This window comes from Cervus elaphus, chromosome X (assembly GCF_910594005.1).
Source record: "Cervus elaphus chromosome X, mCerEla1.1, whole genome shotgun sequence".
Classification (NCBI taxonomy): Eukaryota; Metazoa; Chordata; class Mammalia; order Artiodactyla; family Cervidae; genus Cervus; species Cervus elaphus.
Window position 1 is genome coordinate 42,451,371 of NC_057848.1, and position 144,179 is coordinate 42,595,549.

Below are 144,179 nucleotides of genomic sequence, written 5' to 3' on the forward strand. Positions count from 1 at the left end.
CCAAAGCATTGGAGTTTCAGCTTCAGCATCAGTCCTTCCAATCAATATTCAGGACTGATTTCCTTTAGAATGGACTGGTTGGATCTCCTTGCTGGCCAAGGGACTCTCAAGAGTCTTCTCCAACACCACAGTTCAAAAGCATCAATTCTTTGGCACTCAGCTTTCTTTATAGTCCAACTCTCACATCCATACATGACTACTGGAAAAACCATAGCCTTGACTAGACGGACCTTTGTTGGCAAAGTAATATCTCTGCTTTTTAATATGCTAATGTCTCTGCTTTTTAATATGCTGTCTAGGTTAGTCATAGCTTTTCTTCCAAGGAGCAAGCGTTTTTTTGTTTGTTTGTTTGTTTTTTGTTTTTTTTGCATTTTTTAATTTCATGACTGCAGTCACCATCTGCAGTGATTTTGGAGCCCCCCAAAATAAAGTCTCTCACTGTTTCCATTGTTTCCCCATCTATTTGCCATGAACTGATAAGACTGGACGTCATGATCTTAGTTTTCTGAATGTTGAGTTTTAAGCCAACTTTTTCACTCTCCTCTCTCATAGTCTCTTGTATTTTCTATATAGACTATCACATCACCTGTTAATAATCTTTGTTTCACCTTTGACATTTTTTATTTATTTTCTTTTTATTATGATACTGACTGGGACCCACAGTACAAGGTTGAATAGAAGTGCTAGTCTTGCCCCTTTATTCTACAATAGTGGTGATTTAGTAGATTTTTCTGAACTTAAAACATTCATACTCCTGAGATAAGTGCAACTTGGCCATAATGCATTTTTAATACATCATTGCTTCTGATTTCTAGTAGTTTGTTTTGGATTTTTGCATGTATATTCATAAGTAAAGTTAGCCTGTAATTTTCCTTTCTCAATAGCCTTGTCTGGTTTGGTATCGAGATTATGCTAGCCTTATAAAATGAGTTGGAGAGTATTTACTGCCACAGTCTATACAATATTGAGATGATTTGCTCCTTGTATGTGCGTTGGAACTCACCTATACATCCAGCTATTTCCTGGGACTGTGGTGATTTGTGTATGTGCTTCTTTGTTGGTTGCTTGATAGATTTTAATGACTGTTTCAGTCTCATTAATAATTATAAGTCTGCTCAGTTTTCCCATTTCTTCCTGAGTCAATTATGGCAAATTATATTGATAGTTTTATACAAAGTTGTCCATTTCATTTAAGTTTTCAAATTCACTGGCATAAAGCTGTTCATAAAGATCTCTTATTGTTGTTTCAATATCCTATCTACTGTGTCAGTTACTTTACACCCCGTTCATTTTCATTACTTGTACCTTCTCTCCGTTTTTCCAGATAATTATCTGTTTTATTCACCTAGCTAGAGAATTGTGTGTTTTATTCATATTTTTCAAACAACCAGGTGTTCATTTATTTCTCATTTGTAAATGCATTTACAAGATAGACTTATGAAGGCTGAGTCATTTAATTCTCTATTTAACCAATAACATTTTTAATAAAATTACATGAGAAAAAATACAAACTTTAACAAGAATAATTATCTGTTAATGTAACAGTTAAGCATGTGAGATCAAGCCCTATCCTGGCACATCCAGCATGTATATTTGTCATCTTTATATTCATATAAAAATACTGGAGTTTTATTTTGCTGTTCCTCTTGATTTGGCTTGGTGTTCTATTTCATTAATTGCTGCTCTTACTATTTTGAAATTCTTTCCTTCTACTTTCTTGTTTTCTCTCTAACTTCTTGGGTTACTTTTTAGCCTTTCACCTTTTCTAATATAAGAATTTGAAGCTATATGTTTTCCTCTCAGGACCACCTTAGTTGCACCCTCACAAGCTCTGATATTTTGCATTTTTATTATCATTCAGTTCTAAATATTTTCTAGTTTCCAGTACAATTTCTTCTCTGACCCATATGATATGTGATTATAAATATCCAAGTATCTGTGGCTTTAAAATTATCCTCTTGTTTATCATTTTTATATAATTTCACTGTGATCAAAGACTGATTTCCATGATAAATATTCTTTGGTGTTTGTTATTTAGTTTGCAAGTTAATCATCAATTTTTTTTTAATGATCGATTTTTAAACTATTATATTTCTTGAAAAGAATATATGTTACCTAATTGACAAATGTAAGGTTCTATATATGTCCAGGAGAGAAAGCTTTTTAATTTAATTGCATTTTTAAATCTTTATATACTACTAATTTCTTGTCTGCATAATCTCTCAAATACAAACAGAAGTATGTTAAAGTTTCTCCTATTTGTGTGTACTTTTCCTTTTCTCTTTGTAATTTTGTCCATTTTTGCTTTTTTACAACAATAAAATTAGATTATATACAGGCTTAGACTTTCTTTAACTTTTTCTTTTGTAACGGGTCATAGCCAACTGAGCTTCCCAGGTGCACTAGTGGTAAAGAACCTGCTTGTCAATGCAGGAGACATAAGAGATGCAAGTTCACTTCCTAGGTTGGGAAGATCCCCTGGCAAAAGAGTATGCCAACCCACTCCAGTATTCTTGCCTGGAGAATCCCATGGGTAGAGGAGCCTGGTGAGATATAGTCTGTAGGGTCACAGAGCATCGGACACAACTGAAGTGACTTAGCATAGCCAGTTAAGAATGTTGTGCTAGTTTCTGGTGAACATCAAAGGGACTCAGCCATACATATATGTGTATCCATTCTCCCCAAACTCCCCTCCCATCCAGGCTGCCACATAATATTGAGCAGGGTTCCCTGTGGGACCAGTAGGTCCTTGTTGGTTATCCATTTTAAATATAGCAGTGTGTACATGTCCACCCCAAACTCCCTGACTATCCCTTCCCTGCATCCTTCCCCCTGGCAACCATAAGTTCATTCTCTAAATCTGTGAGTCTCTTTCTGTTTTGCAAGTTCATTTGTACCATTTCTTTATAGATTCCACATATAACAGATGTCATATGATACTTCTCCTTCCCTGGCTTGCTTCACTCAGTATGATAATCTCTAAGTCCATCCATGTTGCTGCAAGTGGCATTATTTTATTTTTCAATGGTTGCATAAAATTTTATTATATATATGTATCACATCTTCTTTATCAATACCTCTGTTGATGGACATTTAGTTTAGTTTGTTTCCATGTCTTGGCTATTGTAAACAGTGCTGCAATGAACATTGCAGTGCTTGTATCCTTTCAGATCATGGTTTTCTCCAGATATATGCCCAAGAGTGGGATTGCAGGGTCATATGGCAGCTCTATTTTTAGTTTTTTAAGGAACCTCCATACTGTTCTCCACAGTGGCTGTACCAATTTACATTCCCACCAACAGTGTAGCAAGGTTCCCTTCTCTCCACACCCTCTCCAGCATTTGTTGTTTCTGGATATTTTTTCATGATGGGCATTCTGACCTGTGTGAGGTGATATCTCATACTTTTGATTTGCATTTCTCTAATAGCTAGCGATGTTAAACATCTTTTCACGTACCTATTGGCCATCTGTATATCTTCTTTGAAGAAATGTCTATTCAGGTCTCCCACCCATTTTTTGAGTGGTTGTTTGTTTTGATGATATTAAGCATCATAAGCCATTTGCAAATTTCGGAGACTAATCCCTTATCAGTCACATCATTTGCAAATATTTTCTCCCCACCTGTGGGTTGTCTTTTCATTTTGTTTATTGTTTCCTTTGCTGTGCAAAAAGCTTTTGGGTTTAAGTAGCTTCCATTTGTTTATTTTTGTTTCTATTTCCATTATTCTGGGAAACAGATCGAAAATGATATTGCTATGATTTATGTCAGGGAGTGTTCTGCCTATATTTTCCTCTAGGAGTTCTATAGTGTCTGGTCTCACATTTAGGTCCTTAATCCATTTCAGGTTTAGAATTTTTATATCTTCCTGATGGATTGTTCTTTTCATCATAATATAGTGACCATATTTATGCCTAATGTTTTCTACCTTGAAGTTTATTTTTGTCTGATATTAACATGGTACCAGTTTTCTTTTGATTATAATTTTCTGGGCATATTTTCTTCTGCCTTTTTATTTCAAACTTTCTGTGTCTTTATATTGTAGGTATATCTCTTATAAACAGTATAGTTAGATCTTTAAAAATACAATTTGTCAGGAATTTCCTGGTGGCCCAGTGGCTAAGACTCCATGCTCCTAAGGCAGGGGGCCTGTGTTTGATCCCTGGTCAGGGAACTAGAATCTGCAACTAAAGATCCTGCATGCCACAACTAAGACCCATCACAGCCAAATAAAAATAAATACAAAAAAATACAATTTTTTAGTATATGTTGTTTAACTTGTACATTTCATCTGTTTACACTTGTCATTGCTAGTTTATTGGATTTCCTTTTACCACTTTAATTTGTGCTTTCCGCATATTCTATTTTTTTCTTTTTTTGCTATTTATTTGTGCTTTAAGTATTAGTGTTATTTTTAATCTATAGCTGCGTTTGTGGGGAGGTTGAGCAGAGGGGTATTTATTTTGCTTGTACAGGAATCATTTAAATCTATTTTTACATTTTGCAAGGGTTAAATTAAAACAAGATCATGCTATTCATGAATTCACTTAATTTGACATAGTGAATGGCAAAACCTTGCAATACACTAGAAGGAAAAGAATGAGTATGACACCACTGCCAAACCCTCTGTGTTGTGGAACTCCCATTCTTATTTCAAGATATGTACTTTGTATCCTATGTCTGACACCCATTGTCAGGCATAAGACTATGTCAGCATGCTCATGATGTTAATCCACAGGTTAGAAATCAATATCTTACTTCCTGGTTTAAAAAGAAAAGTAGCTATTCTCATACTTTCATCCCCCTCCTCAAAAGGGTTGGAGTTAAGGGTTGAATTATAGCCCCTCGAAAGGTTTGTTGAAATCTTAACCCCCAGTACCTCCGAATGTGACCTTATTTGGAAGTAGGGCCTTTACAGAGGTAATCAAGTTTAAAATGAGGTCATTAGGATGGGTCCTAGTCTAATATAACTGGTATCCTTTAAAAGGGGTGGGGGTGGAATTTGGACACACAGAATGAGACTGAGGAAAAACATCATGTAAGGATTAAGGCAGAGACTGGAGCAATGTACCTCCAAGCCAAGGAACACCAAAGATTGCCAACAAACTGCCAGAAGCTGAGATAGAGGCAATCCTGTCTCACGGCCCTCAGAAGAAACCAAACCTGCTGACACCTGATCTCAGCCTTCTAGCCTCTAGGACTATAAGACAGTAAATGTCTGCACTCGGGTGCTTTGTTACTGCTGTTGTTAATGATATTAATACCATCAATGCAGTTGAGAAGCTTTGACCATGTCCACCATATTACTGGAGCTGGATGTCCTTAAGGACACTTCTCTATTTCCCCAATCCACAGTTTTTTTAAATGATTTTATTCAGTGACAGAAGACAACAAATTGTTGGAAATATTTTTAATCCATTTCTTCATCTGATAAATATTGCACACTTGCTATATGGCACTTACTGGGGATACAGTAGGGAACATAACAGGTTGGCTCCTCTCATGATGGTGCTTACATGCTAGTGAGGGAGAAAGACATAAAACAAATAAATATATAAGGACAAAAAATGATACAAAGGAAATATAGGGCACTATGAGAGAGTATACTCCAATACTTTGGCCACTTGATGTGAAGAGCTGACACATTGGAAAAGACCCTGATGCTGGGAAAGATTGAGGGCAGGATGAGAAGCGAGTGACAGAGGATAAGCTGGCTGGATGGCATTCATTGACTCAATGGACATGAGTCTGAGCAAACTCCAGGAGATAGTGAAGGATAGGGAAGCCTGGTGTGCTGCAGTTCATGGAGTCGCAAAGAATCGAACATGACTGAGTGACTGAACAATAAGGAGTATAAGAGAGTATTTGCAATAGTCCTCTCTGGAGAGAGAACCTTTAAGCTGAGAGTGAAGTAGAAGGATCTCCCTGACAGAGAAAGATCACTTCTGATAGAGGGAACTGCATATGGAAACACCTTGGCATATCTGAATAACAGAAGGGATAGCAGAACTTATTAAGAAATAGATACTTAATATTGTGCTTTAAGTATTAGTGTTATTTACTGGGTGAACAGTGAGAGCTATTTACTGAGGTGAGGAAGACCCTAGGAAAAATAGATTGGATTAGGGTCAGAATCAAGTGTTCCATTTTGGACCTGTTGAATTTGAAATACACCAAGTTTTCAAGTGGAGACATCAATTGAATATTCAAGTTGGGAGCTCAGGGGAAGGTCTGGGCTTGATTTTTTCTTGTTTTTTGAGTCATCAGTAGAGGTGGTATTTAAAGCCATGGGAATGGAAGAGATTATCAAGGGAGTAAGCGAAGCAAGAGAAAAGACTTGGACCAAGGACTGAATCCTGGAGCATTCTAACATTTTGAGATTCGATTTTGTCAGATCTGCCTTATAATCTGAGACTCACCCTTCTCAATTCTCCTATTTAGCTTCTCTCTGTTCACAAGTGTCAGGTCTGCATTATGGTCTGCGGCATTTCCTGCCCAATCCTGTTTCTTCCCCTCTAGTATTTCACAGCTAGTATCCCCCAATAAACCTCTTGCACTCCAAACTCTCACATCTGCTTCCCAGAGACCTGAACTGGCAACAACTGGTACTAGGATTGATCTGAGAAAGCAGAGGTAAGGTGGGGCTTTGGGACTGGATCACTTACTACGTGAAATGAAATGAGGACCTCATCCCAGCTGGCATGTGGGCCTAGGATAGTCCCTGGCACAAGATGGTGGCCCAACTGCTAAAATTTTCACTAGTAGTGAGTTGACAGAATGCTCTGGTGAGAGAAAATGCTCTGGCAGATGCAATGAAAAGATGTGGATAATGTTGTTTACAAGGACAGTGGAATTGGCTGGTTGTTATTATTAATAAATTGCTTTGAAACCCTATGGAGGAATAATAAAATTGCTGAGGGCAATTAACAACTGAAAACTAAGTGAATAGCTCAAGGGTAAACAGACTGACGGGGCTTCCCAGGTGGTGCTAGCAGTAAAGAACCCACCTGCCAATGCAGAAGACGTAAGAGATGCAGGTTCGATTCCTGGGTTGGGAAGATTCCCTGAAGGAGGGCATGGCAACTCCCTCTAATAATCTTGCCTGGAGAATCTCATGAACAGAGGAGCCCCAACAGGGTGGGGGAGGTGCTACAGTCCATAGGGTCACAAAGAGTCGGACACAACTGAAGTGACTTAGCATGCACGGATACAAACAGACAGACAGAAAATAAGTATGTTGTTTAATAATACGATTTTTAAAAAACAGCAATAGAAAAGAGGCCAGGAGTTAACACCCCAATAAAACACCATGATGCTCTACCCAGTTTCTGGACCTGAGTCAGTTTTCAGACCCAGAACCCCCTGGCTGAAGAAGTGGCTAGGCCCCCAGGAGGAAAAACAATGCATCACCATAGCAATTACATGCCATAATAATAGTCCCAGTCCTTCCCTGAAGGGATGTGTGGCCATTGACTTGGGTGACTCTATGCTAGAGAAAGGGGAGACATTTAGAGGATCACTGGACATCAATACCCAGAGACCTAAAGTGTCTCTCTAGTAAGGGGTTCCAGGTAATAAATAGGGAGGCAGAACACAAATTTGGATAAAAGATAGTTTATAAATACAGGAGTTTTCTTCTGGAATACAGGGTTTAACACCCTGGCAAGGACCCTGAAAGATGATATAAACACATATAGAAGGTTGGATCCTAGAAACATGGAAAACATGTTCATTGATTTTAACTTTGCCTGAAATTAATAAATTAAAAATGCTTCAGTTGCCACAACAGTGATGAGAAGGCTCAGGGAGGTGGGCAGGCTGGAATGGATGTGTTATCCGAGGTCAGAATATCCACTGAAGGATTATACTGTGCAGAACAGCTCAGGGAACACACTGTTCATCAAGTCCATGTGGAATGTGCTGGTGAGAGCACCAGCATCACTGAGAAGTGAACAGGTAAGAGGCAGGAAGGCTAGGGGTCCCCAAACAGAGGAAACAGGCTGCAAGTGTCAGACTTTTTTTATCTATATCTTAAGCGGCAGGAGGAAAAAACTACAAATGTCAGATTTTTTTCCCCTTCTCTATACAAAATTAAAAAGAGGTTTCTTTTAAAATTCTGTATTGCCATGACAACACCTGGTTCCACCTGAACTTAACTTTCCTCAAACCTTGATCTAACCAATGCACTTTTCTTATGGAAATGTTCTCTTAAGCTATGTTAATGAGACTATGTATTTGCTTGGAAACCTGCCTTTCTTCAAGATTCATGTCAATCGTTTTACAGCCCGGGATGACTCACTTTGTGCCAATGTTATCTCAAAATGCATGTTGTGGGTGAGGGGCCTGGTGTCACTCTCTGAGTTTTGAAACTTTTCCTTTCTCTAATTAGCAGCCTGCTAGTAGGTATATAACTTCCTGCTAAAGACTAGCAGGGGGGCACTCTTTCTGCCCTCTTCTGATGTCTATGTCACAAGCTTTCTCTATCTCTTTTCAATTCAGTTGCTCTGTCGTGTCCGACTCTTTGCGACCCCGTGAATCACAGCATGCCAGGCCTCCCTGTCCATCACAAACTCCCGGAGTTTACCCAAACTCATGTCCATCAAGTCAGTGATGCCATCCAGCCATCTCATCCTCTGTCGTCCCCTTCTCCTCATGCCCCCAATCCCTTCCAGCTTCAGGGTCTTTTCCAATGAGTCAACTCTTCTCATCAGGTGGCCAAAGTATTGGAGTTTCAGCTTCAGCATCAGTCCTTCCAATGAACACCCAGGGCTGATCTCCTTCAGGATGGACTGGTTGGATCTCCTTGCAGTCCAAGGGACTCTCAAGAGTCTTCTCCAACACCACAGTTCAAAAGCATCAATTCTTCGGCGCTCAGCTTTCTTCACAGTCCAACTCTCACATCCATACATGACCACTGGAAAAACCATAGCCTTGACTAGATGGACCTTTGTTGGCAAAGTAATGTCTCTGCTTTTTAATATGCTGTCTAGGTTGGTCATAACTTTCCTTCCAAGGAGTAAGCATCTTTTAATTTCATGGCTTCAATCACCATCTGCAGTGATTTTGGAGCCCCCCCAAAATAAAGTCTGACACTGTTTCCCCGTCTATTTCCCATGAAGTGATGGGACCAGATGCCATGATTTCAGTTTTCTGAATGTTGAACTTTAAGCCAACTTTTTCACTCTCCTCTTTCACTTTCATCAAGAGGTTCTTTAGTTCCTCTTCACTTTCTGCCATAAGGGTGGTGTCATCTGCATATCTGAGGTTATTGACATTTCTCCCAGCAATGTTGATTCCAGCTTATACTTTAATAAAACTTTATTATACAAGAGCACTGAGCAATCAAGCCTTGTCATTGGCCCCAGATTGATTTCTTCTCCTCTGGAGGCCAAGAATCCTGGCATCTTTCATAGCTCAGCAACAACCTTTCAGAAGTTCATGTGGCTCTCCTCTGCAGGCCAGGGCCAACAGTAGGGAGGGCAAGCCCAGAACTGGGCTTATAATTAGCAAAAGGGGTAACAGGGCCTCTTCTATTTAGGAAAGACCAGAAATTCACTGAGAGAAATGGAAATTTACTCTAGGTGTGGTTTTGCCTTACCTGCCCATAAATCCTCAGCCAGCACCACTTTATCCAGGGACTTAAGGAGTACCTGACCATTCACACCATGGAATAGTAACTAACCAAGGACTTGCTTCAAGGAAAGTGTGGGAGTGTGTCCATGACCACAGGACCCCCTGGCATGTTACCTTCCACACCATTCAGAAGATGCTGACCTCATAGAGCAATGGAATGGCCTGCTAAAAGTGCAGCTGAAGCACCAGCTCAGAAGCAATACTCTACAAGGATGTGGTACCATCCTCCAGTATACAATGTAAATGCTAAATCCAATACCTTTATAAGGCTCCATACCCCCAGAGGAAAAATACATGGGTGAAGGAACCAAGGAAAGGAAGTAGAAGTGACCACATACACGGTCATTCCCAATAAACTACTAGTAGGGAGACATTAGGCTTCCCAGGTAGCTCAGTGGGTGAAGAATCCACCTGCAATGCAAGAGATGCAGGCAGATGCAGAATCGATCCCTGGGGAAGACCCCCTGGAGAAGGGTACAGCAACCTACTCTAGTGTTCTTGCCTGTAGAATCCCATGGACAGAGGAGCCTTGAAGGGTACAGTCCATGGGGTTACAAAGAGTTGGACATGACTGAAGTGGCTGAGCACACATGCACACAGGGAGACATTGTGTTTTCAGTCCCCCATAATTTTGAGCTCTGCAGTGTAAGAGGTACTGGTACCCAGAGGGCACACTCTTACCAGGGGCATAGCAAGAGTCCCGTTGAACTATAAGCTGCCAGCAATGCCTTTGGACACCAGAGGGATGGGAGATATGAATCAAAAATACTCTGTTATTCATATAACCACCTGTATTACACATAAGGCAGTATGGTATTATTTGAAGATGGACTTATATTAGTTTAAAATGTATATTATAACTCTAGGGCAACAATTATAATCATGAAACTAATAGAGGGGTAAAAAGGTGAAGAAATGCACATTAGAACTGGTATACTAAGAAAGAATTGGTATACTAAGAAAGAAAATAAAATGGAATCATATAAAAAGCTCAATTAAAATCATAGAAGACAGAAAAAGAGGTTGGGGAGGAAACAACAAATGCAACAAATAGATAACAGTTAGAAAGGTGATAGATATTAATCTAACTATATCAATAATCACTTTAAACATAAATGGTCTAAATGCACCAATTAGAAGACAGAAATTGTCAGAGTGGATTTTAAAAAGACCCAATTATAAAGACAGGTAGGTTAAAAAAAAAAAAAGATAGAAATATACCAAAAAAACACTAATCAAAAGAAAGCTAGGGTAGCTACATTTTTATCAGACAAAGGAGGCTTCAGAACAATGAATACTATCAAGAATAAAGAGGAGCATTACATAATGATAAAGTGGTCAATTCTCAGGAAGACATAACAATCCTTAATGTATATGTACCTGACCGCACAGAATCAAAATAAGTGAGACAAAAACGGACAAAACCAGGGACTTCCCTGGTGGTCAAATGGTTAGGATTCCATGTTTCCACTGTGGGGGCCATGGGTTCAATCCTTGGTCAGGAAACTAAGATTTCAGCCAAAAAGAAAGAAATAAAAACTGACAAACTGAAAGGAAAAATAGATATACCCAACTATCAGAATTCAAAACTTCAACATCCTTTTGTTAGTAATTGATAGATCCAGAAGACAGAAAATCAATATGAATGGATAATGGAGAAGGGAGAAGATGAGAACCAGTGGAAGCCCTGAGACAGTTGCGGCAAGGTCAGTCTAGACTCTTCTTCTGTTTCCTCTCAGATATAGAGGCTCACAGGAACATTGTGCAGGTTTGGAGAAATGAATCAATACAATGCAAAGGGAAGGCTGGGCAGGCATGGAAGTGCATGGTTTAGATCACCTTTCAAGAAAGAATTTGCCATATATCTGTAGGGAGTGAAGTTAGCTGACAGGCTTAAACTGCAGCATCTTCCAAGATCAGCTGCAGTATTCTTGACAGAGCCATATTTTCCCTTGGAAGGTTCCAGCCAACAACCTGGAATAGCGGTGATACTAGGGCCTGGCCATTTCTGTCCAACTTCGGACTCTTCTAACAGGCAATCTTTCCTCCAGAACTCTCCATTGGGTTGACCAAGACTTTGTCACATCTGTCCTGTAGCCTAAGGCATCTCTGTCCAATTCCCCTCCCTCCCTCGACCCTTTCAAATGTGTTAGATCCACATTATGGTCTGTTAGCTTAGTCTTGTTCCCTGCCCTTTTATCTTTCACAGGCTTTATCTCCAATTAACATCTTGCCTTCCTAACTCCATATTAGCAGCTGCTTCCCAGAGGACCCAAATTAACACAATTAACCATTCACCACCGCCATCCACTTTGAGAAATTCTGCAGGAGACACTTAATCAAGCATTTCAAGAGTCTCTCCGTTATGATCAATATATTTTCAGCAAGTTCCTCAGTTTACTTCACAGCTAGATAATTCAGACCATGAAAATCATTTACTATACCAAACTCACAATCTCCATCAAAAGCCTATGTGCTACAGCTACAGTTTTTTCCCATCACTGCATTCGGTTTCTCTTGCATGGTACCACAATGATGAAGCTCATCATAAAAGCATAAATTTGGGTTGTTCAAAGTCAATCTGAGCCATGCTTATAATCATTCAAATTGAGGGGTTTTTTTCCCCAGAAAGACACAGATTTTTCTTTAAACTCAAATAATCAAATGATAACTTTTCCTTATGAAAGTCAGTGACTTTCTTAAGCAAAAGTCATAAAGCTGAGGAAAAAAATCCTTAACTGACAAGCATTAAGTGCTTCTCTTGAATCTCCATGTGTAGCTCCAGTGGAGAGAGTCTTCCTGTGGATAATGGTGTGTAGACAGACATGTTAGTCCGGGTAGATTAGACTCTGCTGTAATAATAAACAAACCCTGATATTTCACTGGCTTAATACAGAGATTTTTTTCTCACTCACACAAAGTCCTATGAGATGGTTCCTTTCTGAATAACTATTCTAGATAGGTTTCCTCTAAGTGGTGAAAGGAGATCAGTCCTGGGTGTTCATTGGAAGGACTGATGTTGAAGCTGAAACTCCAAAACTTTGGCCACCTGATGCAAAGAGCTGACTCATTTGAAAAGAGCCTGATGCTGGGAGGGATTGAGGGCAGGAGGAGAAGGGGACGACAGAGGATGAGATGGTTGGATGGCATCACTGACTCAATGGACATGAGTTTGGGTGAACTCCAGGAGTTGGTGATGGACAGGGAGGCCTGGTGTGTTGCGGTTCATGGGGTCACAAAGAGTTGGACACAACTGAGCGACTGAACTGAACTGAAGTGGTGAACTCAGGGATCCAGGTTTTTTGCATCATGCTATGCCATCTCAATTCCTTTGCTTCCAGCTGCATCAACATCAGAGAGTTTCAACATGAAAAATTATGAGGGCTATTGTATGGGCCAGGCCTGAAGTGGTAGTTATCAATCCCATCATCCACTTCCATTGGTCATATCAAACCACATGACCCCACTTGGCTAAATGGAAAACCACAGGAAAATATAGAGGAGCACATGAATACTGGTGTACAGTCTCTGCCATAGTACACTTTGCTTTTGGTGTAACAGTTTGAATACTCAAACAAGCCCTCCAGTTGGATTTACTACAGTTTTAACATTCTTCATCTGGTAGCTCAGAGGATAAATAATCTGCCTGCAATTCAGGAGGCCCAGGTTCAATCCCTGGGTCAGGAATCCCCTGGAGAAGGGAATGGCTACCCACTCCAGTATTCTTGCCTGGAGAATTCCATGAACAGAGGAGCCTGGTGGGCTACAGTTCATGGGGTTGCAAAGAGTCGGACACAACTGAGCGACTAATACTTTCCCTTCTCACTTTAACATCCTTCATACTATATCCTTATACATTAATTCTAGTCTAAATTATTCTCATGATATCCTTCCCTATCTCTGTTAATTGCCTCACTATCTACCCATTTCCTCCTTCCTTGCAAATGTGCTCAGTCGTGTCCAACTCTTTGTGACCCCATGGACTATATGCAGCCCACCAGACTCCTCTGTCCATGGAATTTTCCAGGCAAAAATACTGGAGTGGGTTGCCATTTCCTACTCCAGAGGATCTTCCCAACCCAGGGATCGAACCCAGGTCTCCTGCATCTCCTGCTTTGGTATGCAGATTCTTTACCACTGGACCACCAGGGAAGCCCCTCTATCCATTTATAAGTCCAAAATTTAGAAGTTACCTTTGTTTCCTCTACATGGAAACCAGAAAAAATAGAGCCAAAGAGCCCAATGCATGGGTGATTCCAAAGCACCTTCCATGAATATTATGGTGTTATAGGAAGGCCAAAGAGTTGATGCCTTCGAACTGTGTGCTGGAGAAGACTTCTGAAAGTCCCTTGGATAACAAGATCAAACCAGTCAATCTTAAGGAAGATCAACCCTGAATATTCACTGGAAGGACTGATGATGATGCTGAAGCTCCAGTATTTTGGTAATCTGATGCAAACAGCCAACTCATTGGAAAAGTCCCTGATGCTGGGAAAGATTGAGGGCAGAAGAAGAAGAGGGTGTCAGGGGATGAGATGGCTGGATGACATCACTGATGCCATGAACACGGACATGAACTTGGGCAAACTCCAGGAGATGGTGAGCGACAGGGAGGCCTGGTGTGCTGTAGTCCATGTGGTAGCAAAGAGTCAGAGATGACTGGGTAACTGAACAACAACAATGACAGTGAGATATGGAAATCTTACTCCTATACAGTTCCATCTCCTCTTCCACTTTTTTTATTGTTTGCTCAGCGGCAAAACCTGCACTTCTTTACAGCATCCTTAAACTTGAACTTCCTCAGTCTCTATTCCAAATAAAGTTAGTCTCTTCAGGAGAGCTCCGCACCTCTGTTCATATGGCCTGACTCTCACCCTCTGCAGAATCTCTGTGCTACTACTCCAGAGATGGGACAGGAACTTTTATTCTATCAATGCCGTTCCCATCAAAGCAAGACTCTAGGCTGGGGGGCAGGAGGGGATGGGGCATTGCTGGTCTTCTTGGTTTGTCTCTCCCAGTATGGAATCTCAGCTCTACAGGAAACCTGGTTTGAAGATTATTGAGGCTAGTATTCTCAGCTTACAATGTCTGGAGTAGAGTTTCTGTCCTATGGATGTGAGCTGGGTGGAGGAAATGTCCTTTAATAGCTGAATGGATAAACAAACTATGGTACATCAATATAACAGAATATTATTCAAGAATAAAAAGAAATGAGCTATCAGATCACAAAAAGAAATGGATGAAACCTGAATGAATGTTATTAAGTAAATAAGCTAGTCTGGAAAAGGTTACACACTGCATGATGCCAATTATATGACATTCTGGAAAAGGTAAAACTTAGAGCAAATAAAAAATATCAGAGACTATTTTCTTTCGCTTCAGAATAGTTTTATTAGTTTGGATACAGTATGTCAATGCTCAACAATTCCTCTCCTACTTTGACACACAAATCCACTCAATCAGAGTCTTCATTGCTCCATAGCTCATATACTGTAATGTTACTGTGTGCATCTGCAGGAACCTCAACATTGGGAGGGTTGAGGTTATCTCCGGTTGCCATGGTGAGTTACAGATTATGCACCCTGGACACAAATTTCACAAGGTCCATCTTGAGCAGGGTTAAGGTATCGAACATATAGTCTTTGTCGGGGGAAGCCTTTTTCTTTTTCTTTCTCGGAGAGCCAAATGAATCGCCCTGATGGGAAGGAGGAGTCTGCACATTACTCTCGCCACTCTCTCCTGCCAACTTCACTGTCACGTACATCAGCACAATGAAGAAAAGCCAGAGCAACGTGATCTCAAGCCAGTCTCGGGCATACTCTGGTGAAGTGAAGTTGCTCAGTCGTGTCCGACTCTTTGCGACCCTGTGGACTGGTAGCCTACCAGGCTCCTCCATCCATGGGACTCTCCAAGCAAGAATACTGGAGTGGGTTGCCATTTCTTTCTCCAGGGGATCTTCCCGACCCAGGGATCGAACCCAGGTCTCCCACATTGCAGGCAGACGCTTTAACCTCTGAGCCACCAGGGAAGCTCTGCCAAATTATAAAGTGTCCTCCACAGAGCACCACCTTCCCCTGGAGTTCTTTGGCTTTCTTTGAGAAGTAAACAACACAGGTAACACCCATGGATAAGCACAGGAGCCATTTGAGGGACCACATGATGAGCCAAGAGGAAATGGCCCCTGGTGTGCTGGTCTGCCCTAGTACCTGGGAGACTGAGGATCAAGCAGGGTTGGGCCCTTGGTAACATCATAGAGGGCCCCGCCCCAGCCAGAACCCGTGTGGCCATTGTGATGACTTGAGGGCAGAGGAGAAGGAGGCTTGCTGGGGTCAACTGGGAGTAGGGCCTAAAGGGAAATGGTGACATTTCCAGCGGGCAATTGAAAAAGAGGTGGGGAGTGACAGAATGACATCTCCTAGCCAATGTATTCTTTCTGAACCTGATGCTCTACTGGGAGGGTGGTTCAGTCTTCTATTTTTATTTTTCCATTTGTTAAATCCAGACACTGTGCTAAGCAGAGCAGACCCATGGGCATGTGCCCCTATGGAGCAGACAGCCAAGTGGGAAAGAAAGATATTAAACCAGAGGCCACAATCTAGGAGCCACTGATGTATTTTGTGTGGCCTACACTGTTCCTAAAAACGACTGTGCTCAGTCGCTAAGTCATGTTTGACTCTTTAAGACCCCATGGACTGTAGCCCTCCAGGCTCCTCTGTCCTTGGGATTTCCCAGGCAGGAAGACTTCTCCAGGCATAGAGGATGTTTTAGGGCAGTGAAACTATTCTGTATGATGTTATGGTAAATACATGACACTACATGTTTGTCAAAACCCATAGAACCTTACAGCACAAAAAGTGAATCAATGTATGCATATTAAAAAAAACATTTTGACATCAAGAATGGAATGCAGAATTTGACTAAACAATCTAATTACATTACAACTGTATGAAACCACCTCACTAAGATTCCCTGACTTAAATAACTTTAGAAATCTAGTTTGCAAGACTAAAAGCAAAAGATAAAAGCACTCTAATCTAGTTGATAATGTTCTTTTTAGTATGGGTATAGGTTAACAATCCTGATACGTTTATACACGTATACTTGAATTGAACAGTCAAATAAATGGCACATGAGTATACATACATATATTTCTTTGTCTTGTTAGCTGAAAGGGTCTAAGAGAAATGATACTCCCAAAATCTGAAAGAAACAAACGTAGAAATAAGCACAGATCTTGGTTCCTTATACTATTTTCCAATAAAGGAACCAGGCTTCTTGGAGAAATTACTGATTGTAGGGCTCAGAGAGGAAATATTGGAGCCTGGAGGATCTTATTGTGTCAAAAAGGAAGTGCTAAAAAATAAAAAAGCCCCTTGGTAATGGGGTTACATCAAAGAAGACAGGAATGAGCTCCCAATGGCCAAAGCTGTAACAAGATGAGCAAAGTAATAAATTAAGTAAGTAACTTTGGTACTATACCCCAAAGTAAAAAATAAATATCTATGGGTCAAAACTGATATAAATAAACAATTGGATACATGTGAGAGAATAGACCAACTTTCCATGCAGAAGAATTTCAGATAGGTGACACAGGTAATTTTGCTCTCAGGGAGATGGAGTATAACTCCCTATTCCTTAAGAGTGAGTTACACATAGTGACTTCCTTCCAAAAAAATACAACAATATGGAAAGAGAGAAAAAGAGTAACTTGACAGTGGAATAACTTGACAAACTTCAGCCAGGTGGTCAACATCAGCATTAACACGTATAAGGCATGTTGACAGTATCACACGATGAAAGGGACACTCCACCTCTGCAGTCTTCCTCCCCCCAGATCCATAGTCCCAGGCTAATAGGAAAAACATCAGACAAATCCAAGTTGAGGAACATTTTATAAAATACTTGACTAGTACTCCTCAAAACTATCAAGGTCATAAAAAATAAGGGAAGTCTGAGAAATCATCACATCCAAGAAGAGCCTCAGGAGACTACTAAATGCAATGTGGGATCTGGGATGGGTTCCTGGAACAGAAAAAGGACATTGGGTACAAAGAAAATCTTAGCAGAAAAAAATCTTAGAAATATAGTAAGCACTCTAGTTAATAACAATATGTGTGATATTTAGGAACTTTCTGATATATGGAAACTACCTTTGCTTTTTTGTAAATCTAAAATTGTTCTAAGATTTTTTAAAGTTTATCTTTAAAACATAGAGCAATAGAGGCAACATTAACATTATTTGCTGATGACATAATTATATATCTGGAGACTCCAAGAGAAAAGTACTATATACAGCCAGCCTTTCCTATCCATGGGTTTCACACCCAAGGATTCAACGAACTCTGGATTTAAACTATTTATTTAAAAATCTCCAGAAAGTTCCAAAAAGCAAAATTCAAATTTACCATGTGCTGACAACTACTTACATAGCGTTTACATTGTATTTACAACTATTTATAAATCATTTACATTGTATTAGGTATTATAAGTAATCTAGAGATGATTTAAAGTATATGGGAAGATGTGTGTAGTTTATATGTAAACACTAAAATGCAAGAGACTTGAGCATCTGTGGATTTGGGTATCTGATGGTTGGCAGTGGTGTCCTAGAACCAATCTCCCACAGATATCAAGGGACAGCTGTACCTTAAGGGAATTGAGCTAGATGGCTGGATAAAAAATATATAAAACAGTGTTCCTATACACTAACAACCAATTACATTTATAATGGAAGACACCATTTATAATAGCTACAAACAGATAATTACTTAAGAATATATTTTAAAAGAAATATGCAATAGCTATTTTAAGAAAATTCTGAAATGCTACTGAAAAACACGATGTAATGCCCCACAAAATGGAAAGATATCTATTTTGGGGAGTATGAAAAATTTTATACAGATATCAATTTTCCTCAAATTATTCTATAATTGTGATAAGATCTCAACAAAAATACTAATATGATTGGTGTGGGAAATAAGCTAATTCTAAAATATATGTGGAAAAATAAACATGTAACAAGAGGTGGGACATTTCTGAAAAAGAAGACTAAGGAGCATGGAAGGCAGTCCTTACTAGCTTTTAAAGCATATGGTTAAGACTACATAGTTACATAGCGAAGTACTGGTATATGACTAGTACTGGTACATGGTTAGACTTACTAGGTAAGAAGAGAGTACAGAAATCAACTCAACTACACACACACACACATACACACAGAGCTTTTGTCTGAATGTGTTTCCCCCAAAATTCATGCTGAAAACCTAATGTCCAGTGTGATGATATTAGAAGGTGGGCCTTTGGGAGATAATTAGATCATGAGGGTGGAGCCCTCAAGAATGAGGATTAATGGTCTTACAGTGAGAACTCACAGAGCCCCCTAGCTCCGTTTGCCATGTCAGAATACAGTAAGTCCCTTACATAGGAATCTTCAATTGCAAACTTTCAAAGCTTAGAACTTGCATTCCCCTGTCCAATCACGCAGTTTAGTTCACGTGCCTGGTGGACATTGTCACATGCATGCATCCTCTACAAGTGGTTGCACACAGTACTGCACAGAGTACATTAGCACAGTCTCTATTTCTAGCCCAGGATGTCCCAGCAAGTGTAAAAACCGTAGTATATAGCCAATTCTGTTAGTTGAGTACTAAGGCTAACTTTTTTGGACTTACGTACAAATTGGGCTTACAAGCACACTTTCAAAATGGAACTCATTCATATGCAGGAGACTTCCTATAGGAGAGAAGTCTGCAACTCAGAAAAGGGCCTTCATCTGGCCATACTGGTACCTGATCTTGCACCTCTAGCCTTCAGAACTGTGAGAAGTAAATTTCTGTTGTTCACGTGCCCTTCTGTGCCTGGTACTTTGTTATAGCAGCCCAAATGGACACACATACACATTAAGAATATGATAAAGGTGGAAGGTGTCATTTGACACTGGGAGAAGAAAGTTTGTTCAACAAATTGTGATTCAATTACATAGCAACCTTCTGGAAAAAGTATAAACTTGAAGAATTCTTTTTATATACCCCATAATTCACATATAAGTTCCCTACCTGAAATGTGCTTTATCTATCTTTGATTGGCAATGCCCACTTGTCCTTCAAAATTCAATTCAAGACACCCCCCCTTCTCCTACTGTCTCTTGTTGAGTAAGTCATCATAAAGCAATTAGATGAGATCAATCCAGACAGGCATCCATGACAGGGGGGCATGGAGCCATAGTGGGCCAGGGTGAGATGTTAGAGGTGAAGGAGGGGTGAAGAGGATATCCATGCAATCAGAGTAGCCTAGTATGGGAAGTCAGAACTCATAAAGGGTGAAGTGGTAAGATCCACAAGAGCAGGGAGGGGAGGTGTGTAGTATGAGATGTCATAGCTGAGCAGGGAAAATAGGATATTCATGCTAGAAGTGTCGCGGGCAGTCAGTGCCAAAGTGGGATTAAGAGGTAGCCACAGAGAAGAGCAGCTTGCCATGAGAGTCAGTTTAGTCCGGAGGATATTAAATAGGAGGCTGGCCAGGCATGCAGAGTAAAGGCCTAAGTCCGGAGAAGAGGAAATCCACAAGGAGGAGGCAGATTTGTGCAGAAAGTCAGAGGCCAAGCAAGGTGAGGAGGGCATCCATGCATGGACGTGGGCCGGTCCACGTGGGCAGTTAGAGGCCGAGTGGAACAAGGAGAGTATCTGCATATGAGGGTGTCCCAGTGCAGAGTATCAAAGCCCAGGCAGGGTAAAGGGGGTATGTTCATAAAAGCGTTGCCTGGAGTGCGTGTCAGAGTCTGAATATGTTGAAAAAGGCATTGACATGGGGACAATCCAGCATTTTGTGAGATCAGAGCCTGAGCTTTCTTTGTAGGGAGGATAAACACACAGGTATGTACACTTCCAAGACTCTGTCCAATGAGAGGAACTGGAAAATAATGAATACATATAGAGTTCATATATTGGACTCCAAATTCCATTTTCCACTAAAAATATTTGGGACTTCTTGTAGAAATTGTTAATTCCATGGCTAGGGCAGGGAAAGTACAAGATGAGCCTGGAATATCTTGTACCAAAACCATCAAATTGTTCAAAAAATGATGGGGAGATGTCAAAAGGACAGAGAGGCCAGCTTAAAGAGGTTCCCATGGTCCAAGACTGGAACAATGTGAACAACAAAATAAATAATGATAGTGACACATCATGATTCATTTAGCAAAATAAGAAACTATTAATAAAATACATATAAATTAATAAATCTAAAGTGTGATGAGGAATAAAATATTTACATACTTTAAAAAACAAAAAATGTTTCAATTACAAGATAGGGAAGAGTAACTTGACAGTGGAGAAGCTTGACAGCAACCACTTTAATCAAGTGATCCAAGTGAACATCATCAATATTGGGACACATTGAAATCATGAACCACCTGATAGAATGAGATGATATGAGCACAGTATCATTTCCATCATTTTCCTGTCAAAGTTACAAAACATGAAATTCATCATGAGCAAATACAGGATGAACCAAAATTGAGGCAAATTCTACAAAATAACTGATCTCTAGTCTTGGCATCCGAGTAATACTGCCTCACAGAATGAGCTGGGAAATGTTCCTTTCCACTTCTATGGATACATTTATAATGCATGTGTGGAGAATTGGCATGCCTTTTTGTTTAAATATTTGGTAGAATTCACCAACAAGGCTATCTGGGTCTAGGTAGGATAGGGGGTGCTTTTGTGAGGTGGGTTGGGCAAGAAGTTTAAAAATTACTAATTCTATCTCTCTGCTATTCAGATGTTTAACTTCTTCTTGAGTCAATTTCAGTCATTTGTATATTTCTATAAATTTGTCCATTTCATCTAAATTTTCTGATTTGTGCCATGATTCTTATAATTATGTTTATTTCTCAAAAGTTGGTAGAAAATTTTCCTTTTTCATTCCTAATTTTAGTAATTTGAGCTTTCTTCCTTTCTTGATCATTATCAATAAAGTTGTATCAATTTATTTACCTTTCTAAATAACCAAATTTTCATTTGTTGATTATCTCTGTGGCTTTTCTACTCTCTATTTCATCTATTTTGCTCTAATATATATTGTTTACTATGTCTGCTTAATTTGAATTTAGTTTGCTACATCCACTAACTTAGTTGTGGTGTGTTTTTATTTTCATTCTTCTCAAAGTACAGTTGACCCTTGAACAACAGGAGTGTGAACTGTGCTGGTCTACTTATATAAAGATTTTTTTCAATAGTAAATACTACAGCACTATACAATCTGCAGCTGATTGAATCTGCAGAGGTGAAATCACGGATGTGGAAGAACCACATAGACGGAGGGCCAACTATAACTTATATATGAATTTTCAATGGCAGAAAAGGTTGGTGCCTAAGCCTTGCATTGTCCAAGGGTCAACTGTATTTTCTACCTTCTCTTGTGGTTCTTTCTCTGACCCTTTGATTATTTCAGAGTATGTTGCTTAATTTTCACATACTTGTTTCTCAAATTTTTTTGTTTTCTAACTTCATTATATTTAGAGGATGTACTTGATATGATTTGAACCGTTTAATATTTGTTTAGGTTTGTCTTATGTACTAGCATATAGGTTGTCCTGGAGAATCTTTCATGCACTCTTAAGAAGAATGCATATCCTCCATTGGATAAATTGCACTATAGATGTCTGTCAGGTCCAGCTGGTTTATATAAGCATTCAAGTTTTCTATTCATAGTTGATCACCTGCCTAGTCTTTCTATCCTTTATTGAAAGTGAATTATTAAAGTCTAACAATTATTGTTGAATTGTCTATTTCTCTCTTCAATTCTATCATCTTTTTTTCCTCCATGCATTTTTGGATTGTCTTGTTAGGTGCATATATAATTGTTATGTCTTCCTAATAGGGTCCCCTTTTAATCACTAAAAAACGTCCTTCTTTATCCCTAGCAACAGTTTTTAATAAAAATCCTTTTTGGTTGACATTAGTACAGTATAGCCAATTCTCTCTTTGGTTGATGTTTGCATGATGTATATTTTTCAGTTAGTTCACTTAGAATCTATATCTTTGACTCTAAATGATGTTTCCCATAGATATCATATAGTTGGATTTTTATTTTTTTAAATCTTATAGTCTCAAAATGTCTGCTTTTTTATGATTGTTTAATTCATTCATATTTTATATCATTATTAACATGATCAAATTTATCACTGCAGTTTTACTTTTTGTTTTTCCTAAAATTCATGTTTTTTTGTTCCTTCTTTTCATCTTTATTGCCTTCGTTTGTAAATGAATGTTTTCAGTGTAGCATTTGGTTTGGTTTAATGATATATTTTAAATTTTGTTTTCTTAGTGACTACACTAGTACTTTCCATATACATATTACCTTATTAGCTCTACTTCAAATTTATACTAACTTAATGACATTGAGAATAAACATCAACATCTTAGGAATCAGTGAACTAAAATGGATGGGAATGGGCAAATTCAGAAGACCATTATATCTACTACTGTGGGCAAGAATCCCATACAAGAAATGGAGTAGACCTCATAATAAGCAAAAGAATCCCAATATGAACTACTTGGGTGCAACCTCCACAATGACAGAATGATCTCAGTTTGTTTCCAAGGCAAGCTGTTCAACATCACAGTAATTCAAGTCTATGTCCTTACCACAGATGCTGAAGAAACTGAAATTGATCAGTTCTGTGAAGACCTAGAAGACGTCCTAGAACTAACACTATAAACATGTTCTATTCATCACGGGGGATTGGTTTGCAAAAGTAGGAAGTCAAGAGATACCTGGAGTAACAGGCAAGTTTGCCCTAGGAGAACAAAATGAAGCAGGGCAAAGGCTAACTGAATTCTGCCAAAAGAATTCACTCATCATAGCAAACACACTTTTCCAACAACACAAGAGACGAGTTTACACATGGACATCACCAAATCATCAATACTGAAATCAAATTGATTGCATTCCCTGTAGCCGAAGATGGAGAAGCTGTATACAGTCAGGAAAAATAAGACCTGGAGTTGACTGTGGCTCAGATCATCACCTTCTCATAGCAAAATTCAGGCTTAAACTAAAAAAAGTGGGGAAAACCACTAGGCCAACCAGGTATAACCAAAATCAAATCCCCTATGAATATGCAGTGGAGGTAATGAATAGATTCAAGGGATTTGAGCTAGTTAACAGTGTGCCTGAAGAACTATGGACAGAGGTCTGTAATATTGTACAGGAGGTAGTGAACAAAACCATCCCAAAGAAAAAGAAAAGCAAGAAGGCAAAGGGGTTATCTGAGGAACCTTCACAAATAGCTGAAGAAAGAAGAGAAGCAAAAAGCAAGGGAGAAAGGGGAAGGTATATCCAACTAAACACAGAGTTCCAAAGAGTAGAACAGAGGGACAAGAAGGCCTTCATCAATGAACAATGCATAAAACCAGAAAGGAAAAAAAAAAACAGAAGGGGAAAGACTAGAGGTCTCTTCAGGAAAATTGGAAATATCAAGGGAACATTTTGGCCAAAGATGGGCACAATAAGGGACAACATGGTAGAGACCTAGTAGACACTGAGGAGAGCAAGAAGAGATGGAAAGAATACATGGAAGAATTATATGAAAACGATCCTAATAAACCAGATTATTATGATGTTGTGGTCAGTCACCCAGAGCCAGACATTCTGGAGTGCGAAGACAAGTGGGCCCTAGGATGCACTGCTGCTAATAAAGCTAGTGGGTGTGATAGAATTCCAGTAGAACTATTCAAAATCCTAAAGGATGATGCCATCAAGGTGTTGCATTCAATATGTCAGCAAATCTGGAAGACCCAACAGTGGCCACAGGACTAGAAAAAGTCAATGCTCATCCCAATTCCCAAGAAGGGTAGTACTAAAGAATGTGCCAACCATGGGACAATTACACTCACCTCCCATGCTAGTAAAAGTCAGGCTTAAAAACTTGCATGCTAGGTTTCAGCGTTATGCGAACCAAGAACTTCCAGATGTCCATCCAATCTGGGTTTAGAAAAGGAAGAGGAACCAGAGGTCAAATCGTCAACATTCACTGGATTATAGAGGAAGCAAGGGAATTCCAGAAAAAGCATCTACCTCCGTTTCATTGACTATGCTAAAGCCTTTGACTGTGTGGATCATAAGGAACTGTGGAAAGCTGTTAAAGACATGGGAATACCACACCAACTTACATGTCTTCTGAGAAGCCTGTATGCGGGTCAAGAAGCAACAGTTAGAACCCTTTATGGAACAACTGATTCATTAAAGATTGAGAAAGGAATACAATAGAGCTGTCTGCTGTCACCCTGTTTGTTTAACCTATACACTGAGCACATCATGAGAAATGCCAGGCTGGATGAGTTACAAGCTGAAATCAAGATAGGCAGGTGAAACATTCAACAACCTCAGATACGCAGATGATACCCCTCTAACGGCAGAAAGCGAAGAGGAACTAAAGAGCCTCTTGATTAGGATGAAGGAATAGAGTGAAAGAGGCAGCTTAAAACTAAATATTAAAAAAAACACTAAGATTATAGCATCTGGCCTAATTACTTCATGTCAAATAGAGGGGAAAAGGTGGAAGTAGTGACAGATTTCCTCTCCTTGGGCTCTAAGATCACTGCAAATGTTGACTGCAGCCATGAAATCAGAAGACGATTGCTTCTTGGTAAGAAAGCTATGACAAACCTAGACAGTGTATTGAAAAGCAGAGACATTACTCAGTTGACAGAGTTCCATACAGTCAAGGCTATGGTCTTCCCAGTGGTCATGTACAGTTGTGAGAGCTGGACTGTAAAGAAGGCAGAACATCAAAGAATTGATGCCTTCAAACTGTGGTGCTGGAGAAGACTTCTGAAAGTCCCTTGAACAGTAAGGAGATCAAACCAGTAAATCTTAAGGGAAATCAACCCTGAATACTTGTTGGAAGGACTGATGCTGAAGCTGAAGCTCCAATATTTAGGTCATCTGATGCAAACAGCTAACTCACAGGAAAAGTCCCTGATGCTGGGAAAGATTGAGGGCAGAAGGAGAAGAGGGCATCAAAGAATCATATGGCTGGATGGCGTCACCAATACAATGGATATGAACTTGGGCAAACTCCGGGAGATGGTGAAGGACAGGAAGGCCTGGCGAGCTGCAGTCTATGGGGTTGCAAAGAGTAGGACACAACTGGATGACTGAACAACAACAGGAATGCATATTCCTACAATGAAGATGGGTTGATCACATCTAAAATATGATGCTATGCAAGTGCTACACTCAATATGCCAGCAAATTTGGGAAACGCAGCAGTGGCCACAGGACTGGAAAAGGTCAGTTTTCATTCCAATTCCAAAGAAAGGCAATGCCAAAGAATGCTCAAACTACAGCACAATTGCACTCACCTCACACACTAGTAAAGTAATGCTCAAAATTCTCCAAGCCAGGCTTTAGCAATATGTGAACCATGAAATTCCAGATGTTCAAGCTGGTTTTAGAAAAGGTAGAGGAACCAGAGATCAAATTGCCAACATTCACTGCATCATCAAAAAAAACAAGAGAGTTCCAGAAAAACATCTATTTCTGCTTTATTGACTATGCCAAAGCCTTTGACTGTGTGGATCACAATAAACTGTGGGAAATTCTGAAAAAGATGGGAATACCAGACCACTTGACCTGCCTCTTGAGAAACCTGTTTGCAGGTCAGGAAGCAACAGTTAGAACTGGACATGGAACAACAGACTGGTTCCAAATTGGGAAAGGAGTACGTCAAGGCTGTATATTGTCACCCTGCTTATTTAACTTATATGCAGAGTACATAATGAGAAACACTGGGCTGGATGAAGCACAAGCTGGAATCAAGTTTGCTGGGAGAAATATCAATAACCTCAGATAGGCAGATGACACCACCTTTATGGCAGAAAGTGAAGAAGAACTAAAGAGCCTCTTGATGAAAGTGAAAGAGGAGAGTGAAAAAGTTGGCTTAAAGCTCAACATTCAGAAAACTAAGATCATGGCATCCGGTCCCAACACTTCATGGCAAATAGATGGGGAAACAGTGGAAACAGTGGCTGACTTTATTTTTCTGGGCTCCAAAATCACTGCAGATGGTGATTGCAACCATGAAATTAAAAGATGCTTACTCCTTGGAAGGAAAGTTATGACCAACCTAGATGGGAAGACCCAGAGGGATCGGGTGGAGAGGGAGGTGGGAGGGGGGATCGGGATGGGGAATACATGTAAATCCATGGCTGATTCATGTCAATGTATGGCAAAAACCACTACAATATTGTAAAGTAATTAGCCTCCAAGTAATAAAAATAAATGGAAAAAAATAAAATAAAAAAATAAAAAACACTATACAAAAAAAAAAAAGAAAGAAAGCAGGGAAGGGGACAGTGGTGGGCCTGTTAGGAGGAAATTCCAATAATGGAAGGGAGAGAGAATAAATTTTAAAGAGAAAAGTGAGTGTCAGATATAAGATTTTTAGCCTGAGTTACAAAATAAAACAACAACAAAAAGTTTCCATTTAATGACATGGGGACAATAAGGGGAGGAACGGATTTGGTGGGGAAGACCAGGGGTTTCGTTTATAGGCTTGAGATGCCCATTAGATGTCCAAGTAGAGCTATTAAAGAGGCATTGGGCTATGAGAATATAGAGTTCAAGGGGGGATTCCAAGCTGGAGATACCTATTTGAGAGTCATCAGGACAGAAATGGTATTTAAAGCCACAAGACTAGATGAGATCACCATGGAAATTAGTTTAAACAGAGAAGAGACTCAAGGACTGAGCCTAGACCACTCCAATATTTAGAGATTGTGGAGATGAGGAAGAACCAGCAAAGGAGACTGAGAAGGAGTGACCAGTAGTTATCAAGAGTCAGTCCCCGGGGACTTCCCTGGTGGTCCAGTGGTTAAGAAGCCACCTGCCAATGCAGGAAATGAGGGTTCAATCCCTGGTCCAGGAAAATTCCACTTGCCTCAGGGCAACTAAGCCTGTTACAACTATTGAGCCTGAGCTTTAGAGCCCACGAGCTGCAACTGCTGAACACACACTCCACGACTACTGAGACTGCCTGCCCTAGAGTCCCTGCTCTGAAACAAGAGAAGCCACCACAATGAGAAGCCCTCGCACCGCAATTAGAGAGTAACCCTTGCTCGCTGCAACTAGAGAAAAGCCTGCACACAGCAACAAAGACCCAGCACAACCAAAAATAAATAATTTTTAAAAAAGAGTCAGCCCCCTGGAATGAGCTTACCACAGGGTACACTGATAACACCTAATTTCTGGATCCACAAAGCTAAGGAATAGATAGCATGGACCCCTACCAAGGTACTACTGTCCTGTGAAATCTGGCTGACTAGTCAGTAAGTTTTTCCCTTTGACATCTTTGAAATGCAACAAACCTCATGCAAATTACATGAAAAATAGCAGTAGCATGGCAATACTGTGGGAGATGTGGCTAGACTCTGGTTGAAGACACTAAACACCAGAACTGTTTATGCCAAATTTGCAGGAGCTGAGCCCTGTGACCCTCCAACCAGGCCTTCAGGCTCAATCTTGAAGAACATCCAGAGAGACACTGAAAACCACCACTAGTGCCCTAAGGGCAAAGGGCTACAATGCTCATTGTAGCCAGTTGCTGCTATTTTCATTGCTGTTGCCAGCACCAGCTGATTTACACTTGATCTTAGCCAAAAGGCCAAGAAGCAATCCAGCAGTTCTAGAAGTAAAGGAACACACTCCATGACAACAGCTGAATCTCACCAGCAGGTTAGGGTGAAGATGACGGTTAAGTGGATGTTAGGATTGGATTAAGGTTAAAACTTCCAGTCTGTGATGGGCCAAGTCCAAGGAGGGGCTTCTCTGGTAGCTCAATGGTAAAGAACCTGCCTGCCAATGCAGGAGATGCAGGTTTGATTCGTGGGTGGGGAAGATCCCCTGGAGGAGGAAATGGCAACCCACTCCAGTATTCTTACCTGGAGAATCCCATGGACAGAGGAGCCTGGCAGACCACAGCCCATGGGGTCGCACAGATTCAGACACGACTTAGTGACTAAACAACAACAGATCCCAGTAACCTAGAACTGCTCCTCAGGACGTTCCCTCCACATCCTAATATAATTGAATCTTTCACTGTCTGATAACGCCTCTAAAGCACAGGCTGTTTATTCTCTCATCTCCCCATAGCTAAATGCCTAAGAGAGTGCCAAGTGATAGAGCTGGAACTCTCCTTGCACCCCAAGGCCACTTTCTGATTTTTGTTCCTCCTACTCTTGAGAAGTCTCTGGCTCCTCCTCCTTTCACACCTTCTTGTTATTTCACCCTCTCCCCACCCTGGTGGTAGTCTTCTGTCACCTTCCTGGTGATTGCCCTCATTCATATAGGCTTTCAGTTCAGTTCAGTTCAGCCACTCAGTCGTGTCTGACTCTTTGTGACCCCATGGACTGCAGCACGCCAGGCTTCCCTGTCCATCACCAACTGTCAGAGCTTGCTCAAACTCATGTCCATCGAGTCGGTGATGCCATCCAACCATCTCATCCTCTGTTGTCTCCTTCTCCTGCTGCCTTCAATCTTTCCCAGCATCAGGGTCTTTATTTTAACTCTTAAATGTTACCTACAATAAAGTCTTCTTCAACACCACAGTTCAAAAGCATAAATTCTTCGGTGCTCAGCTTTCTTTATAGTCCAACTCTCACATCCATCCATGACTACTGAAAAAACCGTAGCTTTGACTAGCTGGACATTTGTTGGCATAGTAATGTCTCTGCTTTTTAATATGCTGTCTAGGTTGGTCATAACTTTTCTTTCAAGGATCAAGTATCTTTTAATTTCATGGCTGCAGTCACCATCTGCAGTGATTTTGGAGCCCAAAAAAGTAAAGTTTCTAACTGTCACCATTCTTTCTCCATCTATTTGCCATGAAGTCCAGATGCCATGATCTTAGTTTTCTGAATGTTGAGTTTTAAGCCAACTTTTTCACTCTCCTCTTTCATTTTCATCAAGAGGCTCTTTAGTTCTTCTTCACTTTCTGCCATAAGGGTGGTGTCATCTGCATATCTGAGGTTATTGATATTTCTCCCAGCAATCTTGATTCCAGCTTGTGCTTCATCCAGCCCAGTGTTTCTCATGATGTACTCTGCATATAAGTTAAATAAGCAGGGTGACAATATACAGCCTTGACGTACTCCTTTTCCAGTTTGGAACCAGTCTGTTGTTCCATGTCCAGTTCTAACTGTTGCTTCCTGACCTGCATACAGATTTCTCAAGAGGCAGGTCAGATGGTCTGGTATTCCCATCTCTTGAAGAATTTTCCAGTTTGTTGTGATCCACACAGTCAAAGGCTTTGGTGTAATCAATAAAGCATAAGTAGATGCTTTTCTGGTGGTCTCTTGCTTTTTTGATGATCCAACGGATGTTGGCAATTTGATCTCTCGTTTCTCTGCCTTTTCTAACTCCAGCTTGAACATCTGGAAGTTCATGGTTCATGTACTGTTGAAGCCTGGCTTGGAAAATTTTGAGCATTACTTTGCTATGATCACATGGACCACAGCCTTGTCTAATTCAATGAAACTATGAGCCATGCCATGTAGGGCCACCCAAGATGGATAGGTCATGGTGGAGAGTTCTGACAAAAAGTGGTCCACTGGAGAAGGAAATGTAAACCACTTCTGTATTCTTGCCTTGAGAACCCCATATAGGCTTTTGTTCTGAACTATCTGTCCTCTTTGTCCCAACTTCTCCCATCATTCTCAGTCACTTCAACATTCACATGGTCAACCACTCAGCACCCTGGTTTCTTTTCTTGATCTGCCCATTGCCAGGGACCACTGCCACTTCACAATCCAGACCAGCGGTATGGGGCCCTGTATCTTGAAGGTCCATGCATTCTTTTCACTTACACATCAACATATGATTTCCAGAAGCTGACAAATCTTTAGTACAGGATGTATGTAAAGGTATATACAGTTTTTTTTTTAACTAGGAATTAGGCCTGTGCTTCATTCTTTTTAGTTTTGCTTTCCATATCACTCACCATGGATCAGTTATTACAAATGGGATTTTAAAGTTTAACAGTAGATAAAAATAAACCCCCAACAATACAAAAATACACATGCACAAGGTTATTCATTCCAATATTTTTTATAGTTGCAAACTACTGGAAACCACCTAAACACTCATTCCTAGGAGTGTGGCTAAATAAACTGTGGTACATCCATGCAACTGTAAATAAATATTTTTATCTAAATAAAAAATAAATATTTTGCAGCTGTAAATAAGAGTGAGAATGACATCTATGAACTGAGTTGGAGTAACACCTAAGACATAGTATACGATGAAAAAAGCAAGTACCAATGTTATATCTATAGAAAGTCACCTTTTATGTAACAAAAGGAGATATTTTCATACAAGCACCTGTACACGAATGTTTTGTAGCAGCTCTATTCATAATAGCCAAAAACTGGAATCACCATAAATGTCTATGAATGGATGACAAAATTATGTTACATCCACACAATGGAATATGACTCAGCAATAAAAAGGAAGAAACTACTGATTAACATAACAACATGATTGTGTCAGGCGAGTGTATGCTCCTCGGTTCTTTGTCTCGTCACAACAAAAATTTGGAGTGACAGACATTAAAGCCCCTTGGCAGGTCACAGCTCTCGGAGGACAGACCATGTTATAACTCTTAAATAAATCAGTGTTACAGCTCAGTGTTACAGCTCTATTTATTTAAATAGCAGGAAAATCCATATTTGAGGCGTGAGAGCACATTGACCCAAAGACGTGAAGAGGAGAGCTCCCCATCAAGCGGGAGAGAGAGAGAGAGAAGAGGGCTTTGGCTCCTCTTTTTATATGTTTCTCTGTCCCTGGGCGTGTCTTATGTAAATTGGGCCAGCCAGGAGTGTTGTTTGTTTTACCTGAGGTTCTGACTCCGGTCCTCCTCGGACCTTCCTTTGTTCTATTTTCGCGGGCTTTTCCCTTCCAGGTCTTTTAGCCACCGCCATTCTGGACTCCTTTTCCCTATTCTAACTACCTAACAGTTGAATTTCAAAGGCATCATGCTAAGTAAAAGAAGATGGTCTCAAAACGTTATACAACCATGTGCATGCTTGCTAAGTCACTTTGCCATGCCCTCCTCCAGGGGATCTTTGTGACCCAGGGTTCGAACCCATGTCTCTTATGTCTCCTGCATTGGCAGCCGGGTTCTTCACCACTAGTGCCACTTGGAAGCCCCTATATAACCATATGTTTTCCTTTATATGACATTCTCGAAGGGCAAAACTATAGGAACAGATCAGTGGTTGCCGGAGTTGAGAGTCAGGGAGGCTTTGACTGCAGACAGACAGCACAGGAGAATTCTGGGGGCTGATGGAGCAGTTCTGTATTCTGATTGGGGCTAGTTACACAGATCTATACATGTATTAGTACTCATATAACAAATTCTATACCAAAACAAGGTAATTTTACTGTACATAAATGACAAAAAGTGTAGAGGTGGAGTTAGTGATTAAAATGGGATGCGTTTAGGGACTTCCCCAGTGGTACAGTGCTGAGGGCTCTATGTTTCCACTGCAGGAGGCATGGGTTTGAACCCTGGTCAGGGAACTAAAATCCCACATGCCATACAACAAAGCCAGAAAAAATGTAATGAGTTTAGTCCTAGGTCTTCAGACAGATATTAAAGATGTATCATTTCATCACCTGGACCATCTCTTAGTGTTATAAAAATAACAAAGAAACAAAGAAACTAAACAAACCAGCAACAAAGAAACTAAAAGTATTATGTGACTACCATAAAAAAAAAAAAGCACACACACTCTGAAATTTGGATTACCATGGCTTGGTAATGGGAGCAGATTAAATTCCACTATGGAAAATATGTATCCCCAACCTAGTTCCTGATATAGAGTAACAATTCAGCAAACATTTGTGGAATGAATAAATGAACGAGAAAATGAAAGAAGGAAAAGGCTTGCACATTTTGATATGAAACCCTACGTCTTCAACATCATCAAAAATTTTGAAGCAGAATGGAAGGATATTCAAACATCACTTAAAGCTAAAATACAGTGTGCCAAGGGAAAAAAATGAAAAAGCTGTGGAAGCCACACTTTATAGTGTTCTATTTAACCACAAAGTTCAGGGCTACTGAAGTCATTGTTGACACACTTGCCAAAACTGCTGCTCAAGACATGGTGAAAATGAAGATTGGGTACAAAGAGTCTCTGTTAGATATCACAGTTCACTTTAGAATTACAGGTGTGGCTGGAAATTTAAAATATCAAACATCCAATTTCTGACAAAACTGACAGTACTTACTGGGAATGGATAAATCTACCAAGCTTGTGAATCTAGCTCATCTTTGAGTTTTTACCATGGGTTAGATCTAAATAAGTAATTTCATAAAGACATCATGTTCTGCTAATCTTTTCCAACATGGAAAACTGAAGAAAGAATTCTCTTCCTTTCTTCCTTCCTTTCTTCCTTCTGAGACAGTAACAGGCAGGAAGGCCAGGGGTCTCCAAACAGAGGAAATAGGCTGCAAGTGTCAGACATTTTTATCTCTCTTAAGTGGCAGGAGGAAACAAACTAGCGACATTTTTCCTTCTCTATACAAATTTAAAAGGAGGTTTCTTTTAAAATACTGTGTTGCCATGACACCTGGTTTCACCTGAAGCTAACTAATCTCAAACCTTGAGCTAACCAATACATTTTTCTTATAGAAATATTTGTCTTAAGCTATGTTAATGTGCTATGCATTTACCCCAAACTCTGTCTTCAAGTCAGGCTCCGCCAAATGGCTCAGAATCTACTTGACAAACCAGTATGTTATACTCAGATATTGTTCCCCTAATCTGTTTAAGCGAAACTATTTGTATGGTAATCTGCCCTTCTACAAGATTCAAGTCAATCATTTTATGGCCTGGGATGAATCAACAGGCGCCATTCTGAGTTTTAAAACATTCCTTTCTTTTCATTAACAGACTGCTAGTGACTATATATAACATCTAGCTGAAGACTAGCAGGGGGGTACTCTTTCCGCCCCCTTCTGATGCCTATGTCAGAAGCTTTCTCTATCTCCTTTATACTTTAATAAAACTTTATTACACAAAAGCTCTGAGTGATCCAGCCTCGTCTCTGGCCCCGGATCGAATTCGTCTCCTCCAGAGGCCAAGAATCCTGGCGTCTTATCGTTCAGCAACAACCTTTCACTTCCTTCCATCTTTCATTGATCTAATGTTTACTGAGCACTAACTATGCACCAGCCAGTGTTCCAGGTACAGGGAACACAGTTGTGAACAACAGACAAGATCCCTTCCCTTATGGAACTTACATTCTGGTAACTGGAAACAGACGATAAACCAAGAAAGAAAAATAGCAAATAAGGGAAAATGCCACACAGAGGATTGAAATGGGGCGATGTGGCAGAGTGAATGAGAGTGTGGAGACTGGGTGGGCTGGTCAGCCTTCTGACAGGAGATAACATTTAAGCTGAGCTCAGAATGACAAGGAATAAGCTCTGCAAATATCCGAGGAAAGAACTTTCCAAGCAGAGGGAGCAGCTAGAGTAGTGGTTCTCAAAAGGAATGGTGCTGCTTCCTAGACTGCATTTTGGAAGTTTGCGGGGAGGGGGCCCACAGGGACTGGAGGACTCCATTGGCATTTAATGGGCAGGGCAGGGATGCTGCATAGCTGCAATGCACCAGACTGTCCTGCATCCTTTATGACTTTCAAAGATCCCACCAGGCACCATGTAAGTGGAAAAGCTGTTTCTCATTATCAGAGTTGAAAACTTAACTCTGCTTAACTCATAAAGACAAAACATTTTTTGCACAGTGTTTATGCACATGGAACTTCCTAGGAATGCAATTACCATGTAAATAGAAAGCAGATTGTATTCTATTTCATTCAGAACTTCACCAAGAGTTGTTCAACATTTCAAAGCCAACACCTCCAGGAAGGCAAGGCAAATGTCACCTAATGGGAAACACTGCACCTAATGGGGAAAATGGGAAACACTGCACCTAATGGGAAAGGCTTTGGGGAAAATTGATGATGGTGAAGAGGTTTTTTTTTTTTTAATGGATAAGACATACCCAAGGTAAAATGAAAAGGGGGGGCGGAAAGCAGTACAAAAGGGCACATAGTCAAAAGTTGATCTCCATTCCACCTCTGTTCACACCACTCCCAGTTTTCTTCCCTAGACATAATCTGATTGAAGGAGGAGACAGACAGAACAGGCTCCATCTCAAAAGCAGAACTCCATCTTGGGCTGGACTGTGGACTTTGAGCTATATGCCCAGTATTTATGGAAACGACATACCAACTGGAAAACCAGGCCCCCTGGATGGAAGAGCCCCAGGGCTCGTACCTAGACTCTCTGGTGCCTAAAAGAATACCCTAATTATCTGTGCAGCCGAATAGAATCATAAATTCTATTATGCTTATTGGGGTATGACCACAGGCCTATCAATAATTGTCCACTGGTAACTACCTAGGCTTAAGGCATATGAATCACAGGTTAACTTTGATTGTATCTTTCTTTTCCTTTGTTCAGACTAGTTTCAGGGAATTTGGAGAGGTGGGTTTGGGCACGTACACTTAGGGTATACAGGGTTTTCAGAAAAACTGGTCAGGGTCCTTGGCTAAGAGGAGACACTGCCTTGGGCCCACAGGTATAATAAACTGCACTCCACTATCTGCATTGTCCTTCTGAGTGAGTTTGTTTCCCAGAACGTGTGGCTACAACATGATTATCAGGGTTTTTTACATACTTCCAGTGGTTTTATCCCATTTTTTTGTTTAGAAGGAAGGGAGGGAGAGAGAGAAGGGAAATACTCATACAAATGAATATTTGTTTGAACATTTTAAAAAAAGATGAGGAAAGATACACACAGCAGAGAGGGTATAGCTCAGTGGTAGAGCATTTGACTGCAGAAAAGGTGTGTGTGTGTGTGTGTGTGTGTGTGTGCGCACGCGCGTGCACATACACACATCAAGCTCTTAATGTTGGCTTCTCTAATGTTACCTCAGAGGATGTTCAGGGAGACAGTTTTTTAATACACTTCTGTACTGTCTTCCTTAGTATGACAGGTATATTCTACATTTGGAATTTACAAAATCCCATAAGGTTAAAGAATAAAATGCAAATTAAGAGAGCAGGAATCCACCAACATTGGCATAAATACAGCAAGATCAATTATAATGTTAGAAACATCAGCAAGCTAAACTAAGGTAATGTATTGAGAGATTTCACTCTGTGAGAAGAGAAACAAAAAGTGAGAGCTGAAGAATCCAAAACCGTGAGCATCTCCCAAGGTCTGCTGAGAAGGACAGGAGGCTGCCTACTGGCCTGAATCAGCTAGCCACCCTTTTTCCTCAAGTTACAATACTACTTCTAAGATTATTTCACTTACTGCCTCTTTTCTCCTTTTTTTTAAGTTATCATACGTTTATTTTTAACACAGCACCTCAGTTTCATATTATGTGCCTTTTCCAAGGGAACCCTCTTACACTGTTGGTGGGAATGCAAATTAGTACAGCCACTATGGAGAACAATGTGGAGATTCCTTAAAAAGCTGGAAATAGAACTGCCATATGACCCAGCAATCCCACTCCTGGGCATACACACTGAGGAAACCAGAACTGAAAGAGACATGTGTACCCCAATGTTCATTGCAGCACTGTTTATAATAGCCAGGACATGGAAGCAACCTAGATGCCCATAGATGCAGACGAATGGATAAGAAAGCTGTGGTACATATACACCATGGAATATTACTCAGCCATTAAAAATAATACATTTGAATCAGTTCTAATGAGATGGATGAAACTGGAGCCCATTATACAGAGTGAAGTAAGCCAGAAAGATAAAGACCAATACAGTATACTAACGCATATATATGGAATTTAGAAAGATGGTAACGATAACCCTATATGCAAGACAGAAAAAGAGACACAGATGTATAGAACAGACTTTTGGACTCTATGGGAGAAGGCGAGGGTGGGATGATCTGACAGAACAGCATCAAAACATGTATATTATCAAGTGTGAAACAGATCGCCAGTCCAGGTTGGATGCATGAGACAAGTGCTCCGGGCTGGTGCACTGGGATGACCCAGAGGGATGGGATGGGGAGGGAGGTGGGAGGGGGGTTGTTCAGGATGGGGAACACATGTAAATCCATGGCTGATTCATGTCAATGTATGGCAAAAACCACTACAATACTGTAAAGTAATTAGCCTCCAACTAATAAAAATAAATGAAAAAATAATAATAAACGAAAAAATATATATATTATGTGCCTTTTCCAAAGTTGGGAGATCCTTAACTTACTATATTCTTCACAGACTTTTCAACAAATATGAAGAGGCACTGAGGTTAACAAGTCTACAAGTGGCAATCCAAATATATGATACCCTCAAGGACTGATTTATGTTTAAGATTTATCTACATAATGTTCCCATGACTTAGCAAATGAATGGGACTCTAGCTGAGTAAAATAAGAACAAACCTTGTTCTGTTTGCACATGGCCATGAAAAGACAGAAGGCAGCAAAGAAAATACTCTGCAGTTACTCAGTTTACTGTGCAAGGTACCTACTGTGAAAAATTACTTTCGAGGTTAAAATAGACCATCAACTCATGATCTCTCCTGGCCCACAGCTGTGAAGACTAAAATGATTCTTCTTGCCTCTGGCTCACTAGAACATCTTATTCTTGCTGAAAACAAAAAGAACAGCAGTGCTCAAGAAAAAAGGGTACCTGGTTCCCGAGGTGGGTGCAGTTGAAATGCTCATATAAGTTGCCTTAAATCCAAACAAAACCAGTACAACCCAGTCAAGTCAAACTCCACACAATGTGGTGATTCCATCAACTGTTCCATTCCCAGGGCAGAGCTCCCTGAAGGACCTTTAGAATCTAGTCCTGTTGTCCAACAAAGTGCTTTAGGACAGGACTAGTAACTCAAGGTTTCCTTACTGTAATCCCCAAATTCCAATTCAAACCCTGTGAAATTCATGTCCTCTGGTCTTCAGAGTCATAAACCTACTTTCCTCAACCTCCCACAGCCATGAAATTAGCTTACAGCAAGACAGGAGAATTCTCAAAACAAGAAAAATAAGCATCCCAAATGGCTGAGAGCAGAGCAAGGCTTCTATAACTAGAACAAGTCCTCTTTTTCCATTTCCTTTTTCTAAATTGAAGTATAGTTGATTCACAATGTTGTGTTTATTTTTGTTGTACAGCAAAGGGATTCAGTTACATACATATGCATTCTTTTTCATATTCTGTTCCATGATTGTTTATCTGGGATATTGAATATAGTTCGTTGTACTCTACTGTAGGACCTTATTGATCCATTTTCTTTCTTTTTTTTAATATTTATTTTTAGTTGTGTTGGGTCTTAATTGCTGGATGTGGGCTTTCTCCAGTTGGGATGAGCAGCAGCTTCTCTCTAGTTGCAGCGTGCGGGCTTCTCACTGCAGTGTCGTCTCTTGTTATGGAGCCTGTGGCTCCATAGCAGCCGTGGCTCCCGGGTTCAGTTGCCCCGCGACTGGCGGGATCCTCCAGAACCAGGGATCGAACCGCTGTCCTCTGCATTGCAAGGAGCTTGCTAACCACGGGACCACCAGGGAAGCCCGATCCATTTTCTATATGCTAGTTTGCATAAGCCCATCCCAAACTCCCAAGCCATCCCTCCCCCACTCCCCAACCCCCTGGGCAACCACAGTCTATTCTGTCTGTGAGTCTGTTGCTGTTTAATAAATAGGTAGAACAAGTTTCCCTGATCAAAACCCAGCAACACCTTTAAGAAAAGGATCTTTATATCATCATGTGTGTTAGTAAATGTAGAAAATAACAATACAAGCCTAAAAGCAACTGGGATATCTTGTACTAACAGACTGCTGGACTACCTTTCCATTATTATTACTGAAACGGCTTTGTAAGAAGAGAAACCAGGGAGAAATTTTGAATTTTTAAAAACTTATCAAAATCCTTCTTACACTCTGGCCAAGTAACTGACTGCTAAGTCTTCTTTGCCCCTGTGGTCCCCTTAGCTCACAAAACCACCGAAGATGTCTCTACTCGAGAGACACTCTGCTGTCCCAGTGGACGTTTAGTGTAGCTGTTAGGGAATGTTGTCACAAAAGAGACCTGAATCCAGATGGCGTTTAGCCACTGTGTGCCTAGAACAAGTGAATCTCTCTGTCTTGGTTTCCTCTTCTGTAAAAACAACATCTAAACATAGTTAACACATCTGTAGTGCTTACCTGTATCATTTTTCATTTACTACTTACAACAACCCCTAGAGGAAAAAAACTATACATGAAGCAAGTGAGGCACAGAGAGGTTGAGTGACTTCCACAAGGTCACACAGCTGGTAAACTGCAGGGCTCAGATGCTAACGCAGGTTGGAGTCGAAGCTCTAAGTACCGTACCTACGGCCTCTCGAATTGACAGTACTAAATGGGGACACACCTACTAAGGACTGTTTTGAGGATTAAATAAGACAATGTACGAAAAGCCTGATACTTGTCAAGTGTTGGATATCGTGTGTATGTTATAGAAGGTTTTTCCCTTCTGCCCTGAGAAATCTGTAAAGCTTTTCCTAGGGGCAGTAAAAAAGGTCGCAGGAATGAGAACAGAGGCGAGAGAAGGAAGGGGGCAAGGTGGAACTTGGGAAAGGGAGAAAGGGTGTAAATGTGGCGGGGCGGGGCGGGGGGGGGGGGCGGCTCTGAATATTCAGAACACAAATAGAGCGGCCTAGGCCTTGAAAGAACGCGGTGAGTGTTTCTCAACTGCAAACAGAAACGTCTTGGCCGAAAATCAGACACTAAACCGGCGCGGCCAAGGCCTCAACCCCGGACCAGCCTCCTCAACCCCGCCCCGGCCCGAGGCCCGCTCGGGCCCGGCCCCGGCCGCGGACCGGCTTCCCGTCCGGTCCGCGGGTCCGCCCTACGCCGGGCGGAGCCTGGCCCGCCCCCTGCGCCGGAGCCCGGGAGCCCCAGGCCCGAGCCACGCGATCGGCCGGGCGCCCGGGGCTCGGGCCGCGGACGCGCGATGGCGACTTGGCGGCGGGACGGCCGGCTGACGGGCAGCCAGCGGCTGCTCTGCGCCGGGCTGGCGGGGGCGCTCAGCCTCAGCCTCACCGCGCCGCTGGAGCTCGCCACCGTACTGGCCCAGGTCGGCGTCGTGCGCGGCCGCGCCCGGGGGCCGTGGGCCGCGGGGCTCCGCGTGTGGCGGGTCGAGGGGCCCCGCGCCCTGTGGAAGGGGAACGCGGTGGCCTGCCTGCGCCTCTTCCCCTGCAGCGCCGTCCAGCTAGCCGCCTACCGCAAGTAAGAGCCGGGCGTGGGCGGGGCCGGGGCCCGGGGGCCGCCGCCGGGTACCCCGCGGCCCGACGCCGCCGGGTGCTGGGGATCCGGCCGGCGGTGCGCCCCCGCCCCCTTCCGGATCTCGCGGGAGCCCCTTGGGCCAGAAGGCGACTGCCAAAGTGCAGTCCCCACCTTTTCTTCTTCACCTTTTCCGGGGATTTCTGCAGTTTGAGGTGGACGCAGCTCTGGCCCAGAGAGGCTGACAGGGCTGGACGGGCGAGGAGGCGGAAGAGGGCGAAAGGAGATGTGAGGGGAAAGAGTGAAGAAATCTCCGGATAGATGGCTCCTAACCCCCTTCCCACTGTCCACCAAATTGGAAATTTTGCCTTGGCTGGCTTGGGAGAGAGACCCCTGAAGACACGTGTATGGAAGAGTGTCTGTGTGACCAGAACCTCCAGAAGACAGTACTTGGTAGGGACAGAGGGCCCAATCCACTGCCACCAAAAGGCCGTGGAGTTCGGCTCCCCACCCTCTCCCCCAAGAAACTGGCCTTTGGGGTCCTACAGAGGCTGCCCCACCCTCACTGCTCACTGGCCTCCTTTTAACACCTCCCACAAAAACAGCTGCTTTTTAGAAAAACTTCTAAAGATATAAATTAGCCTGATGACTCTTAAAGCTTCCTCAAGAACCCAGAGATATTTGCATATTAACTGGAAACACAGCCTAAAAGAATGAAGTGGTAGGGATGGGGTTTCAGGTAGAGAAGATGTTTCTGTAGTTGGGGGGATGGTCCCGGGTTCCCCATTCACTGGGAACAGCAGCCAACTCTGAAGCCTGGCCTTGGCTCAGAATTAGAGAAACACAGTCCATAGTCTTGACCACTGTAGGTCTGCCTTGCAGACTGACAGTCGAAGGATTTTGCCTTTGGCTCAGGGAAGCTGGAGCTGGAAGTCTGATCCGACAACTGACAAGCCCAATGGAATCTTCCTTATCACTGATTCCTCGAGGCCAGCGCTCATTTCACTTATGCCTGGGAATAGCGTTGCCTCTCTTACTCTGGGACAGGAGAGTAGTGAGATGGGGCATTTCTGTCAAGGCTCTCTTTCCTCCCCAGCCCCCTTGCCCTCAGCAACATCTGGCCGGCAGTCTGTAAACATTTCTCCTCTGAGTTTTAATGATTCAATTTCTCCCCACTTTACTGTATTGTCCACAAAGTATGGAGCTCCTCCTCTGGAATGTGTACCAAGGGGAGGGAAGCAGAACTTCAAAGGCTGGTTTAAGTACTGTGGCTTTGCTGCTAACCCTCTCCAATATATACAGACATCCCTCCATATCCGGGAGGGGATTGGTTTCAGGATAACCTCCACCCCCCAACTCCCCCCACCCCCACCCCCCACCTCACCCCGCCCCAGATGCTCGAGTCTCTTCTATGAAATGGAGTAGTATTTGCATGTAACCTGCACAGTCCTCCTGGATACTTTAAATCATCTCTAGGTTGCTTATACTACTTGATACAATGTAAATACTATGGAAATAGTTGTAAATTTAATGTAAATGCTATGTAAATTGTTGCTACTGTGCAGCAACTTCAAGGTTTGCTTTTTTGGAACTTCCTGGAATTTTTTTCTGAATATTTTCAATCTGCAGTTAGTTCTGAAACCCATGGATACAGAGGGATGACTGCATATCATTGGATTTTTAAGACCTTTTTTGAGATATCATTGACATAAAAAATTATCTATGTTTAAGGTGTACAAGTTGATGCTTTGATATATGTATATATTGTGAAATGATTGCCACAATCAAGCTAATTAACATCCATTACCTCTACCTAGTTACCATTTCGTGTGTGTGTGTGTGTGTGTGTAAATCATTGGATATTTGTGTGTGTGTGTGTGTGTGTGTGTGTGTAAATCATTGAAAATTTGTGTGTGTGTAAATCGTTGGATATTTACAACACCTGTCTCCTCCTCTGTACTGTCCACAGGGCAGGAAGTATACCCACTTTACAGATGCACTGTTGGGCTCAGAATGGCCACACCACCCATCAGTGACAGAGCTGAATTCCACCACCTGGCTTTCCGACTCTAATACCCATGCCCTATTACTTCATACTGCCTTTCTGTCAGCATTCATTAGGTGCCCACTGTATGCATGATGCTGGGGACAATGCAAGGATGAAAGGGGCATGGTCCCTGTGTCCCAGAGCTTCCAGAGCAATAGAATAAAACTAGTGTGTCCATAGCATGTGACTGCCGAGGATAAAGTGCTATAGAAATTCACAGAGCTCTGATGAGGGAGGAGATGTGAAGATGTCTCAGTGGAGAAAAACCATCCGAGTTTGATCTTTGGAGAATGAGTAGGAGTTTTCTGGCAAAGATGGGGAGAAAAATATTGCAGGTAATGCCATAAGCAAAGGCACAGCGGTGGGAAGGCATGCGGCATGACTGGAGCATAAGGTGTGTCTCTGGCTGTAATGGAAAATCCAACCAGAAAAGCAGGTTGGAATGAGATCTTGGAGGGGCAGATTAGGGAGTTTGGACTTTACTTGGAATACAAGGGTAACTGGGGGGGATTTTTGATGGAGTGCTGTGATTAAAGCAATTCAACAGGAATTGTCACCTGGTAGCTGCAGAGGACAGCTAAAGAGGAAGAAGGCTGGGGGGTAGCAGGACCATTTAGGAACAGGTTGTACTAGTCCATGTGGTGGCTAAGGGGCATCTGAAATGAACTGATGACAGTGGGAATAGAGAAAAGGAGATATGTGGGAGAGGAAGAACAGATAGCTAATCAGGCTAGGTTTGCTAATAATGTTTTCCTGAAAGGTTAGTTTCTTTCTGAAAATCAAAAGGAAATATTTCAGTGATAGGCAGCAAAGTGGTTGATCAATCATGATGCCAGACTTCCTACATTAAGAAAATACCTTGGGTCCATCATTATACTGATTAATCTCTACCTCCTGACCATGAATTTGCAAAACAGTTAGTTGCTTGTGGGTTTGAATAAAAAGCATAAACATACAGAATGTTCAGAAAATGCAGTGGTTTGGGGCTTCCCTGGTGGCTCAGTTGTAAGGATTCCACCTGCCAATGCAGGAGACACAGGTTTGATCCCTAGTCCAGGAAGGTCCCACATGCCACAACTATTGAACCTGTGCTCTAGAGCCTGGGAGTTCTAGCGCCTGTGCTCTGCAGTGAGAAGCTACCGAAATGAGAAGGCCATGTACCACAGCTGGAGAGTAGCCCCCACTCGCTGCAACTCAGGAAAAGCCCACACAGCAACGAAGACCCAGCACAGTCAAAATTAAATAAATGAAAAATTTAAAAAAAGAAAATGCAGTAGTTCAGTGACTTGTCCACAAACACAATTAATGGCAGAGCTGGAGCTTGAAACCAGGTCTTCTGCTTAGTCCAGTGCTCTGCTTAACATTGTAATGATGACATATCTCCTTACTTGGATTTACAATGAAAAGAATCCACTCAGTAGAGTCTGGGAGGAGCTAGGTCCTTGTACTAAACAAATAAAACCTAACACAATGGATGGCTCTCACCCAACTTTATGCTACAGCTGTTTGTCTAGCTGTATAAGCATCGTTTTGGGTCCCTGAAACTCTGAAATTGTTCATCACCAACACCATTTCCTTATTGTGTAACCAATTCACGAGCTTGTGTTTAGCTGCCAACTTGTGTTAGGTTGAAGTGTTAGCAGTTCTAACTACATACATCAAGGGTGTGTGTAATCTCCGTGTGCCTGAAATGAAGGGGTTACTGCCGTTCATCAGCCTATCCAGTCTCACTGGAAAAGCTTCTGTGCAGTGTGTGGGAGTGCAAGGAAGAGCAGAAAGGGGAACACTGCTGCCCCAGCCAATCAGACAAGCACTTAAGATGTGGGGATTCAGATGACGTCACTGATGGCCTATCAGGGTTGCCCTGCTTTGACTCTGTAAGAGGAACGATCTGTAGTCTTCGCCTCTGTATAGTAAGAGTCTGAGAAAAAGGGCTTTCCTTGGTTCTTCTTTTTGATTTTGTGTATTTGTTAGCGAGACCCTCTTTATAAAGCAAACTGACAGAAGGCAGGGTGGTTCTTCCTAGTTCATCAAATCATTCAGAGACCCTCATTTCTCTCGGGCCGCCCCATCAGACATCTCTCTGGTAGATCCCTTGAACTCTCATGATCTTATGCTGAAAGCTTGCACAGTGTGCGATGTTATTAAGTGACTGGGGAATGAATGCATGCACGAGTGCCCTGGGATGGAGAAGAAGGGGAAGGCAATGAGAATGAATGGTGTTTCTTTTGGCCTTCAAACTCCTCCTTCTTCTAGATTGTTCCAGCTTGCTGCAGACCACCCCTCTAGCCAAGCATTTCCACTTCCTCTGTCTCCCATCCCTCTGCTAAGGTTCCCCTCTAACTCGACTGGCCGGGGAGAGAGGAGGGAGGAAGGACTCAAAAGGGTGCAGGCAGTGAAACCAAGGCAGACGGCCTACTAGGGAGAACCAACTTGGTTTACCCGTATCTTTAAAAGGTCGTGCTGGTTCACTCAAATGGCTATTGAGGCTGACAAAATGAAGTCCAGACTTTCCTACAGCTTGAAGGAGATGTTTTTAATAGATAAGTGTTTGCTTGGGAGCAAAGGAGCTAATCTAGAACTCTCTCAGTGGTTTCACCTGAACACTTATTCGTCAGTCAGGAGGCCCTGGCCTGCTGCCAAACTGAAAAAGCAGGAAATACACATCTTTACTGGAGCTTTGGAAGCCAAAGTATTCAGGATGCTCACATTTTTAAAGAGATACAATACTATTAGCTAGCTCTGTTCACCTTCCTTTTATTCAGATTCTTGTTATACCTCTCCCGCTCCCCCTACCCACTCTCTGACAGAAAATCTTACTTTTCCTGGTTTCCAAGCCCTCGTTTATTTTCTCCACAGTTCCCAAGAATGAATAAAATTCCTTTGCTTCCTGGCCCGGGAACATGCACCATGTAAAAGTCCTCTTAGAACAATTTCTGCCAACGTAGGCCCTCATGACTGGGTATGTACTGCTTCCAGAAAGAGGGATTGTAACAGAGTGGCTTTCTAGTTTGCCTATAGAAAAGTCCACCCAAAACCATTTGGGACTAAATTGTGAAACTGCAGCGAAACACAAAGAATGGTCTAGCAAACACTCATATACCCACAGTGCAGAATTGACAGCATAAAAGAGAATTAGCTTAAAAGATACAAGAAATAAAAAAAATACTTGAAGTATCTTTTAAGCTAATTGTGACCCCATGAACTGTAGCCCACCAGGCTCTTCTGTCCATGGGATTCTCCAGGCAAGAATACTGGAGTTGGTTGCCATTTTCTTCTCCAGGGTATCTTCCTGACCCAGGGATTGAACCTGGGTCTCCTGCATTACAGGCAGACTCTTTACCAATTGAGACACCAGGGAAGACCTAGTACAAGAAATAAAATATTACAGATAATGGTGAAGTCCCCTTCATTCTCTTTTCCAGTCCCATCTGCTCTCCACCTTCTTGGGGGTCTATTTCATACTTTTTTTACATGTCTATATCTATTCATAATTACTTTAAAATATGGTTTTGTAGATGTGTTTCTTGATTTAAATGTAGTCAGCCCTCTGTATCTTCAGGTTCTGCATCCACGGATTCAACCAACCACAGGTTGGAAATACTGTATTTGGGGGGAAAAATTCCAGAAAGTTCCAAAAAGCAAAACTTGAATTTGCCATGCCCCAGCAACTTTTTACATAGCATTTACACTGTATTCAGTATTATAAGTAATCTAGAGATGATTTAAAGTATGCCTGTGTACCTGATAAGTTGCTTCAGTTGTGTCCAACTCTTTGTGACTCCGTGGACTGTAGCCTGCCAGGCTCCTCTGCCCATGGGATTCTCCAGTTAAGGATACTGGAGTGGGTTGCCATTCCCTTCTCCAGGGTATCTTCCTATCCCAGGGATCAAACCTGAGTCTCCTGCTTTGCAGGCAGACTCTTTACCGTTTGAGCCACTAGGGAAGCCCCTGACTTAAAGTATTCAGTTCAGTTCAGTTCAGGCAAATAATACACCATTTTATGTGAGGGACTTGAGCATCCACAGATGTTGGTACCTGTTGGGGTTTCTGAAACCTGTGGATACAGAGAAATGACCATAGATAGTTACCATACACTATAGGTCATTCTGCAACTTGCTTTTTTCACTTAACTTTATGCTTTTATGATTTATCCATGTAAATACACAGTTCCAAGTGCATTAATTTATGGTATCATTATATGACTTCCACAATTTATCCATTCCTATACCAATGGACTTTAGATTATTCAATTTCACTTACAAACAATGTGTTAATAATAAGTGTCCCCAGCCAGGGGTTGAACCTGTGTCCCCTGCATTGGAAGCTCAGAATCTTAACCACTGCACCACCAGGGAAATCCCTTGAGTTTTTAAAATATATTGTTTTAATAATTGTAAGAGAAGATGCATGACCCCGTTGTCAGAGAAATAGCAAATAAAAACAGTAACAAAATACCATTTCTCACCCAGCTGACAGGAAGACAGTCCCACACACTCCCCATCTTACTGCAGGAAGGAGTCTCTAAGTACATCTTATGTCTTCATATGTACAAGAGTTTCTCTAGGATATGCACTGAGAAATGGAATTGCTGGGATGAAAGTAGGCTTTCTTCCAATTGTACTAGATACTGCAAAGTGACCTGCCAATGTACACCTCTCCCAGCAGTGGGTGAGCATTCCTGTTTCCATACTTTCTCACCATCACTTGATGCTATCAGACTTTTTCATCTTTGCCAGTCTGCTGGATGAGAAATGGTATCTTGTTACTGTTTTTATTAATTTCTCTGATAGTTGGTGGGGTCATGCATCTTCTCTACATTTACACCATGGGATATTACTCAGCCGTTATTAAACCAATATATTTTTAAAACTCAAGGGACTTCCCTGGTGGTCCAGTGGTTAAGATTCTGAGCTTCTAGTGCAGGGGGCGCGGGTTCAACCCTTGGTTGAGGAACTAATATCCCACATGCTGCCTGAGGCAGCCAAAAACAAAAAAACCTCAATTACTGGGAATGCTTAAAGTCATTGTTTCAAGCAATTTCATTGAAGTTGCAACCGAATCAAAGGAGCACATTCCAGTTCAGTATTTATCGAGTACTTCTGTTCTTTTACACCCCACAGGCAAGCCAGGGTTGACAGTTATGCAAATAAAAGGGGAAAATGCTTAGGATGAAGTGGATGGACTTAGGGTAGATAGAAATAAGAAGGTTAGGTATCTCTTCCTTAGCGCTAAGTAGAATTATATAAATATAGTAGAATTGAATGTGTTACTCATTTATCTTAATACATTAGTATAGTAATTTTTGCTTCGTAAAGCATTTCCAAACGTGGGGAAATGTTGCAATCAGTAGCATTGAACACTCCAACACAATCCATAGCTGATTCCCTTGGGCCTTTCTCCCTGTTTTCTCCCAGGTTTGTCGTGCTGTTCACGGATGACCTGGGCCATATTTCCCAGTGGAGCTCCATCATGGCTGGGAGTCTCGCAGGGATGGTTTCCACCATTGTGACATATCCTACAGACCTCATCAAAACCCGGTTAATTGTGCAGAACATGCTGGAACCATCCTACAGAGGGATCCTCCATGCATTTTCTACTATTTATCAACAGGAAGGATTCCTGGCCCTTTATCGAGGGGTTTCCCTTACTGTTTTAGGTAAGATGGAACTTGTCACCTTGTCCAAGAAAAGGCTGTGTTCTTGGATCTATACAAATGATTTGTATATCTTTGTTGATAACCAGTGAAATCCACTTTACTGAGTTCAAGGGATATATATGAATGTATTGTATATCTTTGTAACCCGTTAAATCCATTTAACTGAGTTCAAGGTCCATTCAGTTCAGTTCAGTCACTCAGTCGTGTCCAGCTCTTTGTGACCCCATGGACTGCAGCATGCCAGGCCTCCCTGTCCATCACCAACTCCCGGAGTCTATTCAAACTCATGTCCATTGAGTCGGTGATGCCATCCAACCATCTCATCCTCTGTCATCCCCTTCTCCTCCCTCCTTCAATCTTTCCCAGCATCAGGGTCTTTTCCAATGAGTCAGTTCTTCCCATCAGATGACCAAAGTATTGGCATTTCAGCTTCAACATCAGTCCTTCCAATGAATATTCAGGACTGATTTCCTTTAGGATGGACTAGTTGGATCTCCTTGCAGTTCGAGGGACTCTCAAGAGTCTTCCCCAACACCACAATACAAAAGCATCAATTCTTCAGTGCTTAGCTTTCTTTATAGTCCAACTCTCACATCCATCCATAACGACTAGAAAAACCATAGCTTTGACTAGATGGACCTTTGTCAGCAAAGTAATGTCTCTGCTTTTTAATATGCTTTTTAAGTTGGTTGTAATTTTCTTCCAAGGATCAAGCGTCTTTTAATTTCATGGCTGCAGTCACCATCTGTAGTGATTTTGAGTCCAAAAAAATAAAGTCAGTCACTGTTTCCACTGTTTCCCCATCTATTTGCCATGAAGTGATGGGACCAGATGCCGTGATCTTAGTTTTCTGCATGTTGAGCTTTAAGCCAATTTTTTCACTCTCCTCTTTCACTTTCATCAAGAGGCTCTTTAGTTCTTCTTCACTTTCTGCCTTAAGGATGGTATCATCTGCATATCTGAGGTTATTGATATTTCTCCTGGAAATCTTGATTCCAGCTTGTGCTTCATCCAGCCCAATGTTTCTCATGATGTACTCTGCATATAAGTTAAATAGGCAGGGTGACAATATACAGCCTTGACATACTCCTTTCCCTATTTGGACCCAGTCTGTTGTTCCATGTCCAGTTCTAACTGTTGCTTCCTGACCTGCATACAGATTTCTCAAGAGGCAGGTCAGGTGGTCTGGTATTCCCATCTCTTTCAGAATTTTCCACAGTTTGTTGTGATCCACACAGTCAAAGGCTTTGGCATAGTCAATAAAGCAGAAATATATGCTTTTCTGGAACTCACTTGCTTTTTACATAATTCAACAGATGTTGACAATTTGATCTCTGGTTCCTCTACCTTTTATAAAACCAGCTTGAAAAAAATTAAAAAAATAAAACCAGCTTGAACATCTGGAAGTTCATGGTTCATGTACTATTGAAGCCTGGCTTGGAGAATTTTGAGCATACTTTACTAGCGTGTGAGATGAGTGCAATTGTGTGGTAGTTTGAGCATTCTTTAGCATTGCCTTTCTTTGGGATTGGAATGAAAACTGATGTTTACCAGTCTTGTGGCCACTGCTGCATTTCCCAAATTTGCTGATATATTGAGTGTAGCACTTTCATAGCATCCTCTTTTAGGATTTGAAATAGCTCAACTGGAATTCCATCACCTCCACTAGCTTTGTTCGTAGTGATGCTTTCTAAGGCCCACTTGACTTCACATTCCAGGATGTCTGGCTCTAGGTGCGTGATCACACCATTGTGATTATCTGGGTCATAAAGATCTTTTTTGTATAATTCTGTGTATTCTTGCCACCTCTTCTTAATATCTTCTGCTTCAAAAACGACAGAATGATCTCTTGAGTTCAAGGTCATATGGATTCAATATAGAGTTGATTAGCTTTGTTCTGTTCCATAGCCATACACCCGCTTCCTAACTTTGGCCTGGGAGGGAGTAGGACAGCCTGCAGGTGGCTCAGCACCAGTTGATAGGAAAAGAGTCCCACACACTCCCCATATGACTGCAGGAAGGAGTCTCCGAGTACATCCATACATTTTTGAGCACAACCAGGGTAGCAACTGTAGCTTCTATGATCTTCGGAACCTTTGCCAGGGCTACACCTGCACAAGTTACCAGGACCCCCAGTTGCCAATCCAGTAGACTTTTGCCTTTTATCTGACCTTTGTTGCAGTATTTGATGAGATCCATCACCCTTTATTCTAGAAACCTGTCTTCTGGGACCCCACTGTCTCTAGATGTCTTTTCCTACCTCTCTTTGGCTCTTTCTTGTCTGGCTCATCTGATGCTGCCAGCCCTCTACCTGTCGCTATTCCCCGGTTCCTTTCTGAGTTTTCTTCTCACTCTTCATTCCCTCCCTGGGTGGCCTCCTCTAAGTTAGTGGCTTAAACAAACATCGTTATACTCTAATGACTCCCAATCTCATCTCTATAATGACAGTGACTAACATCTATTGCTCTTGTGTGCCAGGCACTGTCCTAAACGTTTTGCATACAGCTCCTCATTTAAGCCACATTTTACAGGTGATATAGATGCTTAGGGAAGCTAAGCAACTTGCCCAAGACCACATAGATAGAAAGCAGAAAATCTAGCAATACAACCCCAGAGCCCTCTCTCTTAGCCACTGACTACCACCAGCTCTCAGTGGTAGTATGAATGCCTGCAATTGGACACCCCCACCTGATATTCCCTTGATACATCAGTCAGGACTAAACCTGATGTCCTCATTAGTTGCATACCTGCTCCCTTCCTGTGTCCCTGTGAATGAGACCACCTTTCTTTCACCCAGTGGCCTAAGCCAGAAGAAACGTATAATCTCAACTTTGACTCCTCTCACCCCATGCCCACTTTAGCCGCAAGTGCTGTCAATTTCACCTTTTAAAACTCTCAAGTCTGCCCCTTCTCCATCCTCATCTTCTCTGCCCCAGGTCACACTCTCATCATTTTTCCTGACATGAGAGGCTCCTACCTGGTCCCAGTCCTGGGTCTCTCCTGCCCCAGTCCACCCTGTACCTTGCTGCCAGGGGTGTGGTGAGCTTTCTAAGTGCAAGTTAATCATTTCATCAACCTCTTCCCACTGCCCTCCTTAAAAGCCTTCATTGACTCCTGTGAGCTACAGGGGAAAACCCAGATTCCTTCTGGCATACTAGCACCTTCAGACCTGGCCCTGCTGGCCAATCCCTACCTCATCTCCTGCCACATTCTACCTTCACTCCTGTTTTGGCCATCCAGAAATACTGGCATTTCTTGGAAATACCACTCTCTGTATATGCTGTTCCCTCTGCTTGCTCTGTCAGTGTCTGATGAACTCCTGTTCATTCCTGAAGACCCAGTTGAAAAGTTCTTTCTTCTGTGAAGTCCTTCTTGATTCCCTCAGGCAAAATGGATCCCTCTGATCCTTGTGTACCTAAAGCACTTTGTATAGCCCTCCTAGCCCCCCTACTATGATTCATTATCTGTCTGTCTCTCCCACTAGATGGTGAGCATCTCCAGGAATTAGCCTGCTCACTCCTCTTTGTATTCCTGGCACCTGGCAAAGGGCCCATCACATAGCATTAGCTGCATAAATGTTTTCTGAATGAAAATATAGTGTTGGTATGTCATTTTTGTTTTTATTAAACAAATACTACATTTTTCTACTAATAAAAATAAATGGAAAAAAATTTAAAAAGAAAAAAAAAAGAAAAAAAATTTTAACAAATACTACATTTTTCTAAAGATGAGCAACCCGACTAGTGTTAGCTCCTCTTTTAAATCTCATCTTAAGGGAGAAATTTAGTCCCTGTGTAAACTTCAGATTGGTCCAAAATTTTCTGGAAGCTTCAAAGTGCCAACTACTGCACTACTTGCTCACCATCTTTTCCTAGAAAGGTGAGGCTGCTGGGTGGGAGGGGAGTTTGGTGGAGAATGGATACATATATATGTATGGTCAAGTCCCTTCATTGATCACCTGAAATTACCACATCGTTAATCAGCTATACCCCAATACAAAATAAAAAGTTAAAAAAAAAGATAACTAATAAGGACCTACTGGATAGCACAGGGAACTCTACTTAGTACTCTGTAATGTCCTATATGGAAAAAGAGTCTAAGGAAGAGTAGATATATGTATATGTATAACTGATTTACTTTGCTGTACGGCAGAAGCTAACACAACATTATAAATCAACTATACATAAATAAAATAAATTTTTTTAAAAAGAATTGGAAACACCCATATACCCAGCATATACCAGGTCCTTCAATGAATGTTTCGGTTTATCATTTATCTATCCATCCCTCTAGCCATTCATCAGTCATGTATTTTTTGATGATTTTCATGTAAATTGCAAACATCAATACACTTCACCCCTCAACCTTTCAGCATGCATATTATTAACTAGAGTTCGATATTTGTTTATGATTCTTTTAAAAGTGAAATGGACATAGAATACACAAACCTTCAGGGAATCATTCGATGCATTGTGATCAATGACACAAACCCGATCAAAATATACCACGTGACCATTACCCAAGAAAGTGCCTGCTGCTTCCATTGGAGTGATTTTTCACAAGCCCAGGGCTGGTCCTGTTGCTTTCCCCAGGGTTCCCTACTGGCACTTATGTTCTCAAACCAGTGTCTCCTGAGCCATCACAGCCTCCCTGGCCTTGTTTTTCAGGTGCTCTCCCTTTCTCTGCCGGCTCCCTTCTAGTTTACATGAACCTGGAGAAAATCTGGAATGGACCCCGAGATCGGTTCTCTCTCCTCCAGAACTTTGCCAATGTCTGCCTGGCTGCCGCAGTGACCCAGACCCTCTCCTTCCCCTTTGACACGGTGAAGAGGAAGATGCAGGTGAGGAGTTGTGTTTGGGGGGACCTTGCCTTGTTTGTGGGTGGGTAACAACAGCAAAGAACACAGACTGAGCAAGACCAGGATCCAAAATGCTCATGACTGCTCATACAAACCCTCTGCAGAGCCCCACTCCGTGGCATTTCTGCTGTAACTTCAGGGCAATGGGCATGAACCCATGCCGCCTCCCCATTCCCACCCTCTGCTCTCTTAGGTCTACAGAGAAGTAGACTATAGGTGAGGCCCACTTTTCTTCCCTCACTTCATAGCTGCCACTGCCCGTTACATCTAGGTGGCTTCCACAGTGAGGACAGATCACTCTGGCCTTAACAGCCTGTCCTTACTTCAGCGAAACAGCCTAGAAAGAACCAAACTAAGCCAGGAACTGTCACTAACGAGGGGCCAGTAGTCCCTGATTCCCCTGCTGAGGAAGTAACTGCATATGAAATGAGTCGGTGTCTTAGCGGGCTTGACCCTGCATTTTCCTAATTGTGACCTAGGAAAACTCAGTTTCTCTACAAACCACAGAGGCAAAAGCCTGATAGTCAAGGTCTCATAGTGAGGAACTGAGCCTAGAATCAGCCAATTCTGATCGAAGAAAAATCAGAGTGGTCCAAGTAAGGATGAGGATTAAAGGCAGGTTCACACAGTTGGGGGGTGAACTCAAAACCAAATGGGGCTTCACATCTGCCCTGAACCATGCTTCTTCTCTGCTAACCTCCCCTCAGACTACATCAAAAGTCTTACCTGCATTCCTGGACTTTTCTGGGCAAATCTGGATTTATACAGTTGATGTATCCTGAAGAGCTGCTCAGATATTCATTTGGGGCCAGTTGAATCCAATTTTAAATGATCAGCCCCGGCTGAATTTGTTTTTCCTCATGTCTATAACTTCTTCTATTGTCTCAGTGGCCCCCAGCTTCTCCATGTGCCTTTTTTGGCTGAGCCAGGCCTCACTTTCCTCAGCACCAAAAAGCCTGAAAGTATTTATCTCAACCTATAAAGAAAAGCTGCCTTCAGGACAACACACATCACAGTTACACCCAATTCTGCTGCTCCAGTCCATCAAACTTTTCATCTCTCTGGATTGTGTTCCTTTCCTGTCCTTTGTCCAAACAAATTTTTGAAATTGTCACATTATTGTAATTGTCATGTCGATGCAAGCTGAGAACCTGCCTAGTGTATGCTTATTGATAAAAACTGTTATCCCTCATTTTAAGAATAATGTAATACATACACTTCAAAATGGTTAAAATGGTCAAATTTTCTGTTTTGTGTGTTTTACCACAATAAAAAAAAAAAAAGGAATGCACATACATTATAGAAAACTTGGGAAATACAGAAAAGCATGACAAAGAAAAGAATTACCTATAAGCCCAATAGCCATGTGTTATAGTGATTAATAGTTTTACTTCTGTGCGTTCATATGTATATGCAGATGTGTATGCATAAATATAAATATATATGTATATGGAAAGTTATTTTTTCATAAAATTGCATTCCTACTGTATGTAAAAATTATATAATAAATGAAAAATTATCTGCTTTTATCACTTATTATATAATGGATATTGCCTCAGGCCATCAAGTATTAAGAACATCTTTTCTAGTTATCACATAATATTCTACCATTTGGATATGCCATAATTATTTTCCGTTTTAATATTTTTTAACTAGAGGATAATTGCTTTACAATGTTGTGTTGGTTTCTGCTGTACAACATCGTGAGTGAATCATAAATATATATATATATATCCCCTCCGTCTTGAGCCTCCCCCCACATCCTGCACCTTTTAAGTCATCACAGAGCGCCAGGCTGGGCTCCCTGTATTACACAGCAGCTTCCCACTAGCTGGCTATCTTACACATGATCGTGTACATGTGTCAGTGCTACTTTCTCAATTCGTCCCACCCTCTCCTTCCCCTGCTGCATCCATAAGTCTGCTCTTTACATCTGTATCTTCATTCCTTCCCTGCAGTTGGGTTCATCAGTACCATTTTCCTAGATTCCATGTATATGCTTTAATATACAATATTTGTTTTTCCCTTTTTGACTTACTTCACTCTGTAGGACAGGCTCTAGGTTCATCCATCTCAGTACCACTGACTCAAATTCATTCCTTTTTATGGCTGAGTAATATTCCATTATATATATGTATATGTATATATATGTAGCACAGCTTCTTTTGGGTGTGCCATAATTTTTTAAAAAACAGATTTATTCTCTTAAAGTTTTGGAGCCTAGAAGTTTACTACCAAGATGTTGGCAGGGCCATGGCCCTTTTGAAGGCTCTAGGAGAGGAATCTTCCTTGTCTCTCTCAGCTTCTGGTAGCCCTAAGTGTGCCTTGGTTTGTGGCAGTATAATTTCAATCTCTGCTTCCATCGTACCATAAATAACAATTTCTCCATGTTTAATTGTTTAGGCTGTTTCTAATTCTTCAGTACAATAATACTGCAGTGAAAGCCCTTGTATTTTTTTCACATCTATAATGACACTGTTCAGCTGTATTCCTAGAAATACAGGCCACAAAATAAAAATAAGTCTAAGGTCTTAATGAAGTTTGCACCCCAGAAAGGCTGTTAGTTGATGCCTGCAACAGCAGTGAGTAGGGTGATTTCACTTTCTGAATCCTTGTGAACCTGATAGCTGAAAAATGTTGTCATGTTGCTTTAATTTGAATTTCACTGATTACAAGCAAATTGCATGTTTTTCATATATCAATTTGTCATTAGTATTTCTTTTTCAATTTTCCGTTTGTACCCATTGCCTATTTTTCTAGGCTATTTAGCTTTTTTGTTTCACTAATTGGTAAGAAGTCTTTATGTTGAAGATATTAACCCTTTGTCGTTTACTGCATGCATTTGACATTTGGCTTCTAATGCCATTTATGCTGTTATTGTACATATTTTATAATTTTTATGCAATTATATATACATGTTACTATTCTGGGGTTTTTAACTTTGCTCTTCTGTGTAAAAGACCTACCCCATCCCACAATCATATGACTATTCACTGATATATTTCTTTAAATATTTTTATTGTAATTGTTACACTTATCACTTTAATGTATTTAGAATTTATTTGTGATGTGATGTGAGGTAATCACCTGACTTTAAAAACAAAAATAATGTACCAATTGTTTAAGCACCATTTTTGAAATCATCTCTTTTCCCCACTACTTTGTTCTGTGACTTTTAGCCCATCCTAGATATATATATGTTATAGGGTCTGTCTCAGGGCTGTGTATCCTGAACTGTAGATTTGTCAGCCTGTCCTCATGCCAGTGCCACACTATTTCAATTCCTAAAGCTTTATAATAGTTTTTAATGTCTGGCAAGGCATCTACCCACTCAACACTCTTCAACCTTCCCTTGATTATTCTCAGTCATTTGTTGTTTCTGATGAACTTTAGAACTACCTTGTGATTATGACTGGGTTTATGTTAAACTTACATACTTGGAATAATTTACATAAAATATTCTGTCTTTATTGAGGAATACAGTATGTCTCCCCTTTAGTTTCAGTCTTCTGTTTTTACACTGAACCATATGACACTGCCAACAGCCTTTTTTGACATACCCAAAGGGCAACTTCATATGGTCAATTCTTAGAAAAATTGATTTCTTCATATGATAATTATTCAGCTCAGTTCAGTCACTCAGTCATGTCTGACTCTTTGCAGCCCCATGAACAGCAGCACACCAGGCTTCCCTGTCCATCACCAACTCCTGGAGCTTGCTCAGACTCATGTCCATTGAGTCAGTGATGCCATCCAACCATCTCATCCTCTGTCGTCCCCTTCTCCTCCTGCCTTCAATCTTTCCCAGCATCGGGGTCTTTTCCAATGAGTCCGTTCTTCACATCAGGTGGCCAAAGTATGGTCTTTCTAAAAAAGATAGCTTCTTTAAAAAATCCAGGGTGAAGCTGAGTGGGAAAGAAGTATGGTATACTACAAGCTTTTTACTCATTTTTTAATATCCTGGCCCTCAGAATTTCTTTTCCTGTCAGGAGTGAAAATGGGCTCTCACTGGTTGGCCATCAAAAGATGGATGAGACTAAGGCTGCTTATATCACTGGCTTCCATGCTTTGAGGATCACTTTTTGAAATAGTAAAGCCAGAGGCATCTACCCAGCACTTTCTGGAACCTCTTACAATTTAGTGTTCCTTATGCAGAGTTCAAGGTTTCGTGACCTCACTTCGTCCCTAGAGCAAGCCTTCCCAAACCCAGGACCTAGAGGTTAGGATGTGTGTGCTCAGTCACTCAGTCGTGTCTGATTCTTTGAGACCCCATGGACTGTAGCCCTCTAGGCTCCTCTGTCCATGGAATTATCCAGGCAAGAATACTAGAGTGGGGTGCCATTCCCTTCTCCAGGAAATCTTCCTGACCCAGGGATTGAACCCATGTCTCTCGTGTCTCCTGCATCAGTGTGCAGATTCTTTACCACTAGTACCACCTGGGAAACCCAGGGTTTGGGGTAGTCAGTGAAAAGGGGTTAGATTCTAGGACCAACTCCAGTGTGTGGGTCTTTTTCCCGCATACCAAGCAAGTCTCCAGTGGCACATGGGAGTCCTACAATTCTACTCAATTCAGACACTCTCAGAGACAGCATCAGATTCCTTGGGTTAAGGGCTCAGTCCCACAAGACTGCCCCCCACTTCAGATGCCGATCTTGAAAGGTTGTTGCTGAACGATAAGACGCCAGAATTCTTGGCCTCCAGAGGAGACAAATTCAATCCGGGGCCAGAGACGAGGCTGGATTGCTCAGAGCTTTTGTGTAATAAAGTTTTATTAAAGTATAAAGGAGATAGAGAAAGCTTCTGACATAGGCATCAGAAGGGGGCAGAAACAGTACCCCCCCTGCTAGTATTCAGCTGGATGTTATGTAGTCACTAGCAGTCTGTTAATGAAAAGAAAGGAATGTGTTAAAACTCAGAATGGCACCAGGCCCCTCATCCATAAATTGCATTTTGGGATAATCTTGGCACCAGATGATTCATCCCAGGCCATAAAATGATTGACTTGAATCTTGTAGAAGGGCAGATTACCATACAAATAGTTTCGTTTACATAGATTAGGGGAACAATATCTGAGTTTAACATACTGGTTTGTCAAGTACGTTCTGAGCCATTTGGCAGAAGATAAGAGTCTGGGGTAAATGCATAGCACATTAACATAGCTTAAGACAAACATTTCCATAAGAAAACTATTGGTTAACTCAAGGTTTGAGAATAGTTAGCTTCAGGTGAAACCAGGTGTCATTATGGCAACACAGTATTTTAAGAGAAACCTCCTTTTAAATTTGTATAGAGAAGGAAAAAACTATCGCTAGTTGCTAGTTCGCTTCCTCCTGCCGCTTAAGAGAGAGAAAAATGTCTGACATTTGCAGCCTTTTAGCTCCATTTGGAGACCCCTGGCCTTCCTGCCTGTTACCCTCTCAATCTCAAATATAGGTTGTTACCTGAGCTTCTGAAGTATAAATTAGAGGTTCACAGAGCCCCGTCCTTGAATCTGATTAACTTGCTAGAGTGGCTCACAGAACTCAGGAAACTAGTTTATTCACTGGATTACTGGCAAGCGGACTCCATCCATTTCGATGCTTTCCAAAAGTCACTGTATTAACATAAACTCAGGTGTGACTGAAAGGGGTTTGTTATGAATACCAAGGCAACTTTATTGCTCTCATCACTTAGGAAATGTCAAGTTAATATTATAGGAGCTCTGTGCCAGAAATGGGGACGAAGATCAAGTATTTATTTCTTATTATAAGTCACAGTATCACAAAGGGTTTCAGATGAAATTCAATGACATCTAAATATGGGAATAGAGGTTTCAATCTTCTTTGTAAACTTTTAGCATTCCTTTCTTCACCCAAGAGCTAGAACAGTGTGACCTGTTATGGGGAAATCTAGCCACCACCACCTTCTACTCTAGAATATATATTTACCACAACAATTTACTATATAGTGGAGGTGGGTTGTTGTCATTTAGTTGCTAAGTCGTGTCTGACTCTTTGTGACCCCATGGACTGTAGCCCGCCAGGCTCCTCTGTCCATGGGATTTTCCAGGCAAGAAGCGGTTTGCCATTTCCTTCTCCAGGGGATCTTCCCAACTCAGGGATTGAACCCTCATGTGCTGTATTGGCAGGTGGATTCTTTACCATGAGCCACCAGGGAAGCCCAGAAGTGGGTATTTGGAGGAAAATTTGATCATCTTTTCCCTTCGATAGAAACCTTCTTCATAATGCATACACGGAGCTCCAACAAGAAGCTTTAAGATAGTGCAAAGTCATGATGGTTGTAAAAAAAAAAAAATTCAAAGAGGCAATTGCTTGGTTTTCATAAAATATGATTAACATCCAGTTATGAATGACAACATAAAAATGTCATCTAAAGATTCAGGAAGTGAATTCTTAGGGTTGCAGTCAAAATGTTATTTTACAGGAGTTAATAAGCAATAATGGGGCTTCCCTGACCACCTGCAGTGCAGGAGACACGGATTCAATTCCTGGATCTGGAAGATACCCTGGAAAAGGAAATGATAACCTGCTCTAGTATTCTTGCCTGGGAAATCTCATGGACAGGGCAGGGGAGCCTGGTGGGCTACAGTCCATGGGATTGTAAAAGAGTTTGACACGACTTAGCGACTAACCAGCAACAACAATAAACAATAATACCCTGTCCAACCTACATTATTTTTTAAATTAATTTATTTTGATTGGAGGCTAATTACTTTACAATATTGTAGTGGTTTCTGCCGTACATTGACATGAATCAGCCATGGGTGTACATGTGTCCCCCATCCTGAACCCCCCTCCCACCTCCCTCCCCAACCCATCCCTCAGGGTCCTCCCAGTGCACCAGCCCTGAGCGCCCTGTCTCATGCATCGAACCTGGACTGGCGATCTATTTCACATATGGTCATATACATGTTTCAATGCTATTCTCTCAAATCATCCCACCCTCGCCTTCTCCCACAGAGTCCAAAATTCTGTTCTTTATATCTGTGTCTCTCTTGCTGTGTCGTGTATAGGGTCATCATTACCATCTTTCTAAATTCCATATATGACAACCTACTTTAAAAAAAATTAACCTCCCGAGGCAGAACCACAGGCTGCTTTTAAATGCAAATATGCATTGCTTTCTCTGACCATTAGATGTCGCTGCAGTAACGGAGCGTAACTAGGCACTACCTGAGGGTATGGAAGCCTTGCCGCTGGTGATCACTGTCCAGCTTACAACCTCCTGATCCCAGCTCAAAATACATCTTCAGTTTGGAGAATAAGGAACCTAGAAACAACAGGCTAGCCCCAAATTCTATTGCGGTTGTTTGTTCCTGCAAAGTACTCAATCCAACTTCTCCAAGAAGAGAGAGCATTCCTAAGTCTCCCCCTCACCTCCCCCTGGGGAGCAGGCAAGGTTTGCTAGCTGAATGTATAAGGAGAGAGCTTTGCAGGGCAGCCAGGCTCCTCTGACCCGAGCACACTTAATGGTAACATTTCCATTCCATTGGCTTTCCTCCTTACACTGTCTATCAGGAAGCAAATCAACGTCAGGTGTCCATTAGATAACCAGCTGGACAGGAAATTTCCTCACCCCCACACTGACTGGCCACTTTGTCTGAAGGTCTCGTTCTTCTAATATATATGCTTTATCCAGACACACACATACACACACAATCGGTCCGTTTAATGCCACGTCGGGTTGGAAGTCTTTTGAGCACTAATGACAGTAATCAGAAGTCTTGTTTAACCAGCTGAGCCCTTCCTTCACCGTGCTTACACTCATTTTATTCCTTTTTCTTTCTCTTACCCTGGCTCCTGGCTGGCATGCTAGAGACTGGAGAGGTAAATAAAATTATGCATGTGCATGTTCTGATGGGATGGCTGCTGGTGGGAAGGGGGTGAGTCAGCCCTGTGCACACATACAATGAGGTGCCCCCCACCTCGTGTGCCCTCGTGGCCCCCAAGACCACTGTGCCTGAAATGCCCTTGGCCACACTTCAGCACATTTCAACTCAAGCTCTGCCAGGTACACCCAGCCTTGCCACCTTTGTCTCTCTCACACCTAACCCAGAACTTGGGACTGAAGAGGCTGACAGCCCTTAGTATATTGAGAGAACAAGTAGAAGGGAAACAAGAAGATGGAGATTGATTTGCCTCCATGAGGACCGGGGAGTCCTGAGCAAATGGTTCTCTGAACAGTTTATGTGGAAAAAGAGAGAGAACTGCTGGGAAAATCCAGGGAGCAGCTGAGAAGGTGGAGCTTTGGAACACGGTGGGCCTTCTGAGAAGATCAGGAGGAAGGCGCCAGCCACAAGCTGGGTCCCCCACAATTCTGCCTGACCTCCCCCCCTCCCTACAGTCCATATTAGGCATCTTCATTTCATCAAACATAAAACCAAGTGTTAGCCTGTCACTTTCTGCACAGGGGACTTTGACCCCATCAGGGCTCACAAGGCAAGCAGGATTAGGCCCGGTCAGCATTTGAACTAAAAGCACATAAGATGAAGGACAAAGGTGGTATCCAAGTGGCACAGCTGACTGAGCAGAATATGCACTGTCTCTGGGTCAAGAGAGGCCCCAGCTGTTCAAACCGAGATGCTGAACTGGGCACAGAGCTTCATCCATTCCCTCCAGGGTGCCTCTCCCCTCTCTGGGTTCCTCATGTTCATAACCCACATCCTCAGCCCTGAGCCATATTTCCCCAGCCCTGCTCCTGCACTTCTCATCGCTTGCTGGACACTGCCGTTTGGCCGACACCTCTCCAGGTCACCTTGAAGTATGTATCAAACTGACCTCTCCCTCTCCTGAAACTGTCCTCCCAGGGTTCTCCATTTCAGTGTGGTCATTCCCCACTTACCCAGGCTGCAGACCCAGAAGTTGTCTCTCTTCCCCCTCCCCCAGTCAGCCTTGAACCCAGTTGGGTCTTCATTCCTAACACTCCCGTGTTGGTCTTTGTCACTGTCCCTTCCCTCCTCTGAGACCTTATCAGTTCATATGTCAACTACTGCAGTAATCTTCCAATTGATCTCAGGATTCATTCTAAAAATGATCATAAGCATTGGGCACTGATGTACCAACCAGGCACTGTGCTACATGCTGTATGCTCATTATTTCATTTTAATCCTGGCAACAGACCTGCCAGGTTGGTACTATTCTTATCAAGCCCATTTTACAGAGGAGAAAAGTGAGGCACTGAGAGGTTCTGTAGCCCGCCCAAGTCCACACACTCAGTAACTGAGTAATTTGCATCACCAGGATCAATATTCATTTCCGCCTCCTCCAGCCCAGCTTCTGCCAGATGAATTTTCTTAAGATCTGCCTGTGTCATGTCCATTATTGCCCTGAGAATAAAGGCTGGGCCGCTTGGCCCGGCAGGCCACCCTTACCAACTTCGCCACCCTCGTTGCACCGAGGCCCCCTCTATCAGGAGTTGCACAATCAGATGCTGGCAAGAACTTGGAGGTAACGGAAAAAAGAGAAAGTAGGGAAACCCGAATAACGTAACACTCACCTCCTAAAGAATAAGCTTGCAAATGCACTCTGAGCCGTCCTGGCTTTCAGAAGCATTCTGGAGAGCTAACTGCACTGTGCTTACAAAATGTGATCAGCATCTAAATACGAATCGCAGCACGGAACAAAGTGGGCCAGTGGAGGCTACAGTGAGTTCCCCTTCTCCAAATGGTAGATGCCATTTAGAAATGTGGGCCCATTTTTCAAGGGAGCCTAAAATCCCGACTTTCTTGTGAGATCCCCCAATCTTTCGACGTTGGCAAATACAAGTTGTCAGATTTTGCCTGAGCTAAACAAAACAGGACTTTTTTTTTTTTTAGGACTTTTTTTTAAACCTCTGCCTGTTCCAGCCTCCAGTTCAATCAAAATGATCTTAACCCCTCTCCTCCATCCCCCTGAAGAATAAGTGTATTTCACATTCCTGTCACCTCTGCCTGGAGCATCCACCTCCATCTCACCTGAGATGTGCCTCGTGGTGGCTGGCTCTTCTCAAGTTGTTTAGTCGCTAATTCATGTCCAACTCTTTTGTGACCCTATGGACTGTAGCCCACCAGGCTCTTTTTGCCCTTGGGATTTTCCAGGCAAGAACACTAGAGTGGGTTGCCATTTCCTACTCCAGGTGATATTCCGAACCCAGGGATCGAATCTGCATCTCCTGCATTGGCAGGTGGATTCTTTACTGCTGAGTCACCTGGGAAGCACTCTTTTGACTTAAAACAGCACATATCTGTTGATTTCATTTGATAAATGAGTTCACTTTCCTACCCCTCAAACAGCAGTCCTATTGTGATAGATCAAGACAGGTGTTTTGCCTCTGTAAAACCACAAATGAGGGTGTTCCAAACCACTTTGGAGGGCATTGGGGGGTAGGAAAATCCAAGTTAACTAAAAGTGTGCTCTGTCAACTACAGATGCTGTCTTCACTGTCACTACCCCCACCCCCAAGGGCATATTTTGTTCCAGAAGCTTTGTGGTTGAACAGCCCCTTTTAGTGGCTTCCCTGGTGGCTCAGATGGTAAAAAAAAAAAAAAAATCTGCCTGTGATAGTGGAGACCCAGGTTCGATCCCTGGGCTGGCAAGATCTCCTGGAGAAGGAAATGGCTACCCACTCCATCATTCTTAGGGCTTCCCTGGTGGTTCAGATGGTAAAGAATCTGCCTGCCAATGTAGGAGACCTGGGTTCAATTGCTGGGTGGGAAAAATCCCCTGGAGAAGAAAATGGCAACCCATCCCAGTATTCTTGCCTGGAGAATCCCATGGACAGAGGAACCTGACAGGCTACCATCCATGGGGTTGCAGATTCAGACACAACTGAGCAACTAACACTTTGATTTTCACTTTTCAACCCCTTTTAAATAATACACTTAGCCTGTGTGTACACTCTGGTCCAGCTGGTTTAGTTTCCATAGCATTTCTCCATGTACCCCACCTTCTACCATCTCTCCACCATTGTTGCACGCCTCCACCCTTCCCTCCTGAAACTTTCTCTCACCTTCTCAAGAGGAAAGAGGTTCCCAGTTCTGACCGCCCATAGCTTCCTCTCTATAGCTTGCAGGCCCATGTCACATGCTTCCTTGTGTCATAATCTTCTGTGTTCATGATTCCTTCCAGACTGAGCTCCTTGCCTTTGAGACATGTGTCTTACACATCTGTTTGTCCCCATAGCACATAACCTCATATTGCAGGCACCTGATACTTGTTTTAAAATGAATAAAGTTCAGGGCTGGCTTCTGAGTTCCCACTGCCTTGTGAGTACAGAATTGAACCTCAGCTGCTGCTGGGTGAGCCCCAAGCCTGTGTGCTCATCCCTGCCCTGTGTGAAGGTAAGAACAGCCTGCCTTTTCCTGCCTGCTAACCTAGGGAAACCTCAGCTTTGTCCCCTGCCTCAAACTGCCTGCAATCCTTGCTCTGATAACGCACTATCTCCCACCCCCAGCCTTAGCTCTCCTGTTCTGTGTATTTCAGCTCCAACACCTGTCACCATTTCGAGATAAGTAAATATGCTAAAAGGACAGAGAAAAACAGTCTTGATGGACACCCTCTCTTCACAACAGCCTCCCACCACTTTGTGCTTGATGAATCAGCATTATAGTGTTTGTACTTGCATGTTGATTTCAGTAAACGTGATATGAAGGAACAGATCTAGATCTGGCATAAGGATGGGGACAAAATATGTCTGGAGGAGGTAACCACAGGGAAGTCTTCCCCCGGAAATAAGAAATGACAATAATGTGATAATAACTAACATTTATTCATCTTGTAATGTGGACCAGGCTGTGTATCATCCCATTCCATCCTCTTCATCCACCCTATTAAGTAAGTATAGTTAGTATCCCTAGTTTCTAGGTGAGGAAATGAGGCATGAGCCACAGAGAGGGTAAGTTACTTGCCCAGCATTCACTTAGCTACCAAGTGGCTCGGGGGCTAGGAAATCAGGTCTTTCCTTCAGGCCCATGCTTTATTCACCAGGGCTCCAGAGGCTTGTTCCTAGATGCTAAGTAATCAGTTAGGGTTTTTGTTTGTTTTTTTTTTTTTAGTTCAAGATGACAGAGAATGAAATCTAATCTTGAGATTTGGGAACGCTGGGCCTCAGTTGGAAAAATTAAAAAAAAAAATAAACAGCACGCAAGCTCAGAAACGGGCACAAGAGTGGCTTTGGCCAAGGAATGGTTAACTCAGTTGGAAGGGGGAAAAAAATCTTTGGAAAACCAGGCGCCCTGGCTTTCTTTGGTCGCTGGCAGCCTGACAACGGAAGGCTTGAAGCCGGCAGATTGAAATGAGGAGCAGAGAACATTCAGCAGCCATGGACCTTTGGCCGCCTCAGACTGGCCATGCCGCTCAGACAGACTGGGAAGAAAACCTCAGCAGCTCACCAAGCCCATGGCAGAGCAGGTGCAAAGCCCCAGCATGAGAGAGTGTGGATTATTCTCATCACACCTGCCAGGAAGTGCTACATGTAAAGGTGTTCTGCCTAGTTCAGCATTTCTTGATTGACATGGCATCTAGTCTCAGGAGGACTAGAGTTCTGTTTCCTCAGCACAGCCAACTTACCCACTGGTCCAGAAATACAAACACTGCTGGGTTCTCAGCTCTCGGGGTCATGGGAGAGGATGGGAACGTTACCTTGAGTTCACTGCATCTTGCCATCATTTTGCTTTGGGGGCTGGGCCCTTTGGGAACTGACTGCTTCTGCCTCAGTCAGTAGCATTGCCTTGGCATTCTGGCGGGGGAGAGGGGGAGGACATTTTTCGGATCCTGGTAGAGGTCTGGACATCCCTCAGGCCAGGTGACTTTGTTTGAATATCATCATTAAGGTGTAAGGAAAGAAGTCTCCCCTTTGTTTTTTCCAAAGGTGTAGAGTGCCCTAAATACTTTAGGGATGGCAGTTGTTGATCATGGAAACAAGACTATCCCCTAGAGGGCAGGCATGGGGCGGGGGGGTGGGGGGGGGGCAGGGGCTGCATGGAGGAGCCTTCCTAATTCCACTCATTGTAAAATCACTCTGCCCTTTCCTCCTGACCTGCATTGTCTTGTTCCTTCCAAGAGATAAAGTCTGGGAATCGAAATGGCCAGCCTCTACTAAGCAGACTTCTTTGAGTTCCAGCTGGACAATAACAGCAGCTAAAACGGGAGCTCCCCTTCCCCCTGCCTCCAGGCTTGGGGTGAAGAGAGACAGGGAAGGGAGGGGAGTCCCAGGAAAGACCCACAGCTGTGAGCACTCATCTGTAGGCCCTGCTGTCGGGGGGAGATGCACACTGGGGTTTGTGAATCCCTCTGCTGGCATCAAGCCAGCTTTAGAAATGCAGCACCAGTTTTTACCTCCTTTCCCTCACATAGATGTTATTCATTTGTTTTGGAGGTTTGTTTGTCTCTTTTTTTGTTGTTTGTTTTTGGCCACGCCATGTGGCATATGGAATCTTAGTTCCCCGACCAGGGATTGAAACCATGCCTCCTGAATTAGGAGCCTTAACCATTGGAACACCAGGGAAGTCCCTGTTCATTTGTTAGGGGAGGTGGTTGTGTGTTTTTTAATAATTTACTTGTTTTTGGCTGTGCTGGGTCTCCGTTGTTGCGTGGGCTTTTTTTTTCTTTAGTTGCAGCTCTCAGACTCCAGAGCACAGATTCAATAGTTGGGGGCGCACAGGCTTAGTTGCCCCACGGCATGTGGGATCCTCCTAGATCAAACCTGTGTCTCCTGCATTGGCAGACAGATTCTTTACCACTGAGCTACCAGGGAAGTTCCCCTGCTCATTTGCTTTTGATAGCTGTGTTTATCTTAAAGCTTTCATTGGCAGACTAGCTCTGTGGTCCAGAGTGTGGGCTTTAGATGCCAGCCCTGCCCCTTACTCCTTGTGTGAACTTGGGTAAACCACATCGCCTCTCTGAACCTCATCTTTCCTCCTCTGTAAAACATGGGGATCGCCAGTCCAGGTTGGATTCATGAGACAAGTGCTCGGGGCTGGTGCACTGGGATGACCCAGAGGGATGGGATGGGGAGGGAAGTGGGAGGGGGGGTTCAGGATTGGGAACACATGTAAATCCATGGCTGATTCATGTCAGTGTATGGCAAAACCCACTACAATATTGTAAAGTAATTAGCCTCCAACTAATAAAAATAATTGGGAAAAAATTCAACATTTATAAAACTAAAAAAATAAATAAATTTTTAAAAATCTTAAAAAAAAAAAAAAAAACACGAGGAGAAGCCTAGTGCCTGGTTCATATTCCTGTGGAGAAGACTGAATGGGGTTAATGCAGACACAGAGCCAGACACATGATAAATACTCAATAAAGCTAAGGTACTATTTTTATTCTTGAAGCATCTCTTCAGAATCTACTCAGGCATCAAAGGCCTGATTAGAGCTACAAAAGCCAGGCCAGGTGTGTTTATGTGTTTTCTATGATCACTATAAACACACAAATGAGCTAGCATCACAAGACCTCAAAAGATCTTCCCATCTCTATAGATAATGGTGAGAAGTGATGGTAGTGGAGTGGATCATTCATTTGTTGGGTTAATTTAACAGGTGTTTACCCAGAGGCCACTGGGTGCAGCTACTGCATGTGTCTGTATATTCCCAGCCTGCTGAAAACTGGCATCTGCCAAATCTTTTCCTGCAAGCTTCCTACGCAGTCTCACTCCCTGTCAAGATGACACTGGGGACACCCCTGATGGTCCAGTGGTTAGGACTTGGTGCTTTCACTGCCAAGGGCCCAGGTTCAATCCCTGGTCAGGACATTAGGATTCCACAAGCTGTGGGGTGTGGCCAAAAAATAAAAACAAAAGTTTAGAAGGTAACACTAAAAGTTGGCTCTGCCCTGCACACACTCCCACGGCCTCCCTCCGCTGCTCCCATGCCTGCATCTCAATTGCTTTCTCGAGTCTGGTCCAGCTGCACTTTTGATTTCCCCACTTCCACCCCCAGCTGGTACATGGGAACTATTTCTCTTCTCTTCCCAAGCAAAATACTAGCCTGCTGTCCATTTCCTCGCTGTCCCCCTGTCATTGTGGGCTTTCCGAGTGGGTCATTATGGGGGATGGCTTGTAGGCCTGCCAAGCCGGGAGCAGCTGCCTATACCCACTTGCATGGACACCCCCCCCCCCCGCCCAAGGAGCCAGGGTGTTTCTCAGCTGTATGAGGACAATTTGGGGGGACCTAGCTCTGCCAAGAGAAACTTGAGCCGTGTGGCTCACAAGACATAAAGGCCCTTTTACTTTAATACCATTGGTTTTTTTTTTTTTTTGGCTTGTTTCACTCCTCGGGATTTGCTAACAAACAGAAGCCTCTTAGCCCAACTGCCTTCCACAAATATACATTCTCAGACAGCTTGGAAACTGGATGGTATGGTCTTCAGGTTGTGTCCTATATTACTGCAGAAGTTAGAAGTTGTTTCCAAATAACAAGTGAAAGGTTATGAGCTCCTGTTCGTGCCAACTAGCAGACTCTTTTCTTCTTTTTTTGTGTATTCTTTCCTCTGTCTCCCCTTTTAAATACTCTTTTTTTTAATGAAGACTTTGGGTTTTTTAGAGCAGTTTTAGTTTACAGCAAAATGGAGAGGAAGATACAGAGATTTTCTACAGACCCTCTGCTTCCACACATGCACAGCCTCCCCCAGTATCAACATCCCCCACCAGAGTGGAACACTTGTTACAACTGATACCTACCGTGACACAACATAATCACCCAAAGTTCAAAGTTTACCTTAGGGTTCACTCTTGGTGTTGTCCATTCTATGGATTTATGCAAATGTATAATGACGTCTTAAATATCCTCTGTCTCTTTTCGTGGCTTGGTAACTCATACCTTTCTCAGTTTAATAATATTTCATTGCCTAATACTGGTTCATTTATCCATTCACACACTGAAGCACATCTTGTTGCTTCTAAGCTTTGGAAATGAAGAACAAAGCTGCTTTAAACAACTATGTGCAGGTTTTTGTGAGGGCATAGATTTTTAACCTCCTTTAAGTAAATAACCAATATCTAATCAGCACAATCGCTGGCTCTTATGCTATGAGTATATTTAGTTTTGTTAGAAACCACCGAACTGACTTCCAGAGTGACTGTACCATTGTGCATGCCCACCAGTAATGAATGAGAGTTACTGTTGTCCCACATCCTCACCAGTATCTGTTGCCCTTGGTGTTCTGGATTGTGGCCATTCTAGTTAATGTGTGGTGGTAATTGGGTTGTTTCTTATTGTTGAGTTTTAAGAGTTCTTTCTATGGTTTGGATAACGGTCCCTTATCAGATATGACTTTTGCCGATATATTCTCCTAGCCTGTGGTTTATCTTCTTATTGTCTTGATTAATGCTCTTTTACAATTAACATTCTACCTTTTGCATAGGGAACATACGTATTTGAAACAAAATCCAAGAGGCACAAATAGTGTCCATTAAAAAGTTAGTGTTCCCCAACCTTTGTGCCTTGGCCCCTCCAGTTCTCTGCAGAGAAAACCCTATTGTTTCCAGTTTTTTACCTAGTCACTCCAAAGATGGTCTATCCAAAGATATACATAAACATGCATATTTATATTCTTTTTGTTTTTAGAGAATCAGCAGCATGCACATATCTCTTCTACACTGTTTTTTTTTTCCACCTAAAATGTATCTTGGAGATGGCACCTTATCAGTCCAGATTTAACTGCCACATACTTTTAAATGGTGACATAGTGTTCCATAGTATGATGTACTATCTCTTTGATAGACATTCAGATTATTTCCAGTTTGCTGCTGTTATCAACAATGCCGCAACAAAAATCCTTGTAACGTACATCATTTCCCACATGGGCAAATGTATCTGTAGGATAGATTCCTAGAATTAGGATTGCTCTAATCAAGGGAATATGAGTTTACATCTTCACAAGTATTGTTTAATTATTTCAGTACTCATGGAAAGAATAAAAAACCTAAAACATTGCCTCTGGTAGAAGACCTCTGGGAAGTTTATCACAGAAACAATCAAGCACATTGCTTTGAAGTGTTTACCTATCATTTCCATTGACTGCAAATCCAATCCTTCTTTCCTTCAATATGTATTAAGCACATTCTGGGCACTGAGCATATTGGTAGCCTTTGGGAACAAAACCATAAACAAGATAGACATAGTCACTGCCCTCATGGTATTTAGTCTATGAGGTATGGGGGGTGGGGAGACATGAAAGAAATAATTATACACTGAAAGTGAAAATGTTAGTTGCTCAGTCATGTCTAACTCTTTGCAACCCCATGAACTGTAGCTCTCCAGGCTCCTCTGTCTATTGGATTCTCCAGGCAAGAATACTGGAATGGGTTGCCATTTCCTTCTCCAAGGGATCTTCCCAACTCAGGGATCAGACACAGGTCTCCCACATCGCAGGCAGATTCTTTACCATCTGAGCCACCAGGGAAGCACTATACACTAGATCATTACAAACTGTATCACATGCCATGAAAGAGAAGTACCGGGTGACCAAAAGTGTTTACTGGGCTCCTGACTTAGGCTGGAGGTCTGGGAAGACTTCCCTGCAGAAGTAATGTTTAGTCTCATCGGTGAGAAAGACTTAGCTAGGCAAAGGGAAGCACAGATTTGAAGTCCTAGGGGCAGGAAGGAGTGTGGAGTAGGACCAGCAGCATGGATTAGAGGAGCAAGAAAGAGCCTTCAAGGTCATTTAGTTCCAGCCTCCTTAACCTGATATGTGAGGAAAGGAAGGTTCAAGGAATTCAAGAACTTGGTCAAGGCGATGCAAATGGTGGCAGAGCCAGATCTAGGACTCAGCTTTCTCAAGTGATGTCTGCTGTAGAACACTGCATGTCCATTCTGGCAGATCTGAACTTGACACTACAGGATAGTCACCTGGGTTTGTATGGAGGGAGAATTTAAGTCCACGGCCTTGTGGCTAATAACCTGATATGCTTTGTATCTCTTTACTAGTAAGATACAGTTTGGGCAAATGGCAGTCTAGCATTCTAGGCTCCTGGGTTGGTTTAGTCTTCAGTATACTTGTCTCTTCTCCAAGCTTTGGGAGGTTTTTTGGTTTTTGTTGTTGTTGTTGTTTGGGTATTTTGGGGGGCTTTTTAGGTTTGGGGGGGGTTCTGTTTTGGCCATGCCGCACAACTTGTGGCATCTTAGTTCCCCAACCAGGGACCGAACCTGAGCTCTTGGCAGTGAAATCACAGAGTCCTAACCACTGGATTGCCAGGGAATTCCCTCTTCTCCAAGCTGAAATACTCTATAGTAATGATAATGGTCGTTACTATTTGTCAAATGCTGTTCTAAGCACTTTTCATGTATTTCATTTAATCTTGACAACAATCCTATAAGATAGGCATTATTATTATTATCCCATTTTACAGATGAGGAAATTGAGGCTCGGGTAGGTCAAGGCATTTGCTCAAAGTCCCAGGGTTAGTGAGTGGCAAACTGAGGTCTCAATCTAAGCAGTCTGGCCTCAGTGCCCATGTGCTCTCACTGCCCAGGCACTCTCACTATCAGCAGCAGCGGGGTGGGCTCAGGTCTTAGCCTTAGCTGCTGTGTTCTATGAAGGGCCCACACCAGTGAAACTCAACCTGTCTGCCTATCAGACTCATGTGGGGAGTTTGCCAAAAATGCTGATGTCCAGACCTCACCCCAAGTCAGTTAAATCAGTCTCCAGGGGTGATCCCAATCATTGATGGTTTTGAAAAGCTTCCATGTTTAGTCTAATATGTAGCTAAAGGTTGAGAAGCATGGCTATATGGCCATACCATTCCTTCTTTCTCTGGGGATATCTTAGTCCGAGCTGCTATAACAGAAATACTATAGATTAAGTGACTTGACAAGCACTTATGTCTCACGGTTCTAGAGACTGGGAAGTCCAAGATCAAGGTGCCAGCAGATTTGGTATCTGGTGAGAAGCCACTTCCTGGTTTGCAAATAGCCAGTTTCTTGCTGTCTTCTCCCATGGTGGAGTGAGAGGCATTATTTCTCTTGTGTGTCCCCTTATAAGAGCACTAATCCCATTGATGAGGGCTCCACCCTCATAACCTAATCACCTGCCACCTCTAAATACCATCACAGTAGGGATTAGGGATCCAACATATGAACTTTGGGGACACACAGACATTCAGTCCAGGGGGCAACGAGCAATATGATTTTGCTTTTGCAATCTGGGTGTCTATTTGTTTTTTTTTTTTTAAATTAAAAAAGTTTTTATTTTGTATTGGAGTAGAGCTGATTAATGATATTGTGATAGTTTCAGGTGCACACCAAAGGGACTCAGCCATACATGTACATGTATCCATTCTCCCCCAAACTCCTCTCTCATCAAAGCTGCCACATAATATTGAGCAGAGTTCCATATACTATACAATAGGACATTGTTGGTTATCCATTTTCTGGGTATCTGTTTAGTGTGACCCTTGTAGAGGCATTTATTCATACCACACCATGAGCAAACTCCAGGAGATAGTGAAGGACAGGGAAGCTTGGCACACTGCAGTCCATAGGGTCACAAAGAGCCGGACACGACCGAGTGACTCAACACCACCACCATGAGCTCCAGTCCTAGCATAAAGAATTCATTCAGCGTGTGTGCTGTGGCACCCACATTCAAGGTTGATATGTGGTAACAGGTTTGCAGAGGGCTGAGGTAGTAATCTAACTGGAAATAGTGTAGCTTAGTGGGGTAGAGCTTCAATCTGACCCAGATTCAAGTTGATACTTGTTTCAAGCAGTCTGATTTTGAAAATTTCTCTTTTCTTGGGCTCCATTTTGCCATCCATAAAACAGGGTTAGTAAGATAATACTGCCTATTTCATGAGGCTTCTGTGAAGATTAAATGAGCTAGTCCATGTCAAGTGCTCAGTGTAATGCCTGACACCTATAACTCTGTAAATATTGGCCATTGTTTTATTTCCTGGCCATACATGTGGCTTATTTGAGCCTGGTCACAGGTAAACAGTTGTATTGGAGAAAGCTACTAGCGACACTGACATTGAGGGGAATTTTGTTTGACATTTGATTAGTGCCTGGTATGTGCAATGAAGGGTATTAGACCCTGAAGAGCTGGGACAGTGAGGACTGCCTAGTGTCTGATCCCATGAGCTTGCTGACTGCCAGCCCAGAGATTGCATCCAGATAACTTATACCAGGTAGCCTGACCCACAGCAGAGGTCTAACTAGTACCTAAGGGAGCACAAAACAGGAAAAGAAAAGACTGGAGATGTTTCAGTTCAAGTCCAAAGGTGGACTGCAGGCAGAATTCACTGTTTTTCAGGGCACCTCGATCAGTCTTTTTCCCTCTAAAGGCCTTCAACTAATTAGATGAGGTCTGCCCACATTATGAAGGGTAATTTGCTTTACCCAAAAGCCTAGTGATTTTTTTTAATTGAAGTACAGTTGATTTACAATGTTGTGTTAGTTTCAGCTGTACAGCAAAGTGATTCAGTTATACACACACACACACACACATATTTATATTATTTTTCAGATTCTTTTTTATTATAGGTTATTACAAAATATTGAGTATAGTTCTCTGTGCTATGCAGTAGGTCTTTGTTGTTTATTTTATATACAGTAGTGTGTATATATTAATCCCAAACTCCTAATTTATCAAATTAACAAAGTCTAGTGACTTAAATGTTAATCACATCTACAAAATACCTTTACAGTAACATCCCAACTGGTATTTAACCAAATATCTGGGTATTGACCATGGCCTAGCCAAGTTGACACATGAAGCAAACCCATCATGGGGTGATATTGGGAAATGATGCTGGGAAGATAGGTGGGGGCCAAATTGTAGAGAGTATTGAATTCTGTTAAGTTTTCTTTGGAAGACACTCCTTCTGGAAGTTTTCCTTTGGAAAATTGGGGGTTGGTGAAGGTTTTGAAGCAAAGCAATGACAGTATCTGATGAGTTTTGAGTGGTATACATGAGGGGTGAAGAGAACTTAAGGGTAACTCCAATTTGGGGCCTGAGCAAAGAGGTCAAAATACATATACAGTTTGTGGTGTTTATTAGACATTTAACTGGAGAGATGTCAAGTAGATAGTCGGTTACATGATCCTCTGGCTCAAAGGAGAGAGGGGGCCAGAGGAGAACAGGAAGAAGGCCAGTGCAGTTGAAGTGTAGTGGCACAAGATGAAACTGAAAATATGTACTGGGGCAGGTCATGCAGAGCCTGAGCCTTCGCGTCATGTGTTCAGCCATCCCCTACCAGCTCAAGAGAGCTGATTATTTAATTGCAGCAAATTTGGGTGCTGGTTGACCTCACAGTTGGTAGCCTGCAATCTGCCATGGTGGGAGTATTTACAACATTGAAATGAAGAAATGCTACAACTCAGGGCTTCCTCCACCCACAGAACCAGTTGTTAAATATTTATTACAATATTACCACTACAGCTTACAGACAGCAGTGAAAATTTTATATTTATTCTCAGTGGCTTTAATAAAGTCATTAAAATATTTTAAGCAGGTGAGTAAAATGATTTGATTTTTTTTTAATCACTCTGGCTGCTCTATAGAGACAGAAGGCAAGAAGTCTCAAACTTTTTCTGTCCCAAAGAGACTACTAAGGATGCTGCTGCAATAGTCCATTGCAATAGTCCACACTGAAGGTGGAGTGAAGGAAAGACATCTGAAAGATTGTTAGGGTCCCAAGATTGACCATAGATGGCCCCTGATTCATCACAAATTAACTATAACTGAACCTGTTATATAATTCATGTAACTTGGTTAGTGTTTTTTTTATTTTAGTGGTGGTAAGGGACCCCAGGTTGCAAAATTATTACCTTGACTCATGACTGGGGGCTTTTTGCTTTTACTGGAAACCAGCAGAAGATAAATCAATAATATTATCTCATAACAGAATAAGAATCAATTCCTACATGAGCACAATCTCCTCTTTTTAATATTTCAATCTTCCAGTAGCAGGAGGTGCTTCAAACCTTGCAATTAGGCTGATTCTTTCTAAGGGAAAGGAGGCTTTAATATCTCTTTGACTGCAGTTCTTTCTCAATGGGGTAGGAAGGAAAAGAGGCCATGTCGGAACAGTGCTAAGATGAACACTTTAAAGACATTGGCCAAAGACCCCTGACCATTTTTGGCTCCTATAACTCTAGGCTGGCGACTCAGTTTGTTCATTTCACATTCCTTTTCTCATACTCTGGTCTGTGCTTGGTTGTTATTATACCTCAAGGGGAAGGCCTAACCCCAAAGTTCACCCTTTGCCTTGATGGAGAACAGAAATCCCTTTCCTACAGAGCTGAAATTCTAGTTGGGGGTAGGAGCAACCAATAAAGAAAATAATTATACCAACTATGAAAGAGCAAGGAAAGGAGACAGGCCTGGCCATAATCAGTTCAGCAGGGTAATCGTGACAGATGCCAGAATGGGTGGGTAGAGTGGGGAGGTAGGAAGAAAGGAAGTGGAGTCAGCCAGAGTAGACAGCTATTTCAAGAAGTGCAGATGGAAAGGGAAAGACATGTCCATCCACAGCTAGATGGATAAGCAAATTATGATACATCTGCACAATGGAATACGACTCAGCAGTTTAAAAAAAAAAAAACTATTGATGAACACAACATGGATGACTCTTAAAGGCATCATGCTGAGTGAAAGAAGCCCATCTCAAAACAGTTACAAGCTCTATGTTTCCATTTATACAACATTCTCAGGGAGCAAAACTATAGGAACAGAACAGATCAGTGGTTGCCCTGGGTTAGGGTGGGGGTGACTGTGATCATAAAGGAGCAGGAAAATTCTGGGGGCTAATGGAGCAGTTCTATATCCTGATTACAGGGGTGGTCACACAGATCTACACATGTGCGTGCATGTATGCTCAGTCCTCAGTCGTGTCTGACTCTTCCAACCTCATGGACTGTAGCCTACCAGGCTCCTCTCTCCATGGAATTTACCAGGCAAGAATATTGGAGTGGGTTGCCATTTCCTCCTCCAGGGGATCTGACTCAGGGATTGAACCTGCGTCTCCTGCATTGACACGCAGATTCTTTATCACTGAGCCACCAGGGAAGCCCATCTATACATGTGTCTATACTCATGTAACTAACTACACCCAAACAAGGTAATTTTACTGTATGTTACTTGGGGAACGCGAGATTGGGCAGAGTCTAAAAGACAAAGATTGGAGGAAGGAGTTTTTTCATATGGGAGGGACTTGAGTTTATTCATTTGCTAAGGGAGGAAATCAGGTCTCTTGAGAAAGGTGGCCAAAAAGAATTCAAAGGTGTAAGATCCAGGGCACCAGTGGGAAGGAAAGATGATCTGTTTTCCCCACAAACTGTGGCACAACACAAACTCCGTGTGGGACGGAGGACATGGTGTGGTGTGCAGGGCGTTGTGTGTGGTGAGGTTGGGAAGAGCCACTGGGAGGAATGGGAAATGATGCTTCCAGAGCTCGCCCTGCAGTATGATGGCCCACAGAGGCTAGAGACCTCAAAGCCTCACTGGTGCCGATCTGTCATTTTGTGGATTCGTGTTCAGCAGCTTGGTGCAGAGAAGAGGTTGGTGGGGAGAGGGGATGGAGATCAGCTGAAGGACGAAGGGCAAGGATTTTAAGACAAGGAACAAAAAGAAGGGCTGGGAGGACAAGAAAAGGAGGACCCTGAAGCCAACAGGGAACTAATAGCATGGGAGACAAGGGAGAGGGCATGTGACTAGATCAGTTAGTGATCCAACTGATTATGGTTAATAGGCATCGGAGAGCGGGGGAGCAGGATGGATGAGGACACTGGTCCAAGCAGTTCTGAAGTGGAGACAGAGGACTCATAGGTCAGGTTAGGGGTTTCACTGATATTTAGAATACGTTGTACAGAATAGTCATAGCAGGACTTCCCCAGTGGTTCAGATGGTAAATAATCTGCCTGCAGTGCATGAGACAGGTGTTCAATCCCTGGGTTGGGAAGATCCCCTGGAAAAGGAAATGGCAACCCACTCCAGTATTTTTGCCTGGAGAATTCCATGGACAGAGGAGCCCAGCAAGCTATAGTCCATAAGGCTGTAGAGATTTGGACATGACTGAGCAACTAACACTTTCACTTTCAGCTCATATTTATTGATCCTTTCCATGTGCCTGACACCAGTACTTTGCATGCACATCTCATTCATTCTCACAGCAGATACTATTCCTATTTTCTAAATAAGGAAAGTGAGGCTTGACAAGATTAGATGAGTTACTCAGGGTCACATGACCAGTAAGTGGAGCAGCCATGGACTAGAACCCAACCTGTTTGACTCCAGGGTTTATGCTTCTCTGACTCATACTCCATTGCTTCTCCCACATGGAAAAGCTTGATTCCATCATAATAAAATGCTATATTGACCTCAACTAGACATCTCAGAAATGAACCAAAGTAGGTGCATAGCTTGATGTAAATGTGTCATCATTTCTGAAAGCCAGCTATAAAGGGCTGTCCCCCTCACACTGGATGAGTGGTGTCAATTCTGCCTGTAGATGGTATATTGAAAAGTTCTTCATTTGATCATAAAATTATTTTGTTAAGGGACAAAAAATTACTTTCAGAGATGGGGCATTTTGGTGGTCAGCCAGAATGGTACTGGGAGTGGTGATGAAATCCATGGGGTAACCAAAGGAGTGGGCGGTCAAAGGGGTGTCAAGGTGAGGATCACCGATGCCTATGTCTAGAAACAAGGTATGAGATGGGATGACTGTAGATGCTAAAGTTCCCTATGATGGTGGTGAGTGTGGAAGAGGGGGAGCTACTAGGTGTCACAGGCCTCAGTGAGTGTAGAAGAGTGGCCAGGAGGCCAGTAACTGAAAACAGCAACGAGTGTGGTTCAGTGCCACCAGCCCCAGCTGAGAGCTTTTGACATGAGAGTGGCCAGAGTCTGGGAACAGAAAGCAGGAGCTGGAAGAATGCCCTTCCCTCTGCTACCCATCCCAGGACATCTGTGAGGTGGGGAAATGAGCAGCCCCCATTTGAGGGCTTCACAGAGGAGGGATCAGTTAAGACAAGGAAACAGAAGATTAAAGTCTCTGTTACAACCCATTTAATGTAAAACAGTATCCTTGGCAGCTTGCAGCTGTTTGTGAGTATAGCATATGTGTTAAATCCTTATAGCTAATAAAGAAGACAAATGAAAATGAAAAAAAAAAAAAGATTAAAAGCCTGAGAGGTGTCTACCATGTCCAGAGGGTATAGATTGAGAGGCAGTGGTAAGTATGAAGTGGAGTCAGTCCAGAATAGCTGCTTCCTTCCAAGAACAATAGCCCCAAACATGTGAATAGGGTGTCATGGCTTTCCTGCACACTAATACTCATTCTAAGCCTACAGAAAAGATAGAGTCCTGTGGCGGCCATTCTTCATCATCATCTTGGCCAGGACATTGAATCTTGAGACCTTGGCTGCTTGACAAAACCATTATTTCCCAGTGACTAAATCACCTCATCCCATCTTCTCTTTCCTACCAGGCTCAGAGCCCCTACCTTCCCCATGGTGGAGGAGTGGATGTCCATTTCTCAGGAGCAGTGGACTGCTTCCGGCAGATAGTGAAAGCCCAAGGGGTCCTGGGGCTCTGGAATGGATTGGCAGCCAACCTACTGAAGGTGAGAGGAATGGTCAGTCTCCCACTTGTCCACCTCTGCCACTGCCACCCTTTTCTACACCTTTACCACTCCCTCTAGTTTGCCTGGAAACACCTCCTCTAGCACAGAGCCTGTGAATGCAGGCTGGCTGTCAGCCCTGAAGAGTGGGGGACCCTGTGCAGTGTTGGGGCATCTGATACCCCATCCCAGAGGAGCTAAGCATTTAGTGTCAAGCTTCCCAACAGGGAGGTTCATAGACTCCTAAAAGGACTGTAACGCCCTATCCTAAAATTGTATGAAAAAATGTGTCCATATGGGCATCTATGCGTCTCTCTGGGGAAGGGATCCGTAACTTTTACCATTTTCCAAAAGAACTCCATGACTTAAAAAAAAAAATGGTTAAGAACTGTGGACTAACCTTGCACTAGTTGGCATAGAAATGATTCTAATCAAGACAAGATTATGTTAGGAATTTCCCAGCTGTCCAGTGGTTAGGACTGAGTATTTTCACTTCTGAGTTCAATCCTTGGTCAGGGAACTAAGATCCCACAAACCATGCACGGCATGGCCACAAAAAGGCAAGTGTATGTTGACAGGCAGTGTTAGATTGTCTACATGCATATCAACCCACACCCAGGCTTCCCCGGGGCAGGCCTTTCAATGGCTCTGCCACTCCTCTCCCTAATCCTCACTGGGCTGGCTTGCATTTTTCCATCTTCCCTGATTCCAAAAAGAATGACCATGTTGTATTGTCTACAGCCTTTATCTCAGTTTACCCTGATCCAAATTGATTGCAGATGCATTGATGTTTTAAGATTTTCACATGATTTTCATTTTTTTTCTCTACAGATAGTTCCATATTTTGGAGTTATGTTTGGCACCTTTGAGTTCTGCAAGAGAATCTGTCTTTACCAAAATGGTTACATCATGTCTCCTCTGAGCTATAAATTGACCCCAGGGGTGGATCAGAGTTTAAAGCCCCAGGAGTTACGGGAATTAAATAAGTTCTTCAAAACTGGACAACTAAAGTCTAAAAAACCAACTCTTTAAAACTGAATGGAACTAGAGGTGCACTGATTGAAGGCGTGTTGCAATCAGAGAGGAATGGAGCCTCAGAATTGTGCACGCATGGAGTGACGAGAGGGTGCTCCTGTCTGCTGCTCTTGGGAATGAGAAGTTTTGGCCACACCTGAGCTCCAGAGTGATGGCCCTGTGAACACCTGCACCACCGTGATTTTATAACAAAAACTAGCAGTAATGAAATGTACAGTTTACACTCTGGATATAAATAGTCACTCAGTCGTGTCCAACTCTTTGCGACCCCATGGACTGCAGCACGCCAGGCTTCCCTGTCCATCACCAACTCCCAGAGCTTGCTCAAACTCATGGCCATCAAGTCGGTGATGCCATCCAGCCATCTCATCCTCTGTCATCCCCTTCTCCTGTCACCTTCAGTCTTTCCCAGCATCAGGTCTTTGCATCAGGTGGCCAAAGTATTGGAACTTCAGCTTCAACATCAGTCCTTCCAATGAATATCCAGGACTCATTCTCTTTAGGACTGACTGGTTTGATCTCCTTGCAGTCCAAGGGACTCTCAAGAGTCTTCTCCAACACCACAGTTCAAAAGCATCAAATAGTCAGTGTATGCAACACCAAAGAAAGGGCCTGGCCATGACCCCTCAGAGCAACGTGCTGTTGAAGTGACTGGGCAGACAGCATGCTGGAGCTCCGCCACAGGCTCACAGCTTACACTAACCCATGGCAGCCTAGTTTCACCCAGATTCACTTGAGACTTCCCGATCCAGTCATTCTAGAACTCACAATCCTGGCTGTCTTCAGAGTGCACGCACTATGATGTAAATTATGCCTTACCAGAAACTAAATGAAAACATTTAACACTTAAAAGTTACCACCGTCATAGTAGATCCAGCCTTCTTTATTTAAATTTGAAGCCTTCTTGTGTTTCTAGAAGGTAGTTTATACCATGACTGCTTTGTTATGCCCTAGAAGACCTTCTTTCAGTTAGTCATGTATAGTTCAAATGTCCTGAATTCTCTGCCTTTTTAACTTGCTTTGCAAGCCTACCCAGAAAATAAATTATTTAGTCAACTTATTCTCACAGCATGTCCCAGTTGCCTAGAAAGGATCAAACAGAACATTTGACACACACACAGACCCACAATGTAGCTAAAAAAGCACTTTGGGCTAATCATGTCTACTAGATTTTTTTAAAATCAAATTTTGGGCTTATTCCACCTTGGGGATTCTATGTCAAGTTTATGTAATTGTATCTTTTGAATAGCCTATCTATGCATTAAAAAGCAATATCTAATATTAAGTTGTTAATTTATACACACACAGAAAGACTTTCAGTATGTTGGAAGTATTTTTCCCTATTAAATTTATTTTCCAAAGGAAAATTATGTGTTGGTCATTTATTACTAATTTGAGTTAGAAAACTATTGCTATATATATACTGGCCAAAATCTTTAAACTCTCAAAATCTTTAAACTTGTCCTATTGAAATATATCAAAATAACTCATTTTTCCAGCCACTGAGGCAGACTGTGTTCTATGGAGAAGAGAAGTTAATACACACAAGAAAATCTCATCTGTAGTCCAATCAGTTAGGGTTTCAGTTCAGTTCAGTCACTCAGTTTTGTCCGACTCAGTTAATTGCGACCCCATGGACTGCAGCTTGCCAGGCGTCCCTGTTCATCACCAACTCCCAGAGCTTGCTCAAACTCATGTCTGTCGAGTCAGTGATGCCATCCAACCATCTCCTCCTCTGTCATCCCCTTCTGCCTTCAATCTTTCCCAGATCAGGGTCTTTTCCAAGAAATCAGTTCTTCGCATCAGGTGAGTTTAGAGGTGACAAGTGAGTTTAACAGATTCTTAACCGAGAGTGAATAGTTGATGTTAGTTACTCTTGATTTTCCTTGAGGTGAACAACTTTTTAAAAACTTCTGAAAGCTGTAAAGAAATATTTTTAAAACTCTAGTACTGTTCCTAAAACAAATTTCCAACTTCTTGTATTTTCCCAGAGGTATGACGGAAATGTTCTGCTTTTCTGCTTTAGTGTTTGCAATGGGCACCACCAAACTGGGCTAAGTACTTTAGGAGGATTATAAAGATATGTGATGCAATATTGACCCAGGAGTAACTTCTAGTCTTCAGCAACAAAACATACCTACACATATGAAATGACTATAATTACAAAGCAAATACAAGCAAGGGCATGATAATATAGCAGCAACCATTAACAAGATTACCAAGGGGCTCCATAATTGATTCATTTAGTGAAATCAGTGATTTAAAGTATATAAAAAAAGTGAGTCTTTTTTTATATGGTGGTGGTGGTTTAGTCACTAAGTTGTGTCTGACTCTGCGACCCCATGGGCTGTAGCCTGGCCAGGCTCCTCTGTCCATGGGATTTCCCAGGTAAGAATACTGGAGTGGGTTGCCATTTCCTTCTCCAGGGGATCTTCCTGACCCAGGGATCTAACTCAAGTCTCCTGCAATAGTTATTATTTATTTGGCTGCTCCAGGTCTTAGTTGTGATATGTGGGATCTTCGATCTTTGTTGCAGCATGTGGCATCTTTAGTTGCTCCAAGCAAATGCTTAGCTGCAGCATGTGGGATCTAGTTCCCTGACCAAGGTCAAACCTGAGACCCCTGCATTGGGAGCTCAGAGTCTTAGCCACTAGACCACCAGGGAAGTCCTGGGAAGGACTGAGTCTTACATTACATTTTGAAGGAAGTGAAAGGATAATAGTTGGTGAAGAATAGGTTGAGGGGAGAGTATGTTGCAGGCTGAAGGTAGCATATGTGGTATCACAGAGGTGGAAGGAAGCAAAAGGTATCTGCAACAGAGTGCGAAGACTGGCTTTGTGCATTCGTTCAATGACAGCTTGTCCTCTGGGCATCATGGCACACCAGGCAGCTAAGGTCCTTGCCCATGTTCTAGTGAGGGGGGCAGTCAAAAAACTAATCAACAAGTGAGGTATAGACTGTAATGTTATGAGGGGGATAAACAGGGTGCTTTATTAGAGAATTACATGGGAGGTAAGGGAAGTATTTTTAATCAAGGAGCCAGAGAAAGCCACTATGAGAGGTGATATTTGAAATGAGACCTGAAAAATAAAAATGAATCAACCACATAAGGAACTAGAGAGAAGAGCATTCTTGGCAGGGAGAACGGAAGGTGCAACAGTGGTACTGGTAGTGGGAAAGGCTGGATGAATGACAAAGAAGTGAGCACAGCCAGTGTGGTGAGTGAGAACGAATGAGATGTGGTTGGACAGAGGGCCAGGTCATATGTGGCCACTTGGGCCATAGTAAAATGTTTAATTCTAAAATAAATGAGTAAAATGAGTTTAATTCTAAGTGCAGCAGGGAGTCATTGAAGGCTTTTATGCAGAGATGATGCTATATAATTAATTTTCATTTTTGAAATATCCCTCTGGTTGCTATGTGGATAATAGATGGGAAGGAAGCAAGGCTGTGAGCAGGAAAACCAGTTAAGAGGCTACTACAAAGTCCAAGTAAGAAATGATGACCTTTGGGGAATTCCCTGGAAGTCCAGTAGTTAAGACTTGGTGCTTTCACTGCCATGGGCCCAGGTTCAATCCCTGGTCCAGGAACTAAGATCCTGCAAGTGACACAGCCAAAAACAAAAAATAAAAAAATTTAAGTGATGGCTTGGACTAGAAAGGTGGCAATAAGGATGAGAGGAGTGAATAGGTTCAAGACAGATTTTGCAGTTTGGGATCAGCAGGATGTGCTGAGCAACTGAATGTAGGGAATAAAAGAAAGAATTCAAGGATGGCACCTAGGTTTTTCACTTTTGACTTATTAAAAAGGTAGATAATGTTGCCATTTGCTAAGGTGGGGAAGACTGGTGGGGGCCCAAGTTTTGGTGGAGAAGGAATTAAAAGTTCTGTTTTGGACATGTTAAATTTGAAATGCCCATGAGACATCCGAGTAGGGAAGTCAAGTAGGCAGTTGGCTGGACCATAGGCTTTTCATGTAATTGTCCAAAACAGTTGTGGTAGACAGAATAATGAATCCCCCATCAAGGGTGTCCATACCCTAATACCTAAGAACCTGTAAATATTTACCTTACACAGTAAAAGGGACTTACATGATTAAGGATAAGGATATTCAGACGGAAAAAATTATCATAGTTTATCAGGCTTCCCAGGTGGCGCTAGTGGTTAAAAAAAAAAAAAAAACCCACATGATCCCCTGGAGAAGGAAATGGCAACCCACTCCAGTATTCTTGCCTGGAAAATCCCATGGACAGAGGAGCCTGGTGGGCTACAGTCCATGGGGTCGCAAAAAGTCAAAAATGACTGAAGCGACTTAGCACTTAGCATCCGGGTAGGCCCAGATAAAATGAAAGAGGAAGGTGGAAGAGAGACTCCAGGTTGCAAAATGAGGCAGAAGAAATGGGGCACAAGAAGGACTTGGCTGACTTTGAATACAAAGATGCCCAAGAGCCAGGAAATGGAGATTTCAATCCTACAACCACAAGGAATTGAATTCAGCCAATAACTTGAATGAGCCAGGAAATGGACTTTCCCCTAGAGCCTTCAGAAAGCATTGCAATCTTGCCAGACACCTTGATTTAAGCCAGGTAAGACCTGTGTGAGACTTCTGACCTCTATAACTGTTAAGATAATAAATTTGTGTTGCTTAAGCCACTGACTTTGCAGTAATTTGTTACAGCAGCAATAGAAAACTAATATACCAGAACATTATTGATAATTATGTCAGGATACAAAGCATACCTGGGCTGTCCTGGCCAAACAGGACAAGTCTGGAGCTCAGGCGGGAGTGGTGGCTGGAAGTAGAAATTTGGGTGTGGTCAGCAGATAGATGGCATGTGAAGCCAAGAGACTGAATGAGACAACCAAGGGAGTAGATGGGAAGAAACTCCTGGGGGAGGAGGTGTGTGTGCTAAGTCACTCCAGTCATGTCCCACTTTTTGCAACCCCATGGACTATAGCCCACCAGGTTCTTCTATCCATAGGATTCTCCAGGCAAGAATACTGGAGTGGGTTGCCATGCCCTCCTCCAGGAGATCTTCGTGACCCAGGGACCGAACCCACAACTCTTAAGTCTCCTGCATTGGCAGGCAAGTTATTTACCACTAGCACCACCTGGGAAGCCCTGGAGGAGAGGGAAGCAACAAGAAATGACACTGAGGAGATATTAGCTAAGGAAAGGCCTCGAGATGTGGAGGAGCTGGAACTCTTGTACTCTGCTATTGGTACAATCATTTTGAAAACAGTCTGGAAATTCCTCAACTGGTTTAACATGGGTTAACCATATGACCTAGCAATTCCACTCCTAGGTATCTACCCCAGAGAAATGAAAACATATGTCCATACAAAAACTTGTACAGGAATGTAGCAGTATCATTCATAATAGGCAAAAAGTGGAAATGACCCAAATGTCTATCAACTGATGAATGGCTAAACAAAATGTTATATAGCCATACAATGGAGCTACTTAGCAATATAAAGGAACTGGCTATTGACACACACACAAAACACATGGGTGAATCTCAAGGTATATATATATATATATATATATATATATATATATACACACACACACACACATATATATTAAGTGAGAGAAGCCAGATGCCCCCATCCCCAAAAGAATGGTATCACACTATATGATTCCATTCATATGAAATTCTAGGAAATGCAAACTGATCTATAGTGATAGAAAGATTAGTGGTTGCTTGGGGAGGGATTACAATGGGGCTCCAGAAAAACTGTGGTGATGGATAGGTTCACCATCTTAGCTGCAGTGATAATTTCATAGGTGTTTATGTGTGTTAAAAGTTTTAAATATGTAAGTTTCATTGCATATAATTATACCTCAATAAGATTGATATTTTGTTTTATCTGAAGCAGTTATCCAGGGCTGGAATATATCAAACACTTTCTAAGTCTGTTCAAAGGGGCCAAAAACAAAGCCCTTGGGTGAGGTGGAGGGGCTTCAAATGCTAAGCTGCAGAGTTCAGAATTGATCCACTAAGTAAAAGAGAGTCACTGGTTTCTTGAGCAACATAAGTGATGTGATGAAAACTGGATGTGAACAAGATTGTTCAAGAAGCTGAAATAGAAATGAGAGATTAAAGACAGGAAGACTGGCCAGCAAATGAGGAGAACTGTTTTCTCCTCCACGATCACACTGGTTTGGTGGTTTGGTTTTTTGTTGTTTGTTTGTTTTTGGCCTCAAGCTTGCAGGATATTAGTTCCCCAACCAGGGATTGATACTGGGGCCTTGGCAGTCAGACTTCCAAGTCCTAACCACTGGACTGCCAGGGAATTCCCAAGTAGCTCATGTTTTAGAAAGTTGTTTCTTGTTCAGTTGAAGCCTACCTTCATGACACTTCTACCAGCTATTGATTCTACACAGGATGTCTAATTCTCTTCCATCTGACAGTCCTTCAGTTAGGAAGAGAATCATGATGGCCCTCCTTCACCTGAAGCTCTTTCCCAGTTAAATTTCTCTTACTCATTCAGCCGTTTCTCATATGACATGACTTGAACACACTTCACTTTCCTGACTGTCTTTTTTAAACATGTCCCAATTTGTTAACATCCTCTTAAAATGGCATCCAGAAGTGAGTACAAAGCTCTATGGGCCAACAGCAGAGGCCCAAATGGGACTGAAAGTCCCCTGATCTGTTCATGACCATCATCTTGACCCATCTCAAGACTCATTAGCATTTTTTGGCATTGCCAACTTACAGTCAACTAAGACCCTCAGGTCTTTTTCACACATGCTCTAGCTCCTTATCCTTAAATGTCCTGCACTAAACAGAACATTAGAAACCTTTACTGTGGTCCTTCCCATTTTATAAGCTTCAGTTTATTCTGGACTTTAGCCCTTCTGACTCAGTTCCTAGAGATTTGTGATACTCTTTGGTCTTTGTCCTTGGAAGTCTAGCCTTCATTCTGCCACCTATATATGTACTTTAAAAATTTGAGCTCATCAGAGAAGAATCTGGAAGGACAGCTTAATTTACTAGATATCTCTCCTTTCTTAATTTCTCATTGGAATTTTTGCAAATTGTATGGATCTGAATTTTATCTTTGGAATCTTTCACCCTCCTGAGCTATCTTTCTATTTGGAGTTTGACCAAGAGATCATATTTATCTTTTCTTTGATCCTTTTGACTTTTAAAAAAAACACACACACACACTCTCACACTCACACAGGTTAGTTAACCTATCTGACTATGCCCAGCATTCCTTTGTTTAACAGATCCAGACCAGTCAGTCTTGGTCTGTTTCCCTAAGATTCTTGTCACTTTCACTTTACAATGAGATCTTCCTTACTTATTATCAGGATTAAGCCTAGTTTAGCAATTTACCTCATTGCTTCTTCAGTTTTCTGAGAACTATAATTATCAGCAAGAGAGTCAAGTATTTATCAGTGTGTTGCTATCAGAATAATGAAACTTGTAGCAGATACTCAGATGGTTTTTGTCTCTGATCAACATTTCTCCCCAAGATGATGACTTCATGAAGTACTATTCATAGCTTTTATCTATATGGGCAGTCTCTTGTATGCTTCCACAATGACAATCACTTTCATTTCTCCCTTTCATTTTCATGGACTGCTTTTCACCCTCCTACCAATGAATTACTGGCTATACTTTCTTGATATATTACTACTCTGCTCTCCTATATGGTTATCTCTCTGAACCAGGTTTACCCTTCTTTTTACTGATGCCAGTCAGAAGTCCCATTCTACCAAGTTTGAACAATACCTATAAAATTGTCTTTTCTTGCTTGATTAACATTTTACATTCACTTTATTACTCATACAGTGGGTGTGTGAGTACATAGATAACTGAGGAATTAAGTATCATTTCTGACCTTCTTCCTTGTTTTTTCTGAGACAGTAGGCACTGCCTTAGCTCTGTTTTCTCTTCCTTAATTTTATGTGTATTCTATACAACTTCCAGAAATATAGTAGTTACTAAGAGCTCCCACTATGTCTCAATGAAGGCATTTCTTTTGAATGAATTGACTAGTCTATATCATTATCAACATCATCATCATTATCATTGACATTAGTCCCTGTTTGCCTGGACTCTTGCTCCTGGTTTCTTTTCTTTTTCCTCTTTTTTTTTCTTTTGACTTTTTAATTTTTTTAACTTTCAGAAATAAAAATGTTGCCCACAAAAAAAAAAAAAAACACCAGTATAAAGAATTTCCATGTATCCTGCACTCAGCTTCTTCAAATGGTAACATCTTACATAACCGTTGTAACTAAAAATACTATTGGTAGAATATTATTAACTAATCTACAGATTATGTATCCAAATCTCACCAATAGTACCACCATTTCCTTTTTCTGGTCCAGGATCCAATCCAGGATCACACATTGTATTAACCTGTCTTTCTCCTTAGTCTCCTTTAATCTGTGACAGTTCCTTAGTCTTTCTTTTTTTTTCATGACCTTGACACTTTTGAGAACATCCAACTCCTTGAAGTATACCTGGTCATAGGCAACCAGGAGAGCTCCAGCTCACAGTGGATTCAGCAAAATACCAAGTCATGGCATGGAGTCACTCTTAAATGTATTTCACCTTCAGTAAAACTACACTTAAGCACCCAAAGACTGAGAAGGGGCAAATTTTACGTAATTATTTGATCATCTTTTTGTGGAGAGTGAAATGTAACAGAACAGTAAATGTGGAGATCCTTGAAACAGTAAAAGAGCTTTGGAGTAGAATATGGCAGGCACATCATGCTCAATGGAAGTAGCAGATGTGACCAAGGAAAGGTTAAAAAAGAAAAGGGTACATAAGTGATAGTGAGCTGGGTCAGAGTAATTAATATTTGAATAAAAATGTATTCATCAGAATGTCAAAAGTTCAGACTAGAAAGGTTTTGAATTGTATAGTGAAATACATTCTAAAACCACCTCCCTCTAAACAAAATGCTGTCGTCGATGTTTTGTTTTCACTGTTCATTCTCTCACCAGTAGAGGTAGAGGATTGGCTATCACTTTCAGAGAACACACTCTACCATTGAAACTGCACAGCAAGGTCATTTCTGTATCCAGCTGCATTTCTATTATAATCAACTAGCGAGAACCAAGTGGCCTCTCCAGAACACTGGTCAAAGATAGCCCTCAGGATCAACAAAGCTGGAGTGAAAATTTCTCTTCTCTGAACACGTACTGTGTGTGCTCATCACTTTGGATTGCTCAGGTTCATGGAAAGACTAATGAATTGCAAAGTATACTTAGAGGAAGATCCTGACATGCCCAGAGGAATCTCAGAGTTGGGTCCTTTAACAGGCAGATCTGGAGAAGGCGGGAGAGGGCAAGAAATTGAGTGGTATGCCATCTATGTTTTCAGTGTGCTGGGTACCTAGGGCTCAGCTACAGTGGGTGTTTTCAACAGTTATTTTTGTAAACATGGCTGTGATGACTTAGACATAGGATTGGTGAGGACACCTTCAGCTTCCGTTCTGAGTCTGAGGAAGGGCATTCAAGCTAACAAGTAGGTTTTTAAGGACATGTGTGGCAAATGTTTTCCCAGTGCAGAGATTAAGGGACTCAACAAGCCCTTGTCTCTTGACGACAATGGGTGTAATCTAGTTCTGTTGATTCCTCTAAACTTTTCTGGAGATTAGCAATCCACTCAACGCAAGAGCGCTTTACCTGGGCCCAGAAACTCAAATACCAATCTAGTTCACACAACCTCTTAACCTTAATGATATACCCTCTACGCTTTGGCTTCTGGCTCAAATAATTTCCCAACCCTCCAGCCCAGTCCTTTTGGACGCTCCTCTGCCAATTCCCCCAAGATCTTCGTTAAACTGCATTTGCAAACACGGGTCTGGGGCACGCGGACAGTGTCCCAGCTCTGCTGCTCCTCCAATTTCCCGCTTCACCGGTGAAGTTCCAGGCCAGGGCCAGACGTAGGGTCAGGAGAGTGAGGCACTTGCCCGGGCGCCAAATGTTAGCGGACACCAAACAACTCAGGAATCAATGAATGATTCTTTTTAATGCACCATTTAAAAAATCCAAAGGAATGCAAAAATCCTTGATGAACGTTTCAAATTTCTGAATAAAGACAGGCTCTCTTCTTGCACTGGCGGGGCCCTGCCTCACTTGCCTCACCCTCACCCCAGCCTTGGGGCTCCAAGTAAACTTGATTTACAAAAACAGGCGACCGACCAGCGCGCCTCAGTTTATCTATATGAATTTTTTAAATATTGCATTCAATATGATTTCTCTTGACAACCAAATTTGGGTAGCGGGAGGGGGGGGGTTGTTCATTGGTTCTTTGGGGTCCCCTTAAACACCGCGCCTCACTCTGGTCCAGACACACTGTGACCTCTCCCCCTCCGCGCCCCGGGGCCTCCCCCCGGGGTCCCCCGTCGGGGTCAGGTACTCTGGCGCCGCCGCCTCCTCGGGCCGGGTCAGGTGCTGCTGGCAAGCCTGGGCGGCGCGGAGGGCGGTCCCTGCCCGACTCCACGGCTCCTCCCTCCGCGCTCTCAGCCACTCAGCGGCCCCGCCGCCCCGCGCGCCGGGGCTCTGCGCCCGCCCCCGACGCCGGCCGCCCGGGCGCCGACTCCCCCTATATAAATCAGCCATTTGCTTCGCTCCGCCCCAGAGCCCCGGAGTCCAAGCCGGTTCCTCGCCTATCTTTCAGTCGTTCGCTTACTCTTTCCTTCCAAGATGACAGATGCCGCCGTGTCCTTCGCCAAGGACTTCCTGGCAGGTGGAGTGGCCGCGGCCATCTCCAAGACCGCGGTCGCGCCCATCGAGCGGGTGAAGCTGCTGCTGCAGGTACGTCTCGGGATCCGAGAGCGTGACCAGGAAGTGGGGGGAGGGGCCGCGCGGGAAGCGGTGGTCCGGGGCCTGGGGGAACCAGCCCTCGGGATCTGCCCAGGGAAGTGGCAGCGTGGGAGCAGGGGTGGCCGCGGGGTAGGACCAAAAGGCAGACTTCAGAGAGGTGTTTTACTGATCTGAAGTTCAGGATCTCGGAAAGGGTCGGGGGCGGAGGGTGGGCGGAGGAAGACCAGGGCCTGGGCATCCCAGGGGCAGCGAACTCGGATGGGGCAGCCCGGGAGTCAGTGGCTCCCGGGCCTTGGGGTCAAGGGCGAAGGCGCTGAAAAGAGGGACACCTGCCCGTACCGAGGACCTCAGGGTCGTGGCAAGGAGATAACAGCCTGGGGGAGGCCATGCGGCCGGTGGAGCGGCCTCGCAGCCGGCAGCCGCGCTCAGACCGGCCGGGCCGGAAGCCGGCGCCGGGAAGCGCGTGTCCCTTGTGCGTCCGCCCCCGCGCAGCCGCCGGCGCGTCCCCGCGGCCTGGCGGCGCGCTCTGCTACTCCGGCTCTAGAGGGCGCGCCCGCACAGGCTGGCGGGTGGTGGCCCTCGGGTCACCTCCAGGAGAGGGGGACCCGAGCGGAAGGGAAGCTGCTCCCGGGGACCTGAGGCGAAGGCCACGGTCACCAGGGTGACCGCGCCTGACGTGGGACTCGCCCTAATGCCTCTGAACCAGGGTCTGAGATAATGACCTTTCTCCCAGGTCTAAAGGTCACGGCTCCTCTTGAGGGTGGCACCTCCTCACCCAAAGGGGTGGAGGCTTAATGCTTCTGTCTGTGACAGCGCCAGAAGGTTAGGAGGGACCCACCTGTGGGACACAGAAGACTAGACTTGGGGCAGGCGGGAGCCAACTAACCTTAAAGGGTGTCCATTGAGATGCTATATTCTCTTCCTTTCTCGTGATTATCACTCTTTCTGTTGGCCTCCTTCTTGTCCGTCAGGTGCAGCATGCCAGCAAGCAAATCACTGCAGATAAGCAGTACAAGGGCATCATAGACTGCGTGGTTCGTATCCCCAAGGAGCAGGGAGTCCTGTCCTTCTGGCGTGGTAACCTGGCCAATGTGATCAGATACTTCCCCACCCAGGCTCTCAACTTTGCCTTCAAAGATAAATACAAGCAGATCTTCCTGGGTGGTGTGGACAAGAGGACCCAGTTTTGGCGCTACTTTGCAGGGAATCTGGCATCAGGTGGTGCCGCCGGGGCCACGTCCCTGTGTTTCGTGTACCCTCTCGACTTTGCCCGTACCCGTCTAGCAGCCGACGTGGGCAAAGCTGGAGCTGAAAGGGAATTCAGAGGCCTTGGTGACTGCCTGGTTAAGATCTACAAATCTGATGGGATTAGAGGCCTGTACCAAGGCTTTAACGTGTCTGTGCAGGGTATTATCATCTACCGAGCTGCCTACTTCGGTATCTATGACACTGCCAAGGGTAAGTTTGCCCGTGGGCTTCAGAACTGTCCATATGAGATGGTTTAAAGGGTTGTCTGAAGGCAGCCAGGGTCACCCCATACAGCCCTTGGTGTGCAGAGGAGATGTTGGGGGTGGGGTGGGGACATGGAAAACAAGTCAGGAAGACTTTGCTTACTGGTAAAAGTGTCTCTCTCCTATTCTCAGGAATGCTTCCAGATCCCAAGAACACACATATCTTCATCAGCTGGATGATTGCACAGTCGGTCACAGCAGTTGCTGGGTTGACTTCCTATCCGTTTGACACTGTGCGTCGCCGCATGATGATGCAGTCAGGGCGCAAAGGAAGTAAGTTCCACTGGAGCAGAAGATACAGATGTGGGCATGGCACATGGGCACAGACCAGCCATGCCTGCCTTTGAAAATGGCAGTCTGTTGAGATCCCAGCTGGGATTGATTGGTCTGCATCCACTGCACAGTCTCCTTTCAGCGGGGCTTTTGGGTTCCTGTGCCCAAGAGGGCTTGCCTGGTGTCAGGTTAAGGCCAGCAGGTTGTCTGCACCTCCCTGTTGTCCTTTAGTCACCATATTAAGATTGCAGTATTGGCCACACTAATGGGTAAATGTTGGATTTTTTAAAACTGACGGTAACTCTTAGAGGTGGGGCGCTGGGTTAGTCTAGTTAAACATAAGGACTTTTCATCAGCCTCGGGTCACCAACCTTTTGTCTTTGTCCTTTGCAGCTGATATCATGTACACAGGCACGCTTGACTGCTGGAGGAAGATTGCTCGTGACGAAGGAGCCAAAGCCTTTTTCAAAGGCGCGTGGTCCAATGTTCTCAGAGGCATGGGTGGGGCTTTTGTGCTTGTCCTGTATGATGAAATCAAGAAGTTCACCTAAGTTATTTCCTAGTTTTTCTCCTGTGACTAGGCATGTTGTATTATATAACATATCTTGAGCATTCCTGACAGACTGTTAGCTGTCTATTTATCAATGGCAACTATTTACTGGTTGAAAATGGGAAGCAATAATATTCACCTGACCAGTTTTCTCTTAAAGCCATTTCCATGATGACGATGGGACCCAATTAATTTTTTATTTCAGTCACTCCTGGCAAATAAATTTGAAGAAATAAAAAATACCTGGAATAGTTTTGTTTGTGCTTTGTTTTCATTTAAAAGTACATTTGATAATTTAGTAAGGGCTACATTTGAGTAAATGCTGCCTGTTTAATAAATGCTGCAGTATATCCTGAAGTGACAGAGCTTTCTTCTAAAACCAATCTTAAGCCATCCACTTAGCAAAGAATAGCTTGGCTGTGTGACCCATCAACATTCCAGACCCAGAGCAACCAAAAACTGTTGGTCCATTGCCTGTGGACAGTCATAGCTGTTGAGCTTTCTCTAAAAAGCACTCTGGACCCACCTTTCCTATCTTGTGCTTATTAATGAAGAAATACTAGCTGAATTTTACACTGGAATTTCATCTCATTTCATGATGAAATTCATTACATGAGTTTCATTTAAACAAAAGTGTTATAAGGTGGTGCTAGTGTTAGTCCCTCAGTCATGTCCATCTCTGACCCCATGGACTGTGGCCCACCAGGCTCCTCTGTCCATGGAATTCTCCAGGCAAGAATACTGGAGTGGATAGCCATTCCCTTCAGGGGATCTTCCTGACCCAGGGATCAAACTCAGGCTTGTATTGCAGGTGGGTTCTTTACTGTCAGCCACCAGCGAAGCCTGTAAGGTGGTAACGGTTACCAATTTTTGTCCAGTTGCCGTCCCCCCTCCATCTTCACCTGTCGCAAGTCAATTTAATCCTGTTCAAAGTGAGAGGATTAGAACTGGCATAGTTAGGCAGTGCTGAGACGGCAGTGCTGTTAAAGATTATGGAGAGATCTGCCACGAACTCAAATCTCACTTTACAAAAAGGAAACCGTGTCTACATTTTGGCTGGCATTTTAATCAGCCCAGTTAATGGAGGATGTGTTTCTTTTGGAAAAGTCCTTCCTTGCGATACACATGAGAATGTTTGCAATTTCTGCAGCTCTTGTAGCCTCAGAAATCCAGGGATTTTACCTGGAACACGAGGTTTGTAGGAAGCACCATGGCTGGCAAACCACAACAGTCAAAGTAGAACCACTTGCACAGGTGAAAATTCCTGAGGAATGCGACACACTAGCGTGTTTATCTGCCACTCGTAGATAGGGTCTGCGTGGCAGGCGTTATTCCCACAGGATCCTAGAGTTTTTTGTTATGTGCCACCTGGCCAAGCACCTGAGTCAACACAATGTACACGTATCAAGTTATATACCTTAAATATACACAATGTTTATATATAATGGATTTATCCCTGACCTTCAGTGATACCTACAATAAAAGGTATCTTACTAAAGTGGCTAAAAAAAAAAAAAAACCCACAAAACTACTGGTATCAAGCCTGGATTATGCCACAACTGTGCTGTTGGGGAAGTTAATTTCAAGCTCCAGGTTTCCTCATCTATAAAATGATATTAATAATGCCTGCCTTTGAGAGTTGTTTCAAGGATTAAAGGAGATTCCGTTTTGCTCCCTGGGTCAGGAAGATCCCCTGGAGAAGGAAAAGGCAACCCACTCCAGTATTCTTGCCTGGAGAATTCCATGGACAGCAGAGCCTGGCGGGCTACAGTCCATGGGGTCACAAAGAATTGTACACGACTGAGTGATTAACACTACCACCACATCTACCATAGAACATACATAACATTGTAAGTGGTAACTATGATAATTACTAAGAGACTGAAGATTTCAGGGGCTCCAAAATCAGAAGTACCTGGATTTGAAGTAAGCTAGCTCTGCTGCTTACTTAACTGTATGGCCTTGGGCAAGTCACTTATCCTGGGTCTCAGTTTCCTCATCTGTAAAATGGGGATATAACAGTGCTAGCCTTATTTCCTTGGGGCCTTGGGAGAGAGAGTTAAATAACATAAAGCATGTAAAGCAATCAATGTAGTGCCCGGCATCTAGTAAGCTCTCTGATGTGAGTTTTTCATAATTAGACATCCATTTTGTGGAATGAAGATCTGCCCAAGCAGAGAACAACTTAAGAATGAACTCAAACCCATTTCTCTTTTCTCTGCAACAGCCTAGATATACTATGTTGTGTAGGATTTATATAAAATAAACTTCAGATTGGGTCTTTTTTCAGAGAATTTGATCCTGAAAGGGGATAAGAGGCTCTTCACTTAGGGCTGAAAACCATAATACAAGAGAACCCAAGCCCCCTTTATGGTTATTACAATGGATGTGGACTCACTGAGCTGGCAGCTATTAAAATAAACCTAGGACCAAGCGTTAATGATCAGAAAGAAAGAAGTGGTGCTTCCTACAATTGGGTGGCTGACATAGATGAGGTGTGTGTGTTTTTTTTTTTCCCTCGCTCTTTCTATTCTTGTTGTTCAATGATTTTTGAAATTTAATTTAAAGACAAAGTGGTTTTAATCTCTCCAAGCTGTGCAGGATAGTGCTATAGAATTCATTATGTCCATTATGCTCATGTGAACATTGATAGTACACAATCTTAGCAACCCCCTAATTTATGCCATTGTTTTGTTACTATTCAAAGCCTAACAGAATCCGTGAAGCCCGATTCCAGGTGAGAGAGACAGTATACAGGTCAGCTTGCACACAGCCTCGCTCTCCATTCCAGGGGCCACTCGGCTCAGTCACTGGAGGCAGTGCTCCGGGTGCTCGACCGCCGGATAAAGAAACCAGGGGTGTCTTCCCACAGGGGCAGTTGTTGTGGACGGTAAGTCATTTAAGCCATTATTTGTGTATTAAAAGAGATGTGGATATGTTAGCGAGTCTATTGCACAATTTGAATGCGTTTTAAAGCTGTAGAAAGAGTTCTGGCACTGCCCTCAGACCCCAGGGGGAACCCTTTCAGCCTCCTCTGCTATTGCGAATACTAAGGTACAAAAAAATTTTAAAGTACTGCCGTGCCGGATACTAGATTTTCAAGGGTCCGTGTTCCTGCGGCACGTTTCCTTTTTCCTAGGAGGTTTGTAAGCATAGTATTTCTAATTTGTTTTATGGGTTTTTAACACAGTTAATATCTACATGGTCCTCAAAGTTTAACAGTAAAGATATAAAATGAAAAGTAAGCATTTCCTCTGTCCCATCCCTAGCCCCTGTCTTCAAAAGTAACCATTAGGAACAGTTTCTTGTCTATTCAGACAAAAAATGTGTAATGCATATTGTTGTGAGAGTGGTTGATTTGTTTTTCATCTGAATCCTATTCTGACAGCTTGGATTCAAAATGGCATGATTCTTTTAGACTGGTGTCAGACTCTGGGGACCAGGACTTACAGATGCTGTTGGAGGCAGGAGGGTGGGGAAGGGTTAGTTTCTGGATTCTGAGCAAGGATTTCTAAATGTGATCCTTTATTAAAACCTTAAAAGGAAGCCAATATTTTCCTTTGCAGTTTTAGCTTTGGTTGCTGAGTGACCTGGGGGCAAGTCACTTTTCACATCAGAACCTTAATTTCTCCTTTAAAGTTCCTTCCAGTTGAGATGTTCTCTGGCTCCATCATTTTTACATAAAGCAGAATCAGTGAAAGGACTGGGATTAGGTGATTTAATCCTCCCCGAGAACATTTTAAAATATCTAACACAGTCGCAAGTGAATAGTTTCTGACTCAGAACAGTCATTTGCAGACTGTGTGGGTGGGTTGGTGTTGGCAAGTAAAATTACAAATGTAAAGATTTACATTAATTTCGAGACCAAGAAGCTGAGCAACAAAATTACAGCTTGGAGTTTGGGTCAAAGGAGGTCTGATTTACCTCAAAATAGTTAATATCCATCTTTTCAAAGCCTCATCTTATTATCTGTAATATGCACTTTGGTATGCAAGTGGAGATTTATTTGAACAACAAATACTGGATGCTACAATTTCTGGACACAAAAAAAGTACCTTGTGTTCCACTCAAAATTTTTGGAGGCACTTTCCCATCATTTCAGCCATTTATTTGGTTTAAGTGCAGGTGAACAAGTTCAGATGCATGGTGCTCTTCTTAGCCAAAGGCTTAAAAGAGCCTTTGGTATCCCGGCAACAAATATAAACAGCGTTCAAGTGACAGATTGGGCAGTATTTTCGCTATACCCTCTTCAGAGACACAACTGAGTTACAGGCTAAAAGTATTAATCCATGACTGTCAGTTGAAGAGAGGTCCCCATCCTGGGATTTCATTTCCTTGGGTGACTTTTGTAATGAGGGGAGGAAATTTAGCACTATTGAGATTTAAGGGAACTTCTGGGATCTAATCACAAGACACGTTTTACCATCTCTAATGTTTTCACTCCCACAATGGAGATGATTGTGGCCATAAAGACATAACAAGGGCAAAGTCTTTGCTTGACCGCTATTGACAGATCAGCTTCCTAGGGTTTCGTGTTTGGGAGTGCAAAGGGAAATGCTTGTCTAAATGAGCTTCCAATGCCCTGCTGGGCGAGGAGCAAATGTACTCTCTCCTAATGGAGAGAGACTTGCCGAGAACCTAATGATGCTTCAGCCTTGAAGCCACCCATTGCATGGACCCCTTCCCAGCCCTCGGAGGTGCCACAGCAATATATTCATTTGGTCACTGGGTTTTGTAAAATGTTCAAAAGATATGTTTGTGTTTTTTAAAAAGGGGCACCCAAATAATATAATTATATAAACTGATATCTCCACAAAACCTGCATCTACGCCTGCTGGTGGAGCTGGAATAGATGAAGGAATTTGGAGGCAACCCTGTACATGAAGGCAGAGGCATCGCCCAGGTCTGGGACTTCCTTCTCACCTGGTCTCCTCACTGCTCCCCATCTTCTCGCCCAGGACTTGCTCATAAGACTCTTCTGGACTGGAGGTCTCATTTTCTTTTTTTCTTTTCTTTTTTTAACTCAAGTATAGTTGCTTTGAGGGCTTCCTCGGTGACTCAGATGATAAAGAATCTGCCTGCAATGCAGGAGACCGAGGTTCGATCCCTGGATGGGGAAGATCCCCTGGAGAAGGAAATGGCAACCCACCCCAGCATTCTTGCCTAGAGAATTCCATGGACAGAGGAGGCTGGAGAGCTACACTCCATGGGGTAGCAAAGAGTCAGACACAACTAAGCAGCTAACACACACACAACACACATTGTTGCTTCACCATGTTGTTCGTTTCTGCTGAGGTCTCATTTTCAAAGACCAAACTTTCTCATTTGACAACTATCCAATTTTTACCTAACTGCTTTCTGCCTCAGTTTCCCCATCTGTCATACACAGATAACAACAGTACCTACCTCATGAAGATTAACAGGGTTAATATGTGTAAAGTGCTTAGAACAATGTGGACACCTGCTTTACACAATTTTGCTGTTATTACAACTGTTACTGGGCTTCCCTGGTAGCTCAGTGGTAAAGAATCTGCCTGCCAATGCAGAAGACATGGGTTTGATCTCTGGGTAGATCCCCTGGAGAAGGAAATGGCAACTCACTCCAGTATTCTTCCCTGAGAAATCCCATGGACAGAGGAGCCTGGTGGGCTACAGTCCATGGGTCACAAACAGTCGGACACGACTTAGCAACTAAACAATAATAACGAGTGTTACTGTTTTATTGGAATGCCTTAAATGAGTTTTGTTTCATCCATGGGAGACTGATGTAATGGACTTATCCCTGACCTACGGATTTCTAAAACAGTCGAGAAAATGCCACATGTCCCATAGAAAGTGAATCTCTCTCTCTCTCCCACACACACACAAAGAAAGAAAAGGTTGTAAAGAAAAAAACACTGGGAATGCACTGAATAGGAACATGTGGTTATGTTGGTAATCCTGAGCTCTTAAGTTAGAGCACTTATTTTACAATTCTGGTTATTCAAGGGAGCAGAGGCCAAAAAAAATTCATCCTGCTTCACACCCAGACCCCCACTGCCCTGCTGGCCCAGGAGTGCTATGTGATCACCAGGGTTCCCTTTGTTCTTACAGTATTTCAAGGAATCCACGAGGTCCTTGCCTGATTACCCAAGTCTATGGTGTGACTCCCTAGGGAAAGAAGCTGCTGGGGAGAGGCAACACTGAGACCTTTGGAAGCAAAAGATCTTTCACTTTTGCAATTCAGTTCAGGAGTCAAGAGTCCCTTTATTATAAAATCTGAGCCTTGTAGTGGGCTGACCCTAGAAGTGAAGGTCAGAGGCCGGGGGCTTGGACTTCTGGGTAAAAGCATGCTGCTTGCCAGTTAGGATAGATAGCTGGGAGTTTGGCCACTGAAATTGTAATCCCACTTCAGCTCCATGCTTCCCTGTCTCTCTTAGGTCACATCAGAGCTCATCATGGATTAGTGCCTCAGTCTGTCTACCAGGAAAATTGGAGGTCAACTTTTCTTGTTTGGGTTACAATATCATTTTCATTTATTTATTTGTTTTTGGCTGGATCTCTGTTGCTGTGCATGGACTTTCTCTAGTTGCGGCATGCAGGGGCTACTCTCTGGTTGCAGTGCTCAGGCTTCTCATTATGGTGGCTTTTCTCATTGTGGAGCACAGGTTCTAGGGTGCACTGGTTTCAGTAGTTGGGGCACACAGGCTTTGTTGCCCCACACCATGTGGAATCTTCCCCGACCATGGATCAAACCTGTGTTCCCTGCATTGGCAGATGGATTCTTGACCACTGGATAAGCAAGAAAGTCCCCATTTAAAAAAAATTTTTGTTGAAATATTGCTGATTTACCATGTGTTAGTTTCAGATGTACAGTAAAGTTATACACACACATATGTGTTTGTGTGTGTGTGTTTTTTAACAGTATCAGCTGCAACATCATTTCTTAAATCTTCTACCAAGGGCTGTGACTCTTCAGAATTTTTAGAGCTAGACAGATTGGATTGTTAAGCCTGCTTCTGCTGATTAAATAGTCAATACAACCAAATACTATGATTTCTCTAAAACTACAGAAGCACGATCATAACTAATTATTTTGACCTCCTATATGCCAATGTTGTGCTATTCACTTTGCCTGGATTAACTCTCCTGATTCTCTCAATAGTCCTGAGTAGTAGGTATTATTATAAGCTCCATTTTACAGTTGATGAAACTGAGGCTTTAAGAGGTGAGGTAACGCACTCTGAGCTGTCCTTGACTTTCAAAGAGAACTTTAAGGTGAGCCTGTCCAACTATTTATTTTGAGTCATGATATATTAAAATATGAAAACTGACTAGTTTCAACCACAGACAACCACTTGACAAATATTAAATAGAAATTGTAATAACCAAAGAAAGCACTGTTTACAGAGTTCATTTTTAGAATATGAGTTATTTACTATTCCAGCCAATTTAAGAATTATTGTTCAAGAATAATTATTTTAACCTAAAGCTACATTTGATTTATTCAGATTTCTTTAACTTTTTCAGGACAGACCCTCCTTTTAAAAGAAGGCTCTTAGCAAGGAATGCTGAGCCCCCTACTAAGGTTACTTGCCTGCGGCAGGGGCTATTGTGTTATTGGACCATTGGGTAAGGCTCAACCCAACTAACACAACCCCATAACCAGGTGGTGTTTGGCGCCCCCTCACCTCTTGCCAAGGGTGGGGTGCAGGTCTCAGAAAAATGCTGACACCAGGGCGCTGGTCTATTTTAGCTGATCGAACCATCTATGGAGAGACAGTAACTTGTGCCTTTTGTTCTGCTACATCCGTGCATGCTCCAAAGTCCCAAACCAAACCATTTGCCATTCCCTCACCAGGTGTTCATGCTCATATTTCTAAGATTTGATGTACTATTACTGCAGAAAAACCACGACCTAAAAGGTGTGAGGTTTGTTTTATTCAGGGACCTTTTTGAGGACCATACTCAAGGAGATGGCCTCTCACATAGCTCCTAGGAAATGTTCCAGAAAGGCAAAGGAGAAGCCAGAATACAATGGAGTTTTTGCTGGAAAAAAAATATATAGTCAAACATCAGAAGATTACTGCTAATTACAAAAAAACAGACATCTCAAGTTAATGATTGTAGCACTTTTGTATGTATAGCAGATGCAGGAATCTGGGCTCATTGAAATTTTTCCTCAGATATGCATCTAGGGTTGGTATCTTCTTTTTCTCAATTCTGAATTCCTCCCCCAGGGCACACTATGTTAATGTGGGAGGGTGGCAACTGCAGTGGCTGATGGCTTAATGGCAGGCAACATTCTTTGTTTACTGAAATGGAGAGCAGTTTTGTCCAGTTACTCGCCACCCCGCCCCCCACCCCACCCACAAACTGCCTTTCCCTACCTCTCTGCCAAGGCACAGTCCTTCAAGACCCAGTTGAGATCACCCCTTTTTCCACAAGTCTTCCCAGACTCCACTAGCCAGTGCTTGCTGCCCTTTCCTCTGAACTGCTAAAGTAGTCTATTTATGCTCAATTCATGGTTGTATCCCCAGTGCCTGGAATAGTGCCTGGCACACAGTAGGTATTCAAGAAATAATTAAGTGAGTGAACTCTAATGTTTGTGTCATTGTAAAATGACTAAGTATTTGTCTGGCCCCATTAGGGACTGTGTCTTGTTCCTCTTAACATTCCTAACATGGAGCAGAAAACTTTGTGTGGTAAATGTCCATTAGAGAGAGAGATGAATGAACGTGTGAACTTTGCTCCTTGGTTATTGATCTGCAGGAGTAAATTTTGACTGGATCCAGCCTCTTACACCCTGGGAACAACTCTGCAGTAATATGTTGCATTGGGCCTTCTTGACTGGCATCTATTGTTTGCCCAGCTCCTGGGCTTAGAGGGAGGCTCTGGATACAGCAGGGATTGGGGAATCACCGTGTTCCTGTATTGCTGCTATGTGGTCCATGCTAGAGCCAGGGCCTTGGAAACCCCCCTTCCCCAAATCTATGTGAAAAAGAGATATGACTCCATAGCAAGTGCCCCTAGCTTCCTGGGAATATATGCTGCCTATTCGATCATGAACCCCAAACACGGATCCGATGGATATCTGGTTGTGATGGTGACAGTGCTGAACACTGACTGTCACACAACATGACTCAGGCCACTCCAAGGGAGAGGAATAGGCATGTTACTGGGGCACCTGAGGACGCTGCCATCAGAGCTGTACCGACTGCACACCCACGTGATATATTAGGGCTGATTAGACCAGACATACTCCTGTGCCTGGGCCTGATGTTCCCAGCTTCCAAGACAGCCCCGGCCACAGAAAGCCGAAGAGAACCCTAGAGTGAAGGTGACCCTCTGATCTACTCTGAAGGCAAGTGCGTTTGCTCCCTGTTTTGAAAGTGAGTGGGAAGCCCCCAGGGATTCTGTCTCTTATTGCTCACCCATTGTCACTTCTTGAGCTTTTTATTGTGGGTCAGACACTCTTCCAGTGGTATGTGGGTTCTCTTATTTAATCCTTTCAGCTGCTTTTTGATGCAGGTGCTGTGATTACCATTTTCCAGATGAGGATAACTGAGGCAAGCCACATATGTTTATAAATAGCACCTGCAGCTAAAAACCCTGAAAGCAGAGCTCAGCCCCCCATGTAAGTCAGGGCCAGGAGATGATGTGGTTCCTGGAAAATGACCGGGGAGTCCCGAGGAAGGAGAGTGGTATGAAGGGAACCATCCGCCTGGGTGGGGAAGGACCTGATGTCTGCAGCGTCAGGAGACGCCTTGGTGTAGTGATTAGAGGATGGCTCTTCTTCTTTCCAGGTGTGAGGCCAGGAGGTGGGCAAGGTACTAAGTTCTCAGTGCCTTAGCTTGCTCAGCGGTAAACTAGGGTCAAGAACAGAACTATTGTGCTAAGTACTATGAGTTAGTACTTGGGAGGCTCCTGGAACTGAGCTGGGCACAGAATTTGTGCTTAGATGTGAAATGACCACGGGGTTCTCTGGAGACCGCCAGCATCGTCCGTTTAGGTGCCGGATTTTTCAAGGGAAACATTGTAGTGGGCGCTCTCGGCGTGTTGGCGACAATAGTCTTTGCGGCGGATGGGAAGTGGAGGCAGTAGCAGAGGGAGATGTCCCCTCCTGCCACGGAGGCGACTGCAGGCAACTAAGAGACAGGAGGGCTGGGCACGCCCTGAGGGGAAAACGAGGCTGTCGTGGACCTGATGGCGACTGAAAGCTGCTGGAAATGCAAGGCTGGCTAACAGATACAGGCTGGGAGACCCGCCGCGCAGCCGCCGCCGCGACCAATGGCGAACTCGCCTCTCCGGGCTCAGTAGCCTCCTCGCAGCTGCCTGCAGAGGGCGCGCTGCGTCTCTGCTCCGCCGGGCACTGCTGCCTGGGTCGGGGCTGGGGGCGGGGCGGCGGGGTTGCGGCGCCCTCCACGCCGGCTGCTCTTCACCCAGCTTGGGCCAGCCCACTTCCTCCAAGTATCCTGCTCTGACCACTGTGGCCATACTCTTCCTCCCCTGATCCCCCAAAGCATCATCCACGCTTGTATAATTTAGAACTCGGATATGTGCCGGCTGGCTCGCTAAGTGTGTCTGGTGTCCTGGGAAGTCTTGGCTCCACAACAGTATCAGAAGGGTTGAAATATCAGCCCTCCTCACCACCACACGCGGCCCCTGGCACACTGGTAGCCACAGAGCGAGTGCCCAGAGAACACTTGACTCACCTCCATGAAGTCCCACTGTAATGACTCCCCAGGAGAGTGTCGGGGTCCTCGATGTCAGAGCACGGAGGCGGCAGAAGGGGCGCCTAGCAGGATGTCTGCGTGTGCTCACTTGACACGTGAGCCTTCACTAACCGGGTGGGACTGGTATAGCCCTCCTCCAGAGGCAGTGAGTGCCTTGTGCAGAGGAAACCGGTGTGTGGGAAAGCCCACTGACAATGGAAATATCTGCTGAGTCCCAGCTTCAGTGCAGAGCACCATGCACAGCACCCGGGACACAGATATGTAAACAGGGTCCTTTTCCTCATGGGATGCAGCGTGGAAAAATGGAAACAAGAGATTTAGAGTCAGAAAATCGCCACACACTCGCTGTGTGACCTTGGTCACTTCTCTGAGCCTCAGTGTCTTCTTCATCTGTATCTCTAAGAGAATCTGGAATGGGAAGGCATAGGGGTGGTCAACAAGTATGGTAGCCAGACCTATAGTATTTCCACTTTCATGAGGAGAATATATTTATTAAGTAATCTAAATTACCATTTCTAAGTCACAAAATAAAATGGAAGTGGTAGCATTTTGTGACAATCAAATGATTAATTATGAAAACTTTTTGTTAATTCAAAGATGCTCCACAAAGGTTTATCACTTTCTGCACGGCTAAAAATACATAGTAGGTGCTCGGATAAATGCTTCTTGAGGAGTGAAAATGTTTCCCATTATGAGATGAACAGTCAAGTTGTTACAGAGTCCAAGCTCGCTCAACCTGCTGCATGACAGGCCAATGAATCCAAGAGATGAGGTGTTGAGGCAAGGAGAGCCGGCAGACTGAGAAGATGGCAGGGTAGTGCCTCAAAATAACCATCTTTTTGGGGTCTGGATGCCAGGTTCTTTGATAGATCAGAGATGAGGGTAGGGGAGGAAGCAAAGTAAAAAGGCCATTAATTTTGCAAACATCCCTAGAATGGCAAGCCTCAGGCAGGGGATGTGTTAATTTCTTCCTTCTTGCCGGGTGCACAGGGTTCTGAACAAAGGCACTTTAGTTTAACAGTTAGGCAGAGGGGCAGCATTCTCTGAGGCTAACCATTCTGTATGATTAGCAATGAAAAGCAAGTCAAAGAAACAGTTCCAACATGGAGTCAGAATTGGCTTCCTCCCTGCAACAAAGTCAGGGTTACAAGATCCACGCATAAATGTGGAAGTTAAGAATACAAGAAGGTCTTGCATGTGTCAAGTGACTTGTTCAGAAGGTAAGTGTTGAATGACACCAGCAATCACTATGGGTGGATGGTCAGGCAAGGCTCCCCAGCAGGCACGAGACTCAGACTCGAGATCAGCTTTGAGGATTGGATTGGATTTTGGTAAAGAAGTACAAGGAAGACCATCTAGACAGAGGAATGGCCTGAGTAAAGGTGCAAGGCAGGAAGGAATGAATGGTTGCAAACTGCAAGTGCCAGAGTGTAGTTTTTTGCTCACTATTGTACCCCCAGTGACTAGCACAGTCCTTGGCACATAGTGTAGTAGAATCTTGATAAGTGTGGAGGGAAGGGAGGAAGGGAGGGAGGAAAGTTGGAGGGGTGGAAGGGAGGGGAGAAAGGGAGGGAGATGAATGAATTTATCAAGTGGAGACCAAAGCTTCCCACACCTCACAAGTCGGGAGAGACAAATGGAGATTAGAGGGACACTGACTTGTCTAACATCTCTGAGACTCATTTTCCATTCTGATAATAATACCTCGCAGAATTGTCCTGAAGATTCAAGGACAGAATGTGTATAAAGTGCCTGTGGCAACCCTCAGAAACTGTTGGTAGCCATTGTGATTCCAGCCCTGAGGTTGGAACAGATTTCTAAGGAGCACTTTGTATACAATAGGCCATCAGTCAGTAATTTCGGCTAAGAGGAAGGTTGGGGATTTTGAACTTGAACCCTGTTGGCAGCGCGAACCTCCTATGCAAAGTGGGGTGAGGCGAGGGCTGCAGGGCGGGAGGGGAGGAGGTGCAGGCGTGGAGGCTGCTTTAACTGGCAGGGGATTAGGACAAGCTAGGGCGGGGGCAGTGGAGACGGAAAGAACGGAATGATGGGAAAAGGAGCAGGAAGGGGACTTATTTTTGAAAGGAGACTGCTGAGAGCTGGCTGCAGACTAAAAGGGGAGACAGGTATGAGGTCAGAAAGATGCAGAGACCTGCTAAGTGGGTTTTACTGCAAAGTGTGAGGAGCCAGGTGCTGTCGGGAGCCCCAGTCAGAGTAGAAGAACCCAGAAGGCTCAGAAGGGCTTCTGTTGTCCCTGGTCAGTGAACATCACCAGTTCCCAGGCCCTGCATGATTTTCAGACAATGGTATTTTTCCAGGAATTTTAGAGACTGCGTCTGTTTTCCTCTCCTCTTCTCCCCAAGTGTCAGAGGAGCACAGTCCACAAGGGGGCAGATGATGTCTGGCAGAGTCTGGTTGCTGTTGAAATGTAGTGATATTACAAGGTGATCTTCCTACATAGATAGCCCAGCTGTCCAAACAAGCACAAGCACGAACAGGATGTCAGTGTCAGGTGTCATTTATTTTCCCTGCCTCATTAGCTGCACTGCCAGAGATGTGCAGTGTGATGTGGCCACGAGGTGAGCAGCAGGAAGCCACGGAGCCATTGCCTGACTTCAGGGGGATCATTGGTCATTGGTCACACTTGCCGCTGCCTCCTGCTTCTAGCTCCTGGCTGCCTTGCTGTTTGCATCTCCCTCTCAGAGCTAAATAGAAGCAGAGGCTGATGCCCAGCGGGGTGTGATGGTGAGAGCAGAGCTCCTGCAAACTGAGATCAATTGGGCAACTGCCCACTCCAAGCAGAGCTCAGGACTGGGTGTTTGGAGGAAAAATCCGGAAGAAACAAAAGACTCCCTTAACGAACTGAATCTAATGGAAGAGAACAGGTAAACTCACATTCATTCAAAGAATGGCTCTGGGATCCGAGAGACCTAGGTTCAGATCCAGGTCTACCACTTCTTAGCTCTATGTCCTAGGACAAGATATTTAATTTCCCTGAGTCTTAGTTTCCTCACCTGGAAAATGGGGAGAGTAATTGTTATTGCACCTGTCTTATAGTGTGGCTGTAGGATTTCAATGAGATAATGTGTAAATGAAAGAAAGTCTAACAACAGCTCTCAGTGAGTGTTAGCTGAAGTCCTTAGGATTTTTGTGTTGTTTTCTTTTGTTTTTGTCTGGTTAGTTTTTTTTTACTGCACCACGTAGCATATGAAATCTTAGTTCTTTGACCAGGGATCAAATCCATGTCTCCTGCAGTAGAAGTATGGATTCTTAACCACTGGACCACTAGGGAAATCCCCTGAAGATTTTGTTATTGTTAATAGTCATAAGAAAGCAATGGGCTACATATTGAATACAGAAAAAACTTGGAAGACACAATGGCAGGTGCATAGGAGGTAGGTTTTACCGTGAGTCATTGAAGGTGAAGAGGCAGGAGTGGGGAGAGCAGAGTGGGGAGGGCATTCCAGGAAGAGGGAAAGAGTGGATGTCCTCGGACTTGGTGGGCGAGTTTACAGATTGGCCCACTGTGTCTGTGCTAGCAAGGACAGGGCTGCTGCCCTGGGGTTGGTGCAGCAGGACCCTCGGGCCGGCCTGGGAGGCAGTTGAGTCCTTACCTCAGCAGGAAGAAGCCAGGGAAGAGATATGAGGGAGAGAGTGTCTCCAGTGACTATTGCTAGAAAAGTCTTTTGGTGTCCAGCCTCAGCATGTTAGAAGATGAATGCAAATCCATGAGAGTAAGTCTATTAGTCTGGGTTCTCCAGAGAAACAGAATGTGTGTATATATTATAATAGACATTGGCTCATGTGATCCCTAGTGACTCAGATGGTAAAGAATCTGCCTGCCATGCAGGAGACCCGGATTCAATCCCTGGGTCGGGAAGATCCCCTTGAGGAAGGAATGGCTTCCCACTCCAGTATTCTTGCCTGGAGAATTCCATAGAGAGAGAAGCCTGGCGGGCTACAGACCATGAGGTCACAAAGAGTTGGACACGACTGAGCGACTAACACTTTTTCACCTTCATGTGATTATGGAGGCCAAGAAGTCCCAAGACCTTCCATCTGCAAACTGGTGATGTAACTCAGTTAGAGTCTTAAGACCTGAGAGCCAGGTCAATGGTATAAGTCTAGGTCCAAGTCTAAAAGCCCAAGAATCAGGAGCATCCGTGTCTGAGCCCAGTAGAAGATGGACAAATCAAAAAGAGCAAATTTGACTGTTTTTTCTGCCTTTTGTCCTTTTTGGTAGGAGGGTGGGGGACCTTCAACAGATTGGATAATGCCCGCCTACACTGGGGAGGTTTGCCTTTTTTATTTCTACAACTGATTCAAAGGCTAATCTCTTCCAGAGACACCCTAACAGACACATCTAGAAACAATGTTTCACTAGCTATCCCTCAGCCTAGTCTACACAGAATTAACCACCAGGACAGCAAGCTAAGAAGGAGAAGAGTCCCAGGGACTGTCTGCCTGCAGGAGTACCCACTGTGGGACTAAACCGAGAATACAGAATAAGGGAGTGAGAAAGTTTCTTTGTTCTGAATCCTAAATGCGCATCTACAGTTCCAAGGTGATGACCCAATGGGACCTAGAAGTTGGCTTCTCACCCACAAAAGCCTCAGCTATCAGCTACAAAATGCTCATCCCCAGGCAGTACCCTCCCCACCCCAACCCAGGGGCAATAAACTGGAAAGACTCTTGGCATTTTTTAGTCCCTGGGGCCTGGTCTAAAGGCTTTCATTTCCATGCTGATCTTATAAAGAGATCTTTTTTCAGGCCCTGATTCAGGGCCAGCTGAGCTGGGCTCATTTCCTGTCTACCGAAATGGTATGCACCCACATAACCCTTGGGTACCTAGGCCCTTGGAGGAAAGCCTTGGCCTAAATAGCCCCAAACAAGAAATCACAGAAAAACTTTTATATTTAACTTTAGGATATCATAAGTGATTTTTTGGCAGCACACTTCCCTTCCTAAATAGGGTTGGATTAGGCTAATATTAAAATTAACTTTATGAGAGGCAGTACCGCAGAGTGCTTAAAAGCCTTAATAGCACAGTGGTTATAGGCTTGTAACCACTGTCTGGTCACCACCACTTACTAGCTGTTTGTCTCTCTGAGGCTGAGTCTCTTTATCTATAAAGCCAAGAGGGCCACAGTCCCTTCCTCACTGGGTGTTTGTGAGGACTGCATGAAATAAAATACATGTAAAGCACTTAGCCTGAGCCTGGCCCATAAGAGCGTTCCGTAAGGGTAGTGATCATAGTGAGAAAGGAAGCTGGCAGGTAGCGAGGGGCATGTGAGGGAAAGTCAGACCAGGATTGAAAACTGTCAGCATACAATCCAGAAAAAAAGTACTCCACACTAGAAAATTGACGATGTCCATTTGTTACCCTGAAAACCACCAGAACCTGCTTTTTTGACCCTTGTTCTCAGGCTTGGGCCAGCTCCTCAGCCCGGTGAGACTCAGGGAGCAGGCAGCATTGGCCGACGACCAGCCAGACACCCAGCCTGTTGAGAGACACTTCTCTGTGCCTGGGCCAGGCCTGGCTGGGGAGCCGTGTGTGTTTGCCAGGTGAATGGTTCTTACCACGCAGTTACCTTTGTCCACGAAACAGGGAGGAGGAGGCCAAAGCTGCGAAAGGACAAAAATCCCTTCTGTCTTGGGCAGGCCTCACCTGCCTCCGCATTCTTGTCAGGTTTGTAGTTTCTTCATAGAACATGTTTGGGGGAAGAAAAAAAAAAAAGACTAGAAAACACACTTTTTTTTTTTCTCTAGTGAGGACATTGTAAAAAAAACCTCTTGAAAATAACCGGCATGGCTAAAGCCTGGCCTGTGTCCCAAGCCAGGAGGACAAATTGGTAAATTCAGTCTTTCTGTCCGGGTTCTTCCATTACCCACAACCCACAGCTCTTTGAACATGTCCTTGTGAGCCCTTATCCTGCTGTTGACTTTCCTATTTACTCATCTTCATGTTTCTCTCTCACTCTTATGTTATTTATTTTTTGCAGAGGTCATATACAGGTAACATGTGCCTCTGAGACAAAACTCACAAGGCAGAAAGGGTTTGCAGTGGCAACATTGTCATCCTCCCACCACGGGTCCCTAACTACCCCCAAGTGATCTCTGTCCCCAGATCCCACCGGTACCCCACCCACCCACCAGGGATCATCTTTGTAGACACGAGCATGCAAGAGGTCAGCACAAATGGTAGCATTCTTACTCACATTTGTATTCCCGGTGCCCAGAAGAGGGCCAGACACACAGGCCTGCAAAAAAGTATGTTGGTTGCAGGATTGTTTGCTCCAAAGTTTGTTGCCCTCACCCATGCCCTGGGAGTCCATTCTGTCTAGTTGAGGTTCCCACAGGCATACCAACATGTTACCCATTTGGCCTCTGACTGTGCTTTCTCAGGACTAAGCTTTATGAAGAGGTCACTGGGGCCTTGCTGACTGTAAACAGCAAGCTCAGAAACGCCATCCTGGTGCACTCACTTTCTTCCCTGCTGTTTAGTGTCAAGCCAAAGCTTAGCTCTGGCTGCTCTTTGGTGGTGGTTGTTGCTTGAGGCTAGGGTTAAAGAGATGCCATGCTCATCTCTGGGGAGTCTCTAAGCACATTCAGCTCAGAATTTTGGCTCAGGAAATAAAATGCAGGAGTTTCGGAACCATGGCGGTATGTCTCAGCCCCTGCCAGAGCTGGCTTTTCCAGAAGCATCCAAGCATTCAGAGAGTGCCTTCATTCGCATTCTCACTCTCTCACACTCTTGCTGTCTCGCTCACTCCTCCTCATGTGAGTAGTGGACAGGCTGGACTCCACTTGATCTGTAATGAAAGTGCCCAAGGAAGAAAGGAGGGTGCTGAGGGAGAAGGGCCACTCCTTATCCTGCTCTGTGCTTACAAGGTTTGCAAACCCAGGGGGGCAGCAGGACAGAAGGGTAAAGAGAACAGGGTCTGGGGTCACACTACCTGGGCTGGAGTCCTGACTCTGCCACTGATCAGCTGTGTGACCTTAGGCAAGTTATGTAACCTCTCTGTGCCTAGGTTTTCTTCAAATGTAAAAATGGGCATGATAACTGTACTTACTTTAAAAGATTGTCTTGAGAATGTAATGAGTTAGATTGTGAAGCATTTAAAACAGTCCCTGGCACACTGTTAATGCTATATAAGTGCTTTTGAAATAAAAAATAAAACTTTTAATGTTAGTGGTTCCCATGTTATATCTATTTTCCTGAATTTAGCCATTCCCTAGCTGTAAGTTTCAAGAGTTTCACTTAGCTGATCTTGGGCCCCTGGGTGCAATTTTTTTTCCTACTGGGAAAAAACTGAGTGCTGTCTTACATAGAGAGGAAAACCTAAAGAACAGCTGATATCTAGGCTAAAATTTCAGCATAAAGCTGGAGTTGTCTCACTACGCTGACTCCTGCCTGGGGCTGCTCTTGAGGCTCCACTCTGCCTCTAGGGGGCTGAGCTGAGCATTCTCCAGAGCTTCCCCAGCCAGTGCCTTCTGGGAAGAGTTGTTCTAGTTGCCAAGCTGGGGGCATGGCTCAGCCTCCCCAAAGATGTATGTGCTGCTATGGCAACGGGCCTCCACTCTGAGGGGCTGCCGAGCAAGATGAAAACCTGGAATCCAGGTCCAGATCTGGGCAGTCATCAGAGGTCATTCTGCCTGAGTGGCAGGCTAAGCTCCAGACAAAAGGGACCGGTGGTCAGCCCAGCTCCTCCTAGGCTGTCTCACTGGGTCTCTCCTGCTTCTGCGTCAACCCAGCCACAGAGCAGCGTGCCTTCCAAATGGTCTAGCACCAGAAAGGCATCCAAGATCAGCTTGCCAACTGTGTATAGTTCAGCCAGGAGCTCCTGGGAAGGGTCCCTGGGAGGAGCCAGGGACTGTCGTCTGGGAAGGCTTCAGGCCTCAGGATGGGTCCCTGACAGCCCTCAGTCACTCTCAGAGTCGCCTCAGTAACAAGAACCCTGGTGACCCCCACCACAGGCCCCTGCGTTCCCGGTGCCTTGTGACCAGGCAGGGCTGGGCCCAGCTGGGCTAGAAGAGCGGGGTACAAAGGGCTCAGCACGTGGTTTACAGGCGTTTCCCACAGAGTTCAGTGCAGTTCTGTGGAAAGGGAGCAAACACGTTTCCTTAACGACCAGTATACACATGAGGACTCATTCAACAAAGGTTCTTTCCACACCTGTTACAAACGAGGCCCCGTGCCAAGTACTAAGGGGAGGGGCAGAGGATACAGAGATGAATTAAGTGTGGTCCTTGCCCTTAAAGACTTTGTCCTCTACCGGAGAAGCCAGCCATATATATAGGTAACTAGCTGTAATACGAGACCCACCTCTTTAACTGCTCTGACATTTGATGAATATATCTTCTGGGTGGGGCACAGCAGAGAAGGAGAAAGAGAAAGTTCTACCCTTGACAAGTTCGTTTCCCAATGAGGGAAGCAGAGAAGTAAGAAGACAATGATAATATAACGTGACAAGGATGCTGATGGGGTCAGCAGACAGAGCATTGGAAGCAAAGAGCAGGATTGCCTAATTGACACTTGGGGAATCTGGGAAAGCTTCCAACAGGAAATTCCAAGAAACCAAGACCCCCGGCTGCCACTGGGCATGGCTACAATGTAAAGGGTGCCCCCTGCAGTTGCACACCACCATTTGCGGTAGCCCAGACTGAAGGGTGAATAGGAATTAGCCAAGAGTCCTTAGCAGGTGTGAAAGTGAAAGCCGCTCAGTCATGTCTGACCCTTTTTGCCCTCATGGACTATACAGTCCATGGAATTCTCCAGGCCAGAATACTGGAGTGGGTAGCCTTTTCCTCCTCCAGGGGATCTTCCCAACCCAGGGATCGAATCCAGGTCTCCCACATTGCAGACGGATTCTTTATCATCTGAGCCACTAGGGAAGCCCATGAATACTGGCATGGGTAGCCTATCCCTTCTCCAGGGGATCTTCCCGACCCAGGAATTGAACCCGAGTCTCCTGCATTGCAGGTGGATTTGTTACCAACTGAGCTATCAGGGAAGCCCTTAGAAGGTATGGTGAACCAAAAGTGGCTCAAAATGGTTAGAGTGGTAAATTTTATTTTATTTTTAAATTTATTAATTAATTTATTTATTTATTTATTTTTGCCAAACTGTGGCATGGTGGGGATCTTAGGTCCCTGATCAGGGACTGAACTGGTGCACCCTGAGTGGAAGCACAGAGTCTTAACCACTGGACCACTAGTGAAGTCCCCTAGAGTGGTAAATTTTTTTTTTTTTTAGAGTGGTAAATTTTAAAATTAAAATTTTGTCCTGTTTCCTTTATCATTTGGGCTCTTTCTCCACACACACATTTTAAAATACAGTTGACCCTGGTAAATGTGGATGGAGGGAGTGTGGGAACTGGAAATGCATCATTTTACGGCAATCATTGTACAGATTAGATTGGACAAAAACCATCCATAGATGCTAAATTTAGTGGAGATTTTAATGAGAAGCAGGATATTTGCATGATCTTAAAGTGTCTCCCCACAGGCTGCTTATTATGGGCAAGGGAGAGATTGAAGAGTAGGTATAAAGTCAAGTGTCACTGACTCGATGGACATGAGTTTGAGCAAACTCCGGGAGTTGGTGATGGACTGAGAAGCCCAGCATGCTGCAGTCCATGGGGTCGCAAAGAGTCGGACATGACTGAGCAGCTAAACAATAGAGTAGAGAAATCAGGCACCACCTTGAACTCGTGATCAAAATTAAAATCACCAATGAGAGACAGACGTACACTGAGTACCTCCACATCAGAAAGAACATTAGCTCCACAGCAGCGTGCCAGCAGAGAGGCACGACCCCAGTTGACTCATGAGGAAACAACATGAGGAGCATTCATTATGTTAAAAGTGCTAGCAGGAGAAGGAACTGTAGTCTTCAGAAATCACTGGGTCATAAAAGACCCCCAAAATGCTGTGGAATGTTCCAGTTTAATGAAAGCTAAAGAAGGAGCAACTCAGTTCAATACCCGACCCTAGAGTAATTCTGGTACTAGACAGGGAGGAATGTCCTGAAGGACATCAGTGTGTTACCTGACAAAAGAAAAATACGGACAGTAGAGGCAAGTACTGTGACCGTGTTCAATTCATGAACTGAGAGCTGGGCCATGGCTGTGGCAGAGGGGATGCCTCTGTGCTTGGGAGATAGAAACTGAAGTGGAGGCGTAAAGGGTCATGATGTGTACTCCTTACTCTCAAATGGCTCCGAAAAAGTGTGTATGAGTGTGTAAAAGATGGATATACAAATATGTATATATGTGTATGGTATGTGCCATATACTGTATATACATAATTAAGTGTGTATATATGGATAGAGATAGATGGAGAGAGACAGACAGAAACAGAGACAGCCCTTGAAGATGTACAGTTGGCCTATGAACAACATATGTTTGAACTGCACGGATTCATTTATATGGGGATTTTTTTCAACAGTCAATACTACTGTACTACACAATTCTTGGGTGTAGAAATGCAGACACAGAGGAAACACATATATGTATAAGTTATACAGATACTCTAAATTATACATGGATTTTCAGATTTTTTGACTGCTCAGATGGTCAGCGCCCCTAACCCTATGTTTTGCAAGGGTCAACTGTACATACAGAGTGTGTGTGTGTGTGGAGAGAAAAGCCAAATGATAATGGAAACGGGATAAAATTTTAACAATAGGTGAATCTGGGTAAAGGGTATACAAGTGTTCCTAGTGCTATTTTTATTTGCACAACATTTTAAAATTTGAAATTATTTCCAAATAATAAAACAATTATAATCAGGTGTCACAGACAGAGGACCAGGGTATAGGACATGATGGTTTGGTACACTTTCGTATTGCAAAGTGATTACCATCACTAGTGTTAGCAAATGCCTTCATCATGTCACATAATTACCATTTTGTTTTTGTGCTGAGAACATTTAAGATCTATTTTCTTAACAATTTTCAAGTATGTAATGCACTATGATTAGCCATAGTCAGCAGGCAATATATTAGATCCCCAGAACTGATTCATACCTGGAAATTCATACCCTTTGACCAACATCTCCCCATTTGGCAGCAGCCAAATCTTGAAGTGACTTGAGTGCCACAGTGGGAATCTGGGCTTTATCTGGAGGACAATGAGATACACATAACAGAAATACTTTTTAAAAAAGACCTCGCACCACAATGTTGATTCATGCTTGGATTTCTAATTTGTAGGTTTTGGTAGTTTACAGATTTGTCACATACACTGTATAACAGGTCTGGGAGGGAAGGTAAAAATGTATATTCTTGAGACTTTCCTGGTAGTCTACTGGTTAAGTCTCCATGCTTCCCCTGCAGGGGGGCACAGGTTCAATCCCTAGTCAGGTAACTAGGATCCCACATGCCATGCAGTGCAGCCAAAAAAACTTTTTCTTTTTTTTTTTTTTTAAAAAAAGATATAATCTCAACAGAGGGCAGGGGAGGGACTTGGCTTCAGAGGATGCTCAAGGATGGAGAGAAAAAGGCAGCGTGCTGTAGGCTGAGCAGAGGGAGGCATAGGGCTAATTTTCTGAGCACCTGTTATGTTTAGGGGACACTTCACCCAAGAGGTACAAAGATGAGAATGGTGGTCCCTTCCCGAGAAGTCCAGTGGTGTTACCTTGCTGGAGGACTGGCGGGGTGGTGTCCTGAATCTGTCTGAGCAGCCAAAGAGGGCTTGGGCTTCAACCTGATCTTGCAGGACTATAGTGGGGGGCTGGCGGAGCTGTTGCTGTAGGGGGCTGTCTCTCCGGCAGACCTAGAGGATGGGGGTTGGGAAGAGAGCCTTGTGTTTTGTGAAGACTTACCAGGAAAGAAAGGTGCGACACCTCCTTCAGACTCTGAGAATCAGGCCCCACCCACCCAGAGCAGAAACGTGGGGCTCTCACCTCCTCAGGTCAGAAGTCTCAGGGGGAGAATGGGAACTGCTTTTCCAGCCTCACCCTCAATTTCCTCTCCCCGGTTCTTCCCTCTCTTCTGAAAGGAGGCTCCAGACCACATTCTGGAAGATCTGAGCACCTTTCCTCTGGGAAATCTTCAGTGACTCCACCCCAGAGAGACCTGGAGCTCCCCAGTCACTGCAGGAGCTGCCCACCTGAGACCTCTCCGTTGCCAGGGTAGTCTTCCTTCCCGGTGGTCCCTGCAGGACCCAGGCCACCCCTTTTCTGGAAGCCGCTTCTCCAAATCCCCGGAATGCCCTCTGGCTCTGTGGACAGGTGCATCACCCTATTCTGGGCATGCTCCAGACTTCCTCATTGGTGTCAAAACTTCCTTTTCACTTCATGTTCTGTCCTTACTGTCCAGGAAAATCTTATGTCAGTAGGATAAATCATATAAACTGGGTTGTGTTCACGCATGAGCTAGCTGTGAAGTCAGCGTCTGTCCCCAGAATTGACTGGAACTTCGGGTACCTGAGACTCCGAGAGAAGGACCTATTCAGTCAGGCAGGGCCTTCTTCCTGTTGCCTTGGGCGCATCATTCAGGACTGGTTGTGGACAGGGTGGAGAATGGAGGTGGGTGGGTAGGGATGGTGGGGGACCTGGAGGCAGGAAAACACATCAAGAGGCTGAGACTGCATGTCCAGGTGATGGTGGCCTGACCTCAAGTCTTGCCAGGGTGTGCAGGGCTAGGCTGATGAAGTGAAAACGTGCAGAATGGAAGAGGCCTGACTTGGTGCCCAGACATGTGGACAAGTGGGATGAGAGGTTGCCCAGGTTTCCTGCTTGGCCACATAGGTGAGCAGCAGTGCCTTTATCAAGAAAGGGCTCATTGGGAGGGACAGACTGTGGGTTTGAGGGGGAGAGAAAGGAGTCTAGTGTGGTTGGGCCTTCAAATTTGAGTTGCTTCTGGGACAGCCAAGTGGGGCTGGCCAGGAGGTGCTTGAATTGAGGCCACAATGTGTGGTCTGGAGCATAGGAGCAAAGTTTGGCCTGGAAACAGAAAGTTTTAATATTTTAACCCAGACACACACACCAGAACTTCCAACTTGGTACACTCCCCAGGTCATTCAGCCCAGGGCCTGCTAATAGAATAAGGCATGGTTTTACAATGTCTCCTTAATAGGTGGTGTGGAGCCATAAGGACAACAGTCCTAGTGACCCGAAGATGTGGGAGTCCAGAGAGTCATGCCTCTCTGCAAACTACACAGCAGGCCTCTCCTCTTCTCTAAACCCCATGAATGGTGTGGTCAGAAGGCACCGGCTGGAAGATGTGTGTGTGGGGGGAAGTGGTTTGGGTGGGACATGGGTGCCCAGCAGGGAGTGGGACTTTTGTAAATCTGTTTGAACCCTCCCCTTTCAGAGCCTATTGAGCCTTTGTGTCTGCATCGTTACCCTCACCAGTTCCCATCCCCTATACCACAGGAGGGCAGCACTGCGCTCTCAGCTGCCCAGGATGTTCTCAGACTGATGCCAAGAGCAGATGGCTCCCAGTTAGCACTTCCGTTGGCCTCAGAGGGCATGGGGTGGAGTGGAGGGGTGCAGGGGATGGTGGCAGAGGTTTCTTTTCTCCTGGGTTGGAAGAGCAACAACTGGTGTCTGAACTTCCCGGTTACAGAACACCTACATGCATACTAAGTCGCTTCCATCATGTCCGACATAGCCCACCAGGCTCCTCTGTCCATGGGATTCTCCAGGCAAGAATAGTGGAGTGGGTTGCTATGCCCTCCTCCAGGGTCCACTGCTCTACTTCCTGCCTGCTAGCTCTCCTGATTGGCCTAGGCTAGCTTGGCACCTGCACCCAACAAGTAGACAGAATGAAAAGAAATTGAGGGGTGGGATGGAGAGAATAGAGGCAATGAGGGAAGTCCAGAAAAATACAACCTAAATGGGAAACCATTTGGCTTGGGAAGAAAAGTACAGGTCAGTCTTCTGACCGGATGTCTATGGAAATTTCCAGTTTTACCTACCACCTAGTAGCTGGGAACAAGTCACTTCATGTCTCTGTCTGTCTCAGTTCAGTTCAGTTCAGTTGCTCAGTCATTTCCGACTCTTTGTGACCCCATGGACTGCAGCACGCCAGGCTTTCATCAACTCCCAGAGCTTGCTCAAACTCATGTCCATTGAGTCAGTGATGCCATCCAACAATCTCATCCTCTGTCGTCCCCTTCTCCTCCTGCCTTCAGTCTTTCCCAGCATCAGGGTCTTTTCCAATAAGTCAGTTCTTTGCATCAGGTGGCCAAATTATTGGAGCTTCAGCTTCAGCATCAGTCCTTCCAGTGAATATTCAGGACTGATTTCCTTTAAGATGGACTGGTTGGATCTCCTTGAAGTCCAAGGGACTCTCAAGAGTCTTCTCCAACACCACAGTTCAAAAGCATCAATTCTTCAGCATTCAGCTTTCTTTATGGTCCAACTCTCTCATCTATACATGACTACTGAAAAAAACCATAGCTTTGACTAAATGGACCTTTGTTGGCACAGTAATGTCTCTGCTTTTTAATATGCTGTCTAGGTTGGTCATAGCTTTTCTTCCAAGGAGCAAGCGTCTTTTAATTTCATGGCTGCAGTCACCATCGGCAGTGATTTTGGAGCCCAGAAAAATAAAGTCAGCCATTGTTTCCACTGTTTCCCCATCTATTTGCCATGAAGTGATGGTACTGGATGCCATGATTTTAGTTTTTTGAATGTTGAGTTTTAAGCCAGCTTTTAGAAAATTATCTGAAGGGGCTTTTCTAGAAGATCTCCTTGGTTTCCTCCAGCCATGCTGTGTACTGCTGACATACACACCTGCAATCTGGTGGGCAGAGGGAAAGGCTGATACGCTAGAAAACGGGCATCATGTGAAGTTTGGGAGAGGCGTGGTTTTTTTGTTTGTTTGGCTTTGATTTTTTGGAAGGGAGGATGGCTGTGCCACATGGCGTGCGGGACCCTAATTCCCCAACTGGGGATGGAACCCCCCTGCACTGAGAGCATCGAGTCTTAAACACAAGACAACAAGGGAAGTCCTAAGAGGTGTGTTTTTAAGAAAATAATTTCTTTAGAAGGAAGCAAACATGTGGAAAACATCCCAGTTGATGAGAGAGGCTGAAAAAGACAAGTTTCTGAACGACCTGGGTAAACTCATGGCTGACAGTTTACTGAAAGACTCAAGGACGATGGTGGGGTCTTTGCATCTCATGATGCCCTCGTCTGGGTTAGAGGAATGGGGCCTCACTCACAGGGTGGCATTTTTATACCCTTGTGTTCTCGTGTCCTTCAAACACCCTGGCTCATGTCCTCGATGCAGTATAGACACACCCACACCTTTTCCCACATCCTGAAACCACTGCCCAAAGACAGGCAAGGTGATCTGAAAATGAAGCCCAGCAGCTTCCAGGGTGCAGAGAGGATTCCTCCCAGCCCCTCCTCCCTCCTGCTACTTCCGGTCCCCAACTGCAGTCTGGGCTCAACTCCTGATGAGCCAGCCCTTGGCCTCTTGCTCTGCCTGTGCTTTATGATGTTCATAATAACCCTGTGGAAACGATAAGGCTGGCCTTTTTCAATCCTGCCTCTGCACTGCAACCTTCCCTAATAGTGTTTTTCTCCTGCTACTCTTCTGTTTAGAATGCCTCCAACTGCCTGCTCTCTTGAGTCCCAATTCATGGCATGACATTCAAAGAGAATTTACCATTAATTCAGCACTTAGAGTGTGCCAGGCATTAAATCTAAGCATCGTATGCCCTGATTGTGGTAGCAAATTTAGGATGGGACTTGCTAGGACCTCCGCTATTTGTCAAATGGGGATGAGTAAGTGGTCAGGACAACCCTGAAAAGCAGGTATTATTATTCCCCATGATACTAATTATGAGAGTGAGGCTTAGGGGAGTGAGTAACTTGCCCAAGGTCATGATTAATAAGAGGACATGTCAGGATTCAAACCGAGGTCCTGATTCTAAATCCTGGGGATGTTTGTATAGATGGCTCTTCAAGTCTCCCCCACCCTCAGCGTCCCTCACCCAGGAAGGTTCTGGCCCAGTGGACACATCCTTGTGATATTTTTGGTTCCAGTTATTCCTGTGGAGATGACTGCAGCCTTCCAGACAGAGGGCATGTAGGATAGATGCCCCACCTACAGGCAGTTTTTAGTGGCTCAGTCGTGTCTGACTCTTTGCAACCCTATGGACTGTAGCCCACCAGGCTTCTCCGTCCATGGGATTCTCCAGGCAAGAATACTGGAGTGGGTTGCCATTTCCTTCTCCAAGGGATCTTCCTGACCCAGGGATAGAACCCACGTCTCCTGCATTGGCAGGTGGGTTTTTTTTTTTTTACCTCTGAGCCACCTGGGAAGCCTGCACCTACAGGCACTACCTGCCACAACTGGCTCATCGTGTCCTGAGGATTGGCCATACAATAAGGCGGCTGCCCCTGGAAACGTCCACAGCCTTCCCAGGAGAGGCACACCCCTGGCCTGGCACAACCTCTTATCCGTCTGGGGAGGAGGCACATCCCGGAAATGCTGTGTAGCAGGATTTCCTTTTAGGGAGCTGCCATGTGGCCAAGGCTGTTATCACGGAGAAGAGCTCCACCTGCCACTGCCGTGGAGCCGCCTTCAGGTGCCCCCTCTGCTCCTACAGACCCTACTGACCTCTGGTGGGCAGAGTGTAAAGGTACTGCGCTGGCTGGGCAGCCTTAGAGGGCTTGACTCTCAGCCAGGCTGTGCTCTCACATCTTCTGGTGTGGGGGGAGCCAGCTACCCCTACCAGGTTGATTCATCTATGCCATACTGTGGGTGGGTCTCAACCTCACTATGCCTCAGTTTCTTCACCTGTGAAACAGGGATAAACAAAGTCCCCTCCACTGTACCCGAAAACCTGAGACAAAGCTTTAACTGGGGGAATGATGGATGGGTTAATTCAAGATGCCAAGGCCCCAGGGGGGCACTTGTGAAATTCTTGGTACTTGACCAGAAGGATTAGATATGATTTATTAATAACAATGTGAAGCTACCTTTTTCATGTTGCAGCACACAGAGAACTTTTGTCTAGCACCCTGGGATGAAAAGGAAGAGCCATCTCAGGCTCTACCCAGTGCCACCCCCCACCCCCCTGCCTAAAGGCTGACAGCACCAACATCTCAGCATTGCTGGAATCCTTTTGCAGCACCTGGTTGGCAAGCTCCATCTGCTGTATACAAAAGTTGTCGCAAAAGCAGAGGTGAGCCTTGTCAGGATTCAAATTCCCTTCTTGCTACATGAAGACAGTCAGCCAAGGGTTTGGTGGGTGGCCCTGCAGTGACCATAGGTGCAGGTGGGAATGGCCGCTGAGCAGCAGGAAAGGGTCTTCTATGCCTGCCTTGGCCCCCAGGCAGAGCTCTGCAGACTCGGCTTTACTTGGGCTCCTTTTCTGAGGCAGAGAGGCAACAAGATCACAGCCACCCCACAGGCCTCTGGGCCAACGCAGATTGCATCTGGGGATAATGTGCGTGGAGCAGAGACCAGAGACAGATCTGCTCAGAGCAGAATCGTGGACCAGAGCATCCGCCGTCTGCCACCCCACAAGCTGCTTCTCTTCCTTCCTTCTGCTACACTCAGGCCTCGTTGACTCATTCATCCCCGAAGTCCTTAATGAGGGGCAGCCGACTGCCAAATACCGTGTCAAGTACTGGGACCACAGGCTGGGACTGTTGGCTTCCAGCAACTCAGCCAGGTAGAAAGAAAGACATGGAAAGAGGGGCACTGAATAGGGAATGTCTATAAAGAGGAGGGAAGGTGCAGGAGGGCCTAAGACAGCCTCAGGGAGTCAGGAAAGTTTGCAAGGACACTCGAAGAATAAATGGGAATGGGGGAGGGAAGAGTAACTGGGGAGTAATGAGGCAGTTTTCCAGAGAGAAGGACATGTACAAAGGAAGCTTTGGGATGGGGAGAGTGAGGCATGTTCAAAGCACGTCAAGGAGCCCAGTTGTGATAGAATAAAAAGTGCTAGATGGGAGTGGGAGTAGGGTGATGAAGCCAGGCTGGCAGCAGTCAGATCAGAGAGATGCCAGTGAAAGGAGTTTTTTTTTAACTTATTTTTATTATTCTTATTTTATTTTTTAATATTTTGGCCACACCATGCAGCACGTGGTATCTCAGGTTCCCGACCAGGGATTGAACCCACACCCCCTATGTTGGGATTGTGTCGTCTTAACCAGTGGGCCACCACGGAAGTCCCTGAAAGGAGTTTTTACTTCATTCTGAAGGCAATGGAGGGGGGGTTGGTCACTGGAGCATTCTGAATAGGGGAGCACTGTGATCCAAGGCACTATTAAGCAACACGGTTCTGGCAGCAGAGAGATGGGCAGGCTGTGAAGGGCCTGCTGAGGAGGTCACTGCAGTTGTCTGGATTCTGTGGGTTCAAAGCCTGAATGAGGACGTTGTCAGGGAGGGTATAAAGGAGGGATTTAAGAGCCCTGAAATAAACAGAATCAACAGAATGCGGTGGGTGTACAAAAGTAGGAGATAAGGGAGAGATCATGACAAAGGGCTTCCCAGGTGGCACCAATGCAGGAGACATAAGAGACTCGGGTTTGATCCCTGGGTGGGGAAGATCCCCTGGAGGAGGACATGGCAACCCACTTCAGTATTCTTGCCTGGAGAATCCCATGGACAGAGGAGGCTGGCAGGCTACAGTCCATGGGGTCACACAGAGTCAGACACAACCAAAGCAACTTAGCATGCATGCACATGTATGTAAGGGGAGCTGAAGCCATGCTCATGAATGAGATGAGGAATAGAATTATGAATAAGAAGAGAAGAGGGCTAAGGATGGAACTCTGGAGCTAGTGCACAGGCACTTAAAACATGAAAAGGAAATGAGAGCGAGCCAAGTGTCCTAGCAAAGAAGGGAGGAGAGAATGGCTGTCAGAGCCAGATGTTCCAGAAAAGAGAGCAGGGACACAAGGAGAGACATTTCAGCAGAGTAATGGAGGCAGGAGCCACACTGCAGAGGGCTGATTCCAGCAGCTGAGACTGAAGGGCAAGAAATGACTGAAGCTGCAAGGGAGCTCTGTGTCAAAGGAGGGTTTTGTTGAAGGTATTTATTCAAATCTCCATGTTGAGGGGAAGAGATAGAGAGAGAGGGAGAGCTTAAAGCTAGGAGCTGAGACCAGTGGCTGGGCCTTTACACCCCCTCATCAGTCAGTCACTGGATACAGGCTGCCCCAGGAAGTTGGCTGGCCTTTGGGCAACGCAGCTCTCTTCCGTGGAGGCAGTCCCCAGAGGGGTCTGACAGCTGAGAGCTGTGGGCTTAGGCACTGAGTCCTTCTGTCATGAAGAGGGTCCAGGGAAGTACATACAATGCCCGCCACAGAGAGAAAGGGGGCGCCATTGCACTTGAGTTGAATCTGTGGGCCAGTCAGGCTGAGGCTGAAGTTTACACTGTTGGCCTGAATTTTGCTTCATGAAAATGGAAACAGGTCGTTCTGCTGAAAGGGGGTGCTGGCGGGGGTTGTGGGCTGGAGGCAAGTGGAATGAATGGTGGTGGGATGGCTGCTTCGGGACCCGGAAGAGGAGCTGCCCAGGGACATGGGGCTGGATCGCCAGGTGGCGTTGGGGTCTATGAAACTAGAGAAGGAATCATTTTGGCAGGCTCAAATAGCATTCAGGTTTCAAGGTCTCTCATCCTCAGCTATATGGCTCTGTCCTCCCTTGGATTTAGTTAGTTTGTACTAGGAAACGTCTATGTGTCATTTCAGAATATTATGTTGCACTATGTTCCTAAATTCAAAAACTTTTAACCTCAACTATTTTCTAAACAAGGGCCTCCCTAGTAGCTCAGCGTAAAGAATCCACCTGCAATGCAGAAGGCCCCAGTTCCATTCCTGGGTTGGGGAGATCCGCTGGAGAAGGGATAAGCTACCAACTCCAGTATTCTTGGGCTTCCCTGGTGGCTCAGCTGGTAAAGAATCCACCTAAACAAGACCTAAATTCACGAATGCCGGTATCTAACTGATTTTTGTTATGATAATAGTTAATTATGCTAATGGAAACAATCTGGCTAACTGGAAATAAAACAATGTGGATATTAAACATTGCAAGCCAATCAGAAAACTCTTTCAGAGTTGACAATAAAGAAAATATACATGTCTATGAGCAGATGAATGAAAATTACAGGAGTCAGGATTAAATCTAATTAGTAGGCAAATCCAAAATGTAGGAAAATTCAAAGGAAAATTAATTAGGAAGTCACAAAAGCAAAGCCATTGCTGTGATGATGAAATCAGAACAGGTAGCTTGTCGGGTACTAGAGTGACAAAAAACAAGTACACGGCTCAATTAAATGGGCTTTTAAAATCCATACAGGAAGTATGTGGAGAGTTATTTCAAAATGATGCTTTGCTTTTTAGAGAAGAGAGGGTCCCCACACGATGGGGAGTGGTTAGAATGAGAACTCACTCAGCTGAGAGTGTGGGCTACACTGCCAACTGTGCCTCTCACAGGAAATCAGCTTGTCATCCACGAGTAACTGAGTGAGTAGCAACAACTTGTGTAACTGGCAGTATCAATATGACTCCTAGGAAATAAATGACACAGCCAAATACAGAACAAAGTCAACATTTGTGATGGGGCCTCACCCTACTTCCCTGCACAGATTTGCTAGTGAGCACATGTTTTTTGCCCAAGCTATCAGCAACTCTAATTGTAGAAAGTTTAGGACACAGAGAATGGCAGACCAATTTGGCAGACCAAATTCAACTCAATTGCCTTGCTGCGCCCTAAAAGCATTGTAGATATAAGGGGAGTTGATCTTGCTTCCAGTTGTACCTTAGAAATACAATGGGGCTGCCCAGAGCCTCCAGTGCTGGATAGCTCCTACAGCTCCTTCCAGCAGCCTGTCAGATCTAGGCAAGAGTTCCAAGATCTCCAACCACTGCCCACCATCCCTGAGCCTCTAGACTCAGAAACACACACGCACAGAGTGTAATGATAACGCCTACTTGATCATGCTCCGCACAGTCGATTAAGGGCTTTTCTTTTTTAAAAAATTATTACTTGTTTATTTTGGGCTGTGCCGGGATTTCATTGCTGTGTAAGCTTTTCTCTAGTTGCGGTGAGCAAGGGCTGCTCTCTAGTTGTGGTGTGCAGGCTTCTCACTGCGGTGGTTTCTCTTGTCGTGGAGCACAGGCTCTAGGGCTTGCAGGCTGCAGTAGCTCGGACACGTGGTCTCAGTAGTTGTGACTCCCAGGCTCTAGAGCACAGGCTCAGCAGTTGTGGTGCATGGGCTTTGTTGCCCCTCGGTACCGTGGGATCTCCCCAGATCAGGGAGCAAACCCGTGTCTCCTGCATTGGCAGGCAAATTCTTTACCACTGAGCCACCAAGGAAGCCCCAGGGGTTTGCCTTTATGACATCATTTTTTTTTTCCTCTGAAGAACTCTATACAGCAGGTACAGGCAGACTTTGCATTTTTTTTAATTTTTCAATTAAAAATTGGGGTATAGTTGATTTACAATGTTGTGTTAGTTTCAGATGTATACCAAGTGAATCGGTTATATATATATACCCACTCTTTTTTAGATTCTTTTCCCATATAGGCCATTACAGAGTAGAGTTCCCTGTGCTATACAGTAGGTCCTTACTAGTTATCTATTTTATATATAGTAGTGTGTATCTGTCAATCCCAATCTTCCAATTTATCCCTCCTCTCTCTTACCCCTAGTAACCATGTTTATGTTCTACATCTGTAACTCTATTTATGTTTTGTAGATAAGTTCATTGGTAGCCTTTTTTAAGATTCCACATACAAGTGATATCATATGGTATTTGTCTTTCTGTGTCTTACTTACTTCACTCAGTATGACAATCTCTAGATCCATCCATGTTGCTGCAAATGGCACTATTTCACTGGCTGAATGATATTCCGTTGTGTATATGTACCACATCTTCTTTACCCATTCCTCTGTCAGTGGACATCTATGTTGCTTCCATAGTATCGCAATGAACACTGGGGCATATATCTGGAGAAAACCAGACCTTGTTTTATTGTGCTTCACTTTACTGCACTTTGCAGATACTAGGGGGACAGGTTGTTTGTTTTTTTCTTTTTTTGGTGGCTCTGCATGTAGGATCTTAGTCCCCCAACCAGGGATTGAACCCATAGGCCCTGCAATGGAAGTGTGGAGTCTTAACCACTGAGCCACCAGGGAAATCCTGCAGATACTGTGTTTTTTGCAGATTGAAGGTTTGTGACCACCCTTCATTGAGCAAGGGCTTCCCAGGTGGCTCAGTCATAAAGAATCCACCTGCCAATGCAGGAGACGGAAGAGACTTGAGTTCAATCTCTGGGTCAGGAAGATCCCCTGGAGTAAGAAATGGCAACCCACTCCAGGATTCTTGCCTGGAAAATTCCATGGACAGAGGACACTGGTGGGTTACAGTCCATGGGATCTCAGATAGTGGGACACAACTAAGCCATAGAGCATGCACTGAGCAAGTCTATTGGTGCCATTTTTCTAAGAGCAAATTGCTCACTTCATGTCTCTGTGTCACATTTTGATAATTCTTGAAATATTTCATATTTTTCATTATTATATTTGTTACTGTGATCCATCATCAGTGATCTTGATGTTACTACTGCAAAAAGATTACAACTTGATGGAGGCTCAGATGCTGGTTAGTATTTTTAGAAATAAAGTCTTTTTAAATTAAAGTATGTACATTTTTTTAATTTGAGACATAATGCTATTGCACACTTAAGGGACTATAGTGAAAGTGAAATCGCTCAGTTGTGTCTGACTCTTTGCGACCCCGTGGACTGTAGGCCACTAGGCTCCTCCATCCATGGGATTTCCCAGGCAAGAATACTGGAGTGGTAAAAATAACTTTTATATGCACTGGTAAACTAAAAAATTCATATGACTCACTTCACTGCAATATTTGCTTTATCACAGTGATCTGGAACCAAACCCACAGTATCTCCAAGGTGTGGCTGTACTATTATCCTCACTTTCTAGATGAGGACATTGACGCATTAAAAGGTAAAGTGACTTGCTCAAGGTCACAGGCAGTACATGATAGCACCCAAACAATCTGATGGCAAGGTTGTACGTTTCCCAGGACTATGATACCTCCCATATTTTGAGGACTACACCAGTGATAGTTTTAAATTAACTAATCTACTTAGTTGACTGCACTGGGTCTTAGTTCAATCCCTGGGTCAGGAAGATCCCCTGGAGTAAGAAATGGCCACCCACCACAATCACAGAACACTAACCAAACTGATCACATGGACCACAGCCTTGTCTAACTCAGTGAAACTATGAGCCATGCCCAAGACAGATGGGTCATGGTGGAGAGTTCTGACAAAACGTGGTCCACTGGAGAAGAGAATGGCAAACCACTTCAGTAATCTTGCCTTGAGAACCCCACGAACAGTATGAAAAGGCAAAAAGATATGACACTGAAAGATGAACTTCCAAGGTCGGCAAGTGCCCAATATGCTACTGGACATCAATGGAGAAATAACTCCAGAAAGAATGAAGAGACGGAGCCAAAGCAAACACAACACCCAGTTGTGGATGTGACTGGTGATGGAAGTAAAATCCGATGCTGTAAAAAACAATATTGCACAGGAACCTGGAATGTTAGGTCCATGAATCAAGGTAAATTGGAAGTGGTCAAGCAGGAGATGGCAAGAGTGAACATTGACATTTTAGGAATCAGTGAACTAAAATAGACTGGAATGGGCAAATTTAATTCAGATGACCATTATATCTACTACTGTGGGCAAGAATCCCTTAGAAGAAATAGAGTAGCCCTCATAGTCAACAAAAGAGTCTGAAATGCAGTACTTGGGCACAATCTCAAAAATAACAAAATAGTCTCTGTTCATTTCCAAGGCAAATCATTCAATATCACAATAATCCAAATCTATGCCCCAACCACTAATGCCAAAGAATCTGAAGTTTAACAGTTCTATGATGACCTACAAGACTTTGTAGGACTAACACCAAAAAAAATGTCCTTTTCATTATAGGGGACTGGAATGCAAAAGTAGGAAGTCAAGAGATACCAGGCCTTGTTTGGCCTTGGAGTACAAAATGAAGCAGAGCAAAGGTTAACAGAGTTTTGCCAAGAGAATGCACTGGTCATAGCAGACACCCTCTTCCCATAACACAAGAGAGGACTCTACACATGTACATCACCAGATGGTCAATACTGAAATCAGATTGATTATATTCTTTGCAGCCAAAGATAGAGAAGCTCTATACAGTCAGCAAAAACAAGACCGGGAGTTGACTGTGGCTCAGATCATGAACTCCTTATTGCCAAATTCAGACTTAAGTTGAAGAAAGTGGGGAAAACCACTAGACCATTCAGGTATGACCTAAATTAAATCCCTTACAATTATACAGTGGAAGTGACAAATAGATTCAAGGGATTAGATTTGATAGAGTGGCTGAAGAACTATGGATGGAGGTTTGTGACATTGGACAGGAGACAGCAACCAAGACTATCCCCAAGAAAAAGAAATGCGAGAAGGCAAAATGATTGTCTGAGGAGGCCTTACAAATAGCTGAGAAAAGAAGAGACACTAAAGGCAAAGGAGAAAAGGAAGGATATATCCATCTGAATGCAGAGTTCCAAAGAATAGCAAGGAGAGATAAGAAAGCCTTCCTAAGTGATCAGTGCAAAGAAAGGAAAACAATAGAATGGGAAAGACTAGAGATCTCTTCAAGAAAATTAGAGATACCAAGGGAACATTTCATGCAAAGATGGTCACATAAAGGACAGAAACGGTATGGACATAAGTGAAGCAGAAGATATTAAGAAGAGATGGCAAGAATACACAGAAGAACTATATGAAAAAGATCTTAATGACCCAGATAACCACAATGGTGTGATCACCCACCTAGAGCCAGACATCCTGGAATGTGAAGTCAAGTGGACCTTAGGAAGCATCACCACGAACAAAGCTAGTGGAGGTGGTGGAGTTCCAGCTGAGCTATTCCAAATCCTAAAAGATGATGCTGTGAAAGTGTTGCATTCAATAAGCCAGCAAATTTGGAAAACTCAGCAGTGGTCACAGGACTGGAAAAGGTCCGTTTTCATTCCGATCCCAAAGAAAGGCAATGCCAAAGAATGTTCAAACTACCACACAATTGTACTCATCTCAGACGTTAGCAAAGTAATGTTCAAAATTCTCCAAGACAGGCTTCAACAGTATGTGAACTGAGAACTTCCAGATGTTCAAGCTGGATTTAGAAAAGGCAGAGGAACCAGAACTCAAATTGCCAGTATCCACTGTATCATAGGAAAAGCAAGAGAATTCCAGAAAAACTTCTGCTTCATTGACTATATTAAAGCCTTTGACTGTGTTGATCACAACAAACTGTGGAAAATTCTTCAAGATATGGGAATACCAGATCACCTGACCTGCCTCCTAAGAAATCTGTATACAGGTCAAGAAGCAACAGTTAGAACTGGACATGGAACAACAGACTGGTTCCAAATTGGAAAAGGAGTACGCCAAGGCTGTATATTGTCATCCTGTTTATTTAACTTATATACAGAGTACATCATGTGAAATGCTGGACTGGATGAAGCACAAGCTGGAATCAAGATTGCCAGAAGAAATATCAATAACCTCAGATATGCAGATGACACCACCTTTATGGCAAAAAGTGAAGAGGAACTAAAGAGCCTCTTGATGAAAGTGAAAGAGGAGAGTGAAAAAGCTGGCTTTAAAACTCAACATTCAAAAAATTAAGATCATGGCATCTGGTCCTATCACTTCATGGCAAATAGAAGGGGAAACAATGGAAACAGTGACAGATTTTATTTTCTAAGGCTCCAAAATCACTGTAGATGGTGATTGCAGCCATGAAATTAAAAGACGCTTGCTCCTTGGAAGAAAAGCTATGACCAGCATAGACAGCATATTAAAAAGCAGAGATATTACTTTGCCGACAAAGGTTCATTTAGTCAAGGTTTTGCTAGTAGTCATGTATGGATGTGAGAGTTGGACAGTAAAGAAAGCTGAGCACCAAAGAATTGGTGCTTTTGAACTGTGGTGTTGGAGAAGCCTCTTGAGAGTCCCTTGGACTGCAAGGAGATCTAACCAATTCATCCTGAAGGAAATCAGTTCTGAGTGTTCATTGAAAGGACTGATGCTGAAGCTGAAGCTCCAATACTTTGGCCACCTGATGCAAAGAGCTGACTCATTGGAAAAGACCCTGATGCTGGGAAAGACTGAGGCAGGAGGAGAAGGGGATGACAGAGGATGAGATGATTGTATGGCATCACCGATTCAATGGACATGAGTTTGAGCAAGCTCTGGGAGTTGGTAATGGACAGGGAAGCCTGGCGTGCTGAAGTCCATGGGGTTGCAAAGAGCTGGATACAACTGAGTGACTGAACTGAACTGGGTCTTTGTTGGAGCATGTGGGTCTTTGATCTTTCTTGTAGTTACGGAAAGATATGTATGTGGATTCTGGCTGCTCGCTGTTCAAAAGCCAATAAACAGGCCAGGTTGGTGAAAAGGAAAGTTTGCTTTATTTCAGATGGCAGCCACTGGGGAGGGAGGGTGGCAGACATCTATCCAAAGGCCAACACCGCCCCCCCTCAACAAGCAGGGGGTGAGAGCTTTTATAGACAGAGTGGGGGGCTACATGTGGAAACAGCACAATCATCTCTAACAGTCATCTTCAAATTGGTCATAGTGGTCTGATTAGCATCATCTTGGTTGTTTTAGGTACATTTGATCTTCAGTTCCAGGGTCCATTTGTTCCCATTTCTTTTTTTTTTTTTTTTGTTCCCATTTCTTTGAGGTCAGTTCTTGGAATTGTGGCAGCTCATGTCCTGGGTACAGTCTGGTCATCATGTACTTAACTTCTCTACCTGGTGTTTCAGTATCTTAAGACAGCTTGCAGGATATGGCTCAGAATATTATCTATAGCCCTTGAGAAATAGCTAAACGTCGTTGACTATACTCAATGACTACATTACTATTATTTAATCTCCTTTGTCTGTTTTCCTTTGTTTCAGCATTTCTTACTTCTCTGATTAAACTTATTTTTTGACTAAAGTTTTCCACAAAACTTTAGTTTTTGTCTGCCTGACAAAAGACAGGCAGAGGACATGGTGGGGGTGGGGCAAGGACCATAGGGTCCTGCTCTGGTTCAGTAGCATGGGAAATCTAGTTCCCTGACCAGAGATGGAACCTGCGCCCCCTGCATTGTGAGTGTGGAGTCTTAGCCACTGGACCACCAGGGAAGTCCCCTAGACCAGTGATTTCTAACTGTTGTGTCTTCTTGGGCCTCTCTGAGTGAAACTAATGAATCTTCTCCACAGAAAAATGCCCACCTGCTTACATATACACACAACATATTTCTTTCAAAGAATTCAAGGACTCTCTGAAGTTCAGCCTGAACTCTGTGGAGCCCAGGTTAAGAACCTCTGCAGTAGGCTAGTCCACTCCAAGGAAGCAACTTGGCCCAGACCCTCACCTGGCTCAGCAGGCCCCCAGCTTCCTCTGGGAGAGAGCATGCACGTGTCCCAAACTTCAAGGGTTCTCTCACGGCTGAAGTTCAGGATGCTCTGGCTCTGTAACCTGACCTTGCAACCTCACATATCCCCACTACCATGCCCAGGGCCATCTCTTGCACCAGGATGAGGTTTCTGGTGGGCTAACCCAGCCCTGGCCTGCAGACAATAAGAAAGTGCTAAGCTTTTTCCCAAAGGGATCAGGGCACCATGCCCCAAATGCAAAAACAGAGATGGAGGGAAATGAAGCTCCCTGGCAGAGCAGATGAAAACTAGGGACCCCAAGGGTGCCACAAGCACTGCTACAGGGTGGAAATGGAGATCAAGTCAGGAGAGGATACAAGAGGACACAGACAGAAACCTGCTCTGAGGGTGGCCAGCCTGGGTGCTGTGGTTTGGTCTCCATTTGTTTTGCCGAAAGTTTTCACTTGCATCTCAGGTTCAAAGGATTTGTTAACAAAATAAGTGACTAAAAAGGAAAAAAAGAAAAAAAAAAAGAAAAAATAAGTGACTCGTTATATACAAATAAATAATACAGATATTTATTAGAGAATTATCTAGCTTACATTCAACATACTAACATTAAAAGAAAAGAGAACTAGAAAGAGCAGAGAACACATCACCAAATTGGGTTTTGACCAACATCCAGACTTAAAGTCCCGTGTCACAGCACATCTGGAGTCCAGATTGGGAAAAGGGTGCTAGGCAGCACGTCTGCTCAATGAGTAAGACTTCAAAGATCGCAGTTCAGAGTTCCTGCTTATAATCCCTGGACGGACGCAAACTGATATCGTCATCAATCTGTGACCAAATTGCAAGCCTGGTTTCCTGTTAGTGCTGTTTGTTTTATTTTGTTTTGTAAAACTTGGAATGCAGCTAAGCCTGGGGCTTGGTTGGCCAGGCCCCCTCCAGGGGCTCAACAATCTCAAGATGTCTCCTCCATCTTATCTAGGGTGCTGTGAGTCTTGCACTCAAAGCAGGCAGTCACTCCCAGTCAAGGCAGTGTCCAGGCAGGTTAGAAGCAAGGTCAGAAGCCTGCTCTGCTTTGTCTCTGAAGCCTAAACAAGACTACTCCTTTTTTTTAAGTTTCCCTAACACCATTACCAGAAATTCAGTCGATTTGAGCTGTCCCAGAGCTAGAGACACGTGGGATCCACGTTTAAGCTCAGCACAGGTTGGGGTGACCATCACTGCAGTTCATTCATTCAAGCAATAGCTAGTATTTAGCATGTCTATTGATCAGGCACTTACCATGTGAAAGGTGCTGTTCCAAGCACTTTGCAATATTAACCCACTTCATTCTCATAACCCCATGAGAGGGGTATTGCTATTTGTCTCCATTTTCCAGATGGAAAGTCCGAAGCACAAGCAATATTAAGTGACTTGCCCCAGATTATACAGGTGGTAAGTGGCAGAGCTGGGATTCAAACTAGGGCAGTCTGGCCCGCAGTGCCCATGCTCCTTGGCAAGTGTGGTCCAGGGCCTGGGCTAGTAGACAGCGAGAGAGGTCAGAGCCGTGAGCAGCACAGACGTGGCCCCTGCCCCTGCCCTGTGCTTCCCTTCTAGCGTGGCCCCAGGGCGGTCGATGGGTGATTACAGCCCGGGTGATGAGTCGCTCGGTCAGGGTGGGGACGCTGTGACACTGCTGCAGAGGGCCGTGGCGGGGCTCCAGTGCAGCAGCCAACAGGTGACAGGGACTCCTTTCCCAGGCCCAGCTTCAACGAAGCCAAGCAAAAGGCAGGGACCCATTTCTGGTGGTGCAGTCTCCTGTTCGGCCCCCACTCTGAAGCCTGGAAACCAAACCGCTGTGAGTGGGGCTCCCATCAGGAACTGCAGGAGCGCAGGAACCAAGCAAGGGTTCTTCCTCCTGTCTGGGGTCTCACAGTGGGGGCTCCCAACAGACCTGCTTCCTTGTCACTCTTTCCTTGAAGAGACAGCAAATTCCCTGAGGAGCCAAGGCCTGCATCTTTCTCAATCACACCCTCAGCACCCAGCACAGGCAGGGACCTAGTCAGCACTCAATAAGCACTGATTCATTCATTCAACCAGTATTTATTGAGCATCTCCTACATTACCAGGAACTACTAGGCTCTGAGATACAACAGTGACCCCCCAAAAAACACCCCTGTCCTCACTGTGGGAGTGCCGGACAGTAAAAAAAAAAAAAAAAAGAGCAACAAAAATACGCAGGAGGGCTTCCCTGGTGGCTCAGTGGGGAAGAATCTGCCTGCCAATGCAGGAGAAATGGATTCAATCCCTGGTCCAGGAAGATCCCACTTGCCAAGGAGCAACTAAGCCCATGTGCCACAACTACTGAGCCCACAGGCCCTAGAGCCTGTGCTCCACAAGAGAAGCCACTGCAGTGAGAAGCCCGTACACTGTAACTGGAGAGTAGCCCACATATTAACAAAGGCCCAGCACAGCCAAAAATAAATAAATAAGTAAATAAAATACACACAGTCTTAAGGGAAAAGGAAATCAAGGAAGGAAGAGAGGAAGTATTGGGGGGCGGGTAATGAAATTTTAGATAGAATGGGCAACAAAGACTTCTCTGAGAAAATGACACCTAAGTCAAGACCCGAAACAGGGCAGGGGATGGGCCATGCAGATACCTGAAGGAAAAGTGTTTGAGGCAGGGGAACAGCAAATGCAAAGGCCTCAGGGAGGAATGTGTCTGACATGTCTGAGGGTCAGGGAGAAGACCACCAGTGCAGGAGGGAGTGAGCTGAGGTGGGGGGGTCATAGCAGGAGCTGAGGTCAGAACGAATGAACAAGGAGTGAAGACTGTGTCTGGTGCCTAGGAGCGGGAGAGCCAAACCAGCTGCCAGCGTGGCAGCCCTCCAAACCCTGCTGGGCCTCACAGGGGAGGCAGGGGAGGTCCCATAGGAATGCCTATTAATAACTCCCTCTCTCTCCAGCTCCATTCCAAAGGCCTCACTGGATTCTCAGGCCTGGATTCCCCACTCCACCCTCAACCTCGAGGCCTGGGAGGATAAACGGGGGCTTCCTTGAAACTTCTCCTCTTCAGTCTGGAATTAGGGCTGAGCCAGCAGGAGCAAGCTGAAATTAAGAACTGACCTTTGAGATGGGGAGGGAGGTGGGAGGGGGGTTCGGGATGGGGGACACATGTACACCTGTGGCTGATTCATGTCAATGTATGGCAAAAACCACCACAATATTGTAAAGGAATTAGCCTCCAATTAAATAAGTAAATTTTAAAAAATAAATAAATAAAATAAAATCAATCCCCCCTCTCTAGTCCTTCTGAGAGAAAAAAATCTTTTCAATTAGGGTCTTTAGACAGCAAATTCTCTTTCAAAGTCCCACTTACCCACCTCCCTCCCTGACTCTGGCTCTGCCTTCAGAAGCAAAAAGAATAAGTGGCCTTGGGACTTCCTTGGTAGTCCAGTGATTAGGACTCTGAGCTTACACTGCAGGGGGCACAGGTTCCACCTCAGGTCTGGAACTAAGATCCTGCAAGCCTCAAGCCTCCCCGCCCCCCAAAAAAAAGAATAAGTGGCTTTGCCTTCCTTTGAGGATCTGGGGACTGCACTGGTGCCCGAAGAGTCAGAAGTCAAGCCTTCTATTATCTAAAAGATGATTTGTAGTTCTTTAGATATTTTGGCTATGAGTTTCTATATATGCTTTTCTGTATCACATCCTGTATTACTTCTGTATATATTTTTCTGTATTACTTCCCACTGGCTCAGATGGTAAAGAATCCGCCCGCAATGCGGGAGACCTGGTTCAATCCCTGGGTCAGGAAGATCCCCTGGAGAAGGAAATGGCAACCCACTCCATTATTCTTGCCTGAAAAATCCCATGGACAGAGGAGCCTGGCGGGCTACAGTCCGCGGGGTCGCAAACAGTCGGACACAACTGAGAGACTAACACTATTCTGTGGCTTGCTTTTTCACTCTGTTAATAACACAAACTCTTAATTTTAATGCCATCAAATGTATCCATCTTTTCTTTTATTAGTAGTATTTTTGTGTTTTAGAAGGGCCTTCACTTCCCAGAGACAATGAAAATATTTTGCTGTATTATTTTCTAGAAGTTTTATATTTTACTTTGCACATTTAGATCTATGATTTACCTAGAATTGATTCTGTGGATGATATAAGGGAGTGGTCAACTTTTATTTTTGCCATATGGATAGACAGTTGTCCCAGCAAAGTTTTTTTTTAATCCTTTCCTAGTGGCACCTTTGTTGTATATCTGTTATATCTGTGCAGGATATGTCCAGGTGTTTCTGGACATTCTATTCCATTTCATTGATCTATTTGCCTATCACTGCTTATTTGCTGTTTTAATTATTTTCACTATATAATAAGATAATATCTAGTCTTCCCACTAGTTCTTCAAGAGTGCTTTGGTCATTCTTGGATCTTTTTATTTCCATATAATTTAAATTAGCTTGTTCACCCCAATGTTCATCGCAGCACTGTTTATAATAGCCAGGACATGGAAGCAACCTAGATGCCCGTCAGCAGATGAATGGATAAGGAAGCTGTGGTACATATACACCATGGAATATTACTCAGCCGTTAAAAAGAATTCATTTGAATCAGTTCTAATGAGATGGATGAAACTGGAGCCCATTATACAGAGTGAAGTAAGCCAGAAAGATAAAGAACATTACAGCATACTAACACATATATATGGAATTTAGAAAGATGGTAATGATAACCCTATATGCAAAACAGAAAAAGAGACACAGAAGTACAGAACAGACTTTTGAACTCTGTGGGAGAAGGTGAGGGTGGGATGTTTTGAAAGAACAGCATGTATATTATCTATGGTGAAACAGATCACCAGCCCAGGTGGGATGCATGAGACAAGTGCTCGGGCCTGGTGCACTGGGAAGACCCAGAGGAATCGGGTGGAGAGGGAGGTGGGAGGGGGGATCGGGATGGGGAATACATGTAACTCTATGGCTGATTCATATCAATGTATGACAAAACCCACTGAAAAAAAAAATAAATAAATAAATAAATTAGCTTGTCAGTTCTCCTGCACTTACACACACACATACAAACCCTGGGATTTTTGAATGGGGTTTCACTGAATCTATAAATCAGTTTGCAGAGAATTGACACCTTAAACATATTGCATCTTCCAGTTTGTGAACACAGTATATCACTCCATTGATTTAGGTTTTCATTTTTCTCGATAATCTGTTATAGTTTTCTATGTCAAGGCCTTGCATATGTTTTTCTAGATTTATCCCCGGATACTTTTTATGCTATTGCAATGACTTAACATTATATTTTTGAAGTTTCCAACTGTTTGCTGATCATATACAGAAATACAATTGATTTTCAACATTTTCCACATGTTCAGCAACCTTTCTAAATTCATTTATCAATTCAAATGCTTATCCTTCAATTCTTTTGGATATTCTATGTATACAATCCTGTCTTCTACTAACAATGACAGTGTTGTTTCTTCCTTTCCAAGTCTTTAAACTTTTTGTTTTTTTTCCTTCTCTTATTGCACTGCCTAGGATTCCCAACACAATGGTAATATGGGGAATCCCTCTCTCATTTCCAGTTTTAGGAGGCAAGATTTTAAGTATGATACTTGGTGTAAGACTTTTTTTACACATACCTTTTATCATAACTAAGAAATATCTAGACTCTAGGTGCCTGGGCTCAGTATTTGTGGCACACAGGTTTAGTTGCTCTGCGGCATGTGGAATCTTTCCAGGCCAGAGATGGAACCCATGTCCCCTGATTGGCAGGTAGATTCCTATCCCTGTGCCACCAGGGAAGCCCCTCTCTCAATTTTCTGATTTTATTCAGTGAGGTAGAACTTCCAGAATAATATTGAGTAATAACAGTGATGGCAAGCATCCTAGATTTGTTCCTGACATTAATGAAACTGCCTCTACAATTTCATCTGGATCCTATCTGTTAATATTTTATTTAGAACTTTTAGAACTATACTCAGGATTTTTATATCTGTTTGCAGGTGAGATTGATCCATATATTTCTTTCTCCTGTATCATGGTCAGGTTTGGTATCAGTTATCCTATTTTCATATCAAAAATTGGGAAAAGTTATCTGTTTCTATCCCCTAAAACATTGTAAGATCTATTTACTTAAGTTCTACTAGAACTCAATGACATATACTCATTACCCAAGATCACCACTGTTAATATCTTAATGCATACATACACTTTCAGATCTCTGTTTATGTGCATATGTATGTGAGTACACATGAATATATAATACACCAAATAAGTTCACTCTCCACACTGTTCTGCAAACTTTTTTTCAGCCAACAATCTCCACCATTTTAATAAATTTTCATCTCATCTAATACCACATATTTATATTTTCCCAATTGACCCCCAAATGACCCTTATAGCTGGTTTGTCCAAATCAAAACCCAATTCAGAACAAGGCATTAATTGAATCTGATTGTTTTGAAAGGGGAATATTTTTCTAACAACTAAATTTGTCTTAAATGGTAATGGCTGCTTTGGGAAATTGTAAGTTTACCCTCACTGGAGACTTTCAAGCAAAGCCTGGACCAATATGTGTCTGAATCCCTGCATGTGGGACATTAGAGCACGTGATGTTTAAGGCCTGTTCTAAATTTATGAATGACTTTCTCCAAATCCTATTTTTATGCCACTTCTGCACTGGATCTTATCCCCTCCTGCTTTCTCAAGTACATCACTCCAGTAATTCTTCTCTTTCCTACATTATCAACTTTTATTTCTGTCTTGGCTTTTTCCTCATCACCATTCAAATATGCTGTTATTTCTCCCTCTTGAGAATACCTACTGTCAACCTTATTTCCCACTTCATATATTCCCAATTCTTTCTTTTCCTTTTATAGCAAAACTAAAAAAAGTTGTCTGTATTCATGGCTTCCAATTCCTCTTCTAGTCTCTCTGGAACTCACCCCTCCAGGCTTTTGCTCATACCACTCCACTGAACTGCTCTTGTCAAGGTCTCCAATGACCTCCATATCGCTAAATGCCATAGCCATTTCCAAGTCATCATCTTACTTACATGTGGATGAGAGTTTGCTCTCAGAGCCATTCCCTCTTCTCCTGCTCTGCTGCATAGAACAGACAACATTTCCCAGCCACCCTGTCCCTCTGACTTTCTGATACATTTGGCTAATGAGAATCAATGGCTTAAGATTAAAGAGCAGGAGAAGTGGAGAAGGGAAGGTATTCCCCTTCCTTTCCTTCTGTGTGGAATGTCATCTCTAGTGGTGACTGTACATCCTCTATGGTTCCCACTGGATAGGCCCTCCCTCCATGGACAAAACTCCTGCAGGGCTAGCCTTCCTGCTTCTGCTGTGTGGTCCCTGATCTTGGACTTGAGCGACATCACTTTTACCTCCAGTAGAGGTGAAGTCGGATGGCATCACCAACTCAATGGACATGTGTTTGAGCAAGCTCCGGGAGTTGGTGACGGACAGGGAAGCCTGGCATGTTGCAGTCCATGGGGTTGCAAAGAGTCGGACATGACCGAGTGACTGAACGGAACTGAACTGAGAGGAGAAGCAGCTTTCTGCTGTTGCTAAATTTCTGGGTTAATTAACCATCACCTCCTTGGCTTCTCAGCTCTTCCCAGGAAGAATAGGTCTCACCTAAGTAAGCAATTCCTCATGCTAAATTTTCCTGTTTACAATTCTGAGTGTGGCTTCTGTTTTCTAACTGGCCCCTGTCTGATATAAAACACCTACTTCTCTTAGCTGTCAGGATATTTCTGTTTTCCTTCGACTTGCCTAGCCATTTCTATTCAGTCTTCCATGCTGATTTCTCCTCATCTCTTGACCATTTAAAGATGGAGTGCACCAAGATTCAATCTCTGGACCTATTTTCTTTGCTATTTACACTTACATCTTTGGGAGTCTCAGCCTGTCTCATGGATAACATCTCTTTAAATAACACCGATGTGCTGAAAACTCCCAAATTTCTATCTCTAGCTGGACCTCCCCGCCTGACTACATACTCAACTGCCTAGCTGACATCTCCACTTCAATAGCCAATTGGCATTTCAAACATAACATGTCCAAAACAGAGCACTTGGCTATCTCCTGAATGGGGTTCCTCCTCATCTCAATAAACTGCACTTTAATTCATCCAAGTTATTTGACCACAAATCAAGAAGTTGTCCTTGATTTCCCTCTTTGCCTCACTTCTCACAGTCTATCAGCTAGTACTGATAACAAAACCTCCAGAACACTGCTCCATTCACTTTTTCTAACTCTTTCTCTACTACCCCAGTCCAACCACTCTCATCTCTCACCTGAGCTACTACACTAGTCTCCTCCTTGCTCTCCCTGCTTCTCTTCTTGCCTCTCAACAATAAACCATTCTCCATGCAGCAGCCAGAATGATTTTCAAACATAAATCATGTTACTCCTCTGCTTGAGAGTCTCTAGTAATTTTCCCCTGTACTTTTGCAACCCCAAATCCTTATTTGGGCCTGTAAGGCCACACATGGCCTGGCTTCTGTGCACTCCTCTGACCTCACCTCTTGTTGTTTGTTCATTCTCTCTCTCATTACATTCTAGTCACACTGGCCTTCTTTCTGTTCCTTCAACATGCTCAGCTTCTCTCTCCATAGGGCCTTTATATTTTCCATTGCCATCATCTGGAATGCTTTCTCCCTGGTCCTTACCTGGCTGACTTTGTATTATCATCTTTCAGGTCTTATATGGCTCAAATGGCCCCTCCTTAGAGTCCATCCTGACCACTGTCACTCTCTATCACATCACACTATTTTAACTGATAATTTTCTCTTTTTTTAAAATATATATTTATTATTTCATTCCAAGCAGAGTCGCTGGAGAAGGAAATGGCAACCCACTCCAGTATTCTTGCCTGGAGAATCCCATGGACAGAGGAGCCTGGTGGGCTACAGTCTATGGGGTCACAAAGAGTTGGACGTGACTGAGTGACTAACAACCACAAAGCAGAGTCTCAGGGCAATTTTAAAAGATATGTGTTTCATGAGTTGACCAGCTTGTGAACTCTTTCTCTATTTTTTCTTTATTTTTGGCTGTGCTGGGTCTTCACTGCTGCATGCAGCTTTCTCTAGTTGCAGTGTGTGGGCTTCTCATTGTGGTGACTTCTCTTGTTGGGGAGCACGGGCTCTAGGGCACTTGGGCTTCAGTAGTTCTGGTATGTGGGCTCAGTAGTTGTGGCTCCCAGGCTCCAAAGCACAGGCTCAACAGCTGTGGCACACAGTCTTAGTTGCTCCATGGCACGTGGAATCTTCCAGACTAGGGACTGAACCCGTGTCTTCCTGCATTGGCAGGCAGATTTTTTACCACTGAGCCACCAGGGAAGCCCCTGATAATTTTCTTGTGCACTTGTTGGTCACCCCTGCCCCCAGAATGTGAACTGCTTTGTTCTCCACTATATCCCCAACTTCTAGTGAAATATGTATATAATAATAAATACTTAATATATATATTAAGAGACTGAGACTAAAGAGAGAAAAGGATGGGAGCAGATGCATCCAAGTGTGCCCCTATGTTCTTGGTGCTTTGGGGAGGAAAATCATCTGCAGAGAGAGAAGCCTCATAGGCAGAGAAGTTTGAGAAAAGTGGTGGAGGCTCTGAATTGTTCCTGAGGGGAACAGGAGAGTGGCTAACCCAAAACACATAGTAGGATTAACCAGCTATGGTGAGAACCCATCTGATATGGGAACCATAAATTCACAATGTCAAACTCCACTAATTTATAAGATGTGGACATTCATCTATTTGGGTAAAAGAGAAAGCAGGTTGTAGGACTGACTCTAAATTGGGAGCTTGCAGGGCAGATGTTATAATATTCAAAGAAGGTAAGATGTATTTATTTTTTCAGTTAAGCATGGCTGCCATAATAGAAATCAAGTTCAAAGCTTTAGCCAAAATGTTTGATCATTAGGACTTATTGGCAGTGGCTTAAAATATTTGGGCAGAAGACTGTTACCCTACAGATTTTTGTAATTTTTTTTTGAAAAAATAAAGAACTATAAGTCTGGCCTGTGTACACCTAACTCTAATCATTGTTGCTATAATGAAATGTTACTGTCCACTTCCCAGGCCTGTTACCATTCCAGACTGGTTGACTCAGAGACCTCTGAACCAAGAGTTGAAGCATCCCCTTGACCTTGCCACAAGTATGTAACATGAAGTTTCTGTATGGCCTTCCCCAAAAGCAATGATCAGAGTTACTGTCAACTAGAAATGGGCAATACTCAGACACTGGTTCTGGGGAGTCAGAACACCACCATAAGACAAGTCACACTGAGGATTCAGGGCCTGGCGTCAGGAGATAAATGGAAATTACGGCCTAAGTTTATGTAAGAATAAGCCTAGCAAGCTTGGAAATACATCCTGAGATGATTTCCCTTGCTTGAAAGGAGGTAAGGTTTACAATTGAATGCAAAAGGAGAAGAGCGCAGCAGAGGATGAGATGGTTGGATGGCATCACCAACACAATGGACATGAACTTGAGCAAACTCTGGGAGATAGTGAGGGGCAGGAAGGCCTGGCGTGCTGCAGTCCATGGGGTCAAAGAGTCAGACACAACTTAGCAACTGAACAACAACAACAAGGTTTACAATAGCATCAGAAGAAATGAAGGTATACATTTGAACCAAATATTGGCAATATCTATACACGAAAAACTATAAAACACTGACAAAAGGAATCAAAGATCTAAATAAATGGAGAGATAGACCATGTTCATGGGTTGGAAGATGCAATATTATTAAGAAGTCAATTCTCCCCAAGTTGGATCTTTTTTTTTTTTTTAATCATATTTATTTATTTAGCTGTGTAAGGTCTTAGTTGTAGCTCATGGGATCTTCATTGCATCATGCACAATCTTTCATTGCAGCACACAGGCTCTCTAGTTGTGGAGCACAGGCTCAGTAGTTGCAGCTCGCAGGCTTACTTTCTCCTCAGCATGTGCGATCTTAGTTCCCTAACCAGGGACCAAATCTGTGTTCCCTGCATTGCAAGACAGATTCTTAACCACTGGACCACCAGGGAAGTCCTCCAACCTGATCTTTAGATTTTACACAGTTCTAATCAAAACCCCAGCAAGAATTCTGGACATACCATACCATTCCACTAAATTTATATGCAAAGTTGGAGGAACTAGAGTAGGTAAAACAATTCTAAAAAAGAACATAAAAGCGTCATACTACCCAGTTTCAAGATAATATAAAGCTGTAATACTCAAATCAAAATAGTGTGGTATTGATGCAAGAATAGACAGACAACAGACAGAAGACAAAGTCCAAAAATATAGTCAACTGATTTTTTTTTTCTTGCCGGGCGGTGCCATGCAGCTTGCATGATCTTAGTTCCCCAACCAGGAATCAAACCCAGGCCCCGTGGCAGTGAAAGCACTGAGTTCTAACCACTGGACCACTAGGGAATTCCCAGATTTTTGACAAAGGCACAAAGGGAACTGAAAGGTGAAAGGAACGTCTTTTCAACAAATGGTGCTAGAATAACTGGACATGTTTATGAAAGAAAAAAAACCTTAACACATGCCTCACACATTATATAACAATTAATTCAAAATGGATCATAGATCTAAATGTAAATATAAACCTTTTAGAATATAGAAAAAAAATCTGCATGATCCTGGGTCACACAGAAAGGCACTACACTATTAAGAGAATGAAAAGACAAACCATGGACTGGGAGATATTGCAAATCACATACCTGATCAAAGATTGCTATCCAGACTATATAAAGAGCTCTTAAAACTCAACAATACAAAAACAAACCCAACTTAAGAATAAGTAAAAGATCTGAGCATATGCTTCACCAAGGAAGATACATAGATGGAAAATTAGCAAGTAAAACTATGCTCACAATGAAAAAAATAAAATAATCCAATTTAAAAAATGGGCAAAGGACTCAAATAGACATTTCTCCAAATATAATATACAAATGGCCAAAAAGCACATGAAAAATTGCTCGACATCATTAATCACTGAAGAAATGCAAATCAAAACCATTATATATCATTGCTGTTAGGATGGCTACTATCAAAAAAAAAAAAAAGGGAATTTCCTGTCTGTCCAGTGATTAAAACTCCATGCTTTCACTGCCAAGGGCCCAGGTTCAATCCCTGGCCAGGGAACTAAGATCCTACAAGCTGGGAGAAACAGAAAAAAATAAATAATTTAAAAAAAAAACAGAAAATAAGTGTTGGTGAGGATGTGGAGAAGTTGGAGCCCTGTATATTACTGATGGGAGTAAAAATGGTACAGTCACTGTGGAAAACAGTATGGAGGGTTCTCAAAAAATTAAACAGGATTAGCATATGATCCAAGGAGCAAGTGTCTTTTAATTTCATGGCTGCAGTCACCGTCCATGGTGATTTTGGAGCACAAGAAAATAAAGTCTGTCACTGTTTCCATTGTGATTACAGTCATGAAATTAAAAGACTCTTATTCCTTGGAAGAAAAGCTATGACCAACATAGACAGTATATTAAAAAGCAGAGACATTATTTTGCTGACAAAGGTCTATACAGTCAAAGCTATGGTTTTTCCAATAGTCATGTACAGATGTGAGAGTTGGACCATAAAGAAGGCCGAGTGCCAAAAAACTGATGCTTTCAAACTGCGGTATTAGAGAAGACTCTTGAGAGTCCCTTGGATTGCAAGGAGATCAAACCAGTCCATCCTAAAGGAAATCAACCCTGAATATTCATTGGAAGGACTGATGCTGAAGCTGAAGCTCCAATACTTTGGCCACCTGATGTGAAGAGCCGACTCATTAGAAAAGACCCTGATACTGGGAAAGATTGAAGGCAGGAGAAAGGGACAACAGAGGACGAGATGGTTGGATGGCATCACCAACACAATGGACATGAGTTTGATCAAGCTCCGGGAGATGGTGAAGGACAGGGAAGCCTGGCATGCTGCAGTCCACAGGGTCACAAAGAGTTGGACATGACTGAGCAACTGAATAACAACAACCACATGTTCCAGCAATCCCACTTCTGGATATATAATCAAACGAATTGAAAGCAGGGTCTTGAAGAGATATTTGTACCCAGTGTTTTTACAGCAGCACTATTCACAACAGCCAAGAGGAGGAAGCAATGTGAATGTCCATTGATGAATGAATGTGTAAACAAAATGTGGTCTATGCATAATTCTATCATATGGTACAACATGGATGAAACTTGAGGACATTATTCAATGCAAAATATAAGCCAGTCACAAAAAGACAACTACTTGGATGATTCCACTCATATGAGGTTTCTAAAGTAGTAAAATCCATAGAGACAGAAAGTAGAATGGAGGTTCAAGGAACTAGGGAGAGGGGAAAGGGAGAGTTATTGTTTAACAGGTATACACTTGCAGATTTATAAGATGAAAAAGTTCCAGAGATCTGTTGCACAACACTGTGCATTTCAAAATGGTTAAGACAGTAAATTTTATGTTACATGTTTTTTACCACAATAAAAAAAGGAAAAATATGTTCAACATCATCTGTCATTAAGGAAATGCAAATTAAAAGTAGGAGATACCACTGAAAAACTGTCATAGATCAGAGGAGACTGAAGAGACATGAAAGCTAAATGCAGTGTGAGATCCTGGTCACACAGCCCCATACTGGACTTTCCCAGGACTCCCACCCTTCTTTTTTCCCAGTTCTTGCTAGCTCACATCTACTCTCACTCCAAACTACTTCTCCTTCTAAATTCAGAAATCAGGAGGGAAATAGCAAAGAAAAATGCCCTATTTCCCATCGGCCTCTCACTACATGCCTTATGCTAAGTACAAGCCATGTAAGTAATATA

General features: G+C 43.5%; 2 protein-coding genes and 2 non-coding genes across 4 annotated transcripts; 3 read left to right on the plus strand and 1 right to left on the minus strand.

The window, feature by feature from the left end:
* The first annotated feature begins 39,567 nt into the window (after positions 1 to 39,567).
* On the plus strand, positions 39,568 to 80,440 carry SLC25A43 (solute carrier family 25 member 43). The gene is made up of 5 exons (XM_043896885.1): positions 39,568 to 39,946; positions 47,405 to 47,646; positions 52,314 to 52,486; positions 77,912 to 78,046; positions 78,875 to 80,440. Exons 1-5 carry the CDS (start codon positions 39,672 to 39,674, stop codon positions 79,073 to 79,075), a joined length of 1,026 nt encoding a protein of 341 aa, XP_043752820.1. The 5' UTR covers positions 39,568 to 39,671; the 3' UTR covers positions 79,076 to 80,440.
* TRNAY-GUA lies at positions 45,276 to 45,348 on the minus strand. Its single transcript has one exon. It is a non-coding gene; the product is annotated as a tRNA-Tyr (tRNA).
* On the plus strand, positions 67,165 to 67,237 carry TRNAE-UUC. Its single transcript has one exon. It is a non-coding gene; the product is annotated as a tRNA-Glu (tRNA).
* Positions 80,441 to 89,662: 9,222 nt separating the features above from the next.
* Positions 89,663 to 92,460, plus strand: SLC25A5 (solute carrier family 25 member 5). The gene is made up of 4 exons (XM_043897007.1): positions 89,663 to 89,866; positions 90,847 to 91,333; positions 91,519 to 91,659; positions 92,053 to 92,460. The coding sequence occupies exons 1-4, from the start codon at positions 89,756 to 89,758 to the stop codon at positions 92,208 to 92,210; spliced, it is 897 nt and encodes a 298-aa protein (XP_043752942.1). The 5' UTR covers positions 89,663 to 89,755; the 3' UTR covers positions 92,211 to 92,460.
* Positions 92,461 to 144,179: the final 51,719 nt, after the last annotated feature.

Coding starts and splice junctions, on each gene's coding strand:
- SLC25A43 (XM_043896885.1), top strand. CDS start 39,672: ATGGCGACTTGGCGGCGGGACGGCCGGCTGACGGGCAGCCAGCGGCTG. Junction 47,647..52,313: donor GGTTTCCCTTACTGTTTTAG/GTAAGATGGAAC, acceptor CTTGTTTTTCAG/GTGCTCTCCCTTTCTCTGCC. Junction 78,047..78,874: donor TGGCAGCCAACCTACTGAAG/GTGAGAGGAATG, acceptor TTTTCTCTACAG/ATAGTTCCATATTTTGGAGT.
- SLC25A5 (XM_043897007.1), top strand. CDS start 89,756: ATGACAGATGCCGCCGTGTCCTTCGCCAAGGACTTCCTGGCAGGTGGA. Junction 89,867..90,846: donor GGGTGAAGCTGCTGCTGCAG/GTACGTCTCGGG, acceptor CTTGTCCGTCAG/GTGCAGCATGCCAGCAAGCA. Junction 91,660..92,052: donor GCAGTCAGGGCGCAAAGGAA/GTAAGTTCCACT, acceptor TGTCCTTTGCAG/CTGATATCATGTACACAGGC.